At 37.8% G+C, this 121,896-nt stretch overlaps 20 protein-coding genes, 2 non-coding genes and 1 pseudogene across 30 annotated transcripts; 10 read left to right on the forward strand and 13 right to left on the reverse strand.

The window, feature by feature from the left end:
• Nucleotides 1-2,401: 2,401 nt before the first annotated feature.
• On the reverse strand, nt 2,402-5,562 carry LOC18591474 (Transcription initiation factor IIF, beta subunit). 2 transcript variants are annotated; one of them, XM_007017609.3, is made up of 6 exons: nt 5,117-5,562; nt 4,574-4,682; nt 3,669-3,799; nt 3,496-3,570; nt 3,228-3,380; nt 2,402-2,846 (listed from the first exon to the last, which is right to left on the reverse strand). In XM_007017609.3, the coding sequence occupies exons 1-6, from the start codon at nt 5,309-5,311 to the stop codon at nt 2,727-2,729; spliced, it is 783 nt and encodes a 260-aa protein (XP_007017671.2). In that variant the 5' UTR covers nt 5,312-5,562; the 3' UTR covers nt 2,402-2,726. The 2 variants fall into 2 exon arrangements, with proteins under 2 accessions (XP_007017671.2, XP_007017670.2); XM_007017608.3 differs by having other exon boundaries at nt 3,228-3,377; nt 5,117-5,558.
• Nucleotides 5,563-7,354: 1,792 nt separating this feature from the next.
• Nucleotides 7,355-9,259, forward strand: LOC18591475 (cysteine proteinase 15A-like). The gene is made up of 4 exons (XM_007017610.3): nt 7,355-7,885; nt 7,969-8,088; nt 8,422-8,668; nt 8,759-9,259. The coding sequence occupies exons 1-4, from the start codon at nt 7,409-7,411 to the stop codon at nt 9,034-9,036; spliced, it is 1,122 nt and encodes a 373-aa protein (XP_007017672.3). The 5' UTR covers nt 7,355-7,408; the 3' UTR covers nt 9,037-9,259.
• A 161-nt stretch (nt 9,260-9,420) lies between these two features.
• On the reverse strand, nt 9,421-15,427 carry LOC18591476 (V-type proton ATPase subunit a2-like). Of its 2 annotated transcripts, none has more exons than XM_088809340.1 (18): nt 15,110-15,427; nt 14,947-14,991; nt 14,534-14,656; nt 14,353-14,460; nt 14,034-14,144; nt 13,768-13,941; nt 13,378-13,515; nt 12,612-12,719; nt 12,327-12,434; nt 12,064-12,212; nt 11,685-11,838; nt 11,421-11,581; nt 11,114-11,320; nt 10,808-10,955; nt 10,639-10,722; nt 10,309-10,505; nt 10,153-10,212; nt 9,421-10,061 (listed from the first exon to the last, which is right to left on the reverse strand). In XM_088809340.1, the coding sequence occupies exons 1-18, from the start codon at nt 15,248-15,250 to the stop codon at nt 9,857-9,859; spliced, it is 2,421 nt and encodes an 806-aa protein (XP_088665466.1). In that variant the 5' UTR covers nt 15,251-15,427; the 3' UTR covers nt 9,421-9,856. The 2 variants fall into 2 exon arrangements, with proteins under 2 accessions (XP_088665466.1, XP_007017673.1); XM_007017611.3 differs by having other exon boundaries at nt 10,808-10,991.
• Nucleotides 15,428-21,269: 5,842 nt separating this feature from the next.
• LOC18591477 (protein SHI RELATED SEQUENCE 5) lies at nt 21,270-23,158 on the reverse strand. 2 transcript variants are annotated; one of them, XM_088809214.1, is made up of 2 exons: nt 22,377-23,158; nt 21,270-21,853 (listed from the first exon to the last, which is right to left on the reverse strand). In XM_088809214.1, the coding sequence occupies exons 1-2, from the start codon at nt 22,891-22,893 to the stop codon at nt 21,495-21,497; spliced, it is 876 nt and encodes a 291-aa protein (XP_088665340.1). In that variant the 5' UTR covers nt 22,894-23,158; the 3' UTR covers nt 21,270-21,494. The 2 variants fall into 2 exon arrangements, with proteins under 2 accessions (XP_088665340.1, XP_007017677.1); XM_007017615.3 differs by having other exon boundaries at nt 22,332-23,157.
• Nucleotides 23,159-29,962: 6,804 nt separating this feature from the next.
• Nucleotides 29,963-35,189, reverse strand: LOC18591478 (coatomer subunit alpha-1-like). The gene is made up of 4 exons (XM_007017616.3): nt 34,898-35,189; nt 34,537-34,786; nt 33,502-34,005; nt 29,963-33,160 (listed from the first exon to the last, which is right to left on the reverse strand). The coding sequence occupies exons 2-4, from the start codon at nt 34,742-34,744 to the stop codon at nt 30,213-30,215; spliced, it is 3,660 nt and encodes a 1,219-aa protein (XP_007017678.2). The 5' UTR covers nt 34,745-34,786; nt 34,898-35,189; the 3' UTR covers nt 29,963-30,212.
• Nucleotides 35,190-39,156: 3,967 nt separating this feature from the next.
• On the forward strand, nt 39,157-40,968 carry LOC18591479 (S-type anion channel SLAH4-like). Its single transcript, XM_007017617.3, has 2 exons — nt 39,157-40,081; nt 40,404-40,968. The coding sequence occupies exons 1-2, from the start codon at nt 39,194-39,196 to the stop codon at nt 40,743-40,745; spliced, it is 1,230 nt and encodes a 409-aa protein (XP_007017679.2). The 5' UTR covers nt 39,157-39,193; the 3' UTR covers nt 40,746-40,968.
• Nucleotides 40,969-43,343: 2,375 nt separating this feature from the next.
• On the forward strand, nt 43,344-45,058 carry LOC18591480 (S-type anion channel SLAH1-like; annotated as a pseudogene).
• Nucleotides 45,059-47,341: 2,283 nt separating this feature from the next.
• Nucleotides 47,342-49,931, forward strand: AP3 (K-box region and MADS-box transcription factor family protein). Its single transcript, XM_007017619.3, has 7 exons — nt 47,342-47,622; nt 47,741-47,807; nt 47,918-47,979; nt 48,103-48,202; nt 49,249-49,290; nt 49,376-49,420; nt 49,512-49,931. Exons 1-7 carry the CDS (start codon nt 47,435-47,437, stop codon nt 49,683-49,685), a joined length of 678 nt encoding a protein of 225 aa, XP_007017681.3. The 5' UTR covers nt 47,342-47,434; the 3' UTR covers nt 49,686-49,931.
• Nucleotides 49,932-50,863: 932 nt separating this feature from the next.
• Nucleotides 50,864-56,028, forward strand: LOC18591482 (uncharacterized). Its single transcript, XM_007017621.3, is given in 8 exon segments — nt 50,864-51,427; nt 52,149-54,221; nt 54,314-54,365; nt 54,632-54,780; nt 55,203-55,289; nt 55,467-55,595; nt 55,765-55,839; nt 55,841-56,028. Coding segments are annotated over 8 exon segments (2,670 nt in total). The 5' UTR covers nt 50,864-51,355; the 3' UTR covers nt 55,874-56,028.
• A 361-nt stretch (nt 56,029-56,389) lies between these two features.
• LOC18591483 (uncharacterized) lies at nt 56,390-58,008 on the forward strand. The gene has a single exon (XM_018126188.2). The coding sequence runs from the start codon at nt 56,630-56,632 to the stop codon at nt 57,908-57,910; it is 1,281 nt and encodes a 426-aa protein (XP_017981677.1). The 5' UTR covers nt 56,390-56,629; the 3' UTR covers nt 57,911-58,008.
• Nucleotides 58,009-64,732: 6,724 nt separating this feature from the next.
• Nucleotides 64,733-66,462, forward strand: LOC18591484 (B-box zinc finger protein 21-like). Its single transcript, XM_007017623.3, has 3 exons — nt 64,733-65,202; nt 65,333-65,797; nt 65,955-66,462. Exons 1-3 carry the CDS (start codon nt 64,843-64,845, stop codon nt 66,225-66,227), a joined length of 1,098 nt encoding a protein of 365 aa, XP_007017685.2. The 5' UTR covers nt 64,733-64,842; the 3' UTR covers nt 66,228-66,462.
• Nucleotides 66,463-67,625: 1,163 nt separating this feature from the next.
• On the reverse strand, nt 67,626-69,088 carry LOC18591487 (glycine-rich protein). The gene has a single exon (XM_007017629.3). The coding sequence runs from the start codon at nt 69,086-69,088 to the stop codon at nt 68,447-68,449; it is 642 nt and encodes a 213-aa protein (XP_007017691.3). The 3' UTR covers nt 67,626-68,446.
• A 1,548-nt stretch (nt 69,089-70,636) lies between these two features.
• On the reverse strand, nt 70,637-75,291 carry LOC18591486 (transmembrane and coiled-coil domain-containing protein STS1-like). The gene is made up of 15 exons (XM_007017628.3): nt 75,048-75,291; nt 74,863-74,947; nt 74,288-74,779; nt 73,973-74,129; nt 73,719-73,868; nt 73,025-73,122; nt 72,777-72,868; nt 72,398-72,468; nt 72,186-72,321; nt 71,873-71,932; nt 71,696-71,781; nt 71,528-71,604; nt 71,366-71,436; nt 71,008-71,065; nt 70,637-70,908 (listed from the first exon to the last, which is right to left on the reverse strand). Exons 1-15 carry the CDS (start codon nt 75,272-75,274, stop codon nt 70,762-70,764), a joined length of 2,007 nt encoding a protein of 668 aa, XP_007017690.2. The 5' UTR covers nt 75,275-75,291; the 3' UTR covers nt 70,637-70,761.
• A 600-nt stretch (nt 75,292-75,891) lies between these two features.
• LOC18591488 (zinc knuckle (CCHC-type) family protein) lies at nt 75,892-79,575 on the reverse strand. 2 transcript variants are annotated; one of them, XM_018125679.2, is made up of 5 exons: nt 79,419-79,575; nt 79,154-79,225; nt 77,700-77,921; nt 76,691-76,783; nt 75,892-76,610 (listed from the first exon to the last, which is right to left on the reverse strand). In XM_018125679.2, the coding sequence occupies exons 3-5, from the start codon at nt 77,840-77,842 to the stop codon at nt 76,076-76,078; spliced, it is 771 nt and encodes a 256-aa protein (XP_017981168.1). In that variant the 5' UTR covers nt 77,843-77,921; nt 79,154-79,225; nt 79,419-79,575; the 3' UTR covers nt 75,892-76,075. The 2 variants fall into 2 exon arrangements, with proteins under 2 accessions (XP_017981168.1, XP_017981169.1); XM_018125680.2 differs by lacking the exon at nt 79,154-79,225 and having other exon boundaries at nt 79,419-79,572.
• Nucleotides 79,576-81,739: 2,164 nt separating this feature from the next.
• Nucleotides 81,740-81,812, reverse strand: TRNAE-CUC (transfer RNA glutamic acid (anticodon CUC)). The gene has a single exon. It is a non-coding gene; the product is annotated as a tRNA-Glu (tRNA).
• Nucleotides 81,813-83,159: 1,347 nt separating this feature from the next.
• On the reverse strand, nt 83,160-86,448 carry LOC18591489 (putative TPR repeat-containing protein At1g05150). The gene has a single exon (XM_018125677.2). The coding sequence runs from the start codon at nt 85,902-85,904 to the stop codon at nt 83,508-83,510; it is 2,397 nt and encodes a 798-aa protein (XP_017981166.1). The 5' UTR covers nt 85,905-86,448; the 3' UTR covers nt 83,160-83,507.
• Nucleotides 86,449-87,811: 1,363 nt separating this feature from the next.
• LOC18591490 (kinesin-like protein KIN-7F) lies at nt 87,812-94,436 on the forward strand. 2 transcript variants are annotated; one of them, XM_088809111.1, is made up of 14 exons: nt 87,812-87,969; nt 88,353-88,810; nt 88,917-89,006; nt 89,108-89,208; nt 89,327-89,440; nt 89,533-89,614; nt 89,721-89,788; nt 89,877-89,942; nt 90,088-90,212; nt 90,338-90,674; nt 91,005-92,381; nt 92,896-93,191; nt 93,378-93,789; nt 94,113-94,436. In XM_088809111.1, exons 2-13 carry the CDS (start codon nt 88,600-88,602, stop codon nt 93,697-93,699), a joined length of 3,189 nt encoding a protein of 1,062 aa, XP_088665237.1. In that variant the 5' UTR covers nt 87,812-87,969; nt 88,353-88,599; the 3' UTR covers nt 93,700-93,789; nt 94,113-94,436. The 2 variants fall into 2 exon arrangements, with proteins under 2 accessions (XP_088665237.1, XP_017981164.1); XM_018125675.2 differs by having other exon boundaries at nt 87,837-87,989.
• On the reverse strand, nt 93,902-97,672 carry ARC6 (Chaperone DnaJ-domain superfamily protein). Its single transcript, XM_018125678.2, has 7 exons — nt 97,257-97,672; nt 96,937-97,167; nt 96,641-96,865; nt 96,043-96,303; nt 94,988-95,951; nt 94,570-94,703; nt 93,902-94,327 (listed from the first exon to the last, which is right to left on the reverse strand). The coding sequence occupies exons 1-7, from the start codon at nt 97,542-97,544 to the stop codon at nt 94,037-94,039; spliced, it is 2,394 nt and encodes a 797-aa protein (XP_017981167.1). The 5' UTR covers nt 97,545-97,672; the 3' UTR covers nt 93,902-94,036.
• An 82-nt stretch (nt 97,673-97,754) lies between these two features.
• On the forward strand, nt 97,755-97,827 carry TRNAE-CUC (transfer RNA glutamic acid (anticodon CUC)). The gene has a single exon. It is a non-coding gene; the product is annotated as a tRNA-Glu (tRNA).
• Nucleotides 97,828-99,896: 2,069 nt separating this feature from the next.
• Nucleotides 99,897-103,449, forward strand: LOC18591492 (uncharacterized). Its single transcript, XM_007017637.3, has one exon. It carries the CDS (start codon nt 99,897-99,899, stop codon nt 103,311-103,313), a length of 3,417 nt encoding a protein of 1,138 aa, XP_007017699.2. The 3' UTR covers nt 103,314-103,449.
• Nucleotides 103,450-104,612: 1,163 nt separating this feature from the next.
• Nucleotides 104,613-108,133, reverse strand: LOC18591493 (alpha/beta-Hydrolases superfamily protein). The gene is made up of 9 exons (XM_007017638.3): nt 107,795-108,133; nt 107,320-107,556; nt 106,970-107,016; nt 106,748-106,866; nt 106,496-106,656; nt 105,819-105,931; nt 105,631-105,730; nt 105,075-105,198; nt 104,613-104,906 (listed from the first exon to the last, which is right to left on the reverse strand). The coding sequence occupies exons 1-9, from the start codon at nt 107,989-107,991 to the stop codon at nt 104,781-104,783; spliced, it is 1,224 nt and encodes a 407-aa protein (XP_007017700.2). The 5' UTR covers nt 107,992-108,133; the 3' UTR covers nt 104,613-104,780.
• Nucleotides 108,134-109,108: 975 nt separating this feature from the next.
• AVA-P2 (ATPase, F0/V0 complex, subunit C protein) lies at nt 109,109-110,533 on the reverse strand. The gene is made up of 3 exons (XM_018125681.2): nt 110,330-110,533; nt 109,957-110,242; nt 109,109-109,472 (listed from the first exon to the last, which is right to left on the reverse strand). Exons 1-3 carry the CDS (start codon nt 110,406-110,408, stop codon nt 109,340-109,342), a joined length of 498 nt encoding a protein of 165 aa, XP_017981170.1. The 5' UTR covers nt 110,409-110,533; the 3' UTR covers nt 109,109-109,339.
• Nucleotides 110,534-112,034: 1,501 nt separating this feature from the next.
• LDL3 (LSD1-like 3) lies at nt 112,035-120,526 on the reverse strand. 4 transcript variants are annotated; one of them, XM_007017643.3, is made up of 10 exons: nt 120,389-120,526; nt 117,972-120,143; nt 117,455-117,596; nt 117,017-117,292; nt 114,974-116,926; nt 114,752-114,845; nt 114,219-114,580; nt 113,021-113,725; nt 112,844-112,918; nt 112,035-112,689 (listed from the first exon to the last, which is right to left on the reverse strand). In XM_007017643.3, exons 2-10 carry the CDS (start codon nt 120,020-120,022, stop codon nt 112,624-112,626), a joined length of 5,724 nt encoding a protein of 1,907 aa, XP_007017705.2. In that variant the 5' UTR covers nt 120,023-120,143; nt 120,389-120,526; the 3' UTR covers nt 112,035-112,623. The 4 variants fall into 4 exon arrangements, with proteins under 4 accessions (XP_007017705.2, XP_017981429.1, XP_007017708.2 ...); XM_018125940.2 differs by having other exon boundaries at nt 114,974-117,292; nt 120,402-120,526; XM_007017646.3 differs by having other exon boundaries at nt 114,974-117,292.
• Nucleotides 120,527-121,896: the final 1,370 nt, after the last annotated feature.

Consider the following 121,896-nt stretch of genomic DNA (forward strand, 5'->3'; position numbering starts at 1 on the left):
AAGAAGATATGGTGGCGATGCCGCAGCTTCCATATTTCTAATCAAACCATCTTTTGACTCTTTGAGCCTTTCTCTCTGTTTCGTTGGTTATGGGGTTCCCACTTTTAGCATCCACGTTCATGGGAGTGACAAAGTCTCCATTACCATTCTCTTTTAGTTGCACTATGGTGAAAGAAAAGGTCCCTGCAATGGGGCACCCCAAACCCCATCAATACCAAATAAAAGTCCAAGTCAAGTTGATCGGTAGCCATGCTCAATCGCTCGCATTTATTGAGAAGATGGTAATGGAATCTTTTCGACAAAAGATGCTATGGGAAATTTTTCCAAGCTGACAAAGAAGATTCCTAGTTGGTCATTTTCAAGATCCCTCATCATCGTTGGGTTCGCGTGGGTCTGACAAGATGTATCAGTGGGCGACACACCGGTGGCCATTCGCTCTCTACAAGGGCTCATTTCCGGGCATAATGTTGCGGGTCAAATTCCCACTCAAATTTTCTTGGCATTTTCGGTGACACGTCTTTAGCATCGATTACGACCTTGAGGCATGATCAGTCTTTTCACAATGAAACCATGCAATCAACGAACAAATACCCGGTTGTTAAGAGCCTTTAAGCTCCCCAGTTTTTGCTTGAAACCCCAAAAATGAAATTAGTTAGGTGCGATTTGAAAGAACTTTAACCAAACATGCATGTTCGTCACCTAGCATACTTTTCTTTCATTTTAATTCTATAGAAGCGATAGGAAACTGCCCATGGGGGAGAAATTCATATGCTTGGCCGTCTGATCAGTACTGAAGTTTCACTTTTCCCAGCTTTCAAACCCCAATTCCCCTTAACGTCATCGCTGTAATATTGCTACTGTAATCTATGTGACCTTAGCATCCATTTGCTTTTGAAGCTCTTGGCCATGGCCTAGGTAGTAACATGGGGCTACATAACATGATCATTCCATCCTCCGCAAGCATATTGGGTGGAGATTGAAATCCGTAATCAGCAATTATAACACGCAACGAATAATAGAACGGTGGAATTGGAACAAGAAAAAAAAAGAAGTCATTAACAATTTGATTGCTTTGAATGCTGTATTGAGCATTAAAGATATGCAAAATGATTGTTTCGAAGAAATGTTGCAATAACATCATGTAGCATAAAATGGTGGCTATCTATCTATTGAATTTGAACTAACAAGGGTTTAATTCTACATTACAAAGTTAATACTTTTAAAGCAAGGGATTCCTTGCTACTAGTTATGTCATGGCCATATCTTGTTAATAAAGTCTTGATTGATCCAACAGAGATGATGCAAGATGCTTAACCTTTCTTGGGTTGCTGCGGTTCTAGGGACTTGGGATTTAACTTTTGCATGCTTTATACAGGCCAACATTCTCAAAAGGTTGGAATATAATGAAGACTTTCGGTTTTGATTCATAATGTTACCAACTGAACCATGGACAGCAATTAATGTGTCAATTATCGCTAATTGAAACCTCTGTTCATTTTTGGGGCAAAAGTTTGACTTCTAACCACAATTGTCTGCTAGCTTATGTTTGACATAAAAGTTGAAGGACCCAGAGACGCCAGAATGAACAATGATGGGAAAAAGTTAATTCACGGTGAAGAGCTGAACAAAAGTTGCAGATCTCCGCCAAAATTTTGGGCAATAATCGGTTTCAGAATGGAACTTCTTTCCTTCTTCCTTTCCTTTTGTTTCCCGGAAAAGACAATTCCTGACAGTGGAGAGAATGCCCACAAGTCGGCCCTGAAGCACCACAATAAAGTACTTAGAACAACTATAGATGGATAACCCATCAGGCTAGGCCATAACCTATCGAGCCCATCGGCAGAAGGCTGCTAGCCATGAGTACTACCACTCTTGTCTTTGGGGAATTTGTTCCAGACTTGAACATGAAAGATTTATCCAAAACAAACTAAATTCTATAGTAAAGAAAGCATTGAGAAACTATTCAATAATTTCCTCCATTTTTCCCCCTCCAAGCAATTAGGATTGCTTTCTAATGCCAGTGCCGTTCCAATCTGTTTGATCTCAACAAAATCTGTCCATTTTGGTGTGAAGCTAATGACATAAAGCACAAACACATCGTGATCAAACTAAAGCAACATTAAGGTATAGGGGAAGTAACATTCCACAATCAATTACCGTATACTCAAAGTGCCTTGCTAAGCCAATATAACATTACAAGAGATCAGCACCTGCACTATATCTATCCATATGCATATCCAGCTATCTCACAGATTTGACGAATTAAACCAGATAGGAGAGAGGAAGGTACAGAGAATCACATGAAACGACAATAACTACTCTTGTAAACTGGTTAAAAGAATGAACAATCTAACCATAGTTGATATGCAAGGAGAATCAAAGTGCAAATACACTTGATATATGAATCACAATAGATATTTTCTTTTTATTGATCAGGCTTTGAGATTATATTTTGATTTAGACATATTTTTCCCCCTAGACCCCTACTCAGATATTATCAAAGATGGTTTAAATTGCACCACGTGGACTTCAAAGGTCCAGGTGCGGCTAAGTTTTCTTTCCCCGAACACAATTACTGTTGTCCCTTGATTCCTTGGTTAAAATCACTGTATCTTTAGCTGATTTTTCTCTCTATCCTCTTCATAAGGGTTCTTTCAGACTTGGCCCCATTAATTTAAGAAAAAAAGAGAGAGAAAAAGAAACAATAAATTACAGCTAGGTATGAGCTATTCAGCTCCTGTGTCCTCAACCGATTTTTTATATTCTGGCTTAAGCTCATAAGTTCCTTGGTTGGTGCCCCTCTTATTGTACACACAAAGCTCATTCAGTATCTCTTTCAGGAATTGCTGCAGGGAAGGTAAACAAAAACAATTTCAAACACATGAATTATCAGCTAACAAAGCACACACATAACTGCATAAGGTAAAAACAAGAATTACAGGATATCAACCATCAAAAAGAGAAGTTTAAGAAAACACATGGGTCATTTCAAATTCTTGCCAAGAACTCCTTTTTCATTTTAAAAGCAAATTGCAATTTTCAAGATACTGGTCAAATTGTATAGTGCAGCAAAAAACACTCAAGTCATTTTTCAAAAAAAAAAAAAACACTCAAGTCATGAGTATAAATAATAAGATATATCACTTGGAAAGAGGAAGAAGAAACAGAGCTTGAACACGGAGGTAAACATGCGGAGATGACGATAGGAGGGAAGGTAAGAGGCTTACAGCAGGCTGATCAGTCTCTTGGACAAGTTGCTTTAAAGCCCAATTTGGTTGTCTTTCAAACAGCTTGAACATTATATCCTCCAACTCTCCACGATCCCGTCTGGTTCTCTTCATATCTGTTTGTTTAACTGGCGCTGCTTTCTTCTTATCCTGCTTAGAGAACATTGACAATAAGAAGTGTCAATGTATACTTCCAAACCAATACTAAAGCATTTAAAGAGTAAAAAATTGACAAATATCATTCTTTGGAGACCACGTCTCAAAGTACCTTGGGGTTGGATGAAATTAAGCCAACCATTCCAGGCATTGGCCTCATGTGTACTCCACGATCATTATCAATAACCTTAAAATGGATCAAGGACACATAAATAAGATATTTGGCATCATATAACATTTAAACAAATATACCTTAGCCAAAGCAATGTATACTAACTGACCTACCTGTATTTGTCGATTCTTGATCATGGACTTATTTGTCCTTTCACGACACAGCCTCCCATACTCCTCGAGGTTTTCCTCATGTGGTTTCATGTCAAATTTATGTTCAACCTTTCCTTCCATTGCAACCCTACCTGTAATGAAAAGAACCAAAATAGAGCAGAGGTCACAAACAAAAGCACAGACGCAATTCTCCCAACCGCTCTCCAATGATAGAGAGAGGTTAGACATTAACACAGAAGTTATCACAACCATACATAGACATGGTGCATAAGTTAGAGGAAAATGCACTAGCTACTTCTATGCAACATAGCATGCCAAAGTTAAGGATTATTAATTTTTCCTGATAGATATGTAAAGTAACCTTCTATGCATAGCCCGTGTCTGGTCCCCCACCCTTGCTTGCATCGGTGTTCACTAGCATAATTCGTTTTAGGAGAGAGTTGCTTTCCTAGAATAAACTCCAACTTAAACTCTTCAAAAGTTCCTTGTGATTCACATTCATCATGCTAATTAAAAGAAATATTCCACAAAATACTAAATATCCGTTTTAGGGGTATGTATAAGAATTCCCCTGACAAATTTAGCAATAAAATATTCCCCTTAATAAAGTTGTGGACAAGAAAATTGATTCTTAATGTGCACATTACACAGAAGTTAAACCAACCTTGCTATACTACAGCAAGTGCACCATGTAAAGAACAACACATTAATAAAATCACGAAAGTAAGAGAAATGTCAAACGCAGTTTTCACAGGAAAATCAATTCAATGAGCAATCTCTACTTCAAGTCACTGTACAAAGTCACAACGGAAAGCTAATGTTAGATTAGCAAAATTAAGAAAAAGAACTGCATTAGATACATGCAAACTTGAGAAGCTATAGAAGCAATTAACCATAATCCTTACCTTGACTTGATTCAGAAAAGACACACATAGGAACAAAGTCTTTAAACATATTTAAAGAGTAACTTTTCGGTATATTTCCACTCTCGGATCCAGCCATCTCCATAGTAAACTGATCATCAATCGATAAACTCATAAGAAAGGAGAAAACGACAAAATCATTATAATGTAAACTGATAACAAGCATGTAACCAAATCTCTTCCTTGCTAGCTTATGCAATCAATTATAGAGAAATCTTTTACTACTATAATTTTCCACTTAAAAATGAGTTAAGGGCGAATTCATGATTAATAAGGAAACGGATACATCTACAACTGTAATTATGTGTTCAGGTAGCAAAATTCATAGATCACAATCTGTTATCTTCAAAGTAATTATTCTCTAATCACAACTATCAAGGGTTTTCCTAGTAAAAAGCCTAATTGAAAGCTGATTTAAACACATTAATCCATAAAAATTAAATTAAATTATCCTAAAGAGCAACTACAAAAATAAAAAATAAAAAGCGCCGCTAACAAATTTATAAACAAAGTGGTTAAGAGTACCTGGAGAGAAGAAGGGTCGTCGGGTTTGCGAGGATCGAGGGAGAGGACGACCTTGGCGACAGGCTGAGAATCGGAAGAAGAAGCGGTGTGGCTCTTCCATGACTTGGCCACCACCACCGGGCACTTCATTAACCACACCGATCTATCCGCTTTTCCTGTCTCCAAAAAGCCGCCGTGACTGTGATCTTCATCCATCTTCAAGCTCTGGTTATTCTTAGCCTCTGTAAACTGTAAGTTTCTTGTTCACGTTTATTTGTTGGTAAGGTTCCGCAAAAGCTTATTTTGCTTCAGTTCCTAAGCCTCCTTGCCAAGACGGTGACTTTTTTTTTCTAATGTTTTTTTGACTGTAAATTGCTTAGTTGAGGGATGAATTGGACCCTAACGAACCGGACCGGACGCAACGAACGTCAGGACACCGGCTTTTGGGGGCAAACAGAGGCAAACGTGTCTTGTTCTAAAGCGGTAAAGCTAGTAAAACAAAAGCACATTCGTTCCTCCTTTAACACAAAAAAAAATAAAAAATAAAAGTTTAATGGACTCAGTGTCGGCTGAGGTCAAGGCCTGTTCGGAGCTCTTGGGCTTGAGTTAAGGCCCGTCCTGAGCACATGGGCTTGATTAGTTAGGTTCATTTTGGATCTAGGTTTTGTTATGTCCAATAAACCCATGGTTCAGCATGGCCCAATCCAATGATCTCTTTTGTTGAGTCCAATTTCTAGATCTTCTTGTAAGGTTTTAATCATTTAAAAAAAAATCTTTGAATTATGTAATTAAACATTTATTTTTTAATTATATCTAAATAAATTCTTATCATTTGATTTATACTCATACAAACCTCTATCCGTAACGACAAATTGATAATCGTCAAACTTAATATTAATTAACATTTTTATTCATGTCATATATGACGTGGTCAAAAAATAAGTTTTTTTTAAATATAATAAAAAATAAGAATTTAATTACAAAAATGAATATAGTTCTAAAACATTTTTAGCACTTAAAAAAACCTTGTTGCAATGTAAATGATTGGCTTGGGGACAGAGGTGACATCATGGATGAGCAAAGCTAAAGGGGAACAAAAAAGGGGCTTTCAAACCTTTTTTCCAGTTGTTTTAGTTTGTGGGTCAGGGTGTGTTTACTTTTTGGGTATAGGTTTCGTATCAAAGTAGAAATCTTGGTAATTAAGAATCAAAACATTTTGTAAGGTTGTACATAAATAAGGTGATGGAGAGGATATTTTGTATTGGAGAAAAGGACACTGAATAAGATTGCAGAACAAGACCGTATCCTCGTTAAAAAAAAGTAAAGAATATTTAGAAATTATGGGGAAAAGAAAAAGACAAAATATTTAGATGGTGTCGATACAAATTATTTAGGAATTAGACGAAAGATGTAAATTTTGAATTAGGATTCAAAATGGAGAAAAAAGTTATACGGGCAAGAAAACTGTATCATACAAACGTGGGACATGCTTTTTCATTATTCAATGTTGAATTCCACTAACAATCTTATGTGAAATTTATCATATTATCCAAATATATTAGTGTTTTTCCTACGTATTTTATGGAATGAATCTCGGGTTTGTAAATTGTAAGTATTTCTCTTATGTTTTTTGAATTGAAAGTGCAAGTTAGTGACAAGAGATATTAGAGTTTATACAACTCTCTATTAATGTGGGACTCTTATAAAAGATATTAAAATTGAAATATGTTAAAATTAAAGTGGTTTTTTTTTTTACAAGTGAAAGAGTTTGTATCATATAATTAAAATAGCATAGAATGTGATAGATTTTACTTTAATAATAACAAAGTTTACCTAACTTTTCACTGATGTGAGATTCTTATGAAAAATATTTAAATTAAAATGAATTTTTTTCTTTTAGGAGTAAAATAGTCATTACAACAAAAATAGTACATAATTAAAATAAAATAAAATATTACAAATCTTATATCAATAAAAATAATATAAATTTTGAATTTATAAATATAAATTTTTGTCTACTTAATAGAACATGACTTATAAGTTAGAAAGCTTAGCTCATGACACCATAAAACGTGCGCACTTAGGAAATAATGGGTTAAGAAACAATAATTGCGCAATACGAATAAGTAGTTTTGTTTTAAAAAATGTCAAATGGCACAACCCATTATCCACCAATGAAAAGAGAACACGTGTCGAAAACCCATTATCCTCCCACCAACTCACAATAATATGGGAGCCACTGCTATAATATCCCCCTATGGCCCGTCCTTTAAGCCTCACTTCGCAAAGCTCTGGCCTTTAGCCCTTTCCAAAATGGACCGCCTTTCTCTCTTCCCTGTTCTTCTCCTGTTCCTCCTCTCACCCGTTGTTGCTTCAGCCGTCGTTTCCGACGTCGTCAGCGAAGACGATCCTCTGATCCGTCAAGTCGTGTCCAACGGCGCCGGGGAAGATTCCGATGACCACCTCCTCAACGCCGAGCACCACTTCACGCTGTTCAAATCCAAGTACGGGAAAACCTACGCCACGCAGGAGGAGCACGATTACCGATTGGGAGTCTTCAAGGCTAACCTGCGTCGGGCCAAGCGTCATCAGCTCCTGGACCCAACCGCCGTCCACGGCGTCACAAAGTTCTCCGATTTAACACCGTCGGAGTTCCGCCGTCAGTTCCTTGGCTTGAGACCGCTCAAGCTCCCAGCCGATGCTCAAAAGGCCCCCATCCTTCCAACCAACGGCCTACCTACCGACTTTGACTGGCGCGATCACGGCGCCGTTACAGGCGTTAAAGACCAAGTAATATATAAACTTAAAGTCTTTTGTTATGCGGATAATCCTTTATACTGATTAGTCAAAATTTCTTCCTTTTTGATGATTAGGGCTCGTGTGGATCATGCTGGTCGTTTAGTACAACAGGAGCTCTGGAAGGAGCCCATTATTTGTCGACAGGGGAGCTTGTGAGCTTGAGTGAGCAGCAGCTTGTCGATTGTGATCACGAGGTTCCAATCTTCTTCTTACTTTTAGTTACAGCTTTTGAATATTTATCTTTTCTTTTGTTTTAATTTACCCTTTTTCTTTCCATTAACAAAGAGTGAAAGCTGGCTTAAGTTAATAAGAGAGTGAAACTTGTCTGTCACAGGTGGTCATTAACTCTAAGACAACTCCTTTGTATCATGAAAGATCATTTCTTTACATGGCTTTGGTTGCAATTCTAGTGCTAGAAAATTTGCTTAAAACTCTGGGTGTTGCTTGGTAGCTTTGACTAATGCCTTATGGTGATTTACCTGACAAAAAATCAGCTCAACTGAGATAAGAATGTGTGTAATTTGCAGTGTGATCCACAAGAATATGGTGCGTGTGACTCAGGGTGCAATGGTGGGCTTATGACCACTGCCTTCGAGTACACCCTAAAGGCTGGTGGACTTGAGAGAGAGGATGACTACCCTTACACCGGGAATGACCGTGGAGCCTGCAAATTTGACAAGAGCAAGATTGCCGCCTCGGTCTCTAATTTCAGTGTCATTTCCGTCAATGAGGATCAAATCGCTGCAAATTTGGTGAAGCACGGTCCACTTGCAGGTAAATTTCCATGCTTTTTGCAGTGTTGAGATCACTTTTTGGCCCAGATTAGCAGACGGAATATAAACATGTGTGCTTTGGTTCGTGCAGTGGGTATCAATGCAGTTTTCATGCAGACATATATGAAAGGAGTTTCATGCCCATACATTTGCGGGAGGCATTTGGATCATGGGGTGCTTCTTGTAGGGTATGGTTCTGCAGGTTACGCGCCGATCCGCTTCAAGGAGAAGCCTTACTGGATCATCAAGAATTCCTGGGGAGAAAATTGGGGAGAGGAGGGATATTACAAGATCTGCAGGGGTCGCAATGTTTGTGGAGTGGACTCAATGGTCTCAAGTGTAGCTGCCTTGCAAACAAAGTCACAGTAGATTTTCTTCGTAAATATTAAGTAGATGATAATGCAACTTACATATATTTCCAGATTTATGCCAGTACTTAAGACTTTTGCATTTGCTCTGGCTGGAAACTGAGTACCCGATAGGTGGGGTGTATGCTAGAGATAATTAGTAAATAGTTGTGTGCTAATTAAGACTTCTGGGATGTAACACTTGATGTTTACCTATATATGGAAAGGGTAATGGTCCTAATGGATGATCTCTGGGTCAAGCCAATGGCTGAATACATTCGTTCTTTGGTTTTGATGGTGGTTTTCTTTGACCAGTAAATTAAAAAAAAAAGCCTTAAAAATTTAAGAGAAAAACGGAAAAGAAACCCAGTGACTCCCATTTATTATTTGCTAGGCCAAAAAAATATTGAAAGCAAAACAAAGTCTACTAGGTATTAGGTTTCTTGTACAAATAAATATCACCATTATTTTCATGGTCTTCCATGAAAAAGTAGCAGCAAAAAGAGTCAAAAGAATCAATTTGTTACATGATATACATACAAGTGTCGCAATTATATTTTGTTTTCCAATTGACAGACAATTTCCATAACCAGCGGTGTGGAAAAGACAATGGCATTGGCATCTCACCTGTACCTGTAAAGAATCTCTACTGAACAAATTACAACATTGACAAACGGAGGCAAGTGAACGAGCTTGGTCGTCCCAACACTTTGCTTCCTCACTCTTAACATTTCTAATCCCAATACGCAATCTCACCGATTCCTATACAGTATCTTGTTTCAGATCCAACTATATTTTTTGTATCCTACCTTAGGGTTTTTTTTTTTTTTTTTTCCGTCCTTTCAGTCATCTTCCTCACTAACTAATGCAAATGAAAATGGCTGGAATTTATATCCATCTCCCTCATAGAACTTATTCTGAAACTCCACCCAATGAAGCCTCAATGCGTGTAAGAATGCACTGAGGGTTTCCATCACTAGTAGCACACCGACCGTTGCACATATGAATACAAATATGCCAATAATAAGAATAATGATATTGTTGAACCTGCAACCGTTCACATGATAATGATAATTTCGTTTAAATTGGAAGTACTTTCTAATTTAAGTAAAAATGTGTCAAAGAGAAAGATACTTACCCCCAGGCTAGAAGTAAAACCTTGTCGTAAAATACACTTGACAGCTCGGAATGGGCTAGACTGTAAAATGCAAAATCAAAAACACCGAGATGCCGTTAAGAGCCTAATCTTTGCAAGGAAGGGAGATGAAATGATTTTAAAGTTGTTACAACCTACCTTAGAGCCCACAACCGCAGATATGAAGCTGTATTAGACACAGCTCCAAGCACAAATTCAATAGTGTGTATCAGTTGGTGCACAAAGACCTCGCTGAACTCAAATTCTTCATGGCTACCAGAACCATGATGCAATTCCATTTCAAGAGGGTCATCGTCAGAGCTATCTAATAGTGCATAGGATTGACCACGGTGCCTCTACATCAACATTAAATGGCATGACAAGCAATTCAAAAGAAGAGTAGCAAAGCAATTAAAATATATATAACAATGGGGTATATACACAATCCAACATGTCATTTATAGCGAAAAGAGAGTGTTGTCCACATACTTCCTCATGTTGCTTCTTTAAAAGAAAAGGCTTTGGAAACAACATCCATGGTACAGAAACAAGAGCTGCTAGCAGTAACACAATCTGTTAAAGAAACACAAAATCGATAAGTCTATGTTGAATAGCACAAAAGAAAACTTTCACATGGTTAACAATACATGAAATAAACCTGGAGAAACTTCTGACCGAAGAAAAGCTGATTTTCACCGAGATCATCTGTAGGACTCAAGAACATATATATCATCACATGATAAAGATCAGCTTGAGAACCAGTGCACCATTTCACGACTATAAGGAGTGACAAGTATCCAAACAGACTGTTCAAAAATATCAATTGAGGAACAAATTGGTACCTAAACAATGTTATAATTTATTAAATCAATATGTTAAGTCACTCATAAATATTTTGAAATAGTATAGAAACTGAGATAAGCATTTTTCCAAGTATTCTACAAAATCAATCATTGTGGCTCACCAAATGTTGATTTCATTTTTGAAAAATTTTGCATTGAAGTAGCTCAATATGATTCCAAGATTCATCTGAGCTACTCCAATCAAAATTGACATCTTCATCTTCAATGAGTTAAGAAACGGTAACTCACTCCGAGTACCATGCCACTTAGGATCCACACCAAAAGGATAAGTGGCACGTACTTTTACTAAACCCGCAGTAGAAGCATCGCTGCAATGTAAAGAGATGAAAGTAAATAATTCAAAAGGGAGGACAACAACAAAGTCAGGTTTCTGCCGATCCACTCTTTATCACACAGACAAATATCTACCTGCAAGAAGGATCATGGCATCCATAAGCAGAGGGCCCAAATAGTTCAAATGGGACTGAAAAGAATTCATTATATATCAATCCTGTGTAGATTGAGAACAATGCCATCATCATAATAACATAGCGACCACCAAAAATCATTTCTGTGATGTCTCCAAGCTTCTGTTATTGATGAGATAAAAAAAAAATAAGTTGTAGAAACAATATGATTATGAGGAACATGAAGCGCACTGCCAAAATAACCAGGAAACTATTAACCAGTTACCTGACTAGAAAATTTCTTTTCTCTGATTATGAAATATGACGTTGCCAAACACAGGCATATACCATGGCCCCAATCACCAAACATAACAGCAAAAAGGAAAGGGAATGTGATGATAGTGAATACAGCAGGGTTCGCTTCTTGATACTTTGCAATCCTGCAATAATATTTAGGTCAGCTCTTTCCACAATGATTTGGTTTAGAAGTGACATGTCAAAATTTAAGTAAAGATGTCATAGCAATAAAACATCTAAAGGAAGGAAAAGATCTCTTAATGCTAATCAGGAGTCAGGACATGGATAGCCGGAGACAAGGCATTATGAATATCAACAGAGCCATTGTCTCCTTAAATACGATAGCAGCAACTATCAAAATGACTAACCCATATGCATCCACGATTTCTTGAAAAGCAGAAGTAAATTTGTTGGTGTGGAAATACGTAGGAGGTGATTCCTTTGTCTGGAGAACATGAAATATGGTCCCAACTTGTGAGCTGCTGTCAATAGTTGCCTTCTGTAAAACATTTTGAATCTGCAAAACCAAGCCTAAGATGATTAAATTTTTTATGTTCAAGTTGGTTAGTGCAATATTAACCAGGAATGCTATGCAGCAGAGAAGAAATTATTACAGGTTCAAAAAACAGACCTGGTTTGTTGCAAAAACAGGGCACCAACCTTCAGCAACAAGACATTTTCTTGAAACATCTATGCTGAGCATATTCAACGTGTGATAAATGGATTTTTCTTTCTTCACCTACATAATTAGAAGAAACAAATTCCAGTGACTTAAGAAAGCACATACTTGAAAAGAACTCAGTAAAGGTTAAAGCTGGCCACAGAAACCGACATGCAACCATAAGGACATGAAGTTAAAACATAGATAGAAGCATTTGCTTTTCAAAACAAAGGAATTAAGTCAACTTCAACAAACCAAAAGGCTCCAATTCTCAAAGTGATAGGCGATTGTCTGCAACAAATTGCTCTGGTGCACCAGTCCGACATCAATGGTAGTTTTAAGCTCTTCAAGTCTTCCAGACACCTATAGATAAGAGAGGTTACAAAATTCAGATTGCTCTTCATTTGACAAGAAAAGAAAATTCAGATTGCTCATTATTTGACAAGAAAAGCATAAAATGGCATCCAGGCACCAATTCAATCAAGCAAAAATACAAGTAAATTCTGAAACAACAAAATGTTCATGTGACAGGTTGGTGTGACAGCTGGGCATTATTTACAAACATGAAAAGAGGTCGATGCAACCTCTTAATGACACTAACTTCAAGATAAATGCACATCATTAAGTTGTTATCATCTTTCAGCATTATGACATAGGTGGTTTCCTTTCAACAATACTACCCTTGTCGCTTTTTGCTTCTGCACAACTTTAGAATTACGCTCCACCTTCTATTATTTTCCCCAAAGACAACAACCTTCTTCAGACCTCTTCAAGAATTAAAACAAAGCCAAACACCAATTCAGGCCAACAGACAAAACTCAGAACTCCTCTTAATGAACAAAGTCAAATACCAAAATATTCAAGCATACACATTAGACCAGTAGATGATTTACAGAACATCATAATAATAAGAAAATAAAAGACAAAAGCAGCAAAACTGCTTGCACTATCCTCAAGCTTCAAATTCCATATAAACATGAGTCCTGATTCTCCTGAATTCTAAAGAAGGTACAAAGCATACCTCTGTAATGATCTGAAATTGTTTGCCTAGGTCCTCTGTGAATGGGTATCTGTTTGCTCCAAAAACTTCACAAATTTTCATAATTTTGTTCCTTGCTCTTTCACCAGAATAAAAGACAATAAACACATTTTTCTCAACCTGTAATTGCAAATAAGAACGATAAACGTCTCTCATCTCTGAACATAAAATTGACGAAACAACATGCAGGAGTAAAAGGAGATGAAAACAGTAATACATAAACTGATAGACACAAGTAGCAAATTGATGCCATACAAACAAACCTTCTGAGTGAATACAAAATTAAAGAGAAAGTATGCATGAATAGAAGAACCACAGGTGAATTCCACTCTGAGAAATTTTAGATCTACAATGGTAAATGCAGGTATTAACCTTCTCCCCAGATGCAGGATCAGTGACAGGATCTTCAACTACAGATTGCTTCAAAAAGACATTTCCTCTGGTTGCACGAAATAGAATTCTTTCAAAAGCCAATGATCTTTCTCTTGAGACAAGACCACTGACAAATCCCAGCTTAACTTGCTTAGATGGATCAGTGACCATTTCCTACAAAAAGTAAACACCCTAGGCGTTATGTAAAGAAGAATTAAAGGCATCAGAGATACTAATATAGAAAATATAAAAACTGAAAACAATACTTGCTCCAATAATAATGGACTGTCAATGGATCCTTCACCCCTTTGCTCAGCTTCAGCTTCTCTCTGCTTAGCTGCAGCACTGCTCTGAGCTGACTGAAAAAATTCACCAGCCTGAGATAAAAAAACAATACCATTATAATAAATGCATTATGTACCTTGAGATATCACTCTCCAGCTCTAAGAAATATAAGGCTCCTACTTTAAGTAACAAAGAAAGGCGATAAGCCAATTATCTTGAAATACGGAATTTAAGATTTTCGCTTCTACTGCCTTAATAACCAGCAAAATGCAACAAAGCAACCAAGAGATGTCAACATACCTTCTGCATAACTAACTTATATTCTTTTAGTTCATTGTAACTTTGTTGCAACTTCTCATGATTTGCATTCATCTCTATCAACTCTGCTTCAAGTTCTCCAAGTTTCACCTAGCAATACCACATATAAGGTTGCTTTTCAATGTGACAACAAAAATGTTAAAATCCAAAACATCCATTATACCTCTAAGTTATCTAAATCAACATCATCATTCCTCGCAGATCTAGTTGAGGGTGATAAACCAGCCTTTGTCATCTGTTCCTTAAAGAAACGTAGCTTGCGTGCCATTTCCCCGGATCTCTTGATCTGCATCATACAATAACACTTAAGGTACCATAAATTTTAAAAATTAACCCAAAAAATTAGCATATATCTCCAAGTATTCAGAAAATTTTATGAGATCATGCTGAATCGGTATCCAGGCAGAGTTTCTCATCAAACATTCCACTGATTTCCGCAAGTGTATGTGTTAATTTCAAATATATACGTTTTATAAGATGAGAATTTGAAATTAGGCTTCAAAACGATCATTGGGGGCAGAATTTCATGGATAATACAAACTTCAACCAGAAATCAAAATTGTGAATCTAAAGGACCTGTGTAGCATATGTTCGTTGGAACGGGCTCTTCTCCGAATTGAGCTGCAAGAAAAATATGAAAAGAAAATCAGGTAAATCTCAAACATATTAAATCTATAGATTTTTCAATGATATCTCAAAAATTCAAAATAAAAAAAATTAAGAAATCGAGAGAACTAACGTCTTTGAATTGAAAGAGGCCGAGATCACCGAGATATGAGATGCTGCGATGAGCTGATTCAATAGGGATGATGAGTTGCACCAATTGCATTGGCTCCGACCGCAGCAGATCCATCGTCGGACGCTGTCTTCCCTCTCCCATTATTATTATTATAAATCTAAGAATTTCTTTAGAATTGTAATTATTAATATAAAAAAATCAAATCTACATATTAAATGTGAGATTCATGTACAGGAAATATCGTAGCCGGAGATAATTCGCCGGAGATCGATCCTCAGGCGTCTCACGACCACTGGTGATGTTTGCTTGTTCGTTTCTAGCTTCCTTTTTATTTTTCTTCCCCTTTTATAATGTTTCCATTTCGCCGTCGTTTTCACGCGCTTTTACTTTTTGGTGGACGGTAAGGAAAATAGAAATCACTTAACGATGTCGTTTCGTTCAAGTCTCTTCAACGTCTAAAATGCGGTCCCTTGATCTTTACCACTCGTGGATCGGACGGTGGCCTATTAGTCACCCGCGGTCAATTGGCGCCACCTCTTTTAAGGGAATTAAGGGGAAAAAAAAAAGAATTCTCTGAAATAAAGGAATAGAATCTTTTCTTATAACCCAAATAAATGTGGACATATGGGCCTAGAAAACACCAATTGTAGGGTCCAAGGAGGCGAGCGAATGATTCTCGTTAGATTTTTAAAAAAAAAAAACCAAAATCATTATAAATTTTATTGGCCTATTGACGATAAGCTTTAATGTTACTTTGTCACGGGTGCCAATTTGAGTAAGATCCTCTCTACTACTAGAAATTAATGAAAATATCCATTACTTTAATTGTCTTAAGAAAATATATGATAATTAATTTAAAAAATTACTTTAATTATAAAGAAATTGAGTTTGCACTAAATATATATAGTTCATAGAAGCAAGAGTATTATATATACATTTTTTTTCCTTTCTTTTTGCTCCTGTGGCTATATTGCTTCAATGAAAGGAGTCACGTTTTGAGAATATAATCATATTCATTAAATTAAGCTAAAACTGAGAGAGTGGGCCAATGGGCAACCGGCCTTTGATAATGAAATCCTTATGCCAATGTTTCAGTGGCTGTATCCTGCAGTGCATGCAATAAGCGCTAGCTTTACATGCAATAGCAGGCCGGTATATATCTTTGGCATGGAAAATCACAAACGGTAGGCTATATTCTGATGAAACAAAACCCAAGCTTTGGACCACAAAATTTTGCAGCACAGCTGCACGCAAACCACACAGCCAAGGAAAGCCAAGAAGGCTACCCCAGTAGATTCGCATGCCGCTGAAGACGATCAGTCCTACGCCAAAAAAAAACCCATAGTTCACAAACCCTATATGCATGCCTACTGTCGGAAACCCTAGTACTTGTCCTGGACGCTACTTGCCTCCTCCTCTCAACTTTATAGGGGCCAACCCCTCTCTCTTCTCCCTCTTCGGTTCAATAATTTTGGGAAGTTTCTCGTAAAGAAATTACAGCACCACTTGTCTGCTCTGGATCATGTTGATGATTATGCTAGACTTAGTTAGGTTCTGGTCAAGCTAATGGGCCATTTTGTTTGTTCTGTTTCGTTTACTCCCGAATAGCTCATCTTGGAAAAAAAAAGCATCTTTTCGGATTCAATTCCTGTGTCCCCAAGAACAAGATCTTGTGATTTATGACTTGGGATTTTCGTCGCTTACGACAATGATTAGGCTGATAATCAACTGATCTTACCTGCTAATTACGCAAACTAGGAAGGGTTTGAGAAAGGGAAAGGATCGGCTAAGTTTAAGCTAGCTTCTGTTCTTGTTTTGTGGGGGCTGCGACAAGTCTTATCATCCAAGAATTAGGTATCATATTCTCCCGATGCATCTAATTTAGGGTAGTGAGAGTCAATTCCATGTCGTGTCATAACCCAGGGGAAAGCATTGGAGTAGCCCACATGCGCATCTCATCTCCTTCTCCCTTGTGTCCGAATCTTGGAAAATTTTACCATATCTCTCCCACATGCAACACTTTTCATTCATGATTTTACCTCAACTTTATTCATGCACTATTCCTTTATATGTATAAAATCTATTAAATGATCAATAACCTAATAGAAATTAACCACTAAAAAAAAAAGTCAACATTGCAAAAAAGTCAAAATAAAACAAAGAAAAATGAGATTGGATTTAATAAATTTCCTTCAAAACCCATTTAAAAGGATTAAACAAGGATAACAAGTAGGTACTTACAAATTTGCCAACTCCAAATTTAAATTTGTACGTAAACTCGATTGATAATATTTGTTTAATTATGTATTAATCATACAAATCAATTAGTTAAATATTTACTCGAAATAATTCATATAATTCTTTCATTATTTTAACTTTCTAAATGTCATAAGATTTACTGTTGTAAATATTAGTCCGGTTTCTACCTAACTTCGACTAAATTTTTTTGATTATCAATAATAAATTACCGCTTCAAAAAAAAAAAGCTATAAGATTTATAGTAGACAATAGGAGAAAGAGGAAAAGAACATGACAAAAAGGCACTTGTAAATTATTTAAAAAAAAATCTTAAATGAGAGAGAAATTGATTCTATGACATAGAATCAAGTTTGGCTAAAGTTAGGACCTAAAATAAATAACCATGAATATTTCGTCTTGCTAAGGTTAAGGTAGGTGGGGCACCTTACTAAAATTTGACCCAATGCCTTGCTTAAGATTGCTTTGCTAGAGGAATAGGTGTCTCTCAATTGCACTTACATCAATAAGTCTATTCAATTTTATAAGGTTTTCCCTACGGCCTTGTCATACTATTTGTGACTTCGAGCTATTGCAATTGTCCTATATATTATACTTTTTATCTTGTCATTATTTCTGTCCCTCTAAGTCAAATATTCATATCCTTACTTGCAAATGAAATAAAAAATCGTGGAATAAATCACACCGTATGGAGAAAAAACCTAATCCGAGAAATTCAAACTATATACACCTATAAAAATTGTTTTGCATACGCATATACTCGTGTTAAATAAATATTTTCCGAGTCACTCTCAAATAGTCTTTCTTCTCAAATGATTTAATTTCAACCAACATACTAGAGGAATAACTTCTTTTTTTCTTTTTTTTTTGGCTCAATGTTGTTTCCTCAACCACTTTTCATTAAAATTTAACACACAACCCCCCTCCCCCCTCTTAAAAAATACTGCTAGTATACTTTACATTAAATATAGATGCAATTCCGAATTATTGCTAACGAATTTTATGCTTGAGGAAGTAAATTTTATAATTAAGACGAAGAACTAGATATAATACCACGAGGGATACATGGAAACTACCTATATTTGATTTGCAGCTTTGGTATTGTAAAAGGCAAGGGGAGATAAAAAAGAGCCGATTCAATGAAAACCTTCCCGTGAGTTTGCCAGCAAAACGACATTCTAAGTGCAATTTTACGCTTTTTTGTCAAGTATATATAGGTAATCTAACTTGGTTTAGAGCCTATAGTTTGATTAGAACTGCGGCATTCAATGATAAATGGACCACCAACATTAAATTAATCATATTTTATACCTAGAAGATTAACCAATAAGCATAGTTCGGTTTATAGTAAGGTCATGAGCTTGAAATAGAATTATGTTTAATTCTATTGGTTTAAAAAGCATGGATGAGCATTGTGTAGCCAATTATGCTCGTGAAGACCAAGGGGATATGAAGTTAATTACCATTCACTGCAATCATATTGATCCTTAAGCTAAGCTAAAAAAGGCACCAAATTTTGCTAAATTTGTAAAGTAGTAATTTGGCATGCAGATTTTCATAATGACCTAATTTGTTTTTTTGTTTTTGTAAAACAGGAAACTTTACTTAACATGATAGACAAATGAAGGAGAAGTTATTACAAAACAACGTTAAAACCTCTAATAAGAGAGATTCTTGCTTTTATCGAACCGTCTACTGTACTGTTCGCTGCTTCTCTTGGGTCATAATGACCTAATTGATATGTTGAATTATACTTATGAGAGAAACCCCACTAAAACAAAGTCCAAAAATAAAGGGTAATAATAAAGAGCACTAGGGAAAGAATAGACTAACTCAATGACAAGAAGAATAGAAACTCACGCGGGATACTGCTCCTAACCTTAAACATAATCATCAGGTGATAGAAAATGAGAACACTGGTTCGAGTATTAAACCAGAGGTGCTTGCTTTTAACCTACATATTTTTTGGCGGTGAAACTCACAGAAAACCTGGTAAAATCTGTCAAATTATTGGCGATATTATCGCTTACTAATGACAGGATCTACGTCAAATAAAATTATACAGTCTTATCTCTTTCCATGCTAACGGAAATGATGGAGCAAACAGCTTTTGTCATTGTTGTTTTTATTTCAAAACCCTCACTTGATTTTGGGGTGAAGCTCTCCTCAAGATATCGTATTCTTGTTAGCCATGATTTCCTCAGTGATTGTGAATCTTGACATCTTATCACTCTTGCCCTTTGCGTAATATTGATGCTCGGTCCTTTTCTTTCTTTCTTTTTTTTTTGGGGGGGGTGGAGGGGGGATGGTGGTCCGGGGGTAGGTATGAATGTTGGGATTTGTAGCTTCTGTCATGAGTTCAACCTATGAACTATTGCAAAGGTTCACTAAAGATACCAGTCTTGGTTTTGGAAGACAACAAGCTCATATTCTGCAATTCTATCTTAGAAACATCGGTGGACAAAGAAGTGCACCAGAAAAATGGAGGAAAGTAGCGAAGGTAATGAGAGAAAAATGATGCTTCTAGGTCAAGTAGGTTGTCGTTTCATTCCTCTATGGCATATAGTATAAATATCTTACTTATCTTCTATGAAATTCTACATAAAAATTTTCCTCTAAATTTATTTTCCCTACACTGAGATTGCTTTTCCTATCTGTAGATTTAATTATCAGCCATGGGGATAGTGTTATCATGCATTTTATGATGTTGAAAAATCATGATGTTCTACCATCTGGGAATATTTCGAGTTCTAGGTTATGAATCATCCTCATACCCTCCATCGAAGACTTACTATGATAACTGAACAAGTTAATCCAGTAAAGTTCGAAAATGTCAAAATGCATTGAATAATTTCTCAGTAGCAGCATGAGACGATCACAGCCTACATAATCTTCCTCCCTCATTACTATGGTTCATTACTCCAAATGATAACAAAACTAAAAACAGCAAAAACGACATGGAATCAAAGAGAGTTCATCAGTTGATGGGTGCAACATCTTCATGACTGAAGATGATCAGAGCACATGTTGTGAGTCAGAAACTGAAAAACGTAGGAAAGTTTCATGATCTTTCTGTTTCTTCCCCATGTGATAATTCTAGAAGCCTACAGAAGCATCTCTGGACACCCATCCACTCATCTGTACCTTACCCTATATCATTAGTCTCAGACTAAATATAACATAGTAAATCACATGCACAAAGTTGCAGAAGCATTAAAACTTATCGGCTAATGAGCAACGGCTTCCCATTCTAGCAGAGGGTCACATCCATGCACGTCTATTCAAGTAGCTGAATTTGATTTTATTGCAGAGACAAGAAGCTGATCTAAATGCCCACTAAAACACGTCTGTTGAAGTATAAAAAGTTTGTGCATATATATACGTACACATTCTCAAAAGGAAAAAAAGAGGGAGGAGGTCCTTCATGGTGTTGCTTTTTGGGAACGAGCTGCCAGTTTTTCATTTGCCAATGCATGAAAGACTTGTAAAGCTGCTTCATGCACCGCCTTTCTTTTCCCTCTTCTCCAGGAATTGTTTAGAGAGTTATAAACTAAAGGGTTTGAAATTTCTTTGCTTAACCGAACACGAAACCTCTTTTGCGTCCCATTTTCCATCCGGCAAGCAAACGGGTAAATGGGAAAAAGCGGCTTCGAGTTCAACACCAACCAGAAAGCAGATTCAAGATCGAACCCACAAAAAGAAAGAAAAAACAAACCACCATAAAGAAATCCAATAAGAAACAAAAAGCACACATCCACATGCTAACACTAAGAACACTCAAATCGAAAAAATGAAAACAAAAAAAAAAAACAAAAAGGAAAGGACTACTCATCGATCGTAACAAAAACAAGCACTGAAAATCTGAATTGAAGGCCTAAAACGAAAAAAAACAAACATCCCCCAATATCATATGCATCCTCAGTTTCTATTCTCATTCAAATTCTACGCTTTCTACTTCGGTGGGTGTTAACAATTTGAACATAATAGTAAAAAGGACCACAACAAAATAACAATGAGCTAGGGAGAGCAACAATCAAGAGTTCGTTTATGACAAATGAAAGTTTGTTAAAAAGGAAAAGATCCCCTCCCATAGAGAGATAGTTGGAACATTTGGAGACAGGCCTGTAAATCAAGACCTTGGAGGTGGGAAGAATTGCGTACCAGCAATGAAAGCGTTAAGTGGAGCTGGATAGAGAGAAGGGTCGAGCATGCTTGTGCCTGGATTGCTCGAAGTCGTAGCGGTTGTCGTTGTAGCAGCTGCAGTGGTTGCTGCTGTGATAAGATCGAGTGGCTGAGAGCTTTCACCGCCGCTGGTGTAACGACTTTCAGGGCCTTGATCGTAGAGAATTCCCTTGAATACATGTCCTGCTATATTCACAGCCGTTTGATAGGCGAACTCCTCATCTGCATCGTCCATGGCGCTTACTTTTACGCAGCGGAAGACTGCTGGAGAATTCACTTCGGGAGGGTATTGACCCAGTTCCAACCCTAATTTTCAAAGTCCAACAAGATAAAATAATCAAGAGCTACCAAAAAATATCCAACTTACAAAAATGAAAAGAAAAGGAAAAGAGAAGATTTTCTTTGAATATTTTTCCGAATATTATGGGACTTTTTCGTCAGTTTTACCAGTAAACAGTGCCAGAATTAATGGAAAAGAAGAAAAGGAAAGGAAAAGCAGGTGGGTGGGTGACTATGGAGATAGACTTGCTCACACGCAAATGATATGGTTTTGTTGCCGTACTGCTGAAAGTCATGGGAATTCCTCAAGATCTTACCAAATTAAACTCTGTCAAGCTAAGTTAGCAGTATACGGTTCTTGAAAATTCTCCATCATAGACCATTCCAAGATTTCATTTCAAAGAATCCATCAATCTTTCTTTGATGTTCGTTTCTTCTTTTTTCTTTTTATGTGAGTGTTTTGTTTCGGTTTTGTCTTTGTTTGTATTGTAAACTACAACTTTACCTGACGTGGTGGGGGATAAACGAGTGCAGGCAAGGGAGGGAGCACCTTGATTCTCTCTCTGCCTTTTCGGATTCTCTCCTCGAAACTGTTGTTGCTCTTGTTGTTGGTTTTGCTGCTGCTGCTGTTGTTGTTGCAAAGCTGCGAGTTGTTGTTGCCTCTCTCGCCTTTTAGAAGCAGGAACCCAAGTACTCTTAACGTGAGTTTGGCACTGAAACCCTCGGCTCTTGCAACAAGTCCTGCATCTCAAATGGGTACAATCTTTCTTAGCTTGGTTTCCGCAATCTTGGCAGTTCATGCCTCCTTGTCTCATAACCGTAAAACCTGCTGATCTCGAAGACGACTCATCAGAGAGGTTAAAGCCGCTCGTTCTTCGACTAGGACCCGCTCCAAACGAGTAGTTGTTCACGTTTTGCTGTTGGTAATAATACTGTGGCCATAGCTCAAACCCTTTGTTGTAGATCTCCTCGTTTCTGTACAAATACAGGTTCTCTTCTTTATCTTCTCCTTCTTGCTTGCTTGCAGCTGCTCCTTCTCGGCCACCTAGATAGAAGAAGCCAGCCATTTGTTACACCCAAAAGCTGAAACCAACCTCAATTTGGACCAAAAATCCATAGCAGAAACACCCTATTTAGTACCGCCCCCCCAGATCACTAGTGTGATGAGCTGGTTGGATTTTCCCTGGGGTCTTTATGGGTTTCAACTGTGGAAGCTTTTTCTGGTGGGTTTTTAAATACCACTGTTAGTCTGTGAGTGTTTGTTGGGGGGCTTTGTTTTGACCCGATCTTTGTTGTTTCTGCTATGTCTGACCTGACCCCCACACCACACCACCCCTCTCCCCCCCCCCCCCTTCCCCTCTCCCGAATTTACTAGCAGAATTTAGTAGAAGAGCTGTTTTTCTTCTTTTCTTTTTTGTGATCTTTGGGAAGGATTCTCTTTTTTGCAGCTTTTGAGGTTAAAAATGTTTTTCAAGATTTTTTCTTTTAGGGTAAAACAAACAAACAAGTATGGTTTCCCCTTGACTTACCCCCCTTCCCTTCTCTCTCCCTTCAATTCCAAGCAATAATGGCACGGAATTAGAGCCCCTGCAACGCCGCCATGAGAACTGCACCCGCTCTCTGCTACACTCTCACCTCATTTATGACAAAACCAGCTCTGTTTCTCTCTCTCTCTCTCTCTCTCTCTCTCGTTCTTTTTATCTCTATCTAAACCCCAAAAAATAATACAAAAAGAAAAACTTGTGCTTGTTATAACTCTCCGGTTTTTGATTGAGTAATGAAAAGAGAGAGAGAGAGAGAGAGAGAGAGAGAGAGAGAGAGCAAACAAAGAAAGACAAAGATGCAAGAAAATGTATCTCTGGGCACTTCTCTACAGTCTACAGTTCTCTTCCAGTTTCAATGAATCTAATCACCTAAAGGCTCGAATCCCCGCCGTTGCATGTCCATCGTACGCTCCCTATTCCCCCCACGTGGCACAGCATCAGCTTTTCCTTATTCGTCCTTGCACCGGAAAACCCGCTAGTACTTTTTCTGACCGTTCCTGTAATTGAGATTGATTTTCCCCTTCTTTTTTTGGTTTTTTGTTTTTTCTTTTCTACTAATGCAACAAGCAATCTAACCTGGAAAAAGGGAAAATATTAATAAGAATTAATCAAACACACCTTAACGTCACCTTTGTCGTTTTCTTTAACTATCACAGACAGAGCCATCAGTTCACATCTGTGACCATTACCGAATCCGACGGTGGAAAAAATTGCCTGTCGTGAATCGTGTTATCGATTGGAAATCTCTTACCTGTCCCGTGCGGGTATTTGTCCCTTTGGTTTTTTTTTCCCCCGTCAATGCCTCGTATTCTTCTCAAAATTCTTCCTGTAATCATTTTCTCATTTGACCCGAAAGTCACATTTCCACAATTTTTTCATTAAATAAATATATAAATAAACCACTAAAACGATTCCGTTTCAAGGGTTGTAGGTCAACACCTTTGATGTTATATTCAACAGAACTAGGTGACTACATGCATGAATAATGAAAACAATGAGTTTGGCAACACTTATTTTAGTCTTAGATGGGAAAACATTTTCCAATTATTCTTCACGTTAATTTCATATGATTTAAACTAAATGAACAAGCTTATATTTCCAAGTTCACATTTGATTGAACCAAGACTTGAAATGTATAATTCGTGTGAGATTAATTAATTTTAACAATTATACATATTTTTCTCCTTTTTATTGACAAATTTTTGTCCATCTCACATTCAAATCACACAATCATTTTTTCATCCACTAATTTTAAAATTTCAGATAAAACAAACTTATTACTAAAAACATACATTTTCATCATTTAAACATTTCTTGATTATTTATTTACAATATTATTTCTTCATCATTTCTCGATTTAAATACATTTGACGGTATTATTTACATACTTATTTACGGTATTATTTACTTATTACTAAAAGCTTATATTTCCAAGTTCACATTTGATTGAACCAAGACTTGAAATGTATAATTCGTGTGAGATTAATTAATTTTAACAGTTATACATATTTGTCCCCTTTTTATTGACAAATTTTTGTCCATCTCACATTCAAATCACATAATCATTTTTCCATCTACGAATTCTAAAATCTAAGATAAAATAGACTTATTACTAAAAACATACATTGTCATCATTTAAAACATTTCTCAATTACTTATTTACGGTATTATTTCTTCATCATTTCTTGATCTAAATACATTTTATTGTTAATTCTCATTAAGAGAGTAATAATCGATCAAATTCAATTCATAGATTTTTTTTTATTTTCTCCATAAATAAAAAATTTATCAAATATTTCATGTTTTTAACTAATAAATCATTTTGACACAAATAAAAAAGAAAAATAATCGTAACCCAAAGTCTGAAATCCACATAAGTCAATGAAGAACTTGATTTTATTCAATGAATCGTATTATTCACATTACTTTTTTAAAAAAATATAAAAAAATACTAATAATTTGTTCAAACTTTATATCCAACACACTTTATATGCTATACGTGTGTATAAAAAATTATAACATGTAAAATGCAACTAGGACCGCAATTTTGTCACCAACTACTACATTCCCATAGTTCTACCACAAAACTAGGAAAGTCATGTCTCTATCTAATTCATATGTATTGACTATAAGGGAAACACGTAATTCCTAAATTTTTTTAAATTTTTTTGAATATTTACGTTAAAATTTTTATCTAAATTTTTGTACAAATTAAAGAAATATTAGGTATATAGATTAAAGTTGAAACGTAACTACAGATGACCATGCTCTCCATGCCTAACTAGAAAAGGACTTTACTTAACCCTGGGACCAAACTGAACCCTTTTGATTATGAAACAATCACGTGGAAAACCGCGTGAATTAGCGGCCACTAATAATTGGATTTTAATACTAATATAATTATGATTATCAACAGGTACGGACGGCGGCCTTAGTTCCCCCCCCCCCCCCCCCCCCCCCCCCCCGCCCCCAACCCGAATCGTACCACACCAGCCGCTTGACAAAACAGGCTTTGGCCAATGCCTAATCAGAACTTTTACTACTATACTTAAAAAAAGTAATCATGATTAATTAGTAAGTAATATGAACCAAGAAATCAACGCAGAAAAAGTTGATTATATTTATTTGGTAATTGTAATTAGGGGCCCGAGGCAGGCAATGAAATGAAAGACTATCCAAACCCTTTTTCTCTTTCTTCTTCCTTTACTGTTGACTCTCTTTGCTTATTATTATTTTTTTTTTGTTGTCGTCTGCATTGCCTAATACTGATTAGATTGTTTATTTGAAATGTAGGAGACATGGAGCTCCAAACTTTGATGGGGAAATATTGGGTTCCTCATGATTTTATACACTAGGAAGCCTAACTTGCCTTTTTCATGGACAGGAGAAGGAAAGAACTAATACCCAATTATCCCTCTTCGAGGTACGATGAAAGCTACGTTCCTTTCTTTTTTGCTCATCGTTTTGAATTTAATGAGTCTTACATAAGGAAAAGGGTGTGCCTGGCTTCATGTTTGCATGTAGCAGGCTGCAGCTGCTGCATTACCCAAATTCTGAGGAACCTAGCTAGCTCTTTTTTTCCCTTTAAATGTTCTTTGATTTTCGGTACTTTTTTTTTTTATATATATACCAATATTTGCTTATTGATGTGTTTGAGGAAAACAGTACCTTTAAAAGTAATTTCGTAATTAAAAATTAGGTCGTTTTTATTACGTCGTCTGTATTTAAAGGAAATTTCAACTTTTATTTACTATTTCATGTCTCTTAACATAATTATCGTAACTGTACAATGATGCCTACCATTGTTTACGATAGGGTTAGGGTTGGGTTTGTGGTTTTACTCATTTTCAAAAGGGCTTTGGGACGACCTTATGGAGCCATTAAAGAAGAAAAACTTACTATCTTGCAAGTTGTGCTAATTTAGGTTCTTTTTGACAAAGGTTCTTTAATGTAGAGATTAGGGAAGTTATAACCAAAGGTCATTTTCAATAGAGTTATCATGAGGTGTCACTTCTGCTATTATTTCTTATTTATCTCTTTTTTTGTTGGCTACTTTAGTTGATCAAATATATCAATATAAAGTAGAGAAATGAAAAGTTGAAAATAGTTAGTAAGAATCAAAATATAAATTCATTGTCTTATTTTGTGAATGGAACTCAATCTTTTATTAATTACATATTAAAACATAACATGGGTTCGAATTAAAAAATAAAAATCAAAACCCTTTAATTTTAATTCTTCAAATCATATAAAAAAAATTGATGGAATCCAAGCAGATCAAAACAAACATATTGAAACAATCTCATGACACAATTTAAAGGGAGAGAGAAAGCATCTAAACAAAGTACCTCATATAGCCATTTCCTCAAATTGAGTGAAAGGTGAGCGGCTATGGAACTGAGTAAACCATATTCTTTTTTTTTTCTTTTTTGTTTTTCCTTTTTCTCCGTTAGTTAAAAAGTGAATTAAATTAGAGTGAATGCCAAAATTGGTACGTAAAAGATAAAACGGAGAGGCCAAGGCAAGACATGAAAGACGGAGAGAGAGAGAGGACTAAGGAGTTGGGTTTTAATTGGAGATTGAATGATGTGTGGGAGTCTCAATAATTGTGTCCCTGTCTTTCACTCTCGAGCCCTGCGCTAGCTTTCTCCTGGTTGACTCTCTCGTGGCCAAGCATTTCCTCGACACGACAATTTCTTTGGGTTTTTTTTTTTTTTTTGTGTATGTGTGGGTGTTTTGTTCGACATTATTACATGAAGCAACCCCTTGGAGGAGTGCTCTCGAGTAGTCATAAAACTAACTTCCCATTCAAACCAGAGAAAATCCTTGACATTTCTTTGTTCTATCATAACACACAATTACTTTCGGTATCTTTTGGTATATTTTATTGATAGGAGATTAGATGTTTTAGGGTTATATTCATTCGATAATTCTTTTTTTTTTTGGTAGCTTTCATGTGTGGGACTAGTCATCTCAATTCATCATGAACTCGACAAAGCTAAGCTTAGCCATCCATTTAGCAAAAGACTCAATAATTATTTGCGGTTTCCATGCTCTTTTTGATCACATTACTCATTAGCTTTCCGTCCTTTGAAAAATAAAAAATAAAAAAAAATAGACAAAAGTAGTGTTTGATTTAGCAAAGCCAAAATTTTTGTTGTACAAAAAGGTTGAACCATGACCTAGGAAGACCTATATATATATATATTTGAACCAAGCTACAACTGTAATTCTATGGGTTTGAACACATTTTCTTGACCAAAAAAAGGAAAATATTAGCTTTTTGTTTATTGGTTTATAATATGAAAAGAAGAAAAACCCTAAAAAGTTTTGGTGTGCTAATGCCAACTTTGATCGTTAGAAAACCATTCAAACCAAATATACAAACCTTGTTCTTTCACTGACCCTTTGAAAACCATTCACACATGTTTAATTTCCAATGAAGATTCAAGGGTGGGAGCTAGGGAATATATGAAAAGAGCTGCATAAAAATTATTGAAAAACTTTCTCCTCTTTCTCGAAAAAGCCATGTGGGGTTTCCTTCATCATTCAGGTGGTTCTCATGCTGCCCCTGCAGGCTCGTTTTTTCTGCTTCCCTCTCCTTAATCTCAACCTAATCCGAGGGGGAGGGCCAAGCATATTTGGCCAAAATTAAGTAAACTTGCATGATTTTCTTTTTGTTAGATAGCATAAGTCCAAGTACCTCATCTTCTAGCTTTTGGAAAAGAAAACCTCATCCTTATTGTACCTACATGGTGGAACAAAGAAGAAAGAAAGAAAAAATAAAAAGAAATCACGTGATTTTGCATAGATGATAGATCCCACAAGAATGTGGATCCAAATTCAGAGATTATACATAAGATGGCCATAAAAAGCAGTAGCAGCAGTAGCAGAAGAATGCCTTTGGAAACTACCAGTAAAGCGAAAACCCTAGGTTGGCTAATGAACTCTCCTACTTCACAATACGTGTAGGGGTCCCTTCCTTTCATGTCCCTCGCCAACTTAGAGAAGTCTCTCTCTCTCTCTCTCTCCCCCTCAAATTAGTATAAACCACGCAGCTGAGCCAGCCCCACCCTAAAGCCTAACCTGCCCACTCGACCCATAAAGGGGAGTGGCAAGGGGGGACACTACGTGCAATTATAGGCGGAAGGTTTTTAAAGTGCAAACTCATAGCCTTTATCAACAGTACTTCTCTTATTTTCTCTCCCCTCTACGTGTCTTTATATAATATTCATATTAACTCGTATTTATGAACTCCTAGTTATATTCATTGTATAGACACAATATCAAATAGAAACTCATTTTCAAAACCTCTTTTACCTCTCGTTCTCGACAAGAACTTTCACATGTCACAGATACGGCCAATGCAATGGTTATGGGCCGGGGAGAATTAGTTAAAACAAAAGATTAGGAATTTTATGATAATGGATTGGTCCCCCTTTCGGCCATTGAAGAATAGGGATGGAGATAGGGATTAGATGGAGGTTTAGAGGTGGGTCCAATTGGGGGGATTAGAGTGGGCCCGGTGGGCTTTGCATGTGATGGGCATGATGAGGTGATATTTATAGGCTGAAATGGATAGGGCATTAGGTTTTTACCCTTTAAGCATATTATTGATTGGGAGTAAGTAATTGGCCGTTGCATGACATAATGTCTTGGGGAGGAAAGGTTGAGACTCACAGAACTCGCCCCTGTCACGTGCCTAGGTGTACTAACTTTTTGACAAACCTACGACCCCTCTTTAAAACTGATGCCCTCGCAACGGAAACAGAAACCCCTTCCCTGACCTGTTTCTACTCGTGGCAAAAGGTTCTTTCTTTTTCTTTTTTTTTTAATCTGGAAAAGTGATGTTAACTTGTTGTGATGATTCCTTTAAAGCAACACTCCATTTTACAGCTGACATTCTCAAACACTTGTGGGGAAAAAAGGTCTTTCGTTGAAGTAACTGTTCATCGCTTTTTCTTTTCTTTTATTATTGTTATTATTATTATTATTTTAAATATATTTGGAATTAAGTTTTATGCGATGATGGTAGGTCGTCGGTGACTTCAGTTTAGGGATGGAAAGCAATCGTTTTCGTGCATACATTGAATTCGCCATCTCAAACTGATGCACTACTACTCACGAGTAACAAGAATATTCTAAGCCAAAATTCTCGAGTTTATTACAGTGAATATCATACCGTAGAGGAGAACGTAAGGAATTGAAATAAGCTGGCAGTAAAAAAATAGAATAAAAAAAATAATAATATCGGATATACAATCTGATTGAACACACTCTGCTTAACTGTTGATGGAGATGGAAAGAACTGAAAATTGGTCCAAAAGACCTTGGTCTTGGAATCATCTCATTTGGGAAGGGGAACAAAGTAAACCAGATGCATCTGATCCAACCACTGCGAGATCACAGACAGGACAAAGCTGACCTTCCTGGGATGGAACAAACCGTGAACTGCAGTAAGGGCAGCAGACATCCTTCTGTCCACGGTATATAGGCACATAAGTTGCCCCACAAACTACGAATGGGTTCCTGAAATCATAGTTCAGCTGGACTTTGTCGTTCGTGTTTCTCTCGGCCGCTTGCAGGACTTGACGGGCAGTTTTCGCTTGGTTTTCATTGGTGGGATTGGTCTCCAACAATCGCCTTGCGAAGTTAGCAGCTGTCATTAGATTACCATTCTTGTAGCAAACAGTCATAGCATTCAGCAATGCCAGTCTCATGTGAGGTGGCTGAAGGTTACAGTGGGTGAAGTAGGCTGCTAGCTCTTGTTGACGTACAGGATTGTCCTTAAGTTCCCTCCTTTTAAGCTCCATTTGCAAACCAAGAACATACTCCTTCACAATGATGATCAATTCCTTCACATCATCAACCTCTCTCCTAGAGTCAACAACGATCAAAGGAATGGTGTGAAGAATACTAAGAAAGAGCCGTAAAGCCTCTGTAAACTTTCCAGAAGTTGTGGCCTTGTAACCGGCCTTGAGCTTCTCCTCCAGCTGATAAAACTTAAAAACAAGAGCAGGCGGGCTTCTTACATTAGGACTTGCTGATTCAGTCCATCCTCTTTCCACTGCCACAAGAGTGACAGGGGCAGAGGAAAAGGTAGGAAGATAAGAATGGCAGCCCACTTGCAAGTCAAGGAATAATTGTTTCAAGGGAGCGAAATTCCTGATACCCAATTGCCGGCTCAACAAACGCATGGCGGTATCAAAATTGCCTGCAGCAGCATGTTCAGCTGCAAGGGATGATTTTTGGATCCAAATTTGACTTACAGGCATACCTGGAGTAGGGGCAACAAAAACAGATGAATGAGCATTGCCAGCAGTTTTTGGAGTACCCATTTCAGGTGGAAGTTCAAGATCCTCAAGATCCCATCCTCCCTCATCATTCTCTTCATGTGCTTCTTCCACAAGGGCCATACTGACGTCTCCATTTGGCATGTTTTCCACATCAACAATATCCAAATCCTCACCCCAATCAGCATCAGCAGCCTCTTCATCTTCTTCCTGAGCATTTCTGCCAACATTATCAAGACCACCCTCAAATACTCCTCTCATTACCCTTAACAAAGGCCAATCTCCACCGCATAAGACAGGACTTGGAGGTGTCAAAAGGGATGGAGATCTACCCTCAGGCAAAGAGGGAATATCATCTCCCAGGTCAGCAGCTAGATGCTCAGCAATATCATGGAGCCCATGAACTGCAGCAGTGATGTAAGCAAGTGGCAAATGGCCAGCATTTTCCAATATCTTGACACGTTCTTTGATATCACCCAAGTATAGAGCGTTGTGGAACTCACCCATGACATCATTCTTGACTTCAGCAATTTTTAGCATTTTCGATAACTTATCCATGTTCCCTGTGATGAGGTAGAGAAATGATAGTCTGTCGAAATTTTTTGTCCTCTGGTAAGCATATTCAACAATGCCTGCATTACCCTGCCGAAGGGCCTCCACCCCCAAGCGATACCAGTGATCTTTCTCATCAATTTCCTTGGCAGAAGCAACTGCAATCTGGATGTTCCCACTCTCTAGTGCCAAGTTGAAGCGTGTCCTTTCATCCCTTACAAAATGAAGAGCAACCTCAGGGAAGCCTTTCTGCTGGAGGTATGCAATCATGGCTTGCCCACAGAGCTCAGAACTCCTAATCATGCTCATAACATGATCATATCTCTTTTTCAGGAGGGACAGCTTAAATACATACTCAGTTGCATCAAATACTATGGCACGATTTTTCCCATCTCTGTCCAAGCAACACATGGTGTTTCCAGACACTTTCGTGATGTACACTGGTACATCGAGGGTCCTAATAACTCCATTGTCCCCATTGGGAAGGCAGTATTTGATGTGAGTCAGTGTAGTGTATATGAAGACACCATTGTCATCCCAAGCCCCACTCTTTACACGGATTGTTTCATGGAGAGTACATTGATTCACGAGCTTCTTGTTGGCTATTATGATTGAATGTTTGCTCAGCAGGGCAACACTCTCCATATCGTTTGACCAAACAACATACCTAACAAAAGAAGTTTGAAGCTCTGCAAGAATCATCCTCTGTTGGAGGTCAAAGATAATTACTCGATCCTCTGCTTTGCATAGCAAGTTCCCGGTTCCAGCATAAAATATTGAATCAACAATAATTGGAATGGCAACTTTTTTCACAATCTCATTTTTAAGGTTCTTGACTAATACTTGATTGCTGCTCTTGTCAAGCACAGCAAACCTATTTCGAGCAACAAAAACTGCTGATCCACCAATACCTTTTTTTGCGTCTTGAACAGACTCACCTCTGCCAAAACTGTCTTTAGGTATAATGTAAAGTTCATAGGAGCCTCCATCCAATTCTGAACAGACCAAAATAGCATTTTCCGTGGGGCTATAAGAAAGTGTTCTTGCCCCTTGGTTTAAACTGGTAGAACCAGGCCTACGGATTGGGATCACCTGAGTGTCTTTCTGAGTTGAGAATTCATAAAAGCGCAAAAACCGGTCTTTAACATAGTACATTGAATCACCACTCACAGAAAAAGCAGGGCGTTCCCTCTCCAGTTTGAAAACAATCATGCCACTATCATGACCAGCAGCCATAAGGTTCATCTCAGGATGACATGCAAGTATCCAGAACCTGTCGTGCTCCCTGCGAAATGTCTGAAGGCCAGTACGCTTGGTAGCATCCCACACTCGAATACTCTTATCCTCTGAATTAGACACAATGATGTCCTGCCTTGAATGGAATAAAACACATGACACGTTATTCATGTGCCCTCTCATAGTGTCAACTTCCCAAGCCTTTGTATCTGCAATGAAGATAGAGTAATAAAAAATTGTATGTCACTAAACCTTTTTTTTTTTTTGAAGAATATGTCATTAAACTTTACACTGCAAAGACACTATATTGGCCAAATGGAATTGACAAAACTAAGGTCCTTTTGCCTAAATTATCTCAAATCAGAAAATCCACATTCCAGCATCCATGTCTTTAGACATGCTAATTTTAACTTGCTCGGGTCATTCTGATAAAAGAGCCCTTCAGTGGTTTTTGCGTTGTCTGTGTAAAGAAATATAAACACACATCGACCTTTGTATATAACAAGATAATTCTAAAGAACTAAAAGCAAACAGGATTACAAAGACATACCATTCATTCGCCAAAGTTTCACTTGTCGATCATCCGCCCCTGAGACAATTAGAGGAAGAGTGGGATGGAACGAGGCCCAGTTAACTCCTCGATCATGACCCTCCAAGACATATTTAACAACAGCATCCACCCCACCAAAGAAATCTGTGTTCATCTGGCTCAACTGACCCAAACGCAGGATGTCATCGGCAGGGGCAACTGTTTTCTTCTTCAGGGCGCCAATATCCCACACACGAACTGTTTGGTCCAAGGATGCTGAAACAACCAAGTCCTCCTTAGGATGGAATGAGGCACACATGACATAGTGATTGTGTCCAGTTAGCACTGCAATGCAAGTCCGAGACTGCCAATTCCATATTCTGATTGTTTGGTCATCACTTGCACTAACAATCCATGGATACTCATGATGAAACTGAACAGTACGTATATAATCCAGGTGCCCAAGAAGTGTAAACAGACATCTATGCAGTTTATAATTCCAAACTTTGATCTTGTAATCATCCCCTGCACAGACCCGGCATTTACATTTAACCAAAAGCTACCACTCCTACAGATAACCACAATATTTAAAAGAATAAACAAGACACCACATTTGCCAAATATCTTTATAGAGTCTTTATATTTTAAATGTCAAATCCACTTCGATGCTTTAGTAGGCACATTCCAAGTACAACAACAGGAAAAAATCTGTCCATTCCTCCTTTAGTACTTAGTGTAAATCGTGTTTCTAGACAACGTTAACCAAATCTAAGACTTGAATTTTCAGCTAAAAATTTATAACTAGAGATCATATCATGCTCCCGCTTTTCCTTCAAATAAGTTAAAAGAACTAAAGGTACGCCCAGCATAACTGATAATGGCAATACCGTAAAATACAGAAGCACTCCTATGAATTGAATCTAATTGTTTAGATCACGAATTCGAAGATCATAAAACATTGAAATATTCAGATAAACAAGATTAAATCTGCCAATGCGCCAATGAACAAGATCTTGCAAATGTTAAAAGAGCAAAATTTTGAAAAAAGTTAAAAACCTCCAGAGACAAAGAGAGGCTGGGACTTGTGGAAATGGACGCCACGGACGGGGCCATCGTGCTCGTCGAATCGATCAATGAGAGTCCCCATCCTATAATCCCACAGCTGGATCACGCCGCTGTGTAGACTCGCTAAGATCCATGGTCTCTTGCTGTGAAAGCTCAGCCCTTTCACCCGATTGCTCTTCGTCTCAAATTTCGTCAACATCTTCACCCTCTCCCTCTCAAGATCCAAAGTCAAAACGCAATCCTACCATTCATTAACCGAAACAAATTCAAATCTTTCGGAATAACAAAAACCTAAAACAGCAGTAATTATCGTAAAGACTGTCTAAAACAGAAACGAAAAAAGAAAAGTTACCTGAGAGATTGGGGATCAAGAAGAAACGAGCATTGCAAATTGAAACGGTATTGAGAAATTGGTAGATCTGCCAAGGAGTTGGCACAGGATAAGCAAAGTTGATAACGTGTACGTTAAGGAGATGATCGGAAGAGAGTATCGCCGATCTGTTAATGAGGAAAAGGAAAAACCTAGAAAAGAAAGATACAAAAGCTCCGTTTTTTATTCTCTTGGTTTTCGGGTTTTCAGCGCGAGATGTTTGTGTTTTTTCAGGACGGTGCTATCACTGCATCACACGTCTTGGTGCTGCTTCGTTTTCAAATAATCTCTTTACTTCTTTGTCCTTTTTCCTGTTTTTCTTTTTTCTTTTTCCAGTTCTACTTTTTAGTAATTTCCAAGTGAGGACATTAATTTTCATTTTTTCGGTAATGGAATTTTCGGAATAAGACACATCCAACACGTGTTTATGTTTGGCAAAAAAATTGTTTTTATATGTTTCCGCATTTATAAATAGAAAATGATATACTTTATTACATTTGCCTTAATTTTTTTAAGAAAAGATGATAAATATGCAATCTTTGTTAGATGAAGATTAAATTGGCATTTTTCGAATGAATAAATGTATAATTATTTATGCATTGTCATTTAATTACAGAATATTATTTCGTGTAAAATATAAAAAGATAAAATTTATTTAAAATAAATATGGTTTTGGGCTCATCCAATCCAAACCCAAAAGCTAAAATCCAGTATGCAATGGGCCTATACTTGAATCAACTTTCATGAACTTGAGCCCGTAGTGATGGTTGAATGTTTCCTGGTGAGCTTACTCATTCCCGGTGGGACCCTGGCTCTAGCTTGGACACAAGAAAAATTATGATCTAATTACATGCTATCAAGTGGATTTTATGATGTTATAATCATATATTTAATTATAAAATAATTAATTTATTAGTTAGATTATTTCAAAGATACATAATTGAACCAACTCACCTATGTGTTATATATCCTTGAGATAATTTGAAAATAATATTTAAATTGGACCAATCAAAATTTAATTATTGATTATATAATTTGACTCTAAATAAATCAAGATAAATTAGAGATACTAGTTATATTTTTGATCAATCAAAATTTAATTATTGATCATTTAATTTATCTTTAATAATTATACTAATTTAGAGATAAAAATCAAAATTAATTATTGAATTATTTTTTAAATAAATTAAAATAATTTAGAGATAATATCTAACTTCAGTCAATCAAAATTCAATGACTCAAAGTCTGACCAATCAAAAGACTTTCAATGAGTTATCATAATTTATCTTTAAATAAATTAAAATAATTTATAGATAATTTAAAGAGATTACATTCTTATTAAAGTCTCTCACTTAGCATTATAAATAGGAGCTCCTCCCAGTTATTTTGGATTCATTAGAAAGCATTCAAAAATTGGGAGGCATTCGAAGATTGAGAACATTTCGAAGATCGAGAAGAGTAGAAGACTTCTGAAGTAAATATCAAGTGGCAACGAAGTTCAGTGACAGCGAAGTTCATGATCAAGATCAAGCGACAGCGAAGTTCATGATCAAGATCAAGCGACAGCGAAGTTCGTGATCAGATAAGCGACATCAAGAGACGGCGAAGTTCATGATCATCAAGATCAAGCGACAGCGAAGTTCGTGATCAGATAAGCGACATCAAGAGACGGCGAAGTTCATGATCATCAAGATCAAGTGGCAGCGAAGGTTGTGATCAAAATCAGTATATCAAGTATTCATGATCAAAATCAAGGGTTATCAAGTGGCAGCGAAGGTTGTGATCAAAATCAGTATATCAAGTATTCATGATCAAAATCAAGGGTTATCAAGTGGCAGCAAAGTTTGTGATCAAGATCAAGCGGTAGCGAAGTTCGTGATTAAGATGAACATGATCAAGATCAGGATCAAGATCAAGCGATAGCGAAGTTCATGATCAAGATCAAGATCCAACGGCAATGAAGTTTATGATCAAGATCAACGTGTTCAAGATCAAGATTAAGCGGATCAAGCGGCAACGAAATTCGTGATCAAAATCAAGATATCAAGTATTCGTGATCAAAATAAACATGATCAAGATCAAGATCAAGCAGCAGCGAAGTTTGTGATCAAGATCAAGATTACGAATACCAAGATAAAGCGGCAGTGAAGTTTGTGATCAAGATCAAGATTAAGCGGCATCGAAGTTCTTGATCAAGATTAACGTGATCGTGATGAAGATCAAGTGACAGTGAAGTTTGTAATCAAGATCAAACAACAACGAAGTTTGTGATCAAAATCAAGTGTTTGTGATCAAGATCAATAAAATCAATGGTAGGTAAAGCGGTAGTGAAGTTCGTGATCAAGATCAAGCAACGAAGTTCGTGATTAAGATCAACAAAATCGAGCAGCAATGAAGTTTGTGATCATCAAGATCAAGCGGTAACGAAGGTTGTGATCAAAATCAAGATATCAAGTATTTGTGATAAAAATCAAGGGTAGATCAAGTGGTAGTGAAGTTCGTGATCAGGATCAAGCGGCAACAAAGTTCATGATCAAGATCAAGATTAAGCGGCAACGAAGTTCGTGATCAAGATCAAGATCAAACGAATCAAGCGGCAACGAAGTTCGTGATCAAAATCAATATGATCAAGATCAAGATCAAGCGGCAGCGAAGTTTGTGATCGAGATCAAGCAGCAGCGAAGTTCGTGATCAAGATCAAGATCAAGAAGATCAAGATTAAGCGGCAACGAAGTTCGTGATCAAGATCAACATGATCGTGATCAAGATCAAGTGACAACGAAGTTCATGATCAAGATCAAACGGCAACGAAGTTTATGCTCAAGATCAAGTGGCAGTGAAGTTTGTAATCAAAATCAAGATATTCGTGATCAAAATCAATAAAATCAAGGGTAGATCAAGCGGTAACGAGGTTCGTGATCAAGATCAAGCGATCAAAATCAAGTCGTCAAGACCCTTGAAGCTGAGTCAAGGAATATTCAATAAGAAATTTGTATGTACAACAACATTTCCAAAAGAAATTCTTCTTTTTTACCACTTTTTTTTTGCCTTCGGTCTCCTTTAACTTGATTATGTTCACTATGTCAATTGCTCTTTGACCGAACAATGATCCGATTTCTCCTAGATTTTCATAATCCTTCCTGGACCTGGAGGAAAGAACAAGAACTGTATCAGTATCAATGAGGAAATAACATCACAAACTCATGAAGATATGTCAATTTTTAACATTGCTTGGTCATGCTAAGTTCTTCACAATCACAGCCTTTGTATCTTGGACAAGATATGTGTCAAAATCAAAATAATGTCCTTTTGTGATAAATATAAATAAAATAAAAGAAAGTTGGCAAGTTGTCAAGAAAGTCCAGTGTTCCATTTTAATGGGGGATTCAAAGAAATTAGGCTTACCTGCAGCACTCAACATGGCAAAGCCGTCAACAACAACAGGTTTAAAACTCGAAGAAAAAATCTCCAAACTCTTGCAAAGAAATGACCTGTCTCTGGAGATAATTCAAACTTCAAAAAGTACTGCAACAGTACTTTTGCATTTGATAGCAGCCTTCCTCCCCTACTTTATCCCATCAATTTCTCCACACAAGTTGTATCACTTGTGATTCAGACCCAACATTTAGCTCCTTCTCACTCACTAGCTTTTGAGAATATTCTTATCACAAATTCACAATCACAAAATTTATGCCCACTAATCTCAATTGGAAGGTTTTCTTATTATTTTTTTCTTAAATTAAGAGAAAAAAAAACCTCTTAATCACAAATTCCATGTGTTTTAAAAGCTAGAAAGAAGTTTTCCTCTTCAATATATATATAAAAATGAATGTTCAATTGTCAATTAATTGACACTTAAGTTATCAATATAAAAACGGCATGCAATGCATGATGAAATCGATCAAATTTGCAGTTGGAGTAAAATCAGAAATTATTATATAGATAGTTTTGATCTTTTCATTTGTAAATCTAACTAATTTTATGATTAAGTACTTGTGTTTGTGAATTCTTTGAAAAAAAAATTGATTATATATTAGTAACGTGTGAAATTACCTTTTATATCTTATTACTCTTATTATTAAATTATACTTAGTAAAAGAAATGAATTTCACAAGGAAATGTCTATTCCACGTGCAATTTCATAATTTTTAATGCGTTATTGTGTATCACGTATCTTTTCTCTAGCTCTATAAATACCCACCATGGTAACCAAGAAATATGCACAACCTCCATCACAGCTCTTATCTAGATTTATGAGACTGATGTATCCTCCTAGCCATGGCCATCGTAACATCCCAAGCTGAGCTCCAGTTTGTAGTGATCACACCCCACACCAGCAGCGATGCAACCCATCAAATTCAAAGAAGCAGCGTCTCAACCATTGTTGCTAGGCGTCTTAAGGAATCAAGTACTGCCATCTTAACCAAATTTCACGCAGGTTTTTTCAGGGTAAGCCTATCTCTGGGTGGCCAGGCTTTGTTATGGAAGACATTAATGGGGCCAACCGATGACACGAGCAGTCTAAGAATTACCCTCCACATGTTTCATCCCAGGGCTTTTACTCTACTCTGGTCTTTCGCGTTCCTTACCCTTGTTTTGCTCTCAGTTCTTTACCTTTTGAGATGTTTATTTTACTTCAAGATGGTGAAAGAGGAGTTCCTGCACCATGTAGGGGTTAACTACCTATTCGCTCCGTCGATTTCTTGGCTTCTTTTGCTTCAATCAGCGCCTTTCTTTACCCCAAACAACCATTCCTACGTGGTTCTCTGGTGGGTTTTTGCGGTTCCTGTTGTGGTGCTTGATGTGAAAATCTATGGCCAATGGTTTACTAAAGGGAAGAAGTTCTTATCAGCTGTTGCAAATCCGACGAGCCAGTTGTCGGTTATAGGGAACCTGGTGGGTGCACAAGCCGCGGCAAATATGGGGTGGAAAGAGAGTGCTATGTGCCTTTTCTCACTAGGGATGGTGCATTACTTAGTACTCTTCGTGACGCTTTACCAGCGTTTACCAGGCACCGATCGGCTCCCAACGATGCTGAGGCCCGCTTTCTTCTTGTTCTTCGCAGCACCAAGCACGGCCAGCTTGGCTTGGCAATCTATTTCTGGTGCTTTCGATACAGCATCGAAAATGCTTTTCTTCCTCTCGCTCTTCCTCTTCATGTCACTTGTAAGTAACGTCTGCTTAAATTACTGTCAATTAAGATAATGACGTAGCTTGAAAGTAAATTTTCATGCCCACTAAAATATTAGGTCCCCTGTGGTCCATAAGGAATTCGTTTCCCCATGCAATGACAAAAACGTACAACTGTTTTGGTAGGCAGCGTACGTTTTCGAGTTTCTTCAGATAAGGGCTCGAAATTCAACCTTGGTTCTTTCCATGAATTAACAGATTCCGTACGTGCCCACGTGTACGGTGCACGGGTTGGGAAGTGCAATCTTATTCATGTTGTAATTAAGTAATCATTTGCTTGCATTTTCTGTGGCTACAGGTTTGCAGGCCGACACTGTTTAAGAGATCTATGAGAAGGTTCAATGTGGCATGGTGGGCTTACTCGTTTCCCTTGTCTGTGCTTGCTCTAGCATCAACGGAATATGCAGAAGAAGTGAAAGGCGGCCTTGCACGCCTCCTAATGCTTGTTCTTTTAGCATTTTCTGTCTTGGTCGCCATTGGTTTGATTTTGTTCACTCTGCTCAACACTAAGATGCTCTTACCTCACAATGATGATCCAACTGCAAGTCATCTCGATTCTCATCTGCCGGAAGTGTCACGACAGAGAAAATCAGCAACTACAACAAGTACTGTTCAGACAAATGATAAAACATGTGTATAGGTGAATGGTAGATGCTCTCTTACAATCTCTAATTTGGGAAACTTAAGTAGCTAGTAACTATCTGAAGAAAGTATATCAAGGGTCTCGAATTCCCTGACAGACATGAGCAATTCCATCCAAATAACCGGATGTTCATGCACCATATGCCAATTGGACAACATGGAAATCATGGGGGAAAAGGGATAAACTGTAAGGGTTTATCAGATTTGTGGATAAATTTCTATGTATCTATCGTTTTGCTGACAATTTGTGAAAGTAACAATTCAATTTTTCCAGTTACAATAGAACTTGGCTTCTAGCTTTAGCAACTTGCGGTTCGATGTCCAACAATATCTTTGCAAACGTTGACAGATCGGATCAAATCACAGCATTTTCAAAACTTCATCAAGGAATTGATTTGACTAAATATGTTGCTTAGACCCAAAACCCAAAAAGGTGAAAGTGATTTTTGAATATGTATATTCACGAATAAGACACTAAACTAATTAACAGCCTAACATGTCTGAAGAAAAGTCTAAATCAATAACAATGCCAAAGAAATTAATATTTTTAGTTAATATTGAAATTTGAGTTTTTTTTAAAGCATTGATTTCGTTTATTAATTTTCATTATAAAAATTATCATAAAATTGTACAGTGAAGCATAACAGCACATGGGAGACAGAGAGCCTCTCTTGTGCATTTCTATATATATATATATAAACTTGATAACAGTTTATAATGGTTGTGTCTGAGATCAAACTAATCAATATATCTGCTTTACATTGCTCCCAGCATGAACAAGAAGAATCCAAAGAGCACATTTCAGAATCATCCCATCACAACTGGGTTATAGTTACTATCTTCAACCCACCTCCAACATCAAATTAAGTCTTTTTTTTTTTTTTTGGATTTGGTAGAATTGACAAAAGAATTTAATTCATCCAATACATCATAATTACTTTTGGATTAAGACTTAATAATTTTATAAATTCTACCAAATCCAAACGTATATTCGTGCGAATTGTACGAAATTCAATTTAATTAGAAAACGTGGCATTAGGTTACAAAATGAAAGAAAAGGATATCCTCTGGAACTTGTCTGGTTTGAGGAAGCTTCTTTCGTATATTTACCCTACCTAACTAAGATTTTACCTAATCTATATGATTATCACATCAACCAATTTCCATCTAAGTTAAAGTGATCTTTATCCATAATTCTTTTTATTATAGGGAAGCAGCCATTGAAGATTAGATTTGTCATTAGATTAGGAACAACGTTGGACATTGAAAACATCTAAATTCCGATACATCATGTGGGAAACAGCTAGCTTAAAAGTATCATTGTATTCATAGAAATGACAGGGGAAGCATGGATCGTCGTTTAACTTAATTGCAAAGCAAAGTCGTGATCATTCGAATTAGGTGCTGAACAAGTACAGATAAAGTCTTTGCCTAAGGCTTGTTAAGTCAGTATCAAATCTGTCTTTTGAGAACAGAACAGAATTTAGAAAAAAAGATTTGGCAAGACATGGAGAAGTCCAATTGATGCTGAATGGTTAATGCATTCAAAAAGGTTGGGCTTACCAAGATTTGGCAATTCCGACAAGTACAGTAGATTTAGGTTGGAAGAAAAATCCTCCAATATATTGGAAAGAAATGAGCTGTCTTCAGATATGCAGCCTTTCCATGGGTTAAGTAGTTTTCACCTCCAAGTTGTAATCTATATGAGATTTCATTATCAAAGGTACAATACCACTCTATTATCCCATTCATTTCTCTGTGCAAGTTGTCACAGTCTTATTCAAACCCAAATTTAGCTCTTTCTTCAGACATCTGTCAACCAAAACTGGCTAACTAGATTGAGGCCCGAAGACTCTCTGCTAAATCCAAAACCCATCATGGTTTGGGGTTTGCAACTGCCATATTTACTTAAGGAGTCCAACTTAAAACTTTGCCAAGGCCCAATGCTACATTTAGTTAGATTGAAGTTTTCTTGTCAAACATATACAACGCAAACATAGGGTTGACTTAGGGGCTATTTCAGGAAGTTAAGGCTGGGAATAGTGTAAATTCCATTCTATCTTTGCTTGTGTGAGCAGGGCGGATCCTTGGATCCTTCAATTCTTTGAAGTGGAACAGAAAATAAGAAATCATGCCACATTTTACTTCTGTCACCAATGTTGCGGTCCGGCTTTACTGTGAACCTGTCATGTCTTGTTCTTCTACAGGTACATTGTATCTGGAGTCTTTCGATTTTCATGAGTAACCACAGCTAATGGAAAAAGCCTTCCCCGCAGTAAGTTACACTAACAAGTTATCTTGAAACTGTCGTTTGAGTATTTTTTTCGTTATAGGTCTGCGGCTTGTCCCCATTTACGCAATGCAGCTGCTTGCTGATCAGTAGTTGTGGAAATTATATAATAAAATATAAAAAAACCCTGAATTTCACAGGTAATGTCTATTCCACGTGCAATTCCAGGATTCATCTATCTATATTGTTTTATGGTTTTATGTGTTAATTTGACTTAATTTCACTGCTTTTTCTATACATATTGCATAGGTCTATAAAACGCAACCACACCGTAAACAAGAAATCTGCTCAAATTCATGAGTTGATCTTCCTGACTTTGACTGTCCGATCAATGGCGAGCTCAAGATCTGAACCTGAGATGGAGTTTGTTGTCGACAGTACGCCTCAGACGAGCAGCTTTGCCACCGAAAATCTAAGCAGTGTCTCCGCCATCTTTGTCAGGCGAATTAAGCAATAGTTAAGCTCCATCTTAACCAGATTTCATGCAGGTTATTTTAGGATAAGCCTATCTCTAGGTGGCCAGGCTTTATTGTGGAAGACCTTGATTGGACCAACCGATGACAGAAGCACTCTAAGGGATGTGCTCCACATGCTCCACCCCACGGCTTTTCTTGTACTATGGTCTTTCGCTCTCTTTACCCTTGTTTTGCTTTCTCTTCTTTACATCTTGAGATGCTTGTTTTACTTTAAGATGGTGAAAGCAGAGTTCTTGCACCATGTAGGGGTTAACTACCTATTCGCTCCATGGATTTCCTGGCTTCTTTTACTTCAATCAGCTCCATTTGTCTCGCCAAAGACAACCTCCTATCTTGTCCTCTGGTGGTTTTTCGCGGTTCCTGTTGTTGCTCTCGATGTGAACTTTATGGTCAATGGTTTACAAAAGGGAAGAAATTCCTGTCTACGGTTGCAAATCCAACAAGCCAGATATTAGTCATTGGAAATCTTGTTGGAGCACAAGCTGCAGCAAATATGGGGTGGAAAGAGAGCGCCGTTTGCTTGTTTTCACTGGGGATGGTCCATTATTTGGTGCTCTTAGTGACCCTCTACCAGCGTTTCTCAGGCAGTGATAGGCTTCCAGCGATGCTTAGGCCGGTTTTCTTCTTGTTCTTTGCCGCACCAAGCGTGGCGAGCTTGGCTTGGGAATCCATAACTGGTGCTTTTGATTCTGCATCCAAGATGCTTTTCTTCCTCTCCCTCTTCCTCTTCACCTCCCTGGTAACGTATCATTAAAAAAGAAAATACCATCAAGATACTGACATGTAGCTAAGTATTACTATTATAAACTTAGATCGATCCATAGCATGGAAATTTTAATGTTTGGAATCTTATTGGAGAATCGAATTCGAATTTGCTTTCATCACTCATCCACGACTAAAATATTAGGTTCCAAAGAACCATTTGGGTTGGTTTGGCCATGCAATAACAAAACTGCAAATTGTTTAAAGTTAGGCTAATCTTGATCCTTGCATCACCCATGGTCATTCCATGGACCACGGAATTCAGTATGCACCACGTTTTTGGGTGCACGAATTTGGCAGTGCACCACATCTCATGACTCAGAATGGTATAGCCAATCAATTTTATATCTCCTGATGCTTTTTGCATACAATTTTGTGGTATTGAGACAGGTTTGCAGGCCAGCTCTTTTCAGCAGATCAATGAGGAGATTCAATGTTGCCTGGTGGGCTTACTCATTTCCCTTGACGGTCCTGGCTCTAGCTTCCACGGAATATGCAGAAGAAGTGAAAGGCAGCATCGCACACCTCCTTATGCTTCTTCTGTTAGCCCTTTCCGTTTTGGTCTCACTTGGTCTCACAGTATTCACCCTGCTCAACACTAAAATGCTATTACCCGACAACGATCCAATTGAAGGTCTCCACCATTTACCAACAGTTTCTGCATAATATCAAAGCCGCCAGATCGAAGGGGCAAGAAAATAAATTCACCTGCGATTACAATGCTGATTTCTGTAATATTAGTTTACTCTGTCACCAAGTTGTTTATGCTATAAAATTTTCGCTGTGAGATTGTAGATAGGATATAAATCATGCATTTAATACGAGAAGGAGGATTCAAATAATATATCTACAAAATAAATTAAAAAATATAAAATTAAATATAATAATCAAATAATATATCTACAAAATAAATTAAAAAATAGAAAGACTCATAGTTTCAAGATATTATTTGGCATGCAATACTATTTTCTATTAACTAGATTCTGTTTGAGTCCTAAACTATTAAATTAATTGAAAAATATTTATACATGAAATATTTAAAAATTTAATTTGAGTTGAAAATTACTATATGAGTTATTTTGAGAGAGTGAAAAACAAAGCCATGGATTGAGAAGAAGAAGCTTTACTACAAGTGTCAAGAGTAGGACTTGAATTTTTTGGAGGGAGAAGAAGAATAGTTTAAGTTTTAACTTTTTTTAATAAAATCTTAAATTATAAATTTTTTATCTTTTAACATTTAAATATTAATATGTAAATTACTTTTTGATAAATTTACTTAAAATCTTTGATCTCTTCCCTACAAAATTATAAAAAAAAATAGATTCATTACTGTCATTAATTATAAAAAATTATAATTAAAACTTTAATTAAGTAATATTCTTATATACATTTTTAGGAATTGAGGGATGTCACCTGACACCACTCCTACAAGGCTGGGTCCGCCCATGGTCCGACATCAGATCAAAGCTGCATGGTTTCCTCCCTCCCTTTGCCTAATTTTTACCTGTTCTAAGATGAAATGCAACATGTTCGGCCCAAGCACTAACTGGCCATCGAAAACCCAGCATGATCCTGGGTTTGGAACTCCGCGGGGCTGAACCCTTTCAAATCCAACATACAAGCCCGGGGCAGTACAAGCTAACAGGCAAACTTCTCCATTTGTTTATCTTAATGGTGGTTTTGGCACTCAAAAAGAAGAAAAAGTTTGGATTAGACGTGCTGGGAAGGTTTGATATGACGTTACCTAGAGGCTTCAACAACGTTAACTTCTTCAAAAATTCGTACGCCCAACGCAGCCTAGCTACTACCTCAAACCAGCTGCGAGCTAGGTAGTCCCCAGGAGCCTGAGAAAGTCCGGTGGATATTAGCACAACTTTAAAGAAGAAGCACACGAATACCTTGCTGCAGGGAGCGAATCAGGCTGTGTTCAATTTAAGTGCTTACACAGTTGGCCATGATCAAGGTTCCTTGATTCCTAGGTGCAGAATCCACTCTCATGTCACATCAGTTGATCCCCGATACTTTATTTTTTATTTACAAAAAAAATCTTTTAAAAAATGATTAATAAGAAAAGAATTGGAGTACATACAAGGTCGAATATAAGGTAATTTAAATAATAATCAGAAATATTAAAATTTTTTAATTAAATGGTTTTGACAGAATTTTTTTAAAAAAGTTGAATATTGATTTTTTAAATAAAATATTTTAAATTGATGAAATCAAAAATATAAATAGAAACAGAACAAACCAATACAATAGATAAAGATAACATCATTGTTAAATATTGACAAAAAAAAAAAACTAGGACATAGTAAACTTATTACAAAATAAATAATCTTGCTACCTTAAGACACCAAATTTAATAAGACCATATGTTAACTTTTTTTGTCTTTATAAGATTGATTTTTCATGGTTTTAAACCTTTGACAATTAAAAATATAAACATCATAAATTCCAAAATTTTATTAAAGAACTAATGAGTATATTATAAGTATTTAAAAAAATTATGTTATCTAATGTGATTAAAGATTTTAACACATTAAATCTTATAAAATTTAGAGAAATGGATAATGCTAATGAGTTTAATCATTTTGAGTTTGAATTTTTGAATGAATTAGATGTAATTTATAAATTAAAATAATTAAGGGTTACATTACATCTTATTATATAACTTAAGATCATATGTAAAAAAAAATTTAAAAAAAAATCTGAATTTTTGTTCAAATTTTGTCAAGCAAATCCACCCCACATTCGTAATTGCGAATTACCTATCCCAAAGTAGGAAAACCAAGTCTCTGAAGGAAACGCCCAATCCACCGTCCCCAATCGCCGTTAAATAACGATTCGTCAAGAAAAGTCAAAACTGATGAGAAGAGAAGAGAGAAATTCCTTGACGGAGAAGGACGGAAAGTGATGGTCCCCACGCCCAAACATCGATATTCGGTTCAAATCAAACAAGGGATAACTCCCATTTACCACGTTTAACAAACCCTGCGAAGCCTTTCACCGATTAGGCGATGCCTTTCTATTTTTAGCAATGGATTCCACCACCCTCTTCATTTCAGTTCTTTCCTTCTCCTCCCTTCTTTCTTCTTTTCTTTATTTCACTCTCCGTGTTATAGAAAGAAAAGGAAGGAAAGCTAGGAGAAAGAAATATTCATGGCTCGAGGAAAGATCCAGATCAAGCTGATAGAGAACGCAACCAACAGGCAGGTCACGTATTCGAAGAGAAGGAACGGTCTCTTCAAAAAGGCTAATGAACTTACCGTTCTTTGCGATGCAAGAGCTTCTATCATCATGTTTTCCAGCACTGGGAAACTCCACGAGTTTATCAGCCCTTCCACCTCGTATCTCTCTCTCTCTATCTCTCTTTAAAACCCTAAATTGCTTCTTTTTGAAACTTGAAACCCTAGATTTCTGAAAAGCTTTTGGGGGGGGTTTTAATTTGTTTTGTTATCTTTGTAGAACGAAGCAAATATATGATCAGTACCAGAAGGTGTTGGGGGTCGATCTCTGGACCACTCACTATGAGGTCTCACTCTTTACTTGTCCTTTTTTTGCTTCTTTGACTTCCATGTTTGGGAGCTTGGAGGGAAAAAAGCGATCTCTCTGTTACCTTGATCAGTTCTTGTGTGTTTGTAGAAAATGCAAGAGCAGCTGAAGAAGCTGAAAGAGGTTAACAGGAATCTGCGCAAAGAGATTAGGTATATATAAAAAATAACAATATTTAGTAATAAAAACAGAAATAATATTTATTTTTTCCATTATTTTATTCAGTTTTTACTCTTTGTTGAATGTTGTGTTCATGAATTAATGGAAATTGGTAGGCAGAGGATGGGTGACTGTCTGAATGATGTGAGCTTTGAGGATCTTCAAGCTTTGGAGCAAGAGATGGAAACCTCTGTCAAGCTTATTCGTGACCGAAAGGTCGGCCACTTAATTACTTAATATACCTTCCTAAATCTAGAGGCTTTAATTAATAATCTTCAATTCTTCCTGATTTGGACATATACTAAGTCATGTTTAATTTTTAAAGAGGATAAATTAATTTTAAATTACTATAATAATGTAATTAATGTTTCACTCGAAAGTAAGATTGTTGTGACAACATTTATATATCTAGTTAGGAGAAATTAATCAATTTGTAATGATTATGTAATACTTTTTAAAGTTAATTGTCGATATTATAAAATATATTTATGATGCTAGGAGGGGATTTTTCCTCTCCCTCTTTTTGATATATATATTCATCTTTGCCTTTCAAAAAAAAAAATTGGATTAAACTCAAGTGATTGGAGTTGATAATGAATTGATTTCTTGAATTTTGATGTTATTTACAACTTAAGGTTTCAATCTATACATCAATACAAAATTCACTGAAAAAATTGGATGTTATTTTATTTTAAATAGATTTAAGGACTTTTAAATGATTTTCTCAATAGTAATTTGTTTAACTATAATTAATTAGTACATGATTTAGTTCACCATCTTGCTAACTTGGTCCTTGTATTTTGTTAACTAGAATGGTTTGACATGAATTTTACTTGCTTACATGGGAAAATGCCTTAGATATATAATTGATCTATGTTTACGATGTCTATCTAGGAGAAATTAACCAATTTGTGTATGATTCACGGAATGAAACATGTGCAATAAATTTGCAATACTTTTTTAAGGTTAATTATCGATAATATAAGTTATATTTAGATTAAACTCAAGTAATAGGAGTGGATGATGAATTGATTCCTTGAATTTCCCGTTTTTACGTTATTTAAAACTTTAAGGCTTTAATTTAAATTAATACAAATTCATTGGAAAAAAGTTTGATTTTTCTCATTAAAACTGCAACTAGATTAATTGTTGGTGTTGGTGTTACCTTAACATGTATGTGCAAGAAGCTTTGAAAATCAGGTTTGGTTGGAATTCATTTTCATGTAGAAGCTGACCAAAGTCTGTTTTATAATGTATGACAGTATCGTGTTATCAGCAATCAGATCGATACTTCCAGGAAAAAGGTAATCTCTACTTAGTAACTATAGTTTTCCTTCTTGCATTTTGTAATATACTACAAAATTCTCTTTCTTTGTGATCTTGTTGCAGGTGAGGAATGTGGAAGAGATACACAGAAATCTGTTACATGAACTGGTAAGCACCTGCTTATCATACGTTATTATAATGCAAATTCTAGTTCTCTACGCAGAAACCATTGTTTATGATGTGTTTTCATCTGATCAAGGATGCAATCAAAGAAGATCCATACGGGTTAGTTGATAACGGAGTGGATTACGATACCATTATCGGATACCAAAACGGAGGCCCTCGCATATTTGCTTTACGCCTGCAGCCGAACCATCCCAATCTTCACAGCGGAGGAGGATCGGATCTCACGACCTATCCCTTGCTGGAGTAGCATATCCATCTATTCCATGACTCCATTATATCTCTCTAAGCTAAGGTCATGCAGTGTTATTCCTAGACATTCCTCTTGGCTAATATTTGTTGCTATCAAAAGCAAAAATGGTGTGTATTATTACTATAATTCTGTTTAAATTATTATGCGAATTTCATGTTTGGTATTTGTATCTTTGTTACCAGAGATTACATACTCATTTGTGATTTGTGGAAGACCTTGCTTATAATATTTTCTGTTCAATTAGAGAAAAATGCAGGATAGTTGTATGTATTCCTAGACCTACTAAGCCCATGGGCTTTTTCCTTTTTTTTTGACCTTTCAACGTGTGTATCTAAAAAGTTGAACAGGCGGCCAATAGGCCCAAGAGTAGAACAGTAGGCCCAAACAAATGTCTTTAACTAAAAAAAAGAATAATAATATTAATAAAATAAAAAAAGCACCTCATATAATAAAAATTGTGAAATGATAAACAAAACAAAAATCTTTAATGTCAAAAACTTTTTATTTTTGTGAAATTCAAGAGTAGTAAAATTTGTTTTGTTTTAATAAAAATGTAATTTGAAATATGTTTCATTCGTTAACGAATTGTAAAATTATTGTTTGTTTAGGGAATTACATTATGAACGTCACTTTTAATATCAAAGAATTTGCTTTGTATTATATAATTTCTTAATCTCGGATACTTAATTTGACTTGATTAACATCTAATAGACAATAAAGTTTTGTTATTATGGTTTATCTAAAATTCATTTCGAATTTTCTCGTATAGATTTTATGTGACACATTAAATAAGTTTTATATGACAATAAAATTTAATTTCCATGTCAAAAATGGCTCTTTAGTCTTTTAAGGAGTGGTAAGAAGAATTATTATAAAAGAGTTCATGAATAATACAACTATAGAATGAACAAGATATTGTATTTGAATATTTCTTCAAATATTGAAAGAAAGATTATTATAGTGAAGAAAAAAAAGAAAGCATTAAATTTCCTCACATGCCAATTTCTCTTTTATTAATGCAAATATAATGAAAAAATTCTTTGATTATGATAAGGATTTTCTTTAACTAATAATATTATATTAAGCCTTTTTTTTAATTTTTTAAATTTTCTGGTAAATTTAATTAATAATTAGTCCGTATTTATTATTGCATGGGTAATGGACTATTGAGTCAACGGTCAACCCAAATACGCCGCGCCGCAACCAACAGCCAATACGGTTGCCGTCAGCTGAAGAATTTAGCCAGGAAAGAAGTGGAAGAAGAAGAAGAAGAAGCTGCCAATGCCAAGGGCCAGGAAAGAAGTTTTTAGTTTGGTTTAGTTTAGTTGCACGTGCCTTTACCACACGCCGATTTGATGGAAAATCCGTGAAATCACCGGTCAGCTGAACAGACATTCACCAAATCTAATTTGTCCCCACGTTCGACAGTAACCCCTCTCTCTCTCCCCCCTAAACCCCACCGCCCTGGTTTCATACTCTCTCGCTTTTAGTTTTAGGTTTCCTCTTAAACCCCACCTGTTCCTCTTTTTTTTTTTTTTTGCTCTATTTTTTCTTGCTGTTTTCATGTTTCTCATTCGGAGAGAACCAAAACGACGCTTCCGGGAGAGAAATCGTGCGAAGAGGAAGTAGAGAAAAAGAAAGGGAGAGGTTGGTTGAGCTCCAAGGAGATGGGGGCACTTGCTTCAATCGTCTCCTGTTGGATACCTGAAGATGACCTTTTGTTGAAGAACGCTATTGAGGTAATTAGTTTTTCTTTTTTCCTTTTCTTGTTTGGTTGAATGAACTTTATTTTTCAAGAAAATTAATGATTGGGTTTTCGGTGCTGTTCTTGTTTTCAAGAATTGCTTTTGCTTGTGACCCCCAATTCGAATTCTCTTGTGTTTGTATTTGTTGTCAACGTGGAAGTAACTATACATTCATGGCTAAATTGGGTTCTCTTTGTTGTTTCTAGTAGCTGAATGTTAATGCCTTTGTATTTTCTTCCCCTTTCTATCTTCTGATTTTAGTTATTGGAATTGCAGGGTTTATTTAAATGTCTCTTTTAGTCTTGTGGATGTGTGGCATTGTCACTGTTCTGGTTTTGAAATTCAGGGTTTATTGTGTTGAAGCAGGAATTGTTTGCAATATAAGGCGTCTGTCATTAAAAGAGTTAGAAGATTCTTGCATTTACGTTTATAAAATTTGGGAATCTGATTCAGAGGATTATTCTGTTGTTGTTTCAGAGGTATATTATTGTAAAATCTATCCATAGAGTGGATTGCTTGTGGTTGGTCGGATACTACAAGTTGCAACTTTATGCAACTGCATGAATATTGATGACACTGGAAAATGGAATCTGAATTGTGCAGTTAGCATGTAGTTATCACCTCACACTAATTGAATTTCCTTTTGTTGTTTATCGTCCTCTAAATTATGTTTCTAGGTTGTGAAGCCTGTTTCATTCTATTTATCTGTTTGCAGGCTGGTGCTTCTTTGGAATCTCTTGCCAAGGGTGCAGTGCAATTCTCTAGAAAATTCACTGTTCGAGAACTACAAGAACGATGGCATTCTCTCCTTTATGATCCAGTTGTTTCTGAGGAGGCTTCATCTCGCATGATTGAGTTTGAACGTTCTGCTTCTACCCTGTCTTTGAGATTTGGCAGAACAGGAAATCCAAAAGATAATAGAAGCTTGTCTGGGAAGAGAAAGTCTGAGAGTGTACGTAGCTGTTACTATGCATTGCGTAAAAGAATTCGGAATGAGCCCTTTAACTCAATGGATCTGAGTTTTCTTATTGCACCTAATGATGGAAACTATGTTGGGATTGAAGATGAGCCCATACCTGGTAATTACATGCTTGGAAATCCAGTCCCAGATCATTTTGGAATTCAAGAAACAAATATGAATATTATGCACTGTTCTTTTCCGCAAATATTAGGAGATGGTGGTGCTGCAACCAGGGATGGGTGCACAACGGATGGCTTTCAGACAACCATTCATAAGCAAGATGATGATGGTTTTCCTGCAGAGCCAGTTAATATACATAAGGAAATTCCTCATATACTCGGAGAGAATCAGTTTCTTGTTGAGAGTGGCTCTGGCTTTGAGGAATTGCATCAACCCAAGGAATTGCCTGTGCACAGGTTGTTTGAGGCTAATGATTTAATGGTAAAACCTTCATCTGCATTTGACCAAATTAACAATGACCCAGAGAATATCCTCTCTGAGTTTGAGGGTAACCAGGTCTTCAACTCACCAATTGTGGAGTGTGGGTTGTCAATCTGGAGAACTGACGATGGCTTGTCTGCATCTGCTATTCCCGCTGGTGATGGTCATGGGGAAAAAGACCTGCATGCAGGTGATATCTATGCACTTCCTGGTGATGATGTTGCTAAAAGCAATCATGTATCAGGACATGATGTTGTTGATACAGGATCCCAGTTGGAATCAGCAATACCATGTGAGGAGTTGGAAAATCAAACGACTAATACAGAAGGTTACTTGGTGGAAATAACCAATACCCTTATGAATGATGAACCCTTTTTCATGGATGTCGATGCAAAAGATGTGATTGATAAGTCTTACTTTGATGGTCTGAGCTCACTTTTGGCAAGTTCTCCAACTAATGGTGATCAAGATCAGATGCCTGATTTAACAGAACCGACAGAAACTCAAGATAATCTTGCAAAAGTGTCTTGTTCACGTCTTGGAGAATTGGATGAAGTTGCAGGATCTTGCACTGCTGATGGGCCTGTGTCTCGCAATTCAGAGGTCCTGATGCTTTCTTCTGCATCAACTTCAGATGGTCAGTTCCCTGAACTGACTAATGGCATCATTTGTTGCACAGTAAACACTGAGGACCCAGAAATTCCATGCAACGAAGATGTTGTCTTCGCCAAACAGCTGTGCCCATTGGTAGTTTCCGCAACACGACAGAATTTCAAAGAAGCCAGCAATCCATTATCTGCATGTGCGAAGGATTTTTCTGGGGGTCAGAAAACTAGTGAGGGAGGTTCCCTCCTTGGCCAGAGAGATCAGAAAGATCTAGGGCAATCTCATGGGTCTTCTCAAATGAAAGCATCAAAGATGATAGCAGAAATGGGCCAACTCCATCCAGTTAGTGATTGCAGAGTTAAATGCAAGGATTCCCCATGTGTAGCACCCAGAAGTGACGGTTTTCTAGCCAATAATTCAGCTCAAATTAATTCCATAAATGTTAGTGAAGGCACTCTCCCACCTACACTGACAAAGGAAAAGAGTGAAGAATTTGTACTGGGAAAGCATCGGAATCATAGTTCAGTTGATTCTTTAATAGAGAAACCAGCTCTTTGTTCTGATAGCCACAACAGCTATCCACTTGTGAATTCTTCTGCCATTAAACAAGAAGTGGATCCTCCAGAAATGACTAGAGATCACCAAGCTTCAAGTGCAGAGGTGGGATCCATGGATATTATTTCTCCAGAACCAGTTGTCGATCCTCCACCACCAGATCTGGAAGAGTTAGTGATTGAAAGTGATGATGATGTTCCTTGTTTCTCAGATACTGAGGCAATGGTATGTCTTCAACTACTACTGGTTGTCACTTTTATTATTGTCATTATTATTGACTCCTTTTATTCATGTTATTTCGTTACTTTATGAACCAGATCCTTGATATGGACTTGGATCCAGATGACCAAGATTTGTGTGATCAGGAAGGTAATATGTCAACCCACTGATTTTTAAATTGCTAATTTGTATCTGTATCTGTCAATGTTCTGCGCTTGTAGTTTAGTAATGCATGGAGTTACTATTATAGTCCACCTCCTTCTGTCAGCATGTAGAGAAGAGATAAAAAGGGGCTATGTCTTATCTTGCTTCTCCATCTCCACCTGTTGCGAGTAGTTCAAATTTGATCTTTTCTTATTTGATTTTGAAATAAGTCTTCTAGACATGGACAATAATTTTTACTTTTCCCTGTGCAGTTGCTAGATATCGGCATGAGGTCACCAAAAGAGCAATTATAAGGCTGGAGCAGGGTTCCCATTCTTATATGCAAAGGGCCATCGCATCGCATGGAGCCTTTGCCATTTTATACGGCCGCCATTCCAAACATTATATTAAGAAACCTGAGGTATTCTAAAGCTAATGATATTTGCTATGATAATGCTATGCTTTAATCAAAGCTTTCTTAACTGTTCGCTTGACTGATTACCCCCTTAACCAAGTCCAGTTAAGAAGCTATGCTTTGTGAAGTGCTTATTGATATTTGTTTAAAGGCTTTAAGCCAAACACTGGATAAAAGACTAGTCCTAGATAGGAAACTATCTTGTCCAAGGAACCTTCTAGTATTTTGTCATGATTCTTGTTATACGCTTAATGGGGATCATGAAGTTACTAAATTTTACACTTACGCAACTTCAACAAAATTCCATGGTTTCCTTTTTGGAGCTTGCTTTCTGAAGTTAGTAGAGATTATAGTTTTTTCTTCCTAGCTAAGTAAACTAAAATTGATGATCAAATTTTCTGTAATACTTTATAATTTTCTTTGTGTAGATTTTACTTGGTAGAACAACAGAAGATTTTGTTGTTGACATTGACTTGGGAAGAGAAGGGTGCGCTAATAAAGTATCACGGCGGCAGGTAAGATTTGCTATGACTTGGTATATTTATGTATTTTATAGAATACATATGTTTTATTTTGTCTTTATCCTCTGAGCATTTCAAGTATAGTCAAATCATTATTGCTATAAATAGTTACCACATAAATAGTTGTCCATTAACCTTTCGTACTACTTTTTTGGTTCCTCATATATTCAGGCAATTATCAACTTGGAAGAAGATGGATCTTTCCATCTTAAAAATCTCGGCAGGTGTTCAGTATCGATAAATAGCAAGGAAGTAGCTCCTGGACAGAGCCTGATCCTTAATTCCAGTTGTTTAATTGAGGTGCTGTTTCTTATTTCTTTTTGAACGTTTGCAACATGCATCCTGTGATGCAGTTAACCTGATTTGTTTTTGGTATCCGACTTGCACTATGAATGTTTAGAGAACTACAAAGCTATGATATGTTTGGATATATAAACCATCTTGACGGGATGTAAATGGTATTTTGCAGATAAGGGGGATGCCCTTCATCTTCGAGACAAACCAAACTCGTGTGAAGCAATATCTGAATAGTGCCACAAAGAAATGTTAGAAACTCAGGAACCCCATGTTCAATATGAGGACTCTGTCAGGAGTTGCTCCTTGACACTCGCACTTTATGGGGGACTGGCGGATTTACCACTGGGGCAATTGCTCCCACTAACATCAGAAAACAAAAAAAACACTTTCTGTAGTGTATATGTCATTACAACAAGTTTAAGAAAAATTTTACTAATTTCTTTTGTCTTCCCATTGAAATTCAGCTGGTATCTCACTTAAATCACTTTACACTGTGCTAAAGAAGATATATAAACCTGGTAATTATTTTGTCTAGTTAAATACTACATTGAATCGAATATAAACCCTTTATATTTTGTCTTCATCACAATTATGGGCATTCATCCGCAAGATTAAACGTTGTCCTTGTTCACCCTCTCTGTTCGTGTGATCAGTTTGTCAGAGATGCATCATAGCTTGTGCGATCTAAAACAAATATTTCTCTCACAAGTTTTGAGAATCATTTTCAATTGCAAATCACAAACTCGGGAGTGCACATGAAATCCAGGAAAACAATATAAATATAGGGATGGTGGGAGTCAAAAATCATTTTCCTTTAGCAGATGGTCAAAGCTTACGTCATTTCGTAGTGTATACAAAGTATGAAACAAATCCGATGATAGCCGTACCGTACAATCAAATCTCTTCATCTAAGCTCTCCACGTTCCCCTTTCTTTCTGCTACTCCTTTCCCTCACTTACAGGCTCACATTTTAATCTCAGATCCAAAGAAAAATCCCAGGCGACCAGAAAAAGGGGAAAGAAGAAACAGGGAAGAAAATGTCAAAACTCTCTAGCACCCTCTATCTCTGTCTACGTTTTCTTGTTTTCGTGAACACAATTTCGAAGCTGTTGTTTGCAGCAAACTCTAGAACATATCCAGCTGATATTCAAGTACTCAAGGATCTGAAACATGGGGTGGACCACCGGTCCATTGCTCCCGGATCTTGCTTGAGCTTTTGGGATTTTTCCTTGGACCCATGTGACAACATTTTCACAGAGCATTTTACTTGCGGGCTCAGGTGCGATAGAATCGTCTCTGGTTATGCTCGAGTCACAGAGATCACCATTGACCCTGTTGGTTACTCTGGTTCACTCACCTCAACTTCATGGAACCTCCCTTATCTACAGACCTTGGACATCTCGGACAACTCGTTCTCTGGCTCAATTCCTGACTCCCTCTCCAACTTAACTCGTTTGCGTCGACTTGGTCTGTCTAGGAACTCACTCTCTGGTGAAATACCCGTCATTCTTGGCTCCCTCTCTCACCTTGAAGAACTCTACCTTGATAGCAACCATCTCCATGGACCCATTCCTTCAAGCTTCAACAATCTAACAAGCCTGAGGCGACTTGAAATCCAACAAAACGATATCTCTGGTGAGTTTCCCGATCTGGGTTCACTCAAAAACCTTTACTTCCTAGATGCTAGTGATAACAATATATCCGGCGGAGTTCCTGCAACACTGCCAACATCTCTTGTGGAGCTCTCAATTCGAAACAATAAACTAGGAGGAAATATTCCAGATAACATCGAGAATATGAGGTTTTTGCAAGTTCTAGATCTCAGTCACAACATATTATCCGGATCAATATTATCAGTTCTTTTTGACCATCCGTCCCTGGAACAGCTTACTCTTTCTTACAACAACTTTTCATATTTAGAAGTACCTGGTGACAAGGGGTTAAACAGTAACTTAATAGCTCTTGATTTAAGCTACAACAAGCTTCGAGGTTTCTTGCCAGCTTTCATGGCTTCGATGCCAAAGCTTGCAGCTTTATCTTTGGAGCATAACAAGTTCACAGGTATGATACCAGCTCAGTATGCACTCAAAGCCGCTGTACCCCGGACCAATACTTCGTCTTTTGAGAGGCTGTTGCTGGGTGGGAATTACTTGTTCGGGCCAATTCCAGGACCTTTGCTGGGTCTCAAACCGGGTTCTGCTCAAGTCAGCCTGGCGGATAATTGCTTGTATCGGTGTCCTGACGCTTTCTTCTTCTGCCAAGGTGGGGATCAGAAATCCTTGGTGGATTGTAAGAGCTTTGGGCCTGCAATTCCTTAGAAACAAAGTAACCCCGAATTGTATTATAGTAATGACATTATTCCCTAGTTTGTCTTTACCTACATTTTTACTGTGAAAGGTTACAAGTTTCAGAGAAACAGCAGAAAATTTCCCCTTTTTAGTCTTTTTTTCCCCTCCTTCGATTTTTGACAATTCTATATGGTGAACAAACCAATCTTGCTCAGGCGTCGATTGAAAGTTTCGAGGCTTGTAGTTCAAAAGCGACCAAAAGAGAAACTACAAAACTGGAGTAAATTGCCATGGGGCTTGTGCACTTGCAGGTTGCAGGTTCGCCTTTGTGTTTCACAAAAGCATTGTCTTGGAAAGGAGAAAAGCAATAACTTCGCTTATTATTGTAGAATTGCTGTTACTATTCTACTAATTCCACCACCTGGCGTTGATTCTTTTGCTCGCAAAGCACACATTGGAAACTGCGCAGCATCGTCGGAAAGAAAGGGAAACCACGTTTACTTAAATAATTTCACCCAGCCCCGGCTAGCGACTATAGTGCTGATACGCTGAGATTTCTCATGTGAATTGGCCTAGCCATCCCCTGCAGGCATGCATTGACATCATTTTTTTTAGAACGAACTGAAGGTTACTAAAAGCAAGGTTCTCATTTTTCTTAAACCAACAGCAATACTATATAATAATAAGATGACTTCCAAATTATGGATGTATTAAAGGTAATTTTTCTCAATATTGTATTAATCATGTTCATAAATTGCTTCCTCAATTCTAATATAATTTCATGTTCTCTCTCCTCATAGGGGTCTCTATACGATTCCCTCTCTTCAATGCGCATCGATTTTTGTTATCGACAAATAATATTATGGGTTTATATTGGATGTATTATCAATGTATTGTATTTATATTTAAAATTATAAGTATTTATTTTTAAAATTTTTAATTATTAAATTTATTCATTAACAAAATAATAACATATAATTCACAGCTTACGTATAAAATTTATACCCTGCTAAAATGACAAGGCATCAAATATAAATTCTAATATTAGATTGACACGGTCGCCATCAAGATCATTCTATAAAAGCAAGCTTTTTGCAATGCAGTGGTTCCATGTGCATTGTTCATATTTACTGGTACACAGCATTTAAAGACCCTTCTTAATTAGTTTTGCCATTCTTTTATGAGAATGACTTCATATTCTATCATGAGTTTATATTATCATAGCAGTGCTTTCCTGGCTGAATTTTGTTTCTATTTTACATTGGAGGAAAAAGAATCCAATGTAGAGTAATTAAATACACCCATACCTAAGGATTCTGGAATAATCAATATTCAGCAATGGTATCTCAAGGATAAGGATAGGACACGTTTCCATCCTGAGTTTAATGTTGAAAATCCCTATGATTTATTTTATTTATTTATTATGAGCATGGTTTAGTTGTTAAAGTGTTGTAAATCGTCCAAAATTTAAACAAATAAAACTAAATTTGTGTGGAGTTTTACAATTTTTTTAGTCCTCATGCAATATAGATTGAATGGGCCACTATCTAGGCCTAGCTCCAATTTCTGCTTTCTCGAGAAGTCAAGTTTGGCCCAGCATTTACTTTATCTCTAGAGTCTAGATTGTAGGCTAACTCAGATATTGGGGGCCCATTGAGACTGTCGAATTCTTAGCCGGAGTTCCTGTAGAAGAAAAATTGGCCAGAAAAATCAACAATGGTCGGGTATGGATTGACATCTGCAACAGCTTAATATAGGAATACCCAAGAATTCTGCTAATGTTCCCTGGAAAAGTGTTGCTTTTGTAAAGACAGGGAAATAAGGGGAAAGAGGAGGAATGGAGTTCCATGATGCAGCAAGAAAGTGTCCAGTAGGCTAGGCCATATCTATCAGGTTGCCAATGGTAGGTTTGACAAACATGACAATCTTTCCATGGTAAAAGGCCTAAAGGGTTTTGTTTCAAATCAGGATTGACAATGAAAACGTAATCATCCTTCAACTATACCTTAAACTAATCAAAACAATCTTCGGTGTTCATCAGTATCCCTTGAAATTGTCATCTTCAAGAATTTGTTGCCCGGAAGTAATTCATAAGCAAGGAGGTGGTGCATTAATTGTGGCTTCCCATAGATGTATAGCATCGTTTTACAAATCTTTTTTTGGCACTCTCAACGCCAGTGGTCATCTTCGTTTTTATTATACTTTGAAGGAAGTGGTCCTACTCATCAAAAAATTAATGGTATGGTTAGATCTGGGATGATCTCTACTGACTGTGCCAACCCCGAATTCCAGCTCCATCGATGCAATAAAAGCTTACCCCCAGCCCCTATCTAGTTTAGCATAGAGATTTGGACCTTTCTAAAAGCTTCATTGAAATTGTAATAAATGCCAGAAGAATGTTGGCTCAGCCTTTAAGATTTAGTTTACACCTTCAGGTATCAGAATGAATGGGACAAGTCAGAATCAGAAACCTGATCAAGTTAAGTAAGCTTTGAGCAGATGACAAAGTCGTTTTGAGTTTAGGTACCCTAATTCCCTCCTTAAGTCACAGAACCACATCTCTATTCTGTAATTTGTAAGGCAAAGGTTGGAGTAAACTTAATTGAACTCATTTAAGCCATAATTTAAGATGAGTTGGGAGTGATGTATATATCATATATCATCTGCAAATTTTTTTCAAGATGCCAAATCTATGCAAATCTTGGCTCGTCTCCTCATTCAAGCTGCCATCATTTAAGGCAAAAGGGGTTGGCCTAGCTTACAACTACAGCCCTTGGAGAGGCAAATGGGCAAGGGGGTGCAGGGTTGGCCAAGTGGGGAACCCCATTGTCGGTAGAAAACCCTTCATCCTGGCCAATGGTACACCTCACCCAACGCATCCTATGTTCATTATTAACGTTGAAGATAATGAAGGATCGAACTCCTCCTGCCACCAAAGATCTTGGTTCCCCATACTCCTCCAGTCCCTTCCCAAATTCTCATCCCATATTTTTTATTTAAAGGCATTCCTAGAATATTCTCTTCTGCTTCACTTTCCTTCACTTCAACAGGTGAGTTTCTGCATATTTTCTTGAAATTTTAAGTCGTACATTGAACTTAAAATTATTTGGTAATATCTCAAATATTGCTGTCAATTGCTTTTAAGTTACATGACCCTTCTACTTACTACTAATTACTATTAAATTCTTCGCAAGAAACACACAGCCCCAAGACAAAATCAATGAAAAGGTGTTCAGCTCATATCATATAAAGAATAATTTAACTATGTATATGATATGGGTATTTGAAATATATTATTAGCTTAACTGGAGTGTCGTGCCCTGGTCCTGGAGCTAGGCCAACCCATTGATCCTAATTGTTTCAATAAACCTTTTATAAGCAATGCTATAGCCACTTTCTTTGAGTTTTATAATCTCCTGATCAATCAAACTTCCTACTTAATTTGTTAAACAAGTGATTTTCCTGGAATTCTTTGAGTTTTTGATGGAAAAGTCCGTACTGTATGACTCCTGTTAATCTGTATTATGGGGCCTTGATTTAAGGTCTCAATAAATTCATGGCAGAAAGGTGGGGTGTCTTCAACACGCGCCAAGCCTTGATCCACTCTTAATTTTTGCTTTAATTCTAGTATATTAATATGAATTTTAAGTGAACCAAATACATATAAGATAACCCTAAAATTCACATCTGACCTTAGGTAAAATGTAGGAACCGATCAAGACATTCCCTTATCCCCTTTTTCAAGAAGGAATAAACACTTAGAAGCCTTTTCCTTTTGTGTTGAAGTGATACAAAAACTTACAATTTTAGTTTTGATTATTTAATTTTGCTTCATTCGTAATAATAAATTCTCCGTAAATGATTAAAAGAATTCGAATCCATCCTCTTTCCAACGGCTTAAGAATCAATTTTCACGAAAACAAAAAAAACAGGAAAAGCATTTGTGAAGCTATCACATAACCGGCATGGTCAAAATATTCTATAAAATAGACAAGAAGTTTGCCTTTGGTATTATTCCTGGGTTCATGAGAACCATTGTTTTAGTCCAGGTGAATAGAATTGGGATTGAAAGACAAAAGGGCAAATTATATTCGTGTCTTATCACCTCCACAGTGTGATGCCGACTATTCACTATTCTCAGGCCATGTTATTCTTATTCATTTTTCCCTCAAGATTCCTACATACAAAGTATATATATGACATTTATTTATTCATATGAATATGATCATATACACACACACACACATATATATATATATATATATATATATATATATATATATATATGTCTTCGAAAGCTAGAAAAAAATATGTTGTTTGTCCTGTTTTGTTTTCTCCATTGCACCTTAATAATATCCATATCTGACCCACCACACCTCTCTTTTTTGCTTCTGTGGGAATAATCCATACATTTTTTTGCTAACAATTTCTACATATAGCCCAATTGTTGTTTGACATGCATGAGTCTGCCTGCCTTATTGGAATTGCTTTGCCAATGAGAAAACTTCTGCGCCAGCTTTGTATATATTAATGGGAAATGGTTCTTCCCTAAATATCTCTATGCAGTACTATGAGCTACTACTAATTAATTTGATATAACAAGTGTTACTAATTGAATTTTTTGTTTCATTTTTCTTCACTTTTAATAATAATAAATAAAGTGTAATCAATACTACTGTATTGAATTTTATTCAAATTGTTATAAAAAATTTATATGATGACATGTAGTTAAATCTATAAAAGTACTGTATGATTAATTTTCGACAACCTTCTCTAAATATGATGTTCAGGGGGTGAGAAAGAAGGTTAATTAATTAATTAATTATATATATAGGCAAATGGGAGGGAAAATAATTGATGCGTTTAATAATATTATAAACATGAGATTGGTCGAACATATTAGTGCACCACCCCGAGAGAGGAAACCACTTTTCATGCAATCCCCTCTCCTAACATATAAAAAAGAGGACAATGACTCAATTAAATTGTTCATGTTCAAACCTTTTCCAATAATAGAGGCACGTGGCAGGTTGCTGATTGGTCCCTTCTTTTTAAACATCTCCACCATCTTTGATTGATGAGACAGACAGTGAGCGAGAGATGGGAAATTAAAAAAAACATATGACGCTGAGGGAAAATATCTGCTTTATCTAGACTTTACATGTATATTGTTATGGAGTCGAAGTGATCAATAAAAAGGAGGAGAGGGGAGGGGGGTGGAGATTGGAACAGGGACTGGTCGCCCATGAGCTGACACAACTTCTCCATTATGAGGGCAACCCACAATCCCGTATCAAGAATCGGGACCTCTTCTCTTCTCCCTCGAAGTTGTCAAACCCAATGCTTTGCCCTATGCTTGCTTTCTGTGTATAGTTTTTCATCGAAAGTTGTTGAGATAAAAGGTCCGACGAGATACATTTGCCCGTCTCGAGAGAGGGGGTAAGTTGTACGGATCTAAGTTTTTCCCCCAAAAAGGCCAACCTGAAACTAGCTACTTCCATGTTTTAACCTCATACTTTATGTTTGTTCAAGTACATGGCTAGGTTAGTATCGTGACCATGCATAACGTTAGGGTTATTCTTGTAATGATATATATATATATATGCTGATCAAAGCCCTAACATAAAAACTGGTCTAACTATTATCATTTTATTTAAGAAAAAGTTGGGATTTAGTCTTTGATTTCTCTTGCACCTTGGACTTCTTCTAGCACACCCTTCTACCCAAGAAACTCGTCTATGGGTTTTGAAGGATTGGTCGTCGATTGCATGAGAACCTGGCCATCATTTATTTGATGCTTTATAAAGTACAAGAAAGGTAACATTCTTTTTCCTTTCAAGGGCTGACAAAAGTTAAATTCAATGCATATAGCTTTAAGTCAATAGGAAAGAAAAGAAAAATCTGAGAAGGCGGTCCTATACTCTAAAAATTGATGTAACTTAGATTCTTAGAATAGAGTGCAACCTAAAATAGATGATAATGTCTCTTAGAAAAGAAGATGCTAAAGGGCAAAAAATGGAAGGAATATTGCTTGTTAATAAATCAGGATGGGATCCAAGCCCCACAACTGATCATTTCCTTTTGCAGAATTGATCAGTGGCAAATCCATGCTGCATGCAGATCAGTTAGTGCTTTGATAGCAAATGATTCGTAAGAACCTGATAGAGGTTAAGTTGTACTAAGTTAAAGGAGTAAGATTGCCATATTCCTTACAGCATCTCAGTAGTTTCTTTTTTTTAACTATTTTAGAAAGAATTTTTCTCATCATGGCTTGGGTATAAGATTCATCACAGCAGTGAAAGAGATGGTTTTGAGGCAATTTAAGAATTGATAGCGTAACTGACAAAACTAGCATGGTGAGAGAGCGAGCGTGGTCCCCTTGACAGGGAAACTCAGAAGCAACATCATACCAAAATGGGAGGGGACTCAACAAATCAGTAAAAAGCTTTATTCCATTGAAATGGGGATTGAATTTAGAATGAAATTCCCATCTCATTCGCCCCCACAAATCCAAAATTTTTCTTATTGAATAGTGAGTCCTGATTGGCCTATCTGGCTTTGTAACCATGTGTTTCTGTTGGAAAAATAAAGCACAAAAGTTTCCTTAGATGACGACCTTGATGATGCAAAACATTTAATTGAAAAAAAAAGGGAATAAATAAGTACAACAGGACCCAATAAACTATTGACAAATAGCTATCCATGGCTTCGCTTTACAAAGCAGATTAAACAAGTAACAAAAGAGAGGGGAAAACAGAAGTGGGTGGAGTCATAGATTACCTCTTTGAATGAAAGCACTTTGTATGATATTTGTTTATTTCTACTTTCCAAAAGTTTTCACTGTAACCTAAAATTGGAAAAATCAAAACAAGAGAGAGAGAGGGAGACAAAAAAAATCACCATAGAAAGCGAAGCAACCAAACCATATTTCCGTGTCTATCTCTATCCTTACAACATGAAATATGAACCCCCACTATGTCACAGTAATCTTATTCTATAGTTTACTCTCGACAGATGCTCTTATAACCCTCTCTTCACAACTCTTCTGGGGTTCCAAACTTCCGCAGTCTTTGACACAGTACTCTCTTTCAGAAAGAGAAATTGGGAGTAAAGAGATTAAACAAATTAAACAGATGAAGATTCAGTGCGACGTGTGTAACAAAGAGGAGGCCTCCGTGTTCTGCACCGCGGACGAGGCAGCCCTGTGCGACGCCTGTGACCATCGAGTCCACCACGCCAATAAGCTTGCCTCGAAACACCAACGTTTTTCCCTTCTCCATCCTGCCTCTTCTAAACAAGCCCCTCTCTGCGATATCTGTCAGGTTATTTTTTATGTCTTTCTTGCTCTCTGGCTTTGATTTTGGTTTTTATACCTTTATTACTACGGAGAATTGTGTGGAAGTTGGTTTTCTGATTGCGAGATTTTGGGGGTTTTTTTTTATCTTATTGTAGGAGAAACGAGCTTTCTTGTTTTGTCAACAAGACAGAGCAATTCTATGCAGAGATTGTGATGTTCCAATTCACGCCGCAAACGAACATACCCAGAAGCACAACAGGTTTCTTCTTACAGGGGTTAAACTCTCTGCTACCTCTGCTCTCTACACATCCTCCTCTTCATCCTCCATCGCTTCCTTATCCACCGGCTGTGATTCTGTTCCTGAATTCAAGTCTCAACCTTCGATCAAGAATCCTGTCTCTGCTTCTCCAACAAATTTGAATCCATTTTCACTTGCTAAATCTTCACCCGTTAGCACAACAGCAGCAGCAGTAACAAACAAGAGCGGTGGAGATAACCTGTTAGCAAATGAAGGGGGTGGTTCAACGAGTAGCATATCTGAGTACTTGATAGAGATGCTTCCAGGCTGGCACTTCGAAGACTTCCTTGATTCCTCTTCACCTCCCTTTGGTTTCTGTAAGGTTTGCATTGATCCATCATTGATCTATTGTTTTTCCCTTTCTAGATAGTGAGCTCATGGCACAATATAATATGTTTTCTATTTACAATTTGACTTTTGAATGATGTGATTTTCTTTGGGATCTGAATAATTTTGTTTTTTTGATCTAATTTTGTCAGAGTGATGATGGCATGTTGCCATTTTCCGATGCTGATCTTGAGAGCAATAAGAGTTCTTTCTCGCCAGAAAGTTTAGGACTCTGGGTTCCGCAGTCACCATCTCCCCTTTATCCTCCCCAATATTCTTCAACAATGGGAGGGCAAATTGGGTTCAAGGAGACAAAGGAAATTATAGGCATGAAAGCTAACAGGAGATGGACAGATGATGCATTTACAGTTCCTCAGATCAGCCCTCCCTCCACTGGCTCTAAGAGAACTAGGCCTCTCTGGTAGAATCAGATCTTCAGAGTACAAAAGCCTCATGTTCCCTTATAGTTTGACAAGGAGCTCCAGTTCCCATCTTTTGCCTTTTCTTCGTATTTTCCAATTTCTAGCTAAGTTGATTTCAGTTTAATGTCATCTTTTCCCCTACTCTGACAGGGCCGGTTTTGTTTGTAGCATTTTGTTGCTTTTTCGTGTACTTGAATGCAACGACTTTGTAAATATCAATGAAAAATTTTCAAAGTTACTTTTCCTTCTTTTCAATTTTTACCATCTCGAGTTCACAAATTCAGTTTAAAGATTACGATCAGTCAGAGGAAAGACGAAATCTAAAACATCTTGAAGTGGGGAATCTAGCAAATGACATATCGTTATGTAATAACCTCGACAGAACAATTGAAGTGAAACTGTGACATAAATTGACTGACAGTCAAGGGAACAACTAATCCCTCCTTTTGGTCGGGGAGACGTAGCATGTTATTGAGATTTGGAACCTGACAGGCATTGTAAGAAGGTACAAAGATGAAAGGAGATAGATGATGGGTATGATGAATTGATGATGGGATCGGATAAGGAAAGGGGAGAGGGGCAGGCAAAAAGGGATGGTCTGGTTTTGTCTTAAAGCAAGATTGCAGTGTCCTGGTGGGGACGAACATACCCCAAAGGCCCAAACCTTTGGGATTGTATTGCTATAACTATCAATTTCAGTAGTTCATTCAACTAGTTGAAATCTGCGGACCAAAATAGGGAAAAAAAGGAACTCAGAACTAGTTGTTAGTCAGGGTTTCTTGCAGACTTCCAGTTGTACTTTCCGGTACTTCTGCTACATTCCCTTTCCTCTTTCTCTACATTTTCTTCCCAATCCCATGTTCAAGTTTCTATACTTACGATATACTTTGATTTCCTACAGACATAACTCAGAGAGATAACAGTTCTGTTCCAAACAAAGCATATACGAACTTGAATGTTATGCTTTGATTTACTGTAGTACATCCGTTTACTATCACATTTAAGACCAAAAACAAGAAAAACCAACAAATCTTTTCAGGATTTGCACCAATGAACCTCGTCATTTTACATCACGACCGTACATGTGTGTTCACTGTAACTGAAAAAGGGGCTGCTCAAAGATGATAAGGTCTCGGTCAATCAGAGTGCTGGTAGACGGCCGAAAGGTTCTCCCTTGGGTCTACCACACCTAAACCTACACCTACCAAAGCTAACCCGTTGCAGAGCCCTGCCTTCTGGGCGTATCTCTTTTCCGTGTGCCGCACATGCCAAATTTGTTCACTTTTTGGTGGCTTCAGACAAGAGCAATAAAGACCTTTGTTCTCAGACCTTTCTTCCATGGAAATATCACATCAGCATCTTAATTTGCTTGATCATGGCAGTTTTGGCCTTTTGCCCATCTTTCTTCTAAGCGTTCTGAAGGGGTCGATGGGGTCGGTTCTTGCCCAATAGCAGGCTGATGACCTTCTCAGGATTTAACCCCTACAATACTCTCTACAGTCTACCCTGCCCCATCGTATTTAATAAACCCATCAAAGAAATTAAGTTTGGTTATCATGAAAATAATCTGGGTTTGTTCCTTCCAAAGAAATTTAAAAAAAAAAACAAAAATGATTGATTCCTTGATGAGTTAATGTAACAACTTAAAACAGTCCACAACCTTCAAGACATATACAAATAGACAAGTTTGAGGCAGAGAGGACTCTCTGGTCTATTGGCCAAGTGGGTCTAGTATTCTTTCTGTTGTGACAGCTGTTTCATCTAGGCATTAGCCCCAAATTTACTCTTGGTTCTTTGCTATCTGGCCCAAATAGTTTCTACTTTACTTTGGGTCGAACCAGTCCTTTGGGAACTAAAGAGGTTGTTTGGGCTCAATTCCTTATTGGCACTCAAAGGACAGGGACAGTCTCTTATTTCTTACAGGAACATTGGGTCTAATAACATGAACATGCAAGCAATATTTGTCCAAAAAAGGCTTTCCATTAAAAAGGCTAGATAATTGAAAGAAAAGAAAGAACACATACAAAATCTCAGCCCATTGAAATATCAAGCAACTCAAAGAATCCATATGAACCTGATGATGATGAAGACAAACATTAGTTAAAACTCTTCAATGGATTGTTCTTCTGCTTAACATTCTGCCAATTGAGAAATTAGAAAAGATGAGGGGGGGAAAAGAGAATGAGAAAAGAGGTTAAGAGATTGGTTGAGGGTTAAAGGAATCATGGGCGTCTGCAGTGAGCTTTGCACATATGTTGGCAGTCATAGACGCAAGGTCCACCACAATGAAGAGGGCAATCCAACCTCATGCCTCTGCACCTTCCTCTAACCATGCATTGAGCAAACTCACCTAGCTTATAATCTTCCTTGTTGAAAACTCTCTTCCTATGCGCTTGATGACTGTGAATGCCTCTACCTGCTCCTCTTCTTCCCTTGCCTTTGCCAGGTTTTGTTCCTCCACATCCCCATTTATACCAACCACCACCTCCTCCTCCCCATCCCCATCCCCCACCTCCCCCTCCCCCTCCCCCTCCTCCACCACCACCTCCTCCACCTCCACCCCATCCCCATCCAAAACTGCCACCACCACCACCTCCTCCTCCACCGCCTCCACCACCCCCACCACCACCACCACCTCCTCCTCCTCTATAATATGGTCCTCTATTTTTGTTCTTATCATCGAGCACAACTTCAGTAGAAGTTCTATTGCTTACTTCAACATTGTCTTTTCCTTGGGGAAGCTTGACATGAACTGAAGAAGAATTGGTACTAGTGGGGCCCCTTACCAAGTCATCACCTCTCAGCCTAACAATTGCCACCGCTAGAAAAAACAGAACCCACCAACCTTTTACTAATGTCTCCATCTTTTGATTTCTGAAAAGATGCCACTGTTGCCTAAATGTGCCTGCTATATATACACTTGGTTTAAAGCTATACGCCCAGATCTCCATGGCAACCGAAAACAACCAATTGCTACTTGTTCTTTTCTTAAAAGTACTAAAGAATGAGATGCCTTCGGACACACTTTGTCCCCACCTAGGATTGCAATGTGACTAGCGCATGCTTGAAAGGCTCAAAATATTTCAGCCTCGCCCACTTGCATGGCAGGCGCACATGTACCCCTCTTAAGATCGTCCCGAGACTCTCTGAGGAGCAAGAATTAGAGGTAATGCCAGTGTATCCTAAATCCTAATTATAAAATGGCATGGATCTGAGAAGTGGGACATGCCATGACATCAATATAAATGAAACAGTTCTTTGGAAGATTGAAGAAACAATGGAAGTATGTTTCCAAAAGAAGGGAGTTCGAGTAGTGGCTGATTGTTTGCTGATAGTGGTACAACGATTGACTATCGATAAGCTTTCAGCTTTTGTTTCCCAAATGCAATGATCCCAAAAAAAGGATCAGCTTTTTGATGAAAAGGTGGAAATTAATTAACCAATACAAGCTCTTGATCGAATCAGAACTGGGACAAATCCACTTATCTAGAGACCAAGAGGAACATTGATAAGAACTAAGAAGCCTCCTACAGAAAAGAACCAACTAGCTTGCCTGGTCAAAGTTTACTATTTGGAATTATAAACCTTTGCATGCAATTAGCTAAGCAAACCTTGAGTTAATACCCATATTTTGGTAATTCATGGTCTTGTGAGCCTCACATGTGACATTCATAATAAAATAGTTTTAGCAGTAACAGAGGGGCCTGGTTCTTGGGCAGAGAATCTGTTTACAGTATTGGCAATTCTCTGCATGTCTTTACCAAACAATTTTGTTGCGAGCTTCCAAACTTTCTTCACCTTGACGTTTGAAAATTGAACAAGTGTGAAGGGGAAAGAGCAGTTGAGTATGGCATTTGTGGGGATACAATAATCTTGCTTGTAGGTAATGCATTCCTTATAAGGTACGGAACAAATTGATTTTTTCAGGGGCAGGGCACTTGTGCCATCATGTTTGCAACTTCATATTTAAAAGGAAAAAAAAATGATATGGCTGGCATTCACGTTCCGATTCAGGCTCAAGTTTTCTTTCTTACTGGCCTCCTTAACCACCATCTAGTGCTTGTCCTAACTCGTAACATGGATTGCTTGATTCTCACACAAACTGAGAAACGATGAGAGACACGCATGATTGAGCAAATGAGCAAGTTGGGAGAGCACTCAAGTGTCAGGATTTTGGCCTAAAATCAAAATGCTGCAGACAGTACTGATTGAAGGGTTTATGCATTATTTATGTAAAGAGTAAATTAACTAACCAAGATTTCCATTTTTGCATCTGCATTGGGCAGCTGCCCTTGCAGAAACAGATGTAATGATGCTTAGCTTAACCACATGGGCTTTCAAGCTTATCTTCTTACCCAGCATCAATGGAAGTCCAAAACGTCATGGATTGAATTGCATTGCGTGTCAGAACAAAGCTTGAAGAGGCATACTATTTTATTCCAAAATCAAGTAGTAATTAGCCAAAGAGACAGATAATCATATTATAGGAGGACAGCAGACAGAAATTTAGCAGGAAAGCTTAAAGATGAAAACTAAACTAAGTATGTTTGCTTTTCCCTTCCTGGGGTTTGGTGTGGGTGGTCCTGAAAATAGGATAATAGTAGTCCAGATCCAGCTGTCTCATGATTTTCTTTGCCATCCAGAGATAGGAAGAGTGGCCCTCGATAAATTCAGTTGCATCAACCTGCAAATCCAACGATAATTCATTGTCTTTTAACATCAGTGCAATGGAAATTGAAAAGGAACTGAAAAAATAGAAAAGAAAAAAAGTCTGAGCACTTACATTTTCAATCCCGTGAAGATCAACAGGTTGAATTCCAGCCAATCCCTTGGAAAGTATGCTGCAGATAGGAGACTGGAAAACTGTTTAGTAACATAGAAACAAAAAAGAGGAAGATACAAACAAGATCATGAATCATGATCATCCATGGAAGAAAATCCTAGTATTTCATTTACGCCACTATGAGGAGTCAAGTATTGACCATTTCATGTAAGTTACCGAACGCTTGCTAAACATTTTCTTCTTGCATAATTATGGATAAGCAAAACAAAATTTTTTTTCCATAGGTCAATGGTGTAAGATTTTTCCTAAGATTCATCGATTCTTTGACATGATAATTAAGTATAGACCAGTCACTTGCCTGGCACGAAATATGATTCCAAGTGTCCAATCATTAGTACTGTAAACATTGACAAATCTTCCTGCCACCATCTGCAAACCAGGAGCAAATCTTATTAGTGCTATCTATGAAAGAAGAAAAGTTGAGAGAAGAAAATTAGTGCCAGAAAGCAATCAGAAATACCTTTCTGGCATCTTCCCAATTTTCATCGTGTATTGAGATTGGTGCTCCAAGGAGGACAACCCTTTCGACGAGTCCAGCTGCAGAAATACGGATGAATAGAAAAATTATCAAATAGTCAATTCAACCTACTAATAAAAATGATAAAAAGATGGTGATTGGTGATCTTGCCATTATCTCCTTCTGTTTCAGCCAGACACTGGAGACATTTAAAGATTACTCGGGCACCCAAGGCGAAACCAACGAGTGTCACTGGTCTGAAAAAAAGTATATATAAACCAAGGTCAAAACTCAACTACTGTTATGGGGCAAAAAGATCAGTTTTTACATGATCATAAATGTGACTACCTGTTCCCCTGCAATCCCTTTAGCAACACTTCAGCTAGTAGCTTTCCAGCTTTATCAGATCTGAGGCAATATATACCGAAGATCAGGAATTGGCAACTATGATGCAAAGACTCCAAGAATGCTTAAGGGAAAAACTGCAGAGAAGTCAGTGGCGTTGTTTGAAGACTAAGGGAAGAAGATGTTGGGCACTCAACGTTTTGTTGAACAAAAGTGAAGCGTGCATGCATTATATACATCTAATCAAATGTAGAACTTCTACCATCATCCATCTCAATTACACTAAGTTATCCATTCCAAAGAAGTAAAAGATAACCTGTCAACAGCAACCGCCCATACATTGTCTATAAGGTTAGATGCGGTAACCAAAGCTACTGGCACAGCTAGTGCTGCTACTAGTGTACTTAATACAGTCAGCATGGCTCCTGCTTGCATTACGTCTAAAGCAATTCCTGCAAAAGGCGGCTAGTTTTCAAACAAAATACCTAGTCAGCTAGCAAAGATGGCTTACTAAGGTTAAAATAATACTTGAAGTAAGCCACTTCTGTACTGAAATGTTCAGTGCAATCAGCTTCTCGGACTCCCACTTTAGCACATACCTAAGAATTTGAAACATTAATAAGATTACTACATCATCAAGACAGAAAGAAAATAAAATATAGAAAGACCAAACACCAAATAAGTTGTTGGTTTTAAATTACATAGAAAGTAAAAACAGGAAGAACATTGAACATTGAAAAGACAAGGGAAATTAAGCACAAGTTCAGAAAAGCAAGAGTCAACCTTCGCTTGACAATGGAAACATAGGTACATAATCCAATATGCCTATTATGAAGAAAGAGGTAGAAACAGTAATACAAAAATAGAGGTTCTATTCCTCAAGGAAGATGGTTGATAAGTTTCTGACCTCTCCAAGTTATCATTGTGATCTTCCCAAGGTCTTAAAAAATCCTCTTCCTCAAAGACAATTCCAGAAACCAAAATTCCAACTGCTAGCCGCTAAAAAATGTAGTTATAAAAAATCAGCAAGTAAATTCATGAATTGAGCCAGTAAGAACGCAAACATGATAAAGAACCAACATTTAGTAAGTTATAAAGTAGCCTATTCTAAGCAGCCAAAAATGTAAAGATTTAAATAAATGAATAAAAACTCACGCCTTGGTCATGATTCTTCCCAATTTGTTTGAATTCAAATTCATCAAGGTCTCCAGTTCTTTTAGCCATTTTACTTCCTGCAAGACCAGCTCCAGCAGCTGGGATACGTACAGAGTAAGTTAGTGAGGAAAGTATCCACCAAACACATTACTTCGGTTACAAAGAAAAAAGTACTAAAAGAAATGCAAGTTGGTTAACATCATAACTAAATCTGCACTCTAGGCAGTAAATTGGTCTTATTTTACAGCATTCAATTGTTAAATTCTCTATTGTTTTAGCCCTTAAAAGTTATTATACGGAAAAATGACTGTTGATTGATAGTTTTGAGCTGTTTACTCTGCTCATCGTGTAAGTGTGAAACAAAGCTTTCTATGATATGTAAGCTTGTTTTATTGACAAATCAGTCAGGACACTGACAACGTTTTGTTTTACAGTCGTACTTCTAATGGTGTCTAGTGTTGAAGGGTTAGTCAAATCTAATAATTAAACCTTAGCAAGAAATGAAGGACCTTATCATGTCATTGAGTATTATGAAACTGTTACTAGTGTTACCATTTGTCCAAAAAAAATAAAAATGAATAACACCCAAAGTCCTGCATTGTGCAGCTCAGTTATAAACACAAGTACCATAAGTTCTCATGAAAAAGCATCAAACATAAACAAAAATCATGTTCAACGCCCCATTGATCAATACCTCCAAATGATGCGGCAACAGTAACCGAACCAGCAACTGACCCTGTAGCACTCGCTGCTGCAGCAAACCCACCTCCAACTGCAGGAACAATGCTGCCTAATGTAGGAGCCAGGGCACCTAATCCCTGTGCAATTGCTGGGGCAGCTAGGCCTGTTATGAAATTGGTCAACGGTGACTTTGCTTATACCATAAAAAAAGGGGGAAAATACTTGAGGAAGAAATATCTGCTATGTACAAACTGATGGATTCCATACCACCAGTAACGGCCAACAAAGTTCCTCCAGTTAAAGCAGCTGCACCGATCATGCCTTCCCGTTTCCAATCAGCTATCGTTTTCTTTTCAACTTCCTCTGCATCTTCCTTTATCAATGGAACCATGAGAGAGCAAGCAACCATTATCTCTGTGGCTTCCTACAATATTAAAATTTTCTTATGGATAGATAGAAGGTTCAAATGCAGCAAACACATTATCACTAGCAGGAGTTGTTTAAAACCAAATGCCATTCACAACTGATGCTTAAAACTCACAAAGGGCTCTACGGAATAATGAGTAGTTTAAGCACACTAACCATTTTTACCCATTTGACATTGAGCCAAGTAGCTAGCAAACGCAGAGCCACACGGTGGCGAGCATCATAGCCCTTTGTTTGAGATGAGCTTTTTGATCCATTGTCACTGGCTTCAGCTACGCAAGCTGAAAGAAGCTCATAAAGAACCGTTACTTTCCTCTCCTCAGTAAGCAATTCTCCCTCTTCCATTGGTTTCTCAGAAACTCTACTTCCTAATCCATCAACCTCTTCTTCTTCATCGGATACATTGGAAGTAGTCCTTTGAATTCTTCCATTAGGATCCGTGTCTTCACCGATTAACTCTGTCTTGTGAAAGCCGTATCTCCCGCGGCACTTAATTTCATAGTCACGACTCCTATCAATATCCTCAGAAACAACGAGAGAACTTTCTATACTAAGCATTGTAGCATCGACAGCCTTAAGTAAAGCAAGTTCCTTTTCTCGTCTTTCTTCAGAAGCTTCATCAGTTTCCTCTGAGAGTAATGTCAAGAACTGTAACAGAATCAATATCACGCTCAAAAAATAAACTTGTTTCATAATTCCAAGATTTAGATATGAATTAGTAAGGGACATACTGATCCGACGTGATGCCTCGCTTGTGTTGATACTCCGGCGGTTTCTTTGAGCCCATCCCAAGCTTGATCTTCCACTCCCATCAACCTAAACATCCGTAAAAAAAAAAAATTGTTTCAAAAGAAAAAATCAGAGCCGACTGATTTGAAAAATGAACTTTTTAAATCAAAACTTTTCAGTAATAAACCTGAAGACGGGCAAAAGTAAACCGGAGTTCTCATGGATCCAGAGCTGGGGATGATCAGAGACCGAAAGGGTTTTATGGGTGCTTGCGCCTTCACCAATCGGCTCGTCTTTCATTGAAACAAGGGCATTCGTAGGCCGTTTTTGGTGAACCTGAGAATGGTGAAGAGCCAGAGCGAACAAAGCCGATGCTGCGTACTTCTGCGTCGGTGAAAGAATCGATGTTTCCATTGCTAACCAATATCGTTGATCTCACTACCCTAAGCCTAAGCCATTACAGATTTTGCAATTCGAAGGGGTCAGAGCTGGGAAAAGATTTTCGTGTTGAGTTTTTGCTTACCATTGGAAATTTGAACATGAAGACGAAGCTGATTGCATAACAAGACTTTTTCAAAAAACGCACCAAGTTTCGCGGGGGAAATGAAGCGGCTACTGCACGTGATGTCACTTGATTAATAGACTCCTGCATGGACTGGGCCCAAATTAGTTGTAGACTCGAGGGGGCCTATTGGGCTTTTTTATATCGCTTGGGTTTACATTCCATTGCGGATTTTAATTTAAGAGTAAATTTTTACAAAACCCATAGTCAAAGATGTAATTTCATTCCCTTTCTATATGTTTTGTCTTTTTTTCTTTTAAATTTTAAAAAAATTAAAATAAAAATTTTGATTTTAATATATTTTGTATTGTAATTTATTTATTTTATCAATACAACTATTCAATTTTTTTAATATAAAATTTTTTTAAAAATCATGAAGAATAAATTTTTACCATTGCTGCAGCTCATGTCCCTGAACACTTGAGGGATTAGAACTGTCAGAAGCTAATATCAGTGAAAAGAAGATAAATTGGGGTCTAAGCATACACATTTTCAAGTCTAAAAAGGTTTTTGCAGACAAAAACAAGACATTCAGAACCAAATAACCACTCTTTTGGAAGATTTAAAATGACCCAAGGCCACAGTTCAAACTCCTGTGCTCTCCGTGTACTACAAGCTCCTATCCTTGAAAAGCAGTAATCCTAACTTATGTTTCAGTATCGACGGTATCCACGGTCGGCCAGCCTGCCGGATGGGCACTCGTATGCCATGTGTCCCCTGCCACCACAATTGTGGCAGATGATAGGGGCACCTCTGCATTCCCTGCTGATATGTCCCACTTGATTGCAGTTCCGGCAGACCACATCACGATAACCATTGTTCCGGCTGCCACCACCCCTATCAGAAAGAATATGGCCCTTTGGGCATTGCCGAGCGACATGGCCAGATATGTTGCACAAGTTGCAAACAGGATCACTGTGACAATCACGAGCTAGATGACCCGTTTTCCGGCAGTTCTTGCATGCTTTATCATTTGTGCAGTCAGCAGCTAGATGCCCTGGCCTAAAGCAGTTGTTGCAGAGTCTCATGTCTCCGGATTGCATTTGGGGATTGGGGCAGTCTCTGGCACGGTGTCCAGTCTTGCAACATGAGTGGCAGATGCCCTCATTGGGACAGTGACTGGCCACATGCCCTGGCTCTCGACAATTCCAACATTGTGCCTGTGTAGTGCACTCGGATGCAATGTGCCTGAAAAGCAATTGTTAGGAAGCAAACAGGCACAAACAAAGGAAGCGATTAGTTAGTAATGCAACAAAAATTATCATTACCCAGGAAGACCACAGTTATTGCAAACAGAAACATTAATGCATTCTCTTGCAAAATGACCAGGCCGCTTGCAGTTGTTGCACAGATTGCCTTGGCTGGAGATAAATTTAAAGACACAAAAAGGCATTTATTAGAAAATTAATAAAAAAATTAATGTTAATCCAAATGTACAGAATGAGTATACTGGTAATGTATAAAAGAATGTTGTGGTCTAACAGACACTAACACATTGGAACCAAAATATCATCTCAGATTTAAAATTTATAAACTCATCACATAGCCAATGAAAGAGAAAACTAAACTCTGGTTGTCCTATCAGTATCCCTTTCTTCATATTTCTTCTTGTAAAACAAATAATCTTAAGCAACCATAAATACCACCTAGAGTCTTAGCAATAATGCAGTGTGCCATTAGAATCATATGAGAATGCTTCATTTATAGCCTACTGACTTTCATCCTATTCAAATTGAGCACACTCGTTGCATACCCCATGCAATCAGGCCTCAAGTCATTTATACAGAGCACCTAAGTATTTGTGGCAGCTAACTATTAGAATTTTGCTCTACAACTACCAACAATAAGTTAGTAACCGAAGATATTTGGCTTCAATCTCTCTAGGATGACGAGAAACTTAGGAGTTATTCTCAGGTGCAAAAGCAGGGTATAAAGACAGAATTAACTCAAGGAGGAAGCTTGTCTGCTGCTTGTGCAAGGAGACATTAAATGATCATTTCAAAACTCTAAAAAAGGCAAAATGTTAGAATTGAAATGTATAAATTCTATTACAACCAAAAATGCACAACTTCTTACAGATTATCTATCTCTATAATTTATTTATGTAGCGATCTAGCTCTAAAGTTAAGGCCTAAGAAAACTTAAAGATATGCTTCCTATTGCTGGCATATAAGAATCCCTTCCTGTTAAAATATTACTTTTGTTTTTTCAGTCTTCCTTCCCTTTCTGTTAAAACAAAATACTGGGAAAAAGTAAATCACTAGATAACCAAATAACCTGAAGCCATGACGCGACTCCCTCCTAAACGAAGCATCTCGGTGTGAAAATCGGTGAGATCGAATCCTGCGATCTCGTGGGCTCCTGCTTCTACTTCGACTCAGGCCTCTGCTCCTGCTACTGCTTCTGCTGCGAGAACTCATGTTCAAACCTTCTAATAGACACACCAACCAGCACAAATCTACTAATTAACACCCCACCACCAACAAAGCTGCACTTCCCCTGTCAACATTATCACACACCCAAAGATTATCTTCATTGGTCCATCTTATACTTCTACCCTAACCTTCAAACAGAAACGCGTAGTTCCATGCACGACATTCAAATACTTGCCCAAGACCCACCTATTAAAGTTAATTGACCATAACCCATACCAAGTAAAACTTAAAATGAGATTTCTTCAACATCCTCCGAGGTGATAAAAAATTACCCTGTATTTACTTTGAAAGCCACATTTTACACAATATTACAAACAAAACTCCAACGACACACAAATTATCCCACAAAGAAAGCAAACCTCTTCCATCAATCAGATGGATCCCTTAGTATACACCATTTATCAAAATCTTTTTACCAAGAAATCTGAATCGAATTTCATCTTCACGTTAGCTGGTTCCCCAATTTACTGTCTTCCTTTACAAGTTGGAAAGATATGGACTAGACGAGAAATTATAGAAAGCTGTCTAGTTTTAAAAGAGAAGGAAATATCCGCAGAAACCTGAAACTGCCCTCATGTGTTTCTTTTGTATTTTAGTACAAGCATTTATTTCAAATATAAGTTCTAGCAATCAAGATTACATACTACAATAGAAGCCTTCCGCCCTAATAGCAGAAGTTCTCCAATCTACAGTATACTCATGGATATACAATGGCAGGCACCTGGCCTTCCCTAAATTATAAACTGCTTGCCATATGACGATAACTATCATCTGATCCAAATTCATGCAAATGCTTTTGGATGAAACACAGAATCACCTACCATATGTTTCAATTAACTTCCTTAATCTCAAAATCCTTTAAAAAAAGGAAGGATCACAAGACACTTCCAAAGAGTTAGGTGTCACGGACTGGCGAAGCCAAGAAGATGGCAGGTGATGATGGCTGTCACCCCTCAATTTTTAATATTCTTTATTATTATATGTATAAAACTTAATATATATATATATATATATATATATATATAAGATGATTACCCTACTAATTACACTTTAACCACCCCTCATGCAAAATCTTGAATTCGTCCTTATGGCATCTACTCTTTCATCACAACTATAGTCAACCTAGCACACTTTCAATACATCAATGAATTTGCAAATTATTGAGGAAAGGAACAAAAGTTAATGCCAAACTGATATAGCAACTTGATCAGCCTAAATACTCCACACTTATGAACTATGGAAACCGTGTTAAATAAATTTTGAAACTCGATCGAATATAAGACAACACTGACAAACCTTAGCACAAAGGAACAAATCTTTTTCCCGTTCAAAATCCTTCCTTTGTAGCATTAAACATTCCTTGCAACCCTATAGATTAAACATCAATGTTTCAACAACGAAAGCAAATCCACTAACGAACTAAAAAGAAATTAAAAAAAAAAAAAAAACAACGATTGCAGGAAATGGATCTAATCCAGAAAAGCGATGCCATGGAACGGATCAGAAGCCAATTACCAGAACAACACAAAGGAAACGAAGGATTAAGTGGTTTCGAACTTACAGTCGTCGACGGAGCTTTGATGCAGATGTGATGCCCGTGCGAGCCCCGAGATATCCTTTTCTCCGATGGAGGGAGGGTGCTTGCTTCAGTTTGCAGATTAGGATCTCTGATAGGCTACAATTAAAGAGATCGAGGCTTGTCCTAATCTTTTGAACATTGGACACGTGGCACTCAGGTTAAGATGTTACTGTTTAATGTTTTCGGTTGCCCGCCTACGGTCATTGCTACGTCGGATATAGGACCCACTTACGACGGCGGTCCCCCGCTAATTTCTTTCATTTTTTATTTTATTTTTGCAGTTAATGCTTCGGATTAAGTGATTAATTAGCCATTTAAACCGGTTTAATGCCTTTAACTAAGATTAGCTAGATGCTGTTTTCCGTAAAGTTACATAAATAAAATTGATAAAGTTATATGCTGATTTTGACCTTGTTTCATAAAATCTTTGTAATTAAAAACTTTGTACATGATTCTTTATCTTTATTCGAGATTTATTATTAAAAAAAAAGAACATTTGCATAATAATCATAGAAGGGTTTAAGATTATTTAAAAGAATTACTATTACGATGGAGCAAACGCCAGCAGATTTCTGGAAATGAGTAAGCTGCAGAACTGTTGTTCAATGAAATGGGCCTGCATGGTTAGGTCGACGACGTCGTCTTCGGGCGGGAAAATGGGTAATCAGTCCGGAAATGATTTTGGAAGAGAAGTGGCGACTGTCTTTTGCATGGGGAACGGGGGAAGCACGCACTCCTCCGCCGCCTGATCTCGGGGTGGGATTCCAAACACCGTAATCCTCTTGGTCTTGGATGATGACTTTCTGACGATGATCCTGCTGCAGGTAGCTAATTTCCTTATCACCTGATCCCTGCTGCTTCTTTCTCTCAACCGGGTGGAAGAGAAGATCAGATGCTGGAGATGATGATGATAACGGCGACGATGGTGACGATGTTTCTGTTGCTATCATGGGCATTAATGTCATTATAACCATCCCTGTCACACCAAAAATGTGCATGACTGACCTCTCACTCAAGCTTGACATGCTTATCTTGTGCTTTGGAGTTTGCACCACTTGACCTATATATCTTAAAACCTTTAAACTGCAGGTTGTAGCGACGGTACAGTTCGGGAATCTGACTCGCTAGACAGAACGAGTAGTCGTCATTAATATTTTTTTATTTAATTACAATTAATCACATAATTAAATTCATCTTATGTAACACGCAGAAAGAATATTAACGCTCTATAACGCACGTACGGCAACTGTCTTAAACTACCACGAGATGTTTACACCTGTCAAAATAGAGTTTTGTCCAATTAATGTCGGTCCGACTGTACCAGGTAGCAGTGCTTGAATTAAACTGAACTTCCTAGCTCATGCCCAACAGATGACAGGTCATGGTTTTTGCATGTACTTGAATTGAAGCTAACTCTTTTTAGATCGAAAGTGTTGTGACGAAATGAAAAGGTCATGGTTTAATCTATGTACTATGTTTTGCCACAAGGATGAAAACTAGTGAATACGAGGCAGTATGTTTAATTGATGATAGAGCAATTAAAACAAGGTACCGTACTTGTCTTCACTTTTACTCAATATATGGGAATAATTTGTTATACATATTTTTTTATTAAAAAATAGAGATTCGAATACATATTCTTTAAATAAGAAATAATGTATTAACTGATGAATTAAATATTTAGGTACAATTTACCATAGTGCTTGTATACAATTTCATCTCTTGTGTCTTATATTAAATAATCAAACTATGTTGATGCATATAGAATGGAGCGATGCTAATTTCAGTTACTTGCAATTGCTTTGATACCTATGCGTAGGGATGTAAATTTAATTAGTTTCAAATTTTTTAAAATCAAATTAATAGAAATTTATTTTTAGTAAATTTTTAATAATTTTTAGTAACATTTTATAGAAAAAAAAGTACTCATCTCCACATTTTAATCAAGATAAATTCAACTTATAAAGATTTTATTTTTAAAAATATTGAAATATTTAATATTTAAAAGCATACTATTATTAATGGGTTTATCCGATCAATTCGATTATAAATTTTGAATATATAAAAACCAATCCGATAAATAAAAACAATCAATGTTTTTAATTGATTTAAGATGAAAATCAAAATAATCGAATCAAATTAATCACATTCGACAGATTGGATCCATAAATTATTTCAATTTCAACTCAATGCGGATGAAATGGCCCAGATCAAGGTTCTATTTCTTTATGGGCCTACTACAATCGAATCGATTGGGCTACTCTACCGCTAGCCTTTCAAAGGCTTAAAAAAAAAAAAACATATTCCGTTGCCGGGACTTGAACCCGGGTCTCTCGGGTGAGAGCCGAGTATCCTAACCAACTAGACTACAACGGATTTCGCGGGAGCCTCCCGTTTATTATTAATTTCTGTAATTAAAATAGGTTTCCGTCCTAAAAAATAAAATACTGATGGCTTTGGGATTGCGCTGCTGAAGTCAATCATGCCCTGTTATCTATATATATATATATATGTCATAAGTTTCCCGTTGTTAAGATCCTGATGGAAAAAGCTGGAATCAAGTGTTTAGTTGTTGGAATTTTGCATTTGGACGTGGAGAAAAAGAAATTACTTTAAACGATAAAAGTAAATGGTTGGTTTGACCCTTGGATATCAATCATAGAAAGTGACATTTGTAAGCCTTTAGTCCTTCATGCAGTTCTAAATATTATTCCTGTAGTAGTACAATTATTCAACAAACATAGAAACAGACAATGACTAAGCTAGGAAACCAGCTTGGTTTCTTTTGATAATTCCCCATCCTGCTAATTTTCATTAGGAAAAAGTGTCATCCACAATGATTTAGTGAATCATTCCAGAATATTTAATGAAAATATTCTAGATACTACATAGTTGTAAACATCATTTTGTTTTCTCTTTTAGTGTCAAACCCCCATCATTTAATGGGAAGGGAAAAATCCGACCTGGGCTCCCAAAACTCTGCTGTCTGCATTGGTCAACTGTATTACCTGTTCCCCTTCAAGTCCCAGCTAATGATGGTACCTACCACTTTCCCCACCTATCCTTATGATGAAGACGACTGAGGCAAAGAAACCAATAAGAGATTAAGAGATGGGATTATTAATAGATTTGAAAGATTTTTGAAGGATAACAAACTACCTGCAATTACCAACAGATTATGGCCCAGAGTATCAGAATAATGAAAGCTGATGTCACAGTTAGAATTCTTATACTCTTTAAGTTATTGTTGTTCCCTCCCACCTCACAGTTAAAAGGGAAGAATGATGATTTCATGGTAAGTCAATCTCCTCTTTATGACTATTAACTATTAAGCATACAATGGCAACACCAGTTTAAGATTGCATCTGATTCGGATTACACCACTAGCTTTTATTTATTGCTTGAACTATTCTTAAGACTCAAAAAACACCAGAAGTAGAATCAACACTTTCTACCTGACTATATTTATTGCCGCCTGGCCTTTCAACAACTCTAGGAAAGCTTCATTTCTCTTTCTTAAAGATAAAGCTTTGTAATTGTCTTCAATTGCTGGGCCTGCAATCACCGGCCAATAACAGTAAATGCTCAACATGTATTTGCCTTATGCAATAACAAGAGTCAAGTAGGCAAAACTATATATGGCAATTCACAACCTGAGAACATGCATTGGTGAAGCAATAAAAGATCTATCAATTGAATATCAAACTACTCAAGCAGAATGTCTGAGCAGAATTAATGCCCTGCACGCCAAAAGCATAACATTTGTTTCTCCATTTAACACCTCCAAACAAATTTAACACTACTAACAAGAAAAGAGCAGAAGATGATACAGTGAATATACACCATCTAGGGAATTTTCATTTTTCCCAAAATCGGAAGAGGAAAAATGTCTCTACAACAACTGTTATGAAACAAGGATACTAGAGCCATCACCTGAAAACGGTTTATTATACAAGGGCATGTTGCCCACTGAACACATTGATGAACTATATATTGCACAATGCACACAGGATGACTAAAACAACACAATGGAATGGTACAAGATTAGCAAAAAGACTTTAAACCAACTAGCTACGGATCTTTGTGGGATTGCAAATTAAAGCACATGCACTTGTCTTTCATCGCTTCAGCCTCACTTCCATACTCTTTGAATTTATACTCATCCTGTTTATAGTTAGTGGGCACCTTTCCCTCACTGTAGCATTGATTACATAGACTAAAGTGAGACTTCACTTCCTTAAAGCGAGAACCAATAATTGGGTAACGGCAAACAGAGCAAACTTGGCGTCCATGACGATTCCTATCTCCGGTTTCTAACTTCATCAGAGTGGACATGATACCAAAGCCCCAATCAGGATCGTCAAACATGACAAGAAATTCATTGAAAGATACCATCGAGGAATCTGTTTCTCCATGAATTTCCAGTATTTCACTTATTCCATGAGAAGGAACATATATAGCCCTCAACAATTTGATGTACTGAAGAGCATCCACCTTTCTAATCTGAGAACCACCTTCATTTACTGGCCGCCATAAAAGTGCATCAAAGGCAATCCGTTTTCGCTTATCCAGAGGTCCACTACAAATGGGGGCAAGAACAGCATAAAACATGCCCAAGTCCACCCTGCCTGATCCTGTTTCATCCAAGACAGAGAGGATTTTCTCATTTATGGCTTTGACAGCTCCTTGGAAGGTTTCAGGTTTTAGAAAATTAAGTAGTCTGCGTAGAATTTCTTCCAAATTAGGTTTGCGAATGGATTTCTGAGGACCGCCACCACCAGAGTAGGAGACTGGTACATCAGTGTCACTCATTTCCTTCTTCAGAAGATCCACTTCACAGCGGCCCAATCTAGTAATTCTCTGGAAGGCCCTAATTTCAAGGGCACTTCCTAAATCCTGCCTCAACGTAGTCTTCTCCCCCACAGTCTTGAATTTTGATGGCTCCACTATTACAAAAGCCCCTTCCCCGTTGGCACCACCGTTAGTCTTCACCTTCTTCTTCTGTAGCTGCTTCAGATGGTAAATGGCATCATGTAATTCAACCCTATTTGTCATTTTCAAAGCTTCCTTCAAAGCTTTCTTAGCTTCCTCAGTTTCTCCAGCCCCCAACAAGGACACAGCCTTATTGAGCTGTGCCCGCCAATGATTTGGCCACACAGCTAAAACCCTAGTGTACATCTCAGAAGCTCTCTGAAACCTACCCAAGTCCATATAAAGCCCACCTAGATTGTATAAAGCATCGACATGACCAGGTTTCAAATCAATCGCTTTCTGGAAAACCTCAATTGCCCTCTCATCCTCACCCATTGCATGCAAAGCTGATGCTAAATCACAATGTGCATCAGCATAATCTGGTTTCATAAAGATAGCTTCTTCTAAAGCCTTAACAGCCGCCCTATACTCCCCTACCCCAAAAAGAGCACTACCCAAAAGTTTCAAAGCTCTAAAATGAGTAGGACAAAGAATAGCAGCTTCTCTATAATACTCACAAGCACTTAAAACCATACCTTCTCCTTCAAGAGCAATCCCAAGATTGACATCAATTTGAGGAAGCAAGTAACCCCATTGATGTCCGCCTGCCTCAGCTGATTCCAAAGCCAACAAAAACTCTTCTTTAGCTTCTTTATACTTCCCTAACACATACAGACAATTCCCAGCTCTAAAATGTGGCCTCACATCCATAGGCTGCAATTCGCAAGACCTTTTGAAACTAATCAAAGCTTCTTTAAACAACTGATGCTCATATAAAACCCTCCCAATTGCCATGTGGCCATCAAATGCTTCTTCTCTCGACCTTGCTCCATCAGCTCTACTCCTTAAAGCCCCCAATTCTTTAACAAAAACAGCATAATCATGTCCAGATTCTTCCCAATACACCCTTTTCTCTGAAAGCTCCGCAGACGGTCCTAATTCCCTTGACCACCCAGCATCAGAATACGCATCAAAATTATCGTTTTTAAATTTCCCGTCTTTCGCTTGCTGTGCTTTCAATCTCTTCACCAAAATCTCCAAATCGTCAACGAGCTTCCACGTGTCATCGAAAACTATCCCGTGATGCGGCGACACGGCCCACGCTGCCGTCCGCTGCTTCTTCTGCGACTCCATTACTCTCTCATCCACAATCGACGAAGAAGAAGCTTCGGAAACAATCGACGCGCCTTTGTTTTCGTCCAAATTGAGCTCGAGACCCAGCGCGTCAAAGTCACGGTCCACGTCACCGGCTCCGTCGTCGTAAGTTCTCAACAAACCTTCGTACGTTAACCCGTTTTCACCGTCAATGAACTCCCCGTAGGTCCGGAACACTTCGTCGAGAATGGCGTTGATTTGTTCGTCGCTAAATTTGACTCTCGGGTTCACTGCGACGACCAACGCTGCCATTTCGTCTCTGTTAAGACCCCCATCCCGGTTCGCGTCGAATTGCTGGAAAATTCTCTTCACCTTCTCTGATCTACTCCCTCTTGTCGCCATTGTCTCTAAAATTTTTCTCCTCTTCTCCCTTTTCTTCTTAGAGCTAGGGTTTGAAACTTGGAAACGGAAATGGAAAAACACTAAAGTTTGTAAATTGGGAAACGAGGGACCAAGACAAAATTAAAAAAAAAAAAAAGAGAGAGAGAGAAAGATGGGATTTTTTTCCCTTTATAAAAAAGAGGTTGGCTATAAATTAGAAAAGTTTGAACAGAAAATCATAATTCATTAGGGTTTTTTATTTATTTTTATTTAATTTTGGGGGTTTCGGGATGTTCCTTTGGTTTCATTCGATCTGGAGCAGCTAAAGGGAAAGGAGAGAACAGGAAGAGAAGGAGAGAGAGATGGAGTCCCTTATTTTTTCTTATTTTTTATTCATTTTCAATTTATTTTTCTGGCTCTGATGATGAGGGTGTGGGGGCTATGCCTATGAAGCCCCACAAAAAGCAAACTCTTTTTTTTTTTTTTTGGGGATGAAATTTGGATGAGAAGGCAAGAGGGAGTGTGTGTAGTTTGGTTGGTTGGCTGGTTGGCAGTTGGCTAATGGGCTTATTTTGAGGCGAAAAGTGGAGTAACTGCCAGCTGGCTGCGTGGCTACAATTATCGTTCCCCTTCCTCCTTTTTCTAACGAGTGGAAATTGCCAAAACGACATCCGTTGTAATGGTACTGCTCACCAAGTTTTCAACATAAAACAAAAGCAAGCCAAGGTGGTAGAGAAAAAACAATTACAAAGAAACAAAACGGAGCAAGACAGAAATGAGGATTCACCCCAAGACCAACTAACAAATATTGTTATAATTTGTTTACAAAAATATAAACGTAGAAATTTTAGATTTGATCATAAATATCTTTAATAAGTATTTTTATAATTAAGTATCATGTATTATTTTATATTATTAGAACTTTGTAATCAAGTATGAACAGTAAAATTATTAACAGTTACGAGTTTGGGTAACGAGTATAAGGTATTTGTTACTTGAATTTAATAATATATTATTTTTTAATAAAGAATAAATTTTATTTTTTATAAATTATTTTTATTAGTAAAATATTTACAATAAATGTAATATTTATTAAAATTTATTAATTATTTTAAATATAATTTTAAATTCATAATTTATTCTTTTATGAATTAATTTTTAATTTATTATACATAAAAATTTAAAAAATGGATTGAATCAATTAAAAATCAAATCGGTTTGGTCTGTTCGATTATGGACCAAAAGAACTAAATTTTTGTCATTTTTGTCTTTTATATATTGCAATATTAAAATTTATAAATTTTATCTATAATTATAAAATATACAAATAATTTAAACATAAATAAACTAATACAAACCATAATAAATAAATAAACTAATTAAACATATAAATATAATATACATACATATATATAATATAATTTTAAGATTTATTGTTTTATTAGTTCAATAAAAATTTTAAGATCCAGAACTAATCGAATAAATTGTAAAATCCAATGAACCGATCGAATGAACCAATTAAATCAAATAAACCAATCAAATCAAACCACTTTATTAAAATTTTATTCAATTCGATCGGTCATTAGTTTGATCTATTTTTACTCATTTTTAACAAATAAAGCTTTTTAGTTTCAAGGACTGACCCATCATCCAAGCCCAAACCCTTGGCCCATGATGTACAATTTGTGGGTACGAAATTTAGGTCGAATCGACGGGTTTGGGCAAGAAAATTATACCACTTCGGTTCACAAATAGATTTGGGAAAAGTGACCGAAATCCGGTTTCAAGCTCATATGAGAATTATTATATGAGGCGTCAAAAAGCTAAAAGCTCAAGTTGTGGACACGTGTACTTGGACAGCTGGGAAGGGATAGCGACAAGCGTTAATACTTGGAAAAGTGAAGGTCAAAACCGGTAAGGCCACATCGGATTTTAGTTAGCGGTAGCGGTTATATTCGAAAGGTCGGTAGGATTCCAAGTCAGGAAGAGAAACGGAGGGAGAGGGAGGCAAAGCGAAGAACAACGGCATTGCGTTTGCTGTTTACTGCCATTTTCTTCTTCTACTCTCTTTCTCCAGAAACGCATTGTATGAGTTAGAGACTTTTAGTTAAGTTTGTTGTATTTTTCTTTTTTCACGGAATTTGATGATTGTTTTTGAGCTGTTTTTCCAACGTTTTTGGATCCTTACGATTGATCAAATTAAGATCATTTCATTCCATTTTGCGTTGATTGATTGCATTTGAAAGTTGAAGCCTTTCCATTGAGATTTCTCTTTTTTTTTCTTTTTTTTCTATTTTGTTGCTTGAATTGAAGCTCGAAGGTGAAAGGATTGTTTAATTTTCATTTAAAAATGAAAAATTTGACGTTCAAATTTTTTGAATTTTTGCTCTCATTTTATCGTTAGTATAGATGTTAATTCTTACGTTTTGATTTGAAATTTTCTTGTGGTTTTATGTATTTTATTTCCAGGACAGTATTGTGAAGCGTAGAGAAAACAGAGACAAAAAAAGGCTTCGAAGCTGAAGAAACGGCATGATTTCAGTGAAATCGTGTTGGTTTCAAAGCTTCATGGTAGTACATTTGGTAAAACGGTGCCCGTGAAGGATTTCTTGGGCAGGTTTAGACAATTGAGACCATTACCTTACGTAAGCTTTCTAGGAGTGGAAAGGAAACGAAGGAAAATTCGGTGATCTGTTTGTGAGTTTTAAGGATAGATATGGGGACAATGAGTGAGGAGGTGGAAGTTCAGGAACAGGGGTTAAGTGGACAAGAAGAGAAAATTTTTGTTTCGGTTAGATTAAGGCCTTTGAACGAGAAAGACAGAGCGAGGAACAGTGTATCTGATTGGGAATGCATTAACAATGACACCATTGTTTTCAAGAATAGCTTGCCCGAACGCTCCATGTTCCCTGCCGCCTATACATTTGGTAAGGATTTGCTTGTCTCTTAAAAAATCAGTTCGTTGCCTTACAATTTTCCAATATGATATCATCTTCTAATCATTGTCTTATTGGTAAATTTTGTTGTGAATAGACAGGGTATTTGCTTGTGACAGCCATACAAGGCAAGTGTACGAGGAAGTAGCTAAACAAATTGCACTTTCAGTGCTCAGTGGTATCAATTGTAAGTAGTCTTTGTCTCCATGTTTCTGTTTCCTGATATTTATAGCTATATAATCAAGCAAAACTTTTCACTGATCGAGGATTTTTTGTTTCTTTTTTCAGCAACCATATTTGCATATGGGCAAACAAGCAGTGGAAAGACATATACAATGAGTGGAATCACTGAATATGCAGTAGCAGATATATATGACTACATAGAGATGGTAATTATAGATTTGTGATCACCTTTTGTATCTTTTGTTTTTATAGTTGAAGTCTATCTATTCTTGTTTCTTGGGAATGTAGAATGAAAATGACATTTTGTTTTGATCAATATCTCAGCATGAAGAGAGAGAATTTTTGGTGAAATTCTCTGCCATGGAGATATATAATGAAGCTGTCAGAGACCTCCTTAGCTCTGATAGTACCCCACTCAGACTCCTAGATGATCCAGAGGTAAAAATTTCCCCCATTTATGCTTTCTATTCTGAATAGTAATATGTTTGAACGAGCATAAACGTTTTTATAACTTGTTTTCACTTCAATAGAGGGGAACTGTTGTGGAGAAACTTACTGAGGAGACTCTCAGAGACAGGGACCATCTTCAGGAGCTCCTTTCAATCTGTGAAGGTAATGTGTTATCGAAAACACTCATGGCACTCTATCCAATTTCTTTTTACTTTTCATTTTTCAATAGATGGCATTATATATTCATTTTCGTATCGCATTTGCGCAGCTCAAAGGCAGATAGGAGAGACCTCTTTGAATGAAACTAGCTCCAGATCACATCAGATTTTGCGGCTGGTAGGAATGCTCCACTTGAGTAAACTTTTGTTTTTTTATCAGAGCTGTGCCTGGTCTTACTGTTGTGTTCAATGATGCAATCTTGCAGACTGTTGAAAGCTCTGCTCGTGATTATGCTGGAGCTGAAAATTCAAGCATGCTTGCAGCTTCTGTGGTATAATACAGTTGACTTCTTAGTAAACAATCCAGTTATCTTGTTTCAGATGGGAATTGATGAAATAACAGAGACAACTTTGTTCAGATTTGAACTAGTAACTTAAGCGTTAACAATGAAAATTTGACTTGCCTTTCTTGTACAGAATTTTGTTGATTTAGCAGGAAGCGAGCGTGCCTCTCAGACCTTATCTGCTGGTGCAAGATTGAAAGAGGGCTGCCACATAAATAGGAGTTTACTAACCCTTGGAACCGTGATTCGCAAATTAAGGTTGATCAAAAAAATTTTTTTTCATTTTTCTATAACAAATATTGCAGGGCATATGTGTATTTTTAACTCCTTATAAATATGGCATATATTGTTTCTGTCCAATTTACTGGCACGACATTTTGCAGCAAGGGAAGAAACGCACATGTACCTTATAGAGACTCTAAGCTGACACGCATACTCCAGAATTCCTTAGGAGGCAATGCGAGAACAGCCATCATTTGCACTATGAATCCTGCACGCAGTCATGTTGAGCAATCAAGAAACACTCTCTTGTTTGCAAGCTGTGCTAAAGAGGTGACAACAAATGCACACGTCAATTTAGTTATGTCAGACAAAGCATTGGTAAAGCAATTACAAAGAGAGTTGGCTAGACTGGAGAATGAAATGAAGAGCTTAGGATCAGCTTCAAACAAACGTGATACTGCTATAATGCTGAGAGAGAAAGAGCTGCTCATCGGGCAGGTGATTCCCATACATTTAACCATGACATCTTTGCATCTCAGAAAAGTTATATCTTGAGGGTACAGGCTCTGCTTTTTTTTTTAGTTATCACGACATTTATTATTTGGGATTCTAAAAGGGGTTTAGGAAACTTGTCATCAATATGTTACTTCAATATTGAGTTCTGAAAGCCAGGTTTAGAGTGTTCATACTTCTTTAGAGCGGAAAGAAAAAAAGAAAGAAGGAAGAAATTAGGAAAACTAGATAAAGAGTGGTTGAAAGTTGGGCATGCCCTGACTTAAAACTATTCACTTGTATTAACCTGGCTTTTTTTCTTTTGAGAATGTACAGATGGCCAAAGAGATAGCAGAATTGACTCGGCAACGTGATCTTGCTCAATCTCGAGTTGAGAATTTGCTACTGTCAGTTAGAGAAGTTCAAATGCTAAAGCAAGGTGAATATTCATCACCAAAATTATCAGAACCGGCCAAAGTTCCCTATATGGTTGATTACAACAAGCATAGGAATACTAGTGTACCTAGTGTGCCTAGTTCCTACAACCATTATCTAGGGCTTCCTGAGAACTCTGAAGAGTATTTTCTGCTCGATGGCAGCACTCCGAAGTTTGTTGGGCCTGATCCATGCAAAGGTTGGGAGGAGATCGCTCATAGAACGAATGAACAATTTGATGATAGCTGCAAGGAAGTTCGATGCATTGAAATTGAAAACTCGAGCATTAAGATGAATGAAAAGGCAGAAGTTTCCTCTTTGAGTCCTGCCAATAATGAAGGAAAATTAGCCACGGAAGACGCCATCGTCCAGGAAACTGAAACTGATGAGTTGTCAATTGACCCTGAGGAACAGGAAAGAAAATCGGCCATGACAGAGACCGTTGTCAAGGAAATAGAAGCTGATGATTCATCAATTGCTCCGGAGGAAAAGGTTGGAAAAGTACCCAAGACAGAGGTCATTCTCAAGAAAACAGGAGATGGGGAATTCCTGACTGTTCCTGAGGATATTGAAGGAAAATTAACCATGATGGAGTCAAGCATGGAGAAACTGGAAGCTGATGGCTTCTCCACTGATCCTGAGGAAAATCAAGGAAAATTAGACATAGCTAGAGTCATGAACGAAAATGTATTACCAATCGTACAAAAGGAAAATTTGCAATCAACTCCTCTGTATAGAGATGAAACTTACAAGGCTTTGAAACAAAAAATTGAGGAATTGCAAAGGACCGTTAAATTTCTTGTCAGAATTCATCATCTAGAGCAGTCGCCTTGTTTCTCGGACGCATCTAGCTCTAGTACCTCGAGCATGACCAGAAGCAGAAGCTGCAAGGCGGTTCTCGCGACAGTGCCATCTTCACCTTGCTTTGAGAAGGCACAACAGAATGAAAGCACACCCCCTTCCACTGGGTTTGACAAGGACTTCTTTGAAAGACCAAGGGGCCTAGACCAAAAGCTTTCTGGACTGAAATATGACAACAGAAGTGAAAATATGTCCAGAAAAAATTCTCAAACTTCTCTTAGCAGTGTTTCTGGGGATGCACAAAGTCTGAAAGATTCAGATGTTGAAGACAATTGTAGTGTAATTGATTTTCTTCCACGACCAGAGAAGTCATTTAGCAATGATTTTGTGAGAAGAAGAACTGCCTCCTCCCCTGATTCTGTTGCTGGTGGTATTGAAACGAAACTACAGTCAGAAAAGCAAATTGGTCACGATACGGTGAGAAGATGAACCTCCCTTACTCTCTTGATTTTACTTATTTCTCATGAAATCAATCTTTTACAGGTTAGCTGTTATAGTTTCTTTTGTTTCATTATAATCTTCTCTTCCATATCACTGAGGTCCTCACAATTCTGTTCTTTCAAAATGAACACAAATTGCCCAGAAATAAAAGATTCTAATAACTACCTTTCTGCTTTGGTAGATAAAGTATTCCCAAGGTTCAAGCTGTCCTCTCCACCACAGGTTTAAAGTAGAGTGAATAGAGATTGTTAGTAGGCATAGCAAAAAATATTCTTGTTCATGTCTTGCACTGAAACCTTGCATGCAAAAGTTATAAAGGTTGCACATGTGCATGGCCATATTTCCTTCATGCAACTCTAAGAACAGCTGTATGATCCTATGATGATACTTCCCGAAAACCCCCAAAAAAAGACCTAGTATGATTGATTTTTGGCATATTTATTTAGCTAGTAACCTATTTCCTTTACCATGGAATTGTTATCTATGGTAGGCTCAGGAAACCACAGATCAGACTGATAATTCCAGGGAAAAAATAGAGGATGCCATGCAACTGCACTCTAGTTGGGCCTCAGAATTTGAGAAGCAGCAGAGAAAGATAATTGAACTTTGGGATGCATGCAATGTACCATTAATCCACAGAACTTATTTCATCCTGCTTTTCAAAGGTGATCCTTCCGATTCTGTGTATATGGAGGTAGAGCTAAGAAGGTTGTCTTTTATAAAGAATTCAATGTCATCCGGAACCAATGCTCGGACAAATAGTCCTCTTGACACAACATCTTCAAGGTAAAATTAAGATTCCCTCTTAATGAGTTGAACAGTACACATGCACATTCACACAGTACGCATCTGCACTTCAATGGAATTACTGCACATTTTGAATCTGATTGAATACAAACGAACTGCCTTTACTCAATTCCCTTTTAATGCCATGGAAATCTTGATAGTAATAGTATTCTTCTGTGGTGGCAGTGTGAAGGATTTGATTCGTGAGAGAGGAATGTTGAGCAAGCAAATACAGAAGAAGTTCTCAAGAAAGCAAAGGGAAGAACTCTTCAAGAAGTGGGGTATTGGGTTGGACACAAAGCAGAGGAGTTTACAGCTGGCACGCCGTGTATGGACAGACACCAATGACATGGACCATGTCAAGGAGAGTGCTGCCTTAGTGGCTAAGTTGTTCGGGTTTGTCGAGCCAAGTCGAGCTCCCAAGGAGATAGTTGGACTCAACATCCTGCCTCGATCCATAACACGAAGATCCTACACCTGGAAGCACGGCATTCCTCCCCTGCTGTAAGGCTGTTGAAGTTTTAGAGAATTATCTAGGTTGGATCTATTTGCAGGGTTGGAATCTTCTCATTTTAACCTCCTGAACGTAAATCCGAAGGTGTGTAAAGTTAACCAGACTTTAGTAGCAGATTCGATTTGATTTCTTTCTTTGCTCATTGTATTTGAGTTACCAAAGATTTAATAATGGATTGAAGGAATTTTCCATAAACTTAAGTTGAACGACTTCTCTCATGATTCAATAATGCAATGCTCTGTTTCTGTCAAATAATAACACTTAAAAAAAAAACTGTGGCAAAAAGCAGAGTTTGGTATTCACATTGGAGCTTTGTTATGCTTTACATCATCTATGATTTGAAGACAGATCCTTCAGTAATTTTCCAGCCTGACTTGGTGCTAGACATTTCATATCTCGTGGTGTAGGATTGCACATTGGAGGCATTGTTCTCTGGATGATGAACATCGGTCAAGCAGGTGGACTCTTCCAGAGTTGCTTCCACTACGGCACGCTGCCCATCTAGTGAGAGGGTAACACTGTCGATGGCCAGGCTCAGTAGACTATATTCGTATGTCCAACCAAGCTGAGCAATCTCAGCTGCACGATCTGTCCATGTCTTCAACATCTGACCATCTAGAACCTGGTGGTTTTCTCAGTGTTAGGAAAAGCTTTAACAAAAAGTCGCACGGTGCCCTAATGCAGCAGCAATGAACATCTTCAAAAGCAATCTACTTACTATGTTTGGCTGACTCATAACAACCATACATAACCAGTTGCCCCCAAATGAAAAGGGTCTAGTTTGCGGGGCAGTTTTCAAGATCATCCTTGAGGAAATTAAAAAAAATAAATAAAAGAAAAGAATGTAAGTTACAGTATCATTACCTCTGGCAATTTATCAAGACAGTGATCAGGTCCAAATGCCTGCGATTTAACGTTCTGCCACCTGCGAACAATGCCTTCCGCAATCCTTGCATCTATTCTAGGTAATTCTTGCAAAGAATTTTCATCTACTGACCCTGCAAAGTTCAAAGCAGTTTTGAGCACCACATATCATGGAGGAACAGGATGACTTCCAAGGAATTTGCCTAATTTGGACACATCTTACATGTTTAGGAGAAAAATCATTCTCTGTTCCCAACCAATTTTGACATTATACTAAACAAACAAATGGAAGAATAGCCATATCAAATAAGTTTAGTTAAATTATAAGATAATTTTAGAAATTACTTCACTTGTGTGTACTTAATGCTACATTAGGTTGACTACTCACTCACTGACGACATGTCTTATTGAATCATACCTATGTTACTGACATTAGATGACATAGCTGGGCTGATTTCTTTGCGAATAACTGATGAACTAGATCTACCAGGTAAAACCTTCAATCCAACCAAAGTCATCAATCCAATTACCACACTAGCAGACATGATCTTGACACTGGCATCTTTAATTTTGTCAGTAATTGTTTCTTCTTCATGCATTTCTTCCAAACTACTTTTCCCAGGAATCTCAGCTAGAACGGCAGAATCCTCTGGATCAGGTTTTCCAAGAGTCTCTTCATTTTCAACAGCATGAAAAATATTGCTCATCTCGCCATCTAATTGATGTCTCACACTCTCCTCAGCACTACGAAGAGGAAACACCTTCTGCAATGCCTGAATTGCACTAGCCTTTACATGATCAAGAACTGCAGTAGCCTCTGCACCTATCCTCACTATAGCTGCTGCTGCAGCTAAGGGTGAACCACCCACTCCCTCAAGCCTTTCTAAATATCTCAGGACAGTGGGGTCATCATAATAATCTCCAAGCTTGAATTGTATATCTTTGGTGTCTCTAAATCTGGGGAAGACCACCTCCATTAACCATGTCTCCAACAGTTTACAAAGCCCAGGAAGATCTCTGTCATCATCATCCTTTGAGTTTTCCAAGACAAAATCTACGATAGATGGATTTCTATAAGGGGAGCTGTCACTGTCTAAGCCCAACCACAAGCGACACTCATCAAGCTCCCCCACAAGCAATGAACAGAGGCCCCTCTCCAAAGCAAAGTCTATCTCACGGTTTTCCATGGGAGCATAGAGAGAGACAGGGTCCCGGAGGGCTGCTACCTTTGTCTGCTGAAGCTGCTGGAAGAGGTTATCCGCATCTCGGATAAGATGAGGTTTCTTACTTAGAAATGCTTGAGCAACAAGTGCAAGTGCTACTCCATAAACTTCAAAACTTTCTGCAGGAATATTGCTTGGTGTGGCAGCAAATAGATCAACCTTTCATGGAAAAGGATTTAAAAACAAAGAGACTGATCAGAAAGCCTAAAAGGCAAACATGAATCATGACAAATATTATGTACTATAATACCTGCTCAGCCGCTGTCATGCATAAGAAGGCCTCATTCATAAAATCTTCACGGGTAAAACCTCCAGCGATTGCAGCAGCTCCTCCTCCACCGACAGCCCATAATATGTTGCGTACACCACGAAGACCCTCCTCTCTCTTTGTCCGGTACTCATCACCAAGTGGCAAGGCTAGAAGTTCCAGAACACAACGTGGGGTAATCTCTTCTAATGTCTCATCAATCTGTGACTGTAAATCCGGGGCGAGACTGCTGGCCCCTTCCTCCTGCATGCTCCACAGAAGAATTTATCAAGAATCTTGTAAATTTACAAGTGTCGAAACAAAAAGCCCAGTTTATCAATCCATAACCAAGTGATTAACCTTTATGTAGGTTCACTACATGCTTGAGTTGCTATGCATAAGTTATATCAGTAAAATACTGATAAAAAATTCCATACATTAGCTCCTTTTCCCATTGTTAGGCAGACTTTACACTCACTACAGTACTGAAAAATCCACCAATATACAATTAATATAGACAACCACATAGTAATCAAACAGAGTTTAATCAATATTGAAGCACAATTACAAAATGAACTAGAAAGAAGGTGTGTTAGAGTACCTGCAACAACTTCAAAGCCATCTCAAGCACCTCACAACCAGTAATAAAATCTGGCGGATTCAATGCCATAGCATCCCTCGACAAGTCCACATAAGCAAGCGCCATTGCCAGGACGACATCCTGCTTAAATGCCTTGGGCAGTCTCTCTCTCAGCAAACTCTCCCCAATTCGAAGCACCACTTCAGTCTCCCCTGCTTCTTGCAACACGCATAATGCTCCAGGAACCTACATTTCCCGCATTTTCTCAACAACCAAACAGAAATTTGATAAAAGAAAATGTGAAATTCTGAAATTACCTTGTCCCAGGGCACTTGAGTGATGATAGTGTCGCGCTCATCATCGACAAGGCCTTGATTATAATTTCGTCTAGAGCCAGGGTTAGCTAGAGTTTCACAGGCGGCTTGAAGAATCTGTCTTCGGCTAAGTAAGCTGTCTTGGCTGAACCCGTATTGAGGCGGTTTCGAGACTCTAGCTTCATATGCTCTTTTGATTCCATCACCTAAAAAATGAGTCTCAGCTCCTAACACCTGCTTTCCAAAACGACAATCTTAAAATTAACTCTGATTTTCTAAACTAACATAATTCAAAACGAACTGAGAGCTACTGTCTGACAGACCTTGTAGAAATCGAGGGGGATGGACACTTGGCGTTCGGGAGGAGAGGGAGAGAGTGGGGGAGGGAAAGGGGGAGAGAGGGTGGCGGTTGAGGAGGAAGAAGAGGAGAAAGAGTTGTCGGTTGGTGGGAGGAATTGGAAGTCCGCGATGAGGCGGTCGGCCCATTTACTGGCGGAGCAGACGGTTGTGGTGGCTGAAGGGCGGTGGAGTCTTGAAGGTTTTCCAGGGTGAGGCAATGGGGTTAAAGCGGGAGTGCAAAGCCCGATGCTAATGTGTCTCAAAGATTCCATTTTTGGAATTGTGAGTTAAAAAAAGAGGCTTAAACCGTTCTTCACTCTCAGTTAAGAGGTGGCTTCTTCGGCTTCTTCCTCTTTGTCTCCTGGGTTAGGAAAGTGCCGGACTTTCTACAATAAAAAAAAATGAAAGGAAGTCGCTGCCGCAAAGTTGTCGTCTTTTTCTCCGATCTTCTATGAGTGTCATTAGAACAACAACATCAGTGCTCCGTTGTAGTCTAGCTGGTCAGGATATTCGGCTCTCACCCGAAAGACCCGGGTTCGAGTCCCGGCAACGGAAGTTTCATTTTATCCATCCAAGCTCTTAGTGTCTGTTTATGTTAGTGTTGGGATTGGCCCTGAAATGAAATGTTCCCAATTTTCGTTGCATGGTTTTGCATTTACTTATTTCATTGCATGCCTATCTAGCCATCAAATCATGTTAGAGGTTGTATTGTTGTAATGATAACCCTGGAGCCAGGGTGAGAGACTAACCCATAAACCCTGCGCAATGCAATGATTACCATTAATTAACCTCCTCAAAATAACTAGGAGGAGTTGATAATCATTTTCCTCGTGCCCTTTTCTCTTTTCTCCTGTCAACAATGATTAGCTACATGAGAACCCACTTGCTCCTCGAGCACCACCCTGTCGAGATTTACAGGAAATTTGGGGAATATAGAGACTTACCATTCTTAATGCTGGAGCTGCTATCACCACTGTAGAAAGTTGGCCTCTGGTCCTGGAATTGAACCACAGCTATGGTTTTATCGTCAAAATCTCAAATGAATTAGATCCTTCAAGAAAAGAATTCATATCCATCAGGCATTGCCTGGTTGTGACCAGCTTGTTCTAAGCTTGTATTAGCCTGTATGCTGCCGTCCAAAATTTTTTCTCATTATTCCAACAGGCTGTGCGAGGGAGATGTGAATAACATCATTACTTCATATAAGACTGGTACTTTTGTTTGGAAAAAGTGAACTCTGGCCAGTGATTTAAGCCTCACAGATCAACTTAATACATGAATATTATATAATCATGCACATTGAATACTTGAGAGCTGAGATCATGGTACCTTGCCATGGCTTAATCAATTGATAAATAGAGAATTTCTGTGCCTTTTCCACTATTTCTCTGCCAACTTTCTTTAGATTTCCCCCAAGACTGACAGTTGAACTGCATAGGAAACGAGACAATGTCCCAAAGGCAATAACTTTTGCTGAAAACAAGAGATGAACATGGAGGAAATGGATCTCAAGATTTGAGTGGAATCTCCCTCTCCTATCCAGCAACGAAGCAAGAATGGAGATTAAGCAAACATTAATGCAAAAATGGGTCTCCAAATTTACCTCGGTTAAACTTAAATTCGATTACAAGGAGTGCATAATTCTAAAACTGGGCCTGGCTTGATAAAGGTCGACGCCTTTTGGAGCAAGCATGAAAGTGGGTCAGCTTTGAGATGGGCCATCTCGCAACGGAAAGCCGTCAGCAAGAGCATTTGGTGGTAGTCAGAAACAAAACTCAATAGCCCTCTGACCAGAAGCTATCCGCAACCAAATTAAAATGGAAAAGGACTTAATAATCTGCCAATAATAGAACTCTGCCATTTTGAATTATTTCTTCTATTTTTCTTTGGGTTCTCTCTGCTCTGCTAGTGCTATCTACAGTATTTATCTTTTACGTGAGTTAGTGTAGGATAATAATTTAACTCACAAGCAATGACCATTGGAAGTGATAATCATTGGCTGCACGTTTTCTCCATGCAAAAATTAAAAAAAAAAATTGCCCCAAAAATAAGATATCACGACTTGCCAGATCAGTTGATAAATGACTCTCCTGGAGAGATTAAAGTTTTGGCCTAATGACTCCATTAAAATGAGCTTTCTTTAACTTCTTAAACTCCTTTTATGGCACCGTAAAGCAAAGAATCTGATCATAACCCATGACCCATTGGACTTTCCTATCTCCCAATATCTATATTCTAAACAGCAACATGCATTAAGTTAGGAACACGCCACCCAGGTGAGGGTATCAAACCCCTCGTGATAAGAAAAATTTCACAGGAGTTGAGTTAATGATTCTCCCCCACCCTTCCTAGGGAATATAGAAATGGAAGCCAAAGCCACAGGCTCAGGGGATAAAGAAAGAGATTATCAACTATTTTAAAAGCCAAAAGAGGATAAAAAAGTTACCCTTGTGGCGCAACATATGGCGTCGTTTCTGTCGAGCACTGTTTTCCAGTTAGTCTCTCTGCGAACACACGCTCCCTCTGTACCTCCACCATCACTCCATTCCTAAGCTCCCACTTAACCATTTTCCCATACACCGAACTTTTTTTTTTTCTTTCCATTTCTAATTGGTTTTTTCTCTATGGAAATAACGGCTATTTTTCTTCTCTTCCTCGCCCTTGCCTCCGACGTCGTTTTGTCTACTAACGCTCAACGCAGCGCCGTTACTTCGGCGGAGATCCGAGCGCTGACGTCGTTCAAACGGGGCATCTTTCACGACCCACTTGGCGTTCTAGACGGCTGGGATGCGTCCACGCCGTCTGCTCCGTGCGACTGGCGTGGCATTGTTTGTTACAACGATCGAGTCCGCGAGCTCCGCTTGCCTCGCCTCCAGCTCGGTGGCCGACTCAGTGATCAGTTATCGGGCTTACGGGAGCTCCGCAAATTGAGCCTCCATTCTAACAACTTTAACGGCTCCATACCTGACGCGCTCTCTCAATGCGCACTGTTACGCGCCGTTTACTTGCAGTACAACTCATTCTCCGGAAACCTCCCGCCTTCCATTTTCAACCTCACCAACTTGCAAGTCCTCAATGTAGCTCATAATTATCTCTCCGGTAAAATCGCCGTCGATATCCCGTGGTCTCTCCGCTACCTCGATTTATCCTCGAACGATTTCTCAGGGGAAATACCGTCGAATTTCTCGGCACAATCTCAGCTGCAACTTATCAACTTGTCATACAACCAGTTTTCCAGTGGAGTTCCGGTGAGTATAGGGAAACTCCAAGAACTAGAGTACCTTTGGCTCGACTCGAACCAGTTGGACGGAACGTTGCCGTCTGCTATAGCGAACTGTTCTTCGCTAATGCATTTAAGCGCAGAAGATAACATGCTTAAAGGATTGGTTCCTGGGAGCATCGGTGCGGTTCCGAATCTTCAAGTGCTTGCTCTATCGCGCAACGGACTTTCCGGTGCGGTTCCTGAAAGCATCTTTTGTAAACCGTCGGGGAATGCTTCGGCGTCGTCGTTGAGGATCGTGCAGTTAGGATTTAATGAGTTCACGGAGCTTGTTAAGCCGCAAAATAACGGAAGCTGCGTTCCAGTTCTGGAGGTTTTGGACCTTCACGAGAATCACATCCGCGGCGTTTTTCCTTCTTGGTTGACCAGTTTGACCACGTTGAGAATTTTGGATATTTCTGGAAACTTCTTTACTGGTTTATTACCAGTTGAAATTGGCAACCTTTTGAACTTAGAAGAGCTAAGAGCGGCGAACAACTCGCTCACCGGTTTGGTTCCTACTCAGCTCCTAAAATGTGGTTCGTTAAAGGTCGTTGATCTTGAAGGAAACCGGTTATCCGGTAAAATGCCGGTCTTTCTTAGTCAAATGAGGAGCTTGACAAGCATAGCTTTGGGGAGAAATTTATTTTCTGGCTCGATTCCGTACGGGTTTGGGAACATTTCAGGGCTTGAAACGTTGAATTTGAGTGGAAACAATTTGACTGGAAGCGTACCAGAAGATATAATGCGGTTGAGTAATTTAACAACCTTAAACCTCAGTTACAACAAGTTTTCTGGAGGAGTTCCTGATGGTTTAGGGGATTTATTGAGATTGGCGGTCTTAAATTTAAGTGCATGTGGGTTTTCAGGGAGGATTCCTGGGAGTATTGGGTCTCTGATGAAATTAACATCTCTTGATTTGAGTAAGCAGCAGATTTCCGGTCAGTTGCCTATTGAGCTTTTTGGGTTGCCAAGTTTGCAGGTTGTTGCTTTAGAAGAAAACAGGTTGTCTGGTGATGTTCCTGAAGGTTTTAGCAGCTTGGTTGGTTTGCAATACTTGAATCTTAGTTCTAATGAGTTTACTGGTCGGATTCCGGTGACCTATGGTTTTTTGCAGTCATTGGTTGTGCTTTCGCTGTCCTATAATCGAGTTTCGGGTACGATTCCTGTAGAACTTGGTAATTGCTTTGATCTTGAAGTGCTTCAGCTTCGTTCGAATCGTTTGAGGGGCAATATACCAGGTGATATCTCTCGATTATCTCATTTGAAGGAGCTTGATTTGGGTTTGAATAATTTAGATGGTGAAATCCCAGAGGAAATGTCCAGATCTTCCTCTATGACTACTCTGTTATTGGATGGGAATCATCTCTCGGGTAACATACCAGATTCATTATCAAAACTGTCGTATCTAACTACTTTGAACCTTTCCTCGAATAGATTGAGTGGAGCCATTCCATCAAGTCTTTCAAACATGTCTAGCTTGAAGTATCTGAATCTGTCAAGAAACAATCTTGAAGGTGAGATTCCTAATGCATTGGGTTCTCGGTTCGATGATCCTTCTGTATTTTCAATGAACAGTGAACTATGCGGTAAGCCATTAAACAGAGAATGTGCAAATGTAAGAAACGGAAAAAGGAGGAAGCTGATTATATTAATTGCCATAGCTGCTGGTGGGGCTTGCCTTCTTGCATTGTGTTGTTGTGGATATGTTTACAGTCTTTTACGCTGGCGGAAGAAGGTTAGAGAATGGGCGACTGGGGAGAAGAAGAGAAGTCCGGCTAGTGCTAGTTCGGGAGCAGACAGGAGTCGTGGAAGTGGGGAAAATGGAGGACCAAAACTAGTCATGTTCAATAACAAGATAACGCTAGCGGAGACACTAGAGGCGACAAGGCAATTTGACGAGGAAAATGTCTTGAGCAGGGGGAGATGTGGACTTGTGTTCAAGGCGACGTATCAAGATGGAATGGTCCTTTCAATCCGTCGCCTTGTTGATGGATCTATTGATGAAGTTACCTTTCGGAAAGAAGCCGAATTGCTAGGCAAGGTAAAGCATCGGAACATAACAGTTCTAAGGGGCTACTATGCTGGACCACCCGACTTAAGGCTCCTTGTTCATGACTACATGCCTAACGGAAACCTAGGCACCCTCCTCCAAGAGGCATCTCACCAAGATGGACATATGCTCAATTGGCCAATGCGTCATCTCATTGCTCTTGGCATTGCTCGTGGCCTAGCATTTTTGCACTCGTTATCAATTGTTCACGGTGATGTCAAACCACAAAATGTCCTCTTTGATGCTGATTTTGAAGCTCATTTATCTGAATTCGGGCTAGAGCGACTGACAATAGCAACCCCAGCAGAAGCTTCCTCGTCTTCAACCCCAGTTGGTTCTCTAGGCTATGTAGCACCAGAAGCTGCTTTATCAGGTCAACCGGCAAAAGAAGCGGATGTGTACAGTTTTGGGATAGTACTATTAGAAATTCTTACAGGAAGAAAACCTGTGATGTTCACCCAAGACGAAGACATTGTGAAATGGGTGAAAAAGCAATTACAGAAAGGTCAAATTTCAGAGTTGCTAGAGCCAGGGCTGCTTGAGTTAGACCCTGAATCATCAGAGTGGGAAGAATTCTTGTTAGGGGTCAAAGTGGGACTCCTCTGCACAGCACCTGATCCACTTGATAGGCCATCAATGGCAGACATTGTTTTCATGTTAGAAGGATGTAGAGTTGGACCAGATATTCCATCTTCAGCTGATCCAACCTCTCTACCTTCCCCCATTTGAGATTTTTCCATTTTTCCTTTACTAAATTCATTTCGCACCCAGAATTTGCGAAGCCACTCTTGATCATTATCTTGTTTTTTAATTGCACAATGTGTCATTATCATTCCCTAATTAAATTCCATTTCTCTCTTCATTATCCTGCTTAGTATACTCCTTTCTTTCGTATTAGCACTGGACCCGACGGCGCCGTTTGAGTATATTTCCTCTTCCTCTGGGTCCAACCAGCAGTCATACATATTGTCCGTGTTCTCCTCGCTGGGGTGAGAAGGACCCAGCAGGTCATTCCCGCCAAAAGTACATAACGTCTAACCTAGAATAGCCACGTGGCGAAATCAAGGGTGGGGGGAGAAGTAGCCGTTAAGTGAGTCATTGGAAAAAGCAACGATGGCGTCAGGATCCTTGAAACTGTCGGAGTCTGGCGTTTTCTTAAGAGAACCAGAGAGGGTGGAAGCCACCATTAGCATTAGATTCCTTAGAAGCTTTGGCAGCCACGTCGGAATATCCATGGAGAATTGGCCGGCACGTGGGTCCTTGATGATGTCACTTGTTCTTGTGAAGGAAATAAATATCATGTAGTAATAGAAATATAGACAGTGGCACGAAAGTTTTATGGTTTCGGGTTTTCGGGTCCCACCGGATCAGCCTAAATTTTAAAAATTCTGCAGAAAATACAGATAAAATAATGGAGTGCACAGTTCCCCACAGTGTACGTATTTTGACAGTGTGTTAATGTGTCTTGTGACTCCCCAGGGTTCTCTCAGAACTCCAAACCCCACATTCAATCCGGTCATGACATCGAACAGGGTCCAACAGTTTTCCTGCTCCAATGGGTCACTGTCGATTTGTCAATCTGTCAATTTTTAACTTCAGTAAGAATGGGATTGAGCTAGGATTTTTCCTTCCCTCCAACTGTAGAAAAACCCAACTGTAGAAAAACCTGAGAGTTCACCTACGATATTTAACTAGGGGAAAAAAGCAACAGTAAAATTTACTGGCAGTGAATACAGGACATATCCCTTGATAGATTTGTGTGCAGCATGCAGGACTGCTGCACTGGCAAGTCCAGCTAAGAGTCAGCACCCTGAGACCTAGCATTTCTTCCTTTCAGCTTATTTTACTTGGTTTCTTTCATTGTCCAAAGAAGGTTTATTGGTGCTTCATGCTTCAGGTGGTTGGTTCCACTCGGGCATGGAAAGTCTTTTTACATCCCCTGAATCAGTTCAATCTCCATTCCCCTTAACCGGTAACCAATGCTATTTTCATAACGGGAAGCAGACTTAGATAGATTGAGGTGGAAGATACAACTTAAAATTTCTCACTATATTTAACATCCAATTCGTATACATAAATATGATAAATGTTACAGGCAAAGAATGTTTGACTGACCCAAAGAATCTTCTGACAAATGAAACCCTGTGATTATGTAGTATACACCAAACGTGGAAAGAAATTACAACATCCTTTCTTCTAAGCTGATTGCAAACCTTCAGGAAAGGGTTCATCATCAGGGTGAGGTGAGAGAAATCTCCTACAAGCATATAACATGGCTGAATGAAATCCATCTGGATTTTCAAGGAACACAAAATGTCCAGCCTGCAGATGAGAGAAGAGTAAGTTAAGGAGTCTAACAGGAAGGATAGCACTGGGCTTCTAAAATAGTCCATTCAAGGTTCTATAATAAAGCTTTCATTGAAATATAAAATGAACTTTTGGCAGGTGAAGCTGCCCAAGTTATTTCTTATATTGCAGTAGCAAACAAACCTGAGGAACCCTGAAAATTTCACATGGGACCTTCATTTGCTTACGAGCTTCTTGGGCTCCTTGATAGTTCATCCAATCTTGAACTCCATATATAAAAGTAGTAGGCACTTTCCACTCAGATGCACTATTCCAAAAAAAAAAATGTAATTCAATACTGACTTCCAAAAAACTTAAATCTTCTCTTGTTAGTAGATTGAACCAAAGTTCTAGACTTCTAGCTCATGCTCATACTTCATATGACTCTTATATCAGTCAGCTTGAAATTCTGAAAATGTGCTCTAGTTTCGATTAGATGTTGTGCATGTGGTTTTGAAGAAGTGATTCTCATTACAGGTTTTCATAATCCTCGGCTTTAAGCCATTCACTAGCATTATACAAAATGGAATGGCTTGTATGACCCTTCACAGCACACTGAAGCTTTATGATCATTACATGGCATTCTTGACCAACATAAAGTAGGCCAATATTAGGCCATCCAATGAACCCAATTAAAATTCAGTAAATAAACACTTTTACTATATCAATAAATGAATTTAGTCAAGTAGTGTAATCAAACCTGTGTAAAAGGGGCATCCGAGCAAAGGCTCCAAATGCAAATATATATTTTAAGCACAGCTCTCCACTTGCTTTTGCAGCTAAAGTATGGTACACATAATCTTCAACCAGGAAGAACAGGGAAAAAAACAGCAGTTAGATATCTACTTATGCATGTACCATACACAAAATCTAAAAATCTCACCATACCTGTTAGCAGTCTAGACTCCTCCTCCGTCAGCACATTTTCAGCTGAATATCTAGGACTAAATCTAGCAGTTGTATACTTATGTACAAGATCTGGACCCCAAGGACCTAAACCTCTGCATACAGAACAATCCAAAAAATTGCACAAAAGCAACAAATTATGCTATGTGATGCAAAATGCAATCCAAGACAAGAGAGTAAATGGAAATAAATATACAATGTATATAACAAATTGGAGTAAGAGGACTTTGACAGCAATATATAAGAACAAAGGAGACCTATAAATAATTCCAACAATAGTTTACGGTAGAAATAACCTACATAAGACATGTATAATGGACAAAAAACCTACATAAGGACCCATGAAGAGATGATTGATTATTTATCAATAGCAATAGGCTACCAAGGATCAATTTTGAACCCTTAATTTGTTGCCTTAAGAATTAATAAACTTGCAAGAAATATTTAGAACACAGTGGATATTAGTCCATAGCAAGGGTTAAAATCTTAGCTTGATTTGTGGATGGGGAGAAAGTTCCTGTGGTCAAAAGGATGATTCAATAGATCTAACAAAGAAATAAGAAATGGCTTTCTAGAAACAAAGATGAATCATGCTATTGCTACAGCATTCATTCACAAAACATTGCAGGCTAAGAAAATAGGACAAGACAATTACAAACCTTACAAGCTTCTGAGGAGTAAAATTAGACTCCCACAAATGATTCAAAATTGCACCTTTCCATGTTGCTCGGAAGCGGGTTAGCCACTCAGATTTGCCATCTGATTCTGCTGTAAATCCAGCAGGTCCTACTAGAATTAAGTGTTGAACATGTTCAGGATGCTACAAAATTAACACAAGGAGCATTAGAATAAAGAATGTGATATCAGACTACTTAGAGCATTCAAATAGTTAACATTGTAAAAGCAATCACCTTGAGAGCATATTTAGCTGCAACATATCCTCCTAAGGAATGCCCAAGTAATATAAAGTTACTCAGATTTTTTGCTTTACGCCATTCCTCAAAAGAATCAACAAACCATGCCTCAGTTTCTGCATCATCAATACAACAAAGATGAGATATGTACGCAATTGCTTTAGTAACTTCAGATAAGTGAAGAGGGCTGAGTGCATTATTAGCATGCTTCTCACTAACCTTCAGTGCTTTTGCATGTAAAATCAGGCCTGCTTGATCCACCCCAACTGCAGAACAAGGAGAAGAAAGGAAAGGCTAAGAAATTATAATGGAATGTAGATATCAAGCTCCAAAAACAATACTTTCCCTAGTTTTTGACAGTGATTTCGAAATTCTCTTCAATCCCAGTTCTAATAAGCATCATCAATAGATTAAAATCCTTTTCATGCGCGTGAATAAGAGAAAACCAGACACAAACCTAACAACCTAACAACTTGAAGTTATCTAACAACCTAATAACTTGAAGTTATGACTAGTACAGTTCAGCATGGCATGCCAAAAGCATAACCATTAAGACAAAAGGAACTTACCCAAGCTGATCAATAGCAATGACCTTGAAACGACTGGCTAGGTAATCGAAATTCTTGAAAAAGAAACCCTGAGAAGCAGCATATCCATGTACCATTACAAGAGTTGGAGAACCCTCCTTGCTGTCAAAGGTAACTGTATTTATAAACCTCGGCTCATTACTCGAAGAACGAAACCACCTAACTTTAGAACCAGGTGCACCTGAACCTATATTCACTTGCTCTTGCACATAGGGAGTCCTGAAATTTTAATCAATCCATTCATAATTATCGAATTCCAACCCAAATTTTCACCCAAATTTATACAATAATTGATATATTCAAACCAATTATCATTGTCCAATTTAAAAACAAAAACAAAACAAAAAACTAAGAATTTACGTAACGTCACACTAAAGTTTCCGGCTTTGCAAGCATAAATTCAAAACCATAGAATCCCCTAAAAGAAATTGATTAGCAAAGGAAATTGAGTGGTTACTTGACGAGAGAGAGAAGGCGCTTCTCGGAGGCGATGATGTGGTCGGTGGAAGTGGGGATCCAACGGAGAACGGAGGGCCAAAACGATCTGGATTTCGCTACAGTAGTCGTTGGAGATGATCGATGCTCCACCTTATTAATTTCTTCAGCCATTTTTCTTAAAATTAAGCTAGACCAACGATAGAGAGTCCCGTTCATACGATCTTTATTCGTTTTGCTTCACCATACAAAAACCCACGCATTCCTTCACGTTTTTATATTCTAAAATCTTGATTTTGACTCTTTTTCGAATTATTCAGAAAAAACGGTGCGGAATTTTCCCCTCTCTCTCTCTTTTGTTTTACCAAATAATTAATAGTAATCGACTAAAGGAAAAAACATGTTAACTAGGACGCGTGAAAAGCACGCTACAATAATATGGGAGTCGGGACACGTGGGCTTCGAATTTAGGACATGTTAGCGGTTGAGATTTGCTCAGACCACCGGTACTTGGTGTTCCTCAGTCGTGACAACAATTTAGGGTGTCTCTTGTTAACGCGGACGATGAGGAAATCATCGATTCGTTTACGTTGGCCATGACGTACGAGACTTTTAGAACTCGTGTGAACTGACTGAGGCCTTATTTTGACTTTCTTCTTCCTTGAACCGCAAGCGTTTTGTTCTTTTATTTGTTTTTTCCTTTTTACTTCGATTCTTCCCTTAATCGAATTAGCTTTGTGCCTTGCATGGCTTCCACGCACTTGCTTTGTTATTGGTAATTGTGAAGTGTTGGTATGAATTCTTGTTTTTCAAATCATGTTAGTTCTTCTTGTTACCGGCATTGAGTTTGATTAAGAAATTCTTGAGAGGTGGATTAGGAGTCATGTTGGGGTTGATTATGTTCCAGAGCATGAGGAAAAGAATTAGAATCCAGAAGCAATAGCAGGCAATGCACCGGAAATTGTTTCAGCAAAGGAAGAACCCTATCGCATTGCTTTTCCTGGGGTATTTTAAACTTCTAGCCCTGCATCCCTATAAGGTTTATCAAGCTATCATTCTTCATGGGTTAGTTGATACATTGAGCAGAGCAGGGAGTTAGAAAGAGGCGTCATAGATCATACAAGAAAATGCCTTCAGCTCATGGAGACGTGAAGCTACTGCGACTGCAAGAAGAGCTTCATACCAGATAAGAGGATATATGCAAGTTGTCATGAGTTATAAGCAGAGCCTGTCAAGGTTTAATATAAAAATTGTGGCAGTCCAGATACCAGCAGCCCAATTAGCTCATCCCATAGCCAAAAAAAGAAGTGCAAGTAGTAATTCTACAAGGTTTGGATTGGATCCAAAAGTACATAATTTAATAATGAAACAAAGTTGACAACCTTTATTGAGACAACTAATTTAAATCTCTAATCTATCATCAGCCACTGCAAATTTCTCAATCTGTAGAAACACTCGACACCTGAGCAAAACCAATATGCTTCTTAACAGCGACAGAAAAGAAAAATATATGAAACAATTCCGCAGGAACCACAACCAACCATGCAGTCACTAGCTAGGCCTTCTTTCACTCGGCTCTTGATTGACCAGCTCTGGAAGAGAGAATAATGCCGACAATCAAACCATATAGTGCCAATGCCTCAGCAAAGATGAGAATGAGGATCATACCAACGAAAAGCTTTGGCTGCTGTGCATTAGCTCTACAAAAACCCAATTACACAATGAGAAGGCGAGTTTCACTTTCAAGCTAATGCTGCTTCTTGCAAACTACTTAGCACACATAATGAAGCAACAAAACCATCAACCAGAGTAGCAAAGAATATCGATTTAAAACAAAGAAGAATAATTGCATCAACACGCTGACAAGAATGTAGTACTAGTTACAGGGGATGTAAAACAAGAAAAATGCTTAAATTACATTCATCTTTCCTACCCAAACAATCATAAGGACCCTACATAGCAGTCTTAATCCATCTCAATGCCTAAAAGACACCACTTTAAATGCCTCCCAAGCTGCATCTAGAAAACCAAGTAAAGAAAAGGGCCTAATTTGCTGGGTTAACTAATTTATGGACCATGGTAAACATCAAAACCCAGAGACAGTACCGACTTGCTACACAGAAATTGATCACAAATCATAAATTTATCTAAAATAAATAAACTAAAGCAAAAAGAATCAGTTACCTAACGCCAGCATCACCAACGATCCCAATAGCCATACCAGCGGAAAGACCAGCGAGGCCACAAGCGAGACCAGAGGACAGATGCGCGTATCCATCGAAAAGGTAATAAGACTTAGCCTTGGGATTAATTCCGGTACTAATAATAACAGCAATAATCAAGCCATAAATACCGAGCACACCAGCCATAACTACGGGAACGATCGACTTCATCACCAGCTCCGGCCTCATCACCCCCATCGACGCTACACCAACCCCACTCTTCGCGGTCCCATAAGCGGCTCCCATACCTGCAAAAACATCCGATCAAAACCCCCCCAGATCCACAGAAAAAAGAAAAAATATTTAACAAAGTCCTAGTATCGTAAATTGCTCACAGGAGAAAACAAGGGCAGCTGCGGCCCCCAGGAAGCCGAAGAAAGGAGCAGTTTCATCGCCACTGAATGTCGAAGACATCTTTCCGAAGATAGTAATGGATCGGATCTGCTGCTCCTGTAAATGTAATAATTTCTTTTTTAAATTATATTTGGAGAGAACTACGAATTACTCGAGTCTTCTTCCCCTTTCCCCTGGAAAAAGTAGCGAAACAAGGACCGCCACTAATAAGTAAAACTTGGGCTTCTTTCATTGGGCCATCAAGCAGGCTTGGAAAGGTAGTAGTTTCCAAAAATCAATTTGGGCCGTACCCCAACCCAATTTAACTTGAAATTTTTTCAGTGTAACAACAATAAGAATAATAATAATAATAATAATAAAACTCATTTTTTTTAAATATTATTTTGGCTCAAAAGGAACATATTATTTTTTGTCATTCCTAAATTTTTCCAAAAGCTGAGTTTTTTTTTATTAAAAGATAATATTATTTGGCTGCAGCTTTGAGCAAAAAACAAATATAAATAAATAACAAACTTTCTCGAGCGTGATAACATTAAAGAAAAACATGTTTGATCTCGAAACAACAACGACGATAGCCCAGCACTTAGGTACCAACATGGTTTCCTTAAGGTGGCCGATCGTTGTTCAAGAGCCAAGTCCCAACATTTTCAGGTACAAACCCCCAACCTCACACCCTTTCCTCCCCACCCCTTTTCTTTTATGAGTGAGCTTTTGCAGGCATACCCTGTCAACGAGCAAGAAGATTAAATGCAAAGCAAGTTTTCAACTAAATAGATCTGGCTCGTAACTGAATGAACAACATGGAAGTTGCAATAGAATCATGATCGATACGGTTTAAACTGTCAGCAATATACATTGAGTACTAAATAGTCATCGCACAAACCTGCCATACCTCAATTAACCCGAGATAAGGGTTTCCATTCTTCAGAAGCAGCAGCCAAGTTCCATGGAATACCAGCATAAATCTCTACTCTACCTTCATACTTGATGGGACTTGCACCATCTTGATAAAGCAGCTGCATCTAGTTCGTTCTATTTCTTATAAATCTTAAAAGCTGATGGGAAATAAGATGCTAAACATTCAAGAACACATAAACATATTCAAGATTCAGCAATATTAATTGGATCTTTGCAAGATTATCATCCAACCTTTGGTCACATGATAGTCTCTAGGCATTAAGAATTCAGTACATAAGGGGCAAAAGAGAGCATACCTCTCATTGATCAGAACCACAACATTTTGCCAACCTGGCATTCCAGAAAGAGGTGTTAGCAATGAAGTGATATCCAAGAAATGAAAAGGAGATGTTCAGCATATAGAGTGTATAAAATGTGACAGCAGCTAGTATTGTGCGGTATGTTCCTCAAACTAGTGTACATAATGATTTGCAATATATCAATGCTAATGCTTTACAAATGCGAAACCATCCAAACAGGACACCAGCAGAGAAGTATCTCACATATCCTTTCAATTTAAATGTTACACAAGAAAGAGCTCAAAGTCTTCAATCATGAAATGAAGGGGGAAAAAAAAACAATCCATGCATAATGATGCCATTTTAATTCCACCCCAACCCCCCAATACTGATGCACACATAAGCAAGACACAGTTTGCAGAAACTGTTCCTCAGATTCATTCTATGCATGTAAAATGTCATTCCTTCAACAAAGATTTGAAGAAAGAAATTGAAGTTAGCAATTGTCGTTCATTTAAAAAATCAGGACAATATTGAAGTATTTCCAGATAGAAGATCTCTGTATGCTTGTCATCACTAAAAGAATACTGAGCTGTACACATCAAAGATGAAAAAAAGGTCCAGTAATGTCTCATCTGTCGGAATCCCAGAATAAAATTTTGGGTCTTGACTACTACCCTTCCAAGTACAACAATGTTAAGCCAATTAATATATGTCATCTTCAACCCCCACAATCCAGATGAGATGGATGAGCCACAACACTTTTATTGAGCCCATTCATAATAAAGAAGCCAATTCAACATCCAAAAACAGCCTCCTCTACCACAGTCCAGTAACAGTTCCAATAAAATTTACAAGAAGGCATCAACTTGAGTGATTTTTGCTTTGAGGGTCAATTGAGATTGTAAAACACTGAATTGTGTTCTTCCATGGACACCTTCTGGATCATGAACTGCAGCTTGTAAAACTCTTAGTGCTGCACCACCAGCATTGAAGGCAGTGAACTCACGCAGAGAGAGGCTTCATTGGTCTTGCAGAGAAGCAGCCAATAAAGTATAACCAATCAATCCTTAACACCATCATGTATTCATGACTGGCTTCATTGCCATATGCCTCTCAATCAATTTGTCCACAAAGGAACGAATCTGCATGTCAAAGGCATCCAAATTAAGTTTGATCAAGAAATCAAAGAACTGGGCTCGAATCCCCCCTTTTCCTAAATCAACAGAAAAAAGGCATATTAACAGGTCCACTAGGTCGACTGGGTAAATAAGGCATGTATACAAACATAATGCATACCTTATTTTTGCGCTTGAAATCAAGAAATTCAGAAATAGCCATGTTTTTCTCTGCATCCGATGCTATCTCCATAACCTGGTAAAGGAACTAAAATGGTAAGACCAGAGTAAAGTAGAGGCAGAAAGGAGGTTGAGAACTAAGGAGTGAAAGACAAGAGGTGGAAGAGAAGACACAAACTTTTGTTGCAGTTTTCTTCATTATCGATTTGTATCCCTCTTTATCAATTTTTCTGGCCTTATAAAGGGGCATTAGCAATGATGCAACATAATCAACAACAGCCTGTTTAATACGATCAGCTCCACGAGGATGATTTTTAAATCGCTCCTTGTTTACTGTAATTTGGGATATGGAGCTCTCATTCGCTCGTCCATCATGCTTCCAGGTGGGTTGCCTTGAACTAGTATATGAATCTTCCTCATCCTTCACATGCATTGTTGGATGGAAGAAGTCTAGATCAGCAGCAGCTGCTTGAGACTGCCATCTGTCAATGGCATGATAATCCTTAATCCCCCCACTACCAGCAGAATCAACCCATGCTTTTGTGAAGATACTGCTGTCCACAGCCAAACTTTCTCCAGAGTGCTCTCTAAGTTTCAAGTGGCTAGCAATCTCATTAGAATGACTCCTCTGAGACAGGTTATCTACTGACATTCTGGAACTGTCAAGGTTAACACATGCAGCAGAGAAATCAACAGACCAGTCCCTAACTCTGCAGTTCCTAGAGTCTATTTCCGATATACAATCTTGTCTTCCCAATACACCACCAGGCCACTTCCTTTCATCCATTTGAGCATATTGCTCCCTTCTCGCAAATTTATGAAAAGAAGGAATCTTGGGAAGCTGCAGCAATTTGTTGCAGTTGGCTTCTGTGGATGCAAGTGCCTACAGAGTACAATAGTTAATCTATTTATAAACACAAGTACATAACCACCGAAGAAGAAAAAACAAGGAAATAATTTTTTTTAGTGAAGAAGAAAAGCAAAAGTATATGAATAATATGTTTGTAGAATGCAGCGTTAGGTAACTCTTTGCATTTTCAAAGTGATATAAAATACTGCCACAAGTTATCCAAATTTGGCCAGTCTATCAACTTGATGAAAAGGAAATAGAAGCATGTCCTTCAATTCTTTCATAGAACAAATGCAATATTCTTAAAACATTATATGAGATGGCTGTTTGTTCAGAAAATAACAGCAAAACAAGGGTTAAGCTCTATAAGTTTTTTGGTCTTGAAGAGAAACAAGGAAAAGCCAGACAACTTTGTCCATAAGCACAAATAAAGCCCTTTACTAGGTAGTATCCAAGTAACAGTTGGTTAAGGACACTGCATCAACATAGATATGCCACTGTAAAAAGGGTAAAAGAAAGAACAAACCTCAGCAGCTGCTTTTGCTGCGGCTCGAGCAGCTGCTTCAGCAGCAAAGGCAGCCTGCTCTTCCTCAGACATTGCTAGGTTGACAGCCTCCACCCTCATTGATTTGCCATTCTCTTTCACATTGATTGGATATTGGCTTCCAGCAGATAAAGGATCCTGCAAGCTTCTTTTATTCTCAAAAGCACCATGATGTGAACGTAGAGGTGGCTTTCCTGAAGCTGCATCTTTAAGGTTTTTTCTCTTTGAAGAAGCTTTAGCCTTACGGAAGACTTCCAGCCACACATTAACCAGCTGGCTTGCTATAGCACGTATGTCACGACTTGTATGTACACAAACTTTTTCCTTCACAGTTTTCCCTATGCCTAAAAATAAATAATAATTAATAAAATGCCATCTTAGCCACCTTTATTCATCACATACTACTTTGTGGAAAAGCCAAGAAAAATGCACATACAAACAAAAAATTCCCACACGCCATGCAAGTACACTATGAATGATAAAAAATATGTGGCACGCATAAAGTAAACCAATACCTGATGAACGAACAGCAACTAGATCAGTTGAAACAAGCACAAGAAGACGAACACAATGGCGCAAGAGTTGAGTCCCGTCTTTCCCCATTGAATCCTATAAATTTCAATTCAACACAAGGAACATCAAAGGCCATTATTTAGTGACACTAAAATAAGCATTACTAGAAGAAAATCCATCTTAGGACTCAAGGGAGGATACTAAATCATGAAAAGCAATAATACCAGCATCCATGAATTGAGTGTGGTAAGCCCTTCCTTTGTCCCAGCAAAGGATTTCAAGGATTCAACTGGAAGACCCAACAACTTTTTGGCCAGATGCAATCGACCTACAGTGGTTTTCACATTAAAGAACATGTCCCGTAGTAAAGCTTCCCTGGTCAAAAGTCGAGCTCGATCCAAAGAGTTTTTGTACAAGACATTAGAAAGTTCAACTGCTTCAAGTCTCTTAATTATGTCCTTAACTTCATCCTTTTCTGATTCTGACTGTCTCTGTGCAGCCTCCATTGCCTCTACTTCAGCTGTATGATCATTTCCAGTAGTGAATATGTCAATTAGTCGTACAGCCTCTCGAAGTCCACTCAACATCGCACCACCAACTGTATCAGGATGCTCCTTGCAGGTGGCTTCTCCGGCAAAAAATAAGCAGTTCTCAACCGGCCTTCCCAACATATCATAGTCTTCTCCAGATGCTCCAATGGCAACATAGGAGTAAGCACCATAGCTGAAAGGATCCCTGCCCCAATCAGTCACTACTGAGGCAACTGGATCAGGAACTGAAGCCTCTCCAAAAAGTTTACGGAGAGCAATTACTGCATGGTTTACATGATCTGATGAGCTCATACTTTGACCATCAATAGCTGCCTTACCAGCCACTAAGGCTATAAGAACAGGAGCCCCAACAGTTTTTCTGACATTCCAAAACATAAAGCAATGGCCCCTCCTGTCAGTTTCCTCAGCAGTCACTCCAAAGTAATCCACAGTATCATCCCAAAACACCTCTGGGAATTCCAAGACAACTTTATTAAGAACTCCAAATCCAAGCCGCTGTATGGAAGAATGTTTCCATTGGGGCAATGAAGGAGAAAACTTTATGGCTCCTGCTTTCAAGCAACCAAGTGGCACAGTAATAAGCACAGCATCTCCTGAAAACTCACTGCCATTCAAAGTGGAAACTTTGACCTGCCTATGTTGACTATCATCAGTTCCAGAATCCTTTGGGCTGTATGAAATATTTGTGACTACATGGTTCAAGTGGAGGAGAAGTCCCTCTGCAAGAGACTCAACCACTGTGCTGTAACCCCCTTTAATCATACAATGGGGTCCTCCAAATCCGCCATAAACATCATCTTGATTCCAGTGGGGAAGAGACACTTCCTTAAGCGAAGCAGCACAACCATACTCCAAATGGGCATAGTGCCAATTCATAACCCTTCTCTCAAGAGAACTCAAAATCTCCTCTTTAGAACACTTTTCTTCAGGAAAATTTCCAATGACATTGCTTGCTTTGGAATCATAGAAAGCTTCCACAGAAGAATGTGATTCTGTTTCTTCAATATCTGCTCCTATTTCTGCCATGCGATGCCTTTTTAGGGCATATTCTAAACCATCCTCAAGAGACATTCTCATTGCTTTTTCACCTTTTTGAGCAACAAGAAATACCATGTCATCAAGAAGAGTGTTGTATTCAGCTTCCAGAGCATCGTCCAGATCTGCAGGAACCTTTTGACCAGTTACAATGTCATACAGAGGACAGGAACTATTCAACACAGTCAACTCTAGCCCCAACTGTGCACAAACCAATGATGAAGGATCTGGTCTTCTATTAGTGGAAACGTCAGCCTCAACTCCTGTAATAATGCTAGCCCCAAGATCCACAGGTACGGAAAGAGAAGAGCAATCTGTATGAACACGACCTCCTATCCTATTCCTAGCCTCAAGTACAACTACTGAAAATCCATGACGTTGCAAGTGGCGTGCAGCAGTCAATCCAGCAGGACCAGCTCCAACAACTATGATTTTCTTTCTGACCTCTGAATCACCCTTCAAGTGATCATTCCAGTAAGGATTATCATAAGCAGCAGATTGAACATATTGTGAGTCATTCCTTTCTTCCGGAGTTACTACAGGGGCAATTCCCATGTCAACTACATCACAAGATAGATCAGCACCTGGAACCTGCAAATTAATCAATCCAGGGTTTAGTTTTACATCAATGCTGTCATTTTGCTGGCAATTATCACTTAGGCATTCTTCTTGTATTTTTACATTAGGTAATTCTGGTGTGATCGAATCAACCGATACTTCACATAATTTGGCTTCAGATGCCAGGTTTTGATCATCAACTCTAACACCACTCTTTGCCTCTGCAGGAGCTTCAGTTGTCTTGACCTGACCAAGGATAAAGGCAACTCCATCCTCTGAATCAGCAATGGAGGCCCCAGAACTACCCTCAAAATTTTCTTCCTCTAGAAGTTTATAGTTATGCTTCGCGTTAAGTTCTGCCTTCTCTTTCTTGGAAGCAATTCCGAAGTTTATATAACCCTGCAAAAAGGAGGTTAGCATTTGATTTTCTTCAACACTTCAAGATCAACATTAAATTTACCCCAAAGGTACTAAAAGATGAGAAATTACAAAAAATAAGAAATTTTATCCATCAAAAAACATATATAACAGATTCTGACTCATTAAAGAGTAAACACTTACACTCTGATCAAGAAATGCATATATCTCCCTAATGAGGGAAGCCCGGGCTGGTTCAGCCTCTGAAGGAGTATCAGTCACACCACAGTCAACAAGAGGCAAAATACGAGTAACATCTTTACTCCAAAGACCTAAGATATGATTCCTGCAGCACCGAGCGATTAAATTCCATTGAAGAAATCAGAGCTTTTTAAAATAGAAAAATCAGAGGGTAACACATTGGGAACTGGCAATTAGATCCACTCCTATAAAAGAAAGAGACCAGAATAGGAATCCTTGAATATACAAGTAAATTATATGAATAATTCCATGTTATAGGCCCAATCACAAATCATAAAAATAAAAAGTTTCCATAAAAGATGTCACGTGGTGCACAAGGTCTCGACAGTAATTAATTCGCTATAGTTTAAAATTAAAAAAAAAAAAAAGATGGGAGCACAAAACAGGAGCCCATACTCACAGAATAATTCATAATAATAACTATAACTAAACAAAATTATAAAAAAAAAAAATCACAAACCTGCATTCCAAATATTCCTGTAGCCCACCTCTACGCTTCAAGACCTCCTTAAATTTGATCTTCTCAACTGGACCCACTGCACGAGCTTTCAGTCCAGCTGACACTGCAGCCTCATCAAACTTCTCTCTTGCTCTAAAGGAACGATCACTGTCTACAAACTGCTGACTTCCAAAAAACCCTTGCTCACTTATCAAATTCTCCCAATCGGCGTCCCCTTCATAAGCCATATCTCCATGCCTACGCTTTTTAATATTGCGCCCAGCACGCTGGATAGCTGATGACTTACTGTCTTTGATTTCAGAACTAGGCAGAGAGACCACATCTTCATGGCAACTTTCATTTTCATCAGGTGTTAAGGATGTAGGAGAATCTCCATCAGCCTCTTCATTGACGGAAAAACAATCATGGCTGGGAACACAGGCCCCATGGGATGCATCTTCAGATGGTTGATGCAAAGCAGAGTTGCACCTCCTAATGGAGGCAACAAGTTCATTGGGATGAACATGGGTTTCTAAAGACTTTTCCTCAGCACAAGTATTTGGACCGTCACTGCAAGTCTCTTCCATCTTCAGTGAATCAACAGCAGATAGAGACAGGTTAAGTTGAATTTGTTGTGAACCTTCCTGATATTGGTTGAAAACATAGCCACTTTCCAATTTTGCAGTCTCTTCACATGCATTTTCATAAGACTTGTTTAACAACTCATCATTAGAGTTTTCTTCGCCAATTGAATAAATCTCTGGATCTGCACTCAAAATATATTTGTTTGAAATGTCCATAGACTGTGGAACCAAACCTCCAGCACTAGATCCATGGATTTCTTCCATCAGGTTTGACGAAGAAAGAGAGTTGGCCATTTCCACTACACAGGGCACTAAACTGCCTGTTTTGGCTGTAGATTGAAGTTCTAATCCATCCTTTAAACCTTCACTTTCTGGTTTACCTCTCTGGTCAACTGCTGAACAATTGTCCCTGAGCTGAATATTGGAATGCCGATTTCCATCCTTTTCACAAACTTTAGGTGACCTGCATGGATCTTCAATGGGTCCTTTTTGGGCATTTAAGTCACATGGCTCCAAAATGGTCTCTTGTTGACACACACCATCATCAAATCTTTGATTCACTGCTGTGTTGCATTCTTTGGATGTCGAATGCCACAAGCTTGTACCAGAAACTGAAAGAGAACTGTCATCACACTTTCTGCTGGGGTTCTTTGAAACAAAAGCATGATGGGTAGCCTTGCAATTCTGTTTCAAACACGAATTTGGGAGAGACTTCCTTTGTGAACCAGATTGCACCCTCTGAAAAAAGGTTGACAAGGACTCTTCCAACTTCTCATCCAAAGGCTGATCTGAAGCTTCCCCAGGCCACAAGCCTCCCTCATTATGATCTTCCTCAACCTGAGATTCCAACCCTTCTGAATCATCATCATCCCCAGTGGCCTTTGCTTTCGAATCAAACTTGCCTCTCCTTACTTTCCCTGTACTCTTTCTTTCAACTCCTTTATCAGTAACCACATTAGATCTGTCTTCACCAATATCCTGACCTTTCTCCACAGTCTTCAACTCAGAATTTCCATCCAAAACCCCATCATCCTCCACAGACTCATTCAAAGCATAACCCCTTCCCCTCATTGTTCCAGGTTCAATATCTTTCTTGGGACACTTCAACTTCTTCCTAAAGCTCGCCAAGGTATCATTCATTTCCCCCAAATCCTCCTCAGCCTCACCCAAAATTTTATGTGCCTTAACTTCAACCTTGTGGCACTTCTCAACACTGCCCTCCAATCCAGCCTTAATCTTTTTAGGATTCTTAGGTTTCCTTAACTTCAACAAAGATCCAATGGGCTCATCATCACCCGAATCAAAACCAACCTCCACCGGCGTAACCTTTACTCTTTTCTTAGGCCCCCCACCACTATCCATTTTCTTGTTCCTAGGTTTCAATGAGTGCTGTAATGAATCCTTTTCTAACCCTAGCTCAACTTTATTCCCCATATCAAATTGCAATTCTGGACCTGCCTTGGAATTTGAACCATCGTCACTTTCCATCTCTCAATTACCACAAAACCAAAGCTCATAATTTCAAGCAAAGATTCCCTCCTTCAAGCAACTAAAGCCATATCCAACAAATTCAGAGCGAAAACCAAATGTTCCAACGCTTTGTCAAATCCTAAAACATTCAACCAAAAAAAATTATATTCACAGTTAAAAATATACAGAGTTTCTCACAATTAATGAGTTTTCCACAATCTATCGTCAATGCATTAGTTCTACTCTCTCTAGTGCATGGAATCCAATGAGGAAATAAGATTTCGAAAATACAAACAAAAAACCTAGGGTTTTTAAGAGAATTAGTGAGGCCTAGGGAAAGAGATAAAGATAGAGAGAGAGATAGAGATAGAGAACAAACCAGACCTGAGGGACGAACCTCGAAAGCAGTGAAAACGGTGGCGTTAATGGAATTTGACGATAGTGAGAGGCGCACGTTAGCGTCTTTGTTTTCTGGCGTTAGAGAAGCTCACGCCCTGTATATTGCGCTGCGACCACGGTGTAATGAAAAAAAAAAATTAAATGGAAAAAGTTTAAATAATAGATCTATTTATTCTCATGAGGAAATAAAATTTAAATAGGAAATAACGAACCTTTACAAATTAGGCCTCGAGGGAGTGCCCCCTTCCATTTTTTTCGCTCCACGCCAATTATTTCTGCTGGATGGAGCCAACTCACTTTGGTTTTGCAAATTTGATCTCAATGTGTAGACATACCCCAAAATTCTAAGTGACGACTTTAATTTAAATAAAAAATTATAATATTTAAATTTCAATAGGGGTTAGAAAAATCAATTAAAATTAATTGATTTGATTCAGTTAATTTCGTTAAAATAGTTAATTCTATTATAATGGTTAGTTATCTTTGTTAAATCAGATATGTTCGATTTAAAAAATTTACAATGAATTAACTAAATTAACAAATTTTATATTTATTATTTTAATAAGGTAAATGGTAAATGTATTTCATTTGTAGAGATTTTTCATAATTAGGTATAAATAAAGTATTAACATTTTATAAAAGAAATGAAAAGTATCACATAATAAGTTTTTTTTTAATTTTAAATTTCATTTATTTATTTTGATATATATAAATATATAATCCACGTAGATGTTTAACTTCTCAATGCAACAAGAAAAAAACAATTTATAATTATTAAAACATTAATATCAATATATCACTTATATAATCATATGAAATACTTACAAAAATTAAATATAATGCAAAACTAATATTCATATAATTATTTTCTTCATTTTTTTATCAAAACTTAGTTATTTACAAATTATCTCACTTATTTATTAAAAGATGTGAAAGATTTTTTATTAAATAACAAAAATTACAAAGCATTTATATAAAACCTAAATAAGTAATTAATTAGTTTAAAATTATTTATTTAATTTTTATTATCTCTCGATCTTTTAAATTAAGTTTACTAGATGATTTTAATCTCATGTTAAGAATTATGGTTTTAAATCAGTATACCAAATAAGATCTATAATTAGATAATTTAATAATTTTTATAAATCTTATATATCTTGTATTTATAATAGTATTAATTTTTTGTTTGATTTAAATATTAAATTAATATGCACATGTGACATTTAATATGTTTTGTTCTTTTTCATTATTTAAAAAACTATTTTGCTTTTATTCGTGAACATCAACTTCTTATATTTCCACCTTTCTCTTTCTCATTTCATACATATGCCATTCAATGGCATTGATTTGGCAACTACCTTAATTTGTCAACTACTTTAAAGGAAAACAAAATATTAGTAACAAATTACCTAATTAAGAAAATATTACTAATATAAGAGAAAATTATTGGATTCTTTCCAAAAAAAGATTATCTATAACATATATATAAAGAA

Source organism: Theobroma cacao, chromosome 8 (assembly GCF_053813885.1).
Source record: "Theobroma cacao isolate CCN51 chromosome 8, ASM5381388v1, whole genome shotgun sequence".
Classification (NCBI taxonomy): domain Eukaryota; kingdom Viridiplantae; phylum Streptophyta; class Magnoliopsida; order Malvales; family Malvaceae; genus Theobroma; species Theobroma cacao.

Coding starts and splice junctions, on each gene's coding strand:
- LOC18591484 (XM_007017623.3), top strand. CDS start 64,843: ATGAACCCCCACTATGTCACAGTAATCTTATTCTATAGTTTACTCTCG. Junction 65,203..65,332: donor CTCTCTGCGATATCTGTCAG/GTTATTTTTTAT, acceptor ATCTTATTGTAG/GAGAAACGAGCTTTCTTGTT. Junction 65,798..65,954: donor CTCCCTTTGGTTTCTGTAAG/GTTTGCATTGAT, acceptor TAATTTTGTCAG/AGTGATGATGGCATGTTGCC.
- LOC18591483 (XM_018126188.2), top strand. CDS start 56,630: ATGTCAAAACTCTCTAGCACCCTCTATCTCTGTCTACGTTTTCTTGTT.
- LOC18591488 (XM_018125679.2), bottom strand. CDS start 77,842: ATGAGTTCTCGCAGCAGAAGCAGTAGCAGGAGCAGAGGCCTGAGTCGA. Junction 76,784..77,699: donor GAGTCGCGTCATGGCTTCAG/GTTATTTGGTTA, acceptor ATTTATCTCCAG/CCAAGGCAATCTGTGCAACA. Junction 76,611..76,690: donor AATAACTGTGGTCTTCCTGG/GTAATGATAATT, acceptor ATTGCTTTTCAG/GCACATTGCATCCGAGTGCA.
- ARC6 (XM_018125678.2), bottom strand. CDS start 97,544: ATGGAATCTTTGAGACACATTAGCATCGGGCTTTGCACTCCCGCTTTA. Junction 96,866..96,936: donor CTCAAGTGCCCTGGGACAAG/GTAATTTCAGAA, acceptor CGGGAAATGTAG/GTTCCTGGAGCATTATGCGT. Junction 94,328..94,569: donor GTCTTGATAAATTGCCAGAG/GTAATGATACTG, acceptor GAAAACCACCAG/GTTCTAGATGGTCAGATGTT.
- LOC18591477 (XM_007017615.3), bottom strand. CDS start 22,893: ATGGCTGGCTTCTTCTATCTAGGTGGCCGAGAAGGAGCAGCTGCAAGC. Junction 21,854..22,331: donor TTTATCCCCCACCACGTCAG/GTAAAGTTGTAG, acceptor TTTGAAAATTAG/GGTTGGAACTGGGTCAATAC.
- LOC18591474 (XM_007017609.3), bottom strand. CDS start 5,311: ATGGATGAAGATCACAGTCACGGCGGCTTTTTGGAGACAGGAAAAGCG. Junction 3,381..3,495: donor TAATTTCATCCAACCCCAAG/GTACTTTGAGAC, acceptor ATGTTCTCTAAG/CAGGATAAGAAGAAAGCAGC. Junction 2,847..3,227: donor AAGAGACTGATCAGCCTGCT/GTAAGCCTCTTA, acceptor CCTTCCCTGCAG/CAATTCCTGAAAGAGATACT.
- LOC18591493 (XM_007017638.3), bottom strand. CDS start 107,991: ATGAACGGGACTCTCTATCGTTGGTCTAGCTTAATTTTAAGAAAAATG. Junction 105,932..106,495: donor ACTCCTCAGAAGCTTGTAAG/GTTTGTAATTGT, acceptor TTCTGTATGCAG/AGGTTTAGGTCCTTGGGGTC. Junction 105,731..105,818: donor GGAGTCTAGACTGCTAACAG/GTATGGTGAGAT, acceptor TCCTGGTTGAAG/ATTATGTGTACCATACTTTA.
- LDL3 (XM_018125940.2), bottom strand. CDS start 120,022: ATGGAAAGTGACGATGGTTCAAATTCCAAGGCAGGTCCAGAATTGCAA. Junction 114,846..114,973: donor CACTCAATTCATGGATGCTG/GTATTATTGCTT, acceptor TGAAATTTATAG/GATTCAATGGGGAAAGACGG. Junction 112,919..113,020: donor TGAAGAAAACTGCAACAAAA/GTTTGTGTCTTC, acceptor TTCCTTTACCAG/GTTATGGAGATAGCATCGGA.
- LOC18591475 (XM_007017610.3), top strand. CDS start 7,409: ATGGACCGCCTTTCTCTCTTCCCTGTTCTTCTCCTGTTCCTCCTCTCA. Junction 7,886..7,968: donor TTACAGGCGTTAAAGACCAA/GTAATATATAAA, acceptor TTTGATGATTAG/GGCTCGTGTGGATCATGCTG. Junction 8,669..8,758: donor GAAGCACGGTCCACTTGCAG/GTAAATTTCCAT, acceptor TGGTTCGTGCAG/TGGGTATCAATGCAGTTTTC.
- LOC18591479 (XM_007017617.3), top strand. CDS start 39,194: ATGGCCATCGTAACATCCCAAGCTGAGCTCCAGTTTGTAGTGATCACA. Junction 40,082..40,403: donor TCTTCCTCTTCATGTCACTT/GTAAGTAACGTC, acceptor CTGTGGCTACAG/GTTTGCAGGCCGACACTGTT.
- LOC18591492 (XM_007017637.3), top strand. CDS start 99,897: ATGGAAATAACGGCTATTTTTCTTCTCTTCCTCGCCCTTGCCTCCGAC.
- LOC18591490 (XM_088809111.1), top strand. CDS start 88,600: ATGGGGACAATGAGTGAGGAGGTGGAAGTTCAGGAACAGGGGTTAAGT. Junction 89,441..89,532: donor GACTCCTAGATGATCCAGAG/GTAAAAATTTCC, acceptor TCACTTCAATAG/AGGGGAACTGTTGTGGAGAA. Junction 90,675..91,004: donor AAGAGCTGCTCATCGGGCAG/GTGATTCCCATA, acceptor GAGAATGTACAG/ATGGCCAAAGAGATAGCAGA.
- LOC18591489 (XM_018125677.2), bottom strand. CDS start 85,904: ATGGCGACAAGAGGGAGTAGATCAGAGAAGGTGAAGAGAATTTTCCAG.
- LOC18591487 (XM_007017629.3), bottom strand. CDS start 69,088: ATGGAGACATTAGTAAAAGGTTGGTGGGTTCTGTTTTTTCTAGCGGTG.
- LOC18591478 (XM_007017616.3), bottom strand. CDS start 34,744: ATGTTGACGAAATTTGAGACGAAGAGCAATCGGGTGAAAGGGCTGAGC. Junction 34,006..34,536: donor GCCTCTCTTTGTCTCTGGAG/GTTTTTAACTTT, acceptor GGGTCTGTGCAG/GGGATGATTACAAGATCAAA. Junction 33,161..33,501: donor GAAACTTTGGCGAATGAATG/GTATGTCTTTGT, acceptor TCTTCATTGCAG/ATACAAAGGCTTGGGAAGTT.
- AP3 (XM_007017619.3), top strand. CDS start 47,435: ATGGCTCGAGGAAAGATCCAGATCAAGCTGATAGAGAACGCAACCAAC. Junction 47,980..48,102: donor AATCTGCGCAAAGAGATTAG/GTATATATAAAA, acceptor GGAAATTGGTAG/GCAGAGGATGGGTGACTGTC. Junction 49,421..49,511: donor GAAATCTGTTACATGAACTG/GTAAGCACCTGC, acceptor CATCTGATCAAG/GATGCAATCAAAGAAGATCC.
- LOC18591476 (XM_007017611.3), bottom strand. CDS start 15,250: ATGGGAGAGGGAAGACAGCGTCCGACGATGGATCTGCTGCGGTCGGAG. Junction 14,461..14,533: donor TTGATTTAGATAACTTAGAG/GTATAATGGATG, acceptor TGGTATTGCTAG/GTGAAACTTGGAGAACTTGA. Junction 10,062..10,152: donor GTTTTACTTCTAGCCTGGGG/GTAAGTATCTTT, acceptor GAACGGTTGCAG/GTTCAACAATATCATTATTC.
- AVA-P2 (XM_018125681.2), bottom strand. CDS start 110,408: ATGTCTTCGACATTCAGTGGCGATGAAACTGCTCCTTTCTTCGGCTTC. Junction 110,243..110,329: donor AGCTGCCCTTGTTTTCTCCT/GTGAGCAATTTA, acceptor ATGTTTTTGCAG/GTATGGGAGCCGCTTATGGG. Junction 109,473..109,956: donor GTTGGTGATGCTGGCGTTAG/GTAACTGATTCT, acceptor GGGTTTTTGTAG/AGCTAATGCACAGCAGCCAA.
- LOC18591486 (XM_007017628.3), bottom strand. CDS start 75,274: ATGGAAACATCGATTCTTTCACCGACGCAGAAGTACGCAGCATCGGCT. Junction 74,948..75,047: donor TTACTTTTGCCCGTCTTCAG/GTTTATTACTGA, acceptor ACGGATGTTTAG/GTTGATGGGAGTGGAAGATC. Junction 73,123..73,718: donor TGTTGCCGCATCATTTGGAG/GTATTGATCAAT, acceptor TACGTATCCCAG/CTGCTGGAGCTGGTCTTGCA.